The sequence below is a fragment of the Eubalaena glacialis genome, chromosome 4 (assembly GCF_028564815.1).
Source record: "Eubalaena glacialis isolate mEubGla1 chromosome 4, mEubGla1.1.hap2.+ XY, whole genome shotgun sequence".
NCBI lineage: Eukaryota > Metazoa > Chordata > Mammalia > Artiodactyla > Balaenidae > Eubalaena > Eubalaena glacialis.
This window is the reverse complement of record NC_083719.1, coordinates 128,837,451-128,944,148: the sequence shown is the minus strand read 5'-3', so window position 1 is coordinate 128,944,148 and position 106,698 is coordinate 128,837,451. Positions and strand designations below refer to the sequence as shown.

Below are 106,698 nucleotides of genomic sequence, written 5' to 3'. Positions count from 1 at the left end.
AGATAGATAGATAGATAGATAGATAGATAGATAGATGATAGATAGATAATAGATTGACAATATAAATTTGTATCAAACTCGTGTGAATATTCACCTTCAAAGCAAAATTTCCTTCTCAGTCACTACTCAGAATCTCATGGAAATTCTAAGCAACCTCTCACTGTTCTGGTGTGTGGGAGCCAACGAAAAAGGAAGTAATGTAGGGTGTGCTGTAACAGTGTAGTGGGTAGGGGGTGAATCTATGCTGGTAGGAGGCTAGTGAACAAAGATTTCCAGACTTCTTTCCTGGGAAGAAAGCCTGGGCTTGGAGAGAATTGAGCTGTGAAGAACTATTCTAGGGAGAACCAGACTCTAAAAACTCAAAAGAAGGAATTCGTAAATCTACTGGGTGAGAGGGACCCCACTGTCCCAGTCAGTTCAAATCAGCCAGAAAATCCTGCAGAGGCTATTAATCCACTAAAGTCCAGTAGCTTGGAGAAAATCTGATTAACTCCACCTCCCCAGCTGGGCTCTAGAGTGAAATGTATAGTTGTTTTCTGAGATTCAAATAAGCTGGGAAAACAGAGAAGCAGGAGGAAGAAAAAACAGAGGGGAGTTGGTAAGTACTGGATACCTGTATGTACAGGTTGGCACTACCATTATTTTGTAGCAAGCCACAGCTCTCTGAGGCTCTGTTTCCCAAACCTGTGAATGTAAATAAAACTGTCTCCTGTCCAGTTAAAAGAGGGCATATCTTCCTTATCTCCCCAAAGAGTGCCAACAGTCAGGCCAGGGATGCTCTCTCTTGACCCTGAAAACTGCTCAAGGAATTTCTCCTTTATTTTCCTGCCGCTGCGGCCCTGGGGAGGGAGAGGGGGGATCTTCCTTTACAGATCAGACTTCTTTTTGAAACCTCTCCGTTTTTTTTCTGGAGCCAAATATTACTACTTCAGAGCTTTAAAGAAACTCAGGCATCTGGTTCAATGCTTCCTTTTTAAGATGATACACTGAGCCAAAAAGCACGTCTGAACTGGGACCCGTGGTGTTTGTTTTACTCACATACAACTACATTCTTTAAAAATAAAGGCAATAATAGTTTGAGAGACCTCGGGAGATTAACTCCATAACCTCCTCCACTCCACCGCCAGCCTGCAGTGGAGAGGGGAGACACGGATCTCCTCCAGCGCTCTAAGCGTTAAACTCAACCCAGAGTCTAATACTCGATTGGCCGAACACCGGGAAAAGATCTGGTTTTCGCAGCCGCGGGCCAATGAACACCTCGAGTGGGAGGGTTTGAAGATACTAAGGAGTTTTTCCCCCCTTTTTTTCCTCTCCACCCCCTCCCGTCGGCCATCGCCCGCCCCCCCCAATCCCCCTTGCCACCAGTTTGTTAAATTAATGCAGTAAGAAAGTCTGAAGATCTAAGGGAGTCCTGGCCAAAGGAAAATGGGCGAGCTCAGAAAACCGAGATGCATCTGAAGCCTTGGGCTCCTGAGCCCCGTGGGGTTGCCATGGACCCCGGCAGCCCCTGAAACTTGCCCTGAGCTCTCTCACGCCTGCAGCCCCGAGCAATGGGACACCTTTCCTGCAGCGATCATAACTTATTCGGCGAGGACCAGAGAACAGGGATCGCAAGGCAACAGCAGACGGGTACGCAGGCAGGGGAATGTGATTCTGGGACTCTGTCGCGATGCGCCAGCCTGGCACATTCTCTGGGATTTAACTGAAGGCAGCACCATCCATCGCTTCCCCTCGCCCGTAAACCCCTCAGGCCAGCCCAGGGGCATAAAGCCCTGCTCTCCCTACCCAGGATGCTCGCCCAATCTAACGGTCCGAGGCCAGCGCTCTGATCTCCACAGATTTTTCTCTTTTTTTCCCTTCACGGGGCTGGCCGTTTAAACAGAAAAACAGGGGTAAAAAAGAAAATATACCCGCCCCCAGACGTGCCTCCCCAGCGCCGCAGGGAGTCAACAGACACGCTGGAGTTTCACAAACAGCAATACTCTTCGCGCTCCTGAAAAGCAGGGCTGGACTCTCTCCGTGGTGCTGAAACGCTTCGAGGCTGTCTCTGCCCGTGGTACCTAGAGCCCCCTCGCTCCAATTTCCCCTGGGGCTCTCCCTCCGCGCCCCTGTTCCCCACCTCCCCTTAGGATTTGGATTATTTTTTTCAACAGCGCTCACTGTTTTGTAAGTGCCAATTTAAAACATTTTTGCCCCCATAACTCGTGGACTACAAAGCACAAGGACCTGAAAAATGTACAGCTTCGATACTCTTCGCCTCTACCTTTGGGAGACCATTGTATTCTTCAGGTATGCAATTTTCTACTGACCACATCGCTCTGATGGAAATGGGGAAAAGGAGCACGGAGGCTGAATCTGTCTGTGGTCCCCTCTTTTCGGGGGAGGAGGGTGCTGTATACCGCTGCAATCGGGTCCTTCCATCCCCGTTCCCTCCCTCCCCCCTCCCCACCCCCCCCACCCCCCCACCCCCGCCCGCAGGGTGTCTGGCTTGTGCGTGGAGGTCTGAGACAGTCGCTACCCTGGCAGCTGTTTGCCTGTTTCTTGTGATTTGTTTGTCCTTCTGCCTGCTATACCCCCGCCCCATCACTGGCCCCCAACCCCCCTGCATATCGGCTCTCGCTCGGCTGAGGACTTTAAGGGGAAGCTTTAGGAGTTACTCAGTTTAATTAGGACTGCATTCTCTCTAACCGCAGTGCCGAAAACCTCAGCTCTCCCGTCTGGGAGCCAAGTGACAACTAGCGGTGACGGGGAAGGTTGCACTCGAACTCGCTGGACACAGAAAAATCATTTTCTCTCCTTTTTTGTTGTTTCCTTTCCCTGCGGGGTGGGGGTGGGAGTGTTGCTGAGGCTCAGTGCTTGGAAACAACAGCGTTATGACCTCAGGCTGGAAAGCCCGGAACTTGCGGGCAGAGTGGATCTACTCAGGAACAGATTCCGGGAAACATTTCTCTTTTGAAACTTTGACTCCCTCCTCTCCCCCATTCACCTTTCCAAACTCTACTTGCTAGCTGCAGATCCTGAACTGATGGACAAGTCTCGTTTGCTTTGTTTTTTTAATTTATGTCTATCTGCAACTCAGTAGCTGAGTTCCACCACCCATGGTCTCCCAGGTTAAAATTTTCTGCCTATAGGCTTAGCATTCTTATGACAGCACAAGTGAAAAATCACCTCTTCAGGAAGCATTGAAATATACAGTCTTTTTGTAAGTGGGTGAATCATGCCATCTTCAGAGATTGTTATGATAAATTCCATTTATATGAATTGAAAAAAATTAGTCTTCTTCTATGACCTGCAGGGATCATTAATCTTCTTCATTTTAGATGTCTGACTCTCATGTTTTACCATGGCATTGGATTAACAGTCATTTGAAAAACCCACTCTAGGTTGTTTTTAAAAATAAGTAACCAACAAATATTAGTCTCTCCCATCATAAACCAGCAAACAATTCTTGTTGTTGTTGTTGTTTTCTTTTTTACATTATAGAGAACTCTGCATATGAATTATTGGTTTGACTAATCCAGTGGTTGGTTTAATTAAATGAATGACAACTCTCTCCAGATCGTAAGGGTCTATATGTGAGCCTCTCTTCATGTCTTTCTCTTGAGATGAAGACAAGACCTCTCTCCTTCTCTGAGATACCCAATGCTAAAGCTTCTAATCTCCAGTTCAAATAATTCTTTGATAGGCCATAGTCCTGCCCACTACTCAGAATACAAATAGCCAAGGAGTCAGATAGAACAAAAAAGTGCAACAATCCAGGGCCTTGTGAAATATAGCTACTTTATTGGCAAGAGGGCAGGAAGTATCCTCTTAACAATATCAAATCATTTCTCCTCTACATACATAGTAGAACTGTAAAATGCTGTGGAGGTGGGATACTTAGTAACATTTGTATGCAAATTGACTCTCTGTTTGGCTTTGGCTTTCTGAGACAGAACTGAACCACAGAGATTAAAGAGCAAATTAATAGGACCAAGCACATCCTCCCCCCCAACTCCTTTTTTCATGATGAACAGTATGTAATGCTTGATTTTCTTCTCCCAGACATTGTCTTTCGCAATAGGGAGACAGTCTAAAAGGTTTGCATCGTAGTCATTTTGATAAGGTTATGAATCCACCGTGTTAATTCTTTAAGTTACTGGTGGTGGCCTATCAGGAAGCATCACTCCACATCTCCTTTCCCTACATACGTCAAGGCAGACATGAGCTACAATGGATATGGGATATAATGCCATGAGTTTATAAGAAGAGTCATGACTATGGAGACCTGGAAAGGGGATGGTACTGTTGCACTTTCAAAATATAGAAATGGCTACATCATTTGGGGAATAAATGTTGTTTTAGAACATGAAATATAAAATAATAAAAAGAATTGAACTAGGGAAATACCCTCAGCAATTTTTCAGAGAGACGAGAAAAAAAAGGTCACAAAGAGGGAAAGTATTGTCTTTGTCTAATTGGCATTTTCATTACTAACTCTCTCATTTTTTTAAGTTTAGGTGAAAATACAGAAGCATTAAAATCTGGGGGCTCAATAGAATGTATGTAGGGGTAAATGGAGACTAGCTCCCTAGCAGGTTCCATGTGAATAACCCTTTCTCCCCCAAGGGACAGGCACCGTGTTGGAATGAGCCAATCCAATCATCTCAGGCACCCAGGTACTCCTTAGATTAAATGATGTCAGCTGCTCACCTTGTTGGGGAAATCTGGGGGCTAGAAAGGGAAAGGCTCTCGATAACAGAAGTGCTGCTGCATCAGCACATAACCAGCAAAATGGCAATAATGACAGCAAAACAAACAAAACAACAATTGAAGTGAGTAAGGGAGAAATCTCATACAGTGCCAACAAAGAGAATGAATTGAGGCCTTAGGAAGCACTGAGGGGGAGAGAGAAAGAGGGTACTGGGGGACAAACAGCACCGCAGTGCTCACCAACTGTGTCCCCATAAGTAAAATGAGGTGATTTGGCTGAAGTTCTTGCTCTGATATTTTAAAAGCCTGTGGTTCTAAAATTCTATGAGTGATATTCAAGTATTCAATAAACTAAATTTTGTCTCTTTGTTTTCAATTGGGGATGGGGCTTTATATCCAGACCGGTTAAAAAATAATAGGCAAAGATATGGTTTTTTATGGAAGCATATTCCTTTCAAACCTCCTTTCAAGTCAAAGGGAACTTGATTTGATTCCCAGAGCCCTTACACTGGCTTATGGCTGGGAAGGGTTCAGGGTGACCCCCAAATTTTCTCACCTTCTGAGTAACTCAGATAGACCCATGGTATATAACCATGTTTCTCAATCTTGGCACTACTGACATTTTGAACATTTTGGAAAATTCTGTGTTATGAGGGCTGAACTGTGCATTATAAGATGTTTATCAGAATCCTTGGCACCAATAACCGCCCCCCTCAGTCATGACAGTCAAAAATGTCTCCAAACGCTGCCAGAAATCTGGGATGGGGTTGGTGGGGCACAAAATTGCCCACAGTTGGGAACCACTGGTATAGAATGACCAAATATTTAACCCGGGGCTCTGATGAACCAATTGTAATGAGGAGGAAAGTCTAGTTTCCTTGAGGAAATGCCCCCATGGAACACACAAAGCACCAGAGTGAAGCAAACAGAGACCTAGCTTGTGCTTGAGAAGGGAATAAAGGCAGAGGAGATAAACCAAGTCTAACCCACGGGTGGTTTTCCAAAAGATGATCTTTATGTGCTTTTCTTTATGTGTCATTTCCATCTGCCAACCCAGTAAATGTTTCCTTGAACAGGGTTTTGTACTGAATATGGTACTCACTTGTTAAGAAAGGTCATCAAAACCTTGAAGGAAAGATGTCTCTACCCACATTAGGGTCAAAAGGAGCATGGCAAGTAGATTGCTTCATATCTCAGTCCTGAAAAACCACCCAGCTGAAAGGTAAATGAGCTTTCTTCTGAGGTTGCCCTTCTGGCTTCCCATTCTCCAAGCTTGCCAAGAGGAGCAAATGACCGCCTGGATCTTTTCCTCCTGGTAGCATACCTGTATTCTTCCTCAAATCTTACCCGTTGCATTTTGGGCACTGCAGAAAGTGTCTAGGAGCTTCTGGAGTGGGCCAAGGACTTTTTCCTAAGGAAAGATGCCCCTTGGGCAAGTTCACATTAGGGCCAATCAAAATGTCAAGTCTACCCTCTTTGGGGGGCTTAGGAAACTTGAGACAGAGAAAAGAAAATGTCATGTTTTTGTTCCCGAGGGACATCTTGGACAAGAACCTTAGGCTGGTAAATGGAGTTATGAATCAGCACATAACTTCTGCATATTTGCAAAACTGGTAATGAACTATCAAGGGAAATGTAGGGAATTTATTTTTGAGACCACTTTATGAAAGAGGTTGCAACCAAGCAGTGCCGTGGAAAGAGCAGTTAGGCTATGACTTGAGAGCCTTCCTTGTAGAGTCAGCTCTGCTCTTACCCTGCAGCACAGCTTTGGCGAATCTCTTTCCTTCATGGGGACTCAGTTTTCTTTCCAATCAACTCAAATAACTGACTCCAACACCCCTAAGTTCCCCCCAGTCTCAGATAAGGTGTTCATGAAAGACAGAGGCCCATACCCATGAAGGCTCAGGCTGAATTTACATCAGTGCTGATACTGCCTTCATTTCTACACCACGCATTTATTTATCATGTGTTCATGTGTCCAGTCCAAAACTAGGCACTCTGCAGGGGAGACAGAGGTAACAGATGCCACAGTCCCTGTCTTTGCAGAAAGGGGAGACACTGCTCCCTTTAAAGCTACATTAAAAACCTTTTTCCTTCTTCAGAGGGCCCGCAGAGCTCCCCTCCAGACAGTGAGCACGGCCTGCGACAGCATCACATTTATGTGGGCGTCATTAACTTTATTTCCTTCATCAGCTGGCAGAAGCCAGAATGATTTTTAAGATGGATGGCACTGTCTCCTGCCTGGCCATCTTGACGCTATTCTGCAGGTTTTCTGCTGCTTTAGGCAAAGTGGCCTTGGCACCAAGGGCACAAGACCTAGGATCCAGAATTTAGCTAGTGGCATGCCCTTGAGAGGGTTTCATGACCTTTCTGGCCTCAGTTTCCTCAGCTATAACATAAAGAGAATTGACAAATCACTGTCCCTAAAATCATTTTTACCTCTGCCAGTCAAGGATTATTGCCTCCCAATCTCCTTCATGATAGAACAGTTTTGGTTACAGCTATTGCAGTATATTTCAATTATTACAAGAATTATATTCAGGCTCAAAGACCTAAAAGAACTGAGGGCCTCAATAAACAATTTCACTCCCTGGAGATTTATCCCAATCTGGACACAATTACTGACAGATTCCATAAATATGTCAGTTTCCCCAGGAAATGCTTTGTATGATGAGAAAACATGATGTCTGATCAATATCCTCATAGATCTGAAGAGGGGCCTGAGAAAAAGACCAAAGGTTTCTATACTTTTATCAGTGATTCTGTTTGGTTTTCTCCTCCCCTATAAGGCTATGTTTTTAAAATTTTGTTTACCAAACCCCATTCCCCATTAACTTGTTTTCCCCATCTTTATCAACCAAAGGCATACATAACTGCCAGAAATACTGAACATCATGGGATAAGCAATGTCACCACGCTGAGCTAACCCAAGAAAGAACAAAAGAAAAGGTGTAATGCTTTTTTGTTAGCCCATAGAGCCTTGTCACAAATAAACATGCAATTTGTTAGTCTCTGAAATGTTTAAAATGGATTCTGAGTCCTCACTACTATTTCATGAACTCCCTAGGTACCCAGGGACCCCATTTGGGAAACATTAGATTTGATTTATTCTATATGGCTCCAAGAGAAGAACGGCAGTAAATAGATAAATATATTTTTAATGTGCACACACAAATTCTGTTTTAATGTAATTCGGAACCTTCTGATAGATCTGTCAAATGTGCACCAGCTGCCTCAGTGGCAGTGAGGGTCCCTGTCAGTGGAGGTGTGCAAGCAGAGACTGGAAATTCACCTCCCAGGAGGGATGCAGAAGGAATTCAAGCTACTTTTGTGCATTGAGATTTGCAATTTGCAGCAGAAAAGTAAATGAAATGCAGGTCAGAGACAAATCTTCATGATACTTATGCTTCCCCCCTTTCCTGATCCCCAAATTACCCATCTGATCTTCGTAAGCTCTCTGAGTCATGCCATAAACACACACTCACTCACGCCTTTTCCTTCTCTAAAATGGATTGGATAATAAATAAATTGGGCAATGAACACGCACGCAAACACACAAACTCACGATGCGACAAAGGATTATTAAAAGGAAATCACCTTGGTGATGTAAGAATCTGGTCTTAAGAAATGAGAAGGACCTCAGAATAAGAAAACGTCAGAACCAGAAAGACCACCAGAAAATGCACTGGTCCACGGACAAGTCCTCAGGCACAGATGGTGTTCACAGGACTGATGGCCTGTATGGCTAAAGGCCTCTCAGCCCTGAACTCCAGCTGTCTCTCCTGAACAAACTCCCTGTTAAGCCTGACACACAACTGAAAACACCATCAGGCCAGCCAGGAAATTCATTCAGAAAGCACATTAGGAGGGACCAGTGCTCTGAGATGCTGAGGAGAGGGGCTTATGGGCACAGTGCCTACGCTTTGTAATGCAAGCCCTAATGAGGGGTGCTGAGGCCCCAATGCTTTTGAAACTCCTTATAAAGGATCCCTTTGTGGTTTTCTGAAGTTGATATTGTCCGAGTCTCCCAAGGCTAATTCAGTGCAATTAGATTACCACTCTCTGCCTTTGAATTCAGCTGTTTTTCAGTGTCCGTTGCTAAACGAGTTTACCGTCTCAAAAGGGAGCTGCTGACAGTCATTAATCCCAGCTGTGAAATGGGCAGCGTTCTCTCTTGCCTCATATACTGGGCAGCCCCAGGCACCTAGAGAACAAGTCTCCTTGCTCGCAAGGTCCTTTCTCCATCTCCCACGCATTCACCCACAGAGAATTGCACTTTCTTTCAGGGGGTCTTAAGTACCAACAGAATCATGGAGACTTAGGGCAGTTCTATAATTCAACAGCTCTCAAATCTAGCTGTGAGGGGCTTATCAAACGTACAGCTTTCCACCATCATACTAGACTACTGAAACAGAATCTTTCAGGATGGGGACCCAGAAACCTCTAAAGGTAACAAGAGTCTCTAAGTCAGTGCTTTTCAAACTTCAGTGTGTGTATGAATCACCTGAGGATCTCATTAAGATGCTAATTCAGACTCAGGAGGTCTGGGGTGGGGCCTGAAAGTCTGCATTTCTAGCAGCCGCCACGTGATGCTGATGCTTCTGTGGACCAAATGTTTGAGTACCAGGGTTCTGAATCATTCTGATTGGGGACCCCGGACATAGATCAACCCTTTTATTTTGCAGATCAGGAGAGGAGAAATGACTTCCTCAAGATTACAGAGTGAATGTCAGCGCTCCCAAAGCCCTACACAATTGTGCTCATCCCCCAGACTTATTCCCCTACAGCCCACGTGCCCTGAACTCTGCCACTGTGCTTTCCTTCCTTCAGCCCTTTCACACACTGTGCTCCCTCATAAACATAAACACGCACCTCAAGAAGGGTTCCTCAGGGAGCTATCCCCATCCCCACACTGAGGGGAGTCTTGGTGCACCAAAAAGTTCTCATTCACACAGCTGGAAACTACATTGTGTGACATCTGGATAAAGAGAAGGGGCAACTGAGGAACTGGCTTTGAATCCTGGCACCAAGGGGCCCTGGGACACAGCAGTGAGAGCCTATGGGGACTGATGGAAGAGGTAGAGCAAAGGGGATCAGAAGGAGGGAATCTGTGGTTTCTTTCTCCAAGGATGATCTCACTGACCAGTCTTCCTGTGCACATTGTACTATCAACTCTGCATAACTGGAGGCTTACTTAGGACTCTCATGTTCAGAGAATGCCGCCCCATTCTGCCATCTGTCTGACCTCAGAACCATGTCCTTCCTTCCTCTCTCCCCCTCTGACCTGTCATTCTTTCCAGAAAGCATATTAGTATCTTATACATCAAATAGAGTGACTGTCATGATCTTCAGCCTTTGAGAGCTCCGTGTTTATTGCTGTGCACTCAGTTCTACAACAGTCCCCAGCTCCAGAGGAATGCAGCAAGGTTGCTGCAACCCCAGTTGCCAGGCAGACTTGCAGAATTCTCTTACAAGAGCACTTTACAGTTTATAGAGTATTTCGCATCCGCAATCTCATATGAGCTTCCCAATCACCTTAAAAAATAGATACAAGGCAGTGGTTACTATCCCCATTTTAGAGTTGAGAAAACTGAGACTTGGAGAAGAAAAGTGACTTCCCTAAGACAATGCTGTTAATCTCAGGGTAAAGTCAAGATTCAAATACAAATCTCCTTCCTCCTAGCTCACCACACTGCCTCTTTCCTTTTAAAGCTGGCATATATCTATATTCCTAAGCTACAGCTGGAATATATACATCCCTAAATATATAGATGATTGATAGATTAGATAGATAGACAGATATAGACATAGATATAGATAGAAAGATATAGGTATTTCTCTTTTATATATTCTTCTCAAAGCTGCAACCACTGTGAGCTGATGTAGATATCCGGCTAATAGCCCTCACCCTCTACCAGTGGGCCACGGGGGTAGAAAAAAGCCTATGAGCTGGGAATTTCCCATCAGGGTTTTGGTTTGACAAAGTCATAGTCTTCCAATTCTTAGCCAGATAGGTATTTCCTTCTCTCGATCGCTTTTAATTGTACAATATATGCATACATTCTCTTTTTAAAAAACTCTGATACTAGACTTAAACCTAAAATCCCCTTTGATGATGATCTCCAGGTCCCTCCCAGCTTTTATTTCTTTAAGGGGTATCCTACTTGATCATTTTTATTGATATGTGTATATATATATATGCACATATCAAATGATAGTATGTATATTTCAATAGTTATACACACATATGTTGAAATAAATATTGAAATCTATTGAACTATATATACTATCTATTGAAATATATATATTATCATTTCATGGAATCAAATTGCCCATGTGATTCTGCAACTTATTCTGTTCGCATATCAACATGTCTTGGAAAACTTTATCTGTCGAGGCATACATCTCCACCTCATTCTTTTAACTACGGCAATACATTTTATGTTATGGATATCCCATTGTTTTCCAGCCATTCCTGTATTGATGGGCATTTCTACTTGTTTCTGATTTTTCCACTGAAATCAGTGCTGCAATAACCACAGTGTACCTACATCTTTGTGAACGAACACAAGACATTTTTCCAGGCAGATAACAGGAACAGAAATGGACTAGCTGGGTCACAGAGCACGTGCAGCTTCTATGTTAACAGACACTGCAGGCAGACATGCCTTTCTTCCTTCCCCTATGATTCTCCATCTCAGCCTTGACTGCAACAACTCAACAATAATCGTTACTATTTATTGAGTGTTTATTGAATGCTATGTACTGTGCTAACATCACATGCCTCATGTCATAAACCCTTAGACAAAAGTACTATTATAATTCCATTTTACAGGTGGCAAAACTGAGGCATAAATAGGTTATATAGTTTGCCCAAGGTAAGACAACTCATAAGAGGCAGAGCCATGATTCAAAAATAAGTCTGACTGCAGAAAACATTCTTTCAACCATTGTACTGCCACTATTACTCCAAGAATGAACCCAGGAGGAGGAGGAGGGAGGAGACTGAACTGGATGAGGAAGATGGAGGCAAAAAAGGGAGGAGTTTGCCTCTTCAAGAAACCAAGGACTCATCTCCTGCAGGTGGTTCTAGATAATAGTAAAGTTAACAGACATCCATAAATAGATGTGAGTTTTTAATCTCCATCCTTCACAGAGGAGGGAAATTGCACTACCTTCCACCCCTGGAAGAGAGTATGTGGTTAGAGCTCTGTCTCAGGGTAGAGACAGGTCCCTGCAGCACATCCTTTCTTCTTCATCCCCAAATCACTCCATCGAAAGAGCTATCGGGGATTATGGGAGAGAATGTCTGATTGAGTGGGGATGCAAGGAAGAAAGGCAGCATAATCTCTGGCCCGTTTTTAAATTGTTTTTCATTGCGGATCCCTAGTACTCAGACCAAAGACCTTCTCAAGCCTCACGCTCTAACCCCCAGACACACAGGACTGAGGGTACCCAGTTTCCCTTCATCTTCTGTATGGGAGATTGGAGAGGCAGCCCGATCTCCAGCGTCGGAGATCTCACCACAAGCTCTAGAATTGCTGCTCCCAAAGCAGACCTAAAGGACTTCTCAGAACATCTCTAGGCCAGGAAAACATACCCAGTCCATATGAGGGCAGGGGAGCAGCATGTGGAGAGGCAGCAAGGACTGGGCTAGTTCTCCTTTATAATCAGGAGCATCACTCCAGACAAGGCCTGTGGGAAACCTAAACAACACTGTCTCCGACACCTGTTTCCAATAGCTATCTGAGTGACACCAGAGACATTTCTGAATGTGTCGCTAGCAGGCCTGTTGCTAGTAGGAGAAAAGATACAATAGAAATAAAGTCTCCTAATGTCAACTTTTGAAATAAACTTGCTGGTTTGTTTGTTTTCATTATAAACATTATTCATTCACCATAAAATATTTAAACCACGTAGGGAGATATGTTTAAAACCAAAAGGCACAGAAATCCTATTCCCTAAGGGAAATCACTTAACAATTCAATATTCATCTTTCCAAATAATTTTAATAACATAATAATGGCAAGAATGCTTACTGTGTGCCTGACCCCTTTCTCAAAGTTGAATATGTATTAACCCATGTAATCTTCAGAACAATCCTGCAAGGATATACTATTATTCATCCCATTGTATAGATGAGGCTACAGATGAGGAAACAGAGAAGTTAAATAATTTTCCTAGGGTTGCCAGCTTGGAAATGGCAGTGCCAGATTGAAATCCAAGCAGTCCAGCTTCAGAGAGTCTTTAACTGCTGTGCTGCAGGCGTAAGCTGTTCCTATTTTACAAAAATGGGGTTATACTAAACACCAAGCTCTGTGATGTCCCTTTTTTCCCCTCAGCAATACTGTGTCAGTGCACATACAGATGGATCTCGTTCGTTTGTGCGTTTGTGCGGCCCTTCGCTGAGAACACGGGGCTTTAGTGGGCTCTCACTCTCAGCTTTGCCACAATGTAACCCCACCTCCACCTCCAGCTCCTTCCCTTCACACAAACCAAATTCCACCTCAGATGAATTTCTTATTGGTCTGCTACATGCCCACTGTGCTCAGCTCTGTACTTTTCTCACACTGGTCCCTCTCCCTCCACATATCTAGAAAAACCCCTCCCCTCATTTCTGCCCTGAAAGGCACACCCACCAACTCTGGATTCAAGCTCAGGTGATTTTTGAATCCTACCTCTGTCACTTCCTTGCTGTATTATCTTGACAGTTTGCTCAAACTTTCTGAGCCTCAAGTTCCTCATCTTAAAAAATGGAGATAACACCTTTACCGATAGATAAATGCAGTCACCTTTAAGCCCTTTTTCTGAGCAAAGCACAAGCCCTGAGTGAATTCCCTCTCCACTTCTCTGAGATCCCATCCATGCCTCAAGAGCCCCTGCTAGCAACACTTCCTCCACGAGGCAACCCCAGACTGCCACCATCACTACCCCCAACTGGGCATGGATTCGCCTTCCTAAACCCCCTGGGAAATGTAGGCATTAACCCTCAGCAGTCAGTTTGCTCAATGTGGCCTTACATACATTTGGGTGCCCTTCTAAACTTCTTGCTGGATTGTAAGCCCTTCAAAGGCTAGGAACTTAATGGATTTCTTGGTTCATGTGAAAGGCCAACACAAAGACAAGGGACACATCCCCTGGTGCATCCCAGAGTTTTCAACTTGCTCCATTTCCCCTCATAGATACTATCACCCCAGTGGTTCATGTACTGTATGTTAGATATTCAGTGCTTATTTAATTGAATTGTTTTGCCCCAATATGCCTGCTCCCATCCTTCTTTTATTGACTCTGCAGAGGCCCAGGACTGGAGGCTTCCAACCAGCCAACCCAAAGCACTGCTATGTCTCACCATGACCCCTTTTTGCTCCAAGAAATGAGTCACAGTGAGAGTGAGCTAGACATGCAGCTCAGCCCTGGCTCAGGAGCTGTTGCAGTGAGTTGTTCAGCCTTATCCTTGCTGTCTGGCCGAGCATGTCCAAACTCTGGGCCTCTCAAAACATCTAAGCCACTGCAGATAAGGCTGCTTCCCACTATGACCTGGGTCTGCAGAGAGGCCCCTTCCATAGGACAAGGCAAACTTTCTAACATGGTTTTCAATCATGCAGAAAACATGGACCTCTTTGGAGATAGTTTTCTTGATGTGACCTAAAACATCTAGTAGAAAAGAAAAACTCTTCACAGGAGCCAAGAAAAGACTGCATCATGCCCAGAGAGAAGGGGCTTGGAGGAATTCATTGAAAATGCCTTGAAATATGAAAAGCTACACTTCCTGACGAAGAAGGCAACAAGGTTTAGTAAAAGAGTCAATCCCCATTCTACCTCAAAATTGGACAGCCTAGAGATTAGAAAAGATCTTCCTCTCCCTGCAAGCGCTGCTCTGACTTTGTAACTGAGTCACAGTTTTTCCATCCCTAAAATAAGATTGGACTACATAAAGACTCCACGTCTTTCCAGCTGTCATTGCATAATTCTTAAATTAAGTTGGCTCATAGAAGACCCAGAAGTTAAAAACTCTGGCTTGGGAATCTGTCAAATATGTTCTGGAATCCTGGTAATACCACTTGCTATGGTATACTGCTCTATGCCTTGGAGCAAGATTGTTTTTAAGATTTCTAAGCCTCAATTTTCCTCATCTTTAAAATGGCAATAGGGACTTCCCTGGTGGTGCAGTGGTTAAGAATCCACCTGCCAATGCAGGGGACACGGGTTCGAGCCCTGGTCCAGGAAGATCCCACATGCCGCGGAGCAACTAAGCTCATGCGCCACAACTACTGAGCCCACGTGCCACAACTACTGAGCCCGCGAGCCACAACTTGCCACAACTACTGAAGCCCGTGCACCTAGAGCCCGTGCTCCGCAACAAAGAGGAGCCACCGCAATGAGAAGCCCACGCACCACAATGAAGAGTAGCCCCTGCTCACCGCAACTACAGAAAGCCCACACACAGCAACAAAGACCCAACACAGCCAAAAATAAATAAATAAATTTATTTAAACAAATAAAAATAAAAATAAATAAAATGGCAATAATAATTATCCTTCCCTGACAAATCACCCTTCCCTGACAAATCACCCTAAGAATTCAATATGAGAAGGCATGTAGAGTGTTAGCACTGCTTATGGCACATAGTAATTGTGCAAAGCGGGAAAACCATGATTACTATTATTAAAAAGGGATAGGTACAAAGTATTGTGGGAGCATAAAGAAGAGTCTGACTAACTCTGCCTGGAGGTGGGGGGACAGTACAAATTTGAAGACAATTTTAATAGGAGTCAGGACACTTAAACTGGGCCATAAAGAATGACTAATTCACCAGGTGGCAAAGAGTGCCAAGAGAGGATGATGCAGGCAAAGGAAAAGGGCTTACAGAACAGGCAAGCTGGATGATGTGGAGTTCATGGACACTGATGGGCCAGCTGTCCACCGTTATCTAGGCTCAGCCCAGTCCTGCTCAGCCTTGTTCTCTCCCAATGGGTCTTTTATCAACTGGAAGCCCGGCTAAGAGTGGATAATTTATTCACTATCCAAAAAATATTTATTGACTTCCTACTATAAGCCAGTAATCTTTCCACATTCTGGGGACAGATACAGCGACGAGCAGAAGAGATGCGGTCCTTGCTCTCACACAGCTTAACTTCTACAGGTGGGGACAAACAAAGAAACAACTTGGGAAACTACAGAATTTCAGGCCATGATCAGTGCTCCAAACCCAGCCAAACAGGAGTATGGGACAGAGAATGGTTCACTGGACTCCATCACAGGATGCCTACGCTTTCACACATGCCCACTATCTCCCTGAAAGCTTATATCACATGGAGGTGAGCAGGTGGGAAAGGACTGTTTCCTTTTACCGATGAGGAAACTGAAACTCTGAGAGGAGCAGTGATTCATCTAAAGTCTCACAGCCAGTAAGTGCCAAAGGCAGATGACCTCATTCCATGCAGAAAAGTCAAAAATACTGAGGATGAAAGATTAAATAGGGGAAAAAAGCAAGTAGCAAAATAGTATGTATAGTAGGATCCTGTTTTTATTTTTTTAATGTTTTATTGTTCTCATATGGGGAAAAAAGTCTAGAGAAATGGACCCAAAACTGTTTATAGTTGTTATTATCTCTTGAGAATGAGACTATGGGGGACTTTTATTTCCTACATTACATATTTTAGTAATGCTTGGATGTTTTACAACAATGTATATTACTTTTGAAAGCTGGAAAGTAGTTTTGGGTTTTTTTTCAAAAACAAAAAGAGGATATCAGAAAGCATGGGCACAAAATCAAACTTGGAGGCAGAGCACAGCAGGGACAAGGTCACCAACGAGTGTCTATTTAAGCTACATTCATAGTTTTCCATTCCCTTCTTTTTTTTTTTTTTTTTTTTTTGGCCACACCGCGTGGCATGCGGGATCTTCGTTCCCCCACCAGGGATCGAATCCGTGCCCCTTGCAGTGGGCTCAGAACACGGATTCCTAACCACTGGACTGCCAGAGAAGTCCCCTCCATTCCCTTTTCATGTGAGAATGACATCTGTGACTCCCAACCCTGTGCCTGACAGACAGGAATTCCTCTAAATAATAATATTTATAATTAACAATATTATACATAACATGTATTTAGAACCTACCAATAGGTTGCCAGGAACTTCTCCAAAAGCGCCATATGCATTAACTATTTAATCTTTATAGCAACGCTATGAAGTAGGCACTGTTATCATACCCCTTTTGTGGATGAGGAAACTGAGGTAGGGATCTTCCCAATCTGGGATGCCTGTAGGCCACCCTGCCAATCCAGCTCAAAGTCTTCATATGCAGAAAGACATTGTACAAACCTCTCCAAAGATGTGGTGGGGCAGGTAGAGGGAATAGAGTCTTTGAGGAAGAAAACTGAGAGGCTCACTCCAAACCACAGCCTTTCCCAGTGAGAGAGGTGAGGAGAACCTGCCGACACACTTCCCCTCAGTTCTGCTACCCAAGGTCCTGATTTCCTTTCCATCTATCACCATGGGGTTTATGAAGACACTAAAGAAAATAAGAAATAATACTGGGCAAGAAATAAAAGGGGGGAAAAGACAAGAAGGGGGAGAAAAGAGGGAGACATGCAGAATAATAAAGAGGAAAGACCACTCAACACAGGTCTACTCTGGGTTCAGCCAAGAACTCACTGTGGCAGTCTCTTTCCCTCCCTGGACCACAGTATTCTCATCTGTAAAATGGATGGGTAGACTGTACTAGATGACTTTTAAGATCTCTCTCAACTCCATCATTCTAGGATTCAGAAACAAATGAAGGGAAAGGAAGAAGGTAGAGGACCAGAAGGGGAGAAAAATGTTGGTGGGAAGAAGCAAATGTTAAGGAGGAATAATGAAAGGAGGAGGAAAAAGGAAGGCATCTCCCAAAGCAGGTGGAATCTGCTTATTTTGTTGAAAGAGGAGAAGGAAGGACTTTCACATCAAAAATTACAACAATAAAAGCTTTATTCTCAGGCAGCCAACTCCATGTCTCATCAGTGAGAGCCATGGCTGATTTTGGTGAGGGCCACGGCTGATGTTGGTGGGGGCCATGGCTGATATTGGTGAGGGCCATGGCTGATGTTGGTGGGGGCCATGGCCAATGCTGGTGGGGGCCATGGCTGATTTTGGTGAGGGCCATGGCCGATGTTTGTGGGGGCCATGGTTGATGTTGGTGAGGGCCATGGCTGATGTTGGTGAGGGCCATGGCTGATATTGGTGAGGGCCGTGGCCGATATTGGTGAGGGCCATGGCCGATATTGGTGAGGGCCGTGGCCGATATTGGTGAGGGCCATGGCCGATGTTGGTGGGGGCCATGGCCGATATTGGTGAGGGCCATGGCCGATATTGGTGAGGGCCATGGCTGATATTGGTGAGGGCCATGGCTGATGTTGGTAGGAGCCATGGCTGATGCTGGTGGGGGCCGTGGCTGATGCTGGTGGGGGGTCATGGTTGATGTTTGTGGGGGGCCATGGCTGATGCTGGTGGGGGGTCATGGGTGATGTTTGTGGGGGGCCATGGCTGATGCTGGTGAGGGCCATGGCTGATATTCATGGGGGCCATGGTTGATGTCGGTGAGAGGCATGGTTGATTTTGGCTGGGGGCATGGCTGATGTTGGTTGGGGGCATGGCTGATGTCTAAGGAACAGGGGCCTGAAGGGAACTGTGGAAGGAGGGAGGATGTTGCCTTGTTCTCTGGCCTGAGAAAGAAGACAGCCCCTTCCTGACAATGGGCAAAAATGATTAGCATATTCCCAGGTTCTGGGAGATGTCCTAGGGAAATGACTAGAAAATATGCCCAAGGGAGCTACAACCGCAACATTACCACACTGTGCCTGCGAGGATGCAATCCTGAGAACCATAAAACTGAGAAAATCCCCCAGGTCAGAAAGAAATCTTCCAAGGTCATTTCTTTCCAACCTCCTGCCTCTAAGCTGCCCTTCCCTAACTGCCCTGTGCCAAAGGACTTAGCACAGAATGACACTCAGTCCTATTCTCCAATCTTTTCATAGTTGTCTGAGGCATCCCAGGCATTGAGGCCCTTGAAGACAAAGAGAATGCTTCCAACTGATTGAATATACCCTTAATCCACGTGGCAGGTGCTGGGCACACAGTGGGCTTTCCACACCCATCTGATAATTGATAATAGAATAAAATGGTTCTAATTTCTCGTTCTCTCAATAATATCTATTCTGTTGCTTAACATTACAGTCCAAACATCTTTCCTTTTGCTTACTCCACTGCCCCTGTTCCAAAGTCCAACCTGTCATTTGCCTGAGGGGACAGAGCCTGGCAGATACCCGCCTCTGCAGAAGTGAGCTAGAATACCCACTCTGCAGGTGACATCTCCAAATCTGGAACTGACCTCAAGGAAGAAATAAATAGATAGGACCACCCTATAAAATGAGAAGCACAGGTACAAATAAATTAAAAAGACCATAGATAATTGTTCACTTAACATATAATGAGCAACTTCTGTATACCAGGTTCTTGGCTAAGCAATTTATCTGAATCTTTTACTCCTCCAACAGACCTAAAATTAGAATTAAGTATTCCTAGTTTACAGATGAAGAAACTGAGGCTCAGAGAGGTTAAGCAACTTTCAAGGTCATACAAGTAAGTAGCAAATTCATGATTCTAATCTACTCCTCAGGTGATTCGTCCTTACAATATGATACTAAGAGTTCAGCCTGTATGTGAACACTTCCAGAGACAAGAAACTCACCATCTCCTTAGGCAGCCTCTCCTATTACCGGGTAGCTCTAATGGGTAAAATATTCTTTCCTCACATGTATCAGGCAGCCACCTCCCTATATGAGAGGGAGGTGGCTGCCTGATACATGTGCCTTCCCTGGTCACTTGGAACAAGTGAATGGGCTATAGAAGGTACCTAAACTGTGGAATCAGAAAGATCTCATTCTATTCCTCCCCTACCACCTACTAGCCATGTAACTTCCACCATCTGTGCCTTGTTTGCTTCAGCTGGACAATAGTAACACAAATATGTACCTCGCATAGTCTTTTGGAGAAGAAGAAATAAATAGTATTTGCAAAGGGCTTAGTTCAGTGCCTGGCAAATAGTAAATATTCAAGAATATTATTTTACTAATTTGAGTCCCTCTTCCCATGATAGCCTACAGAGATGTGTTAAAAATGATCTGTCTATGTTTTCTCTGAGCCAAATTATTCCTTACAGGTCAATTTCAAGTTTGTTTACCAGCCTAGCTGTTCCTTTCTGGACCTGCTCCAACCTATTAATGTCCCTCTTAAGATGCAGAACCTATGATGGAAAGTAATAAATTAGCCAAGATTTGAAGTACAGCCCACATCCAGTATTTCCTGCCATACCTGCTTCTTTTAGTCTTCAGGTTTTTCTGAAGTTCTTCAGAATCATCAGGTATAACGTAGACTGGTATAAAATTTTAGTGAAGAATATTTGAATCTTATGAACAGAAATTTTTATTTTTATTTTTATTTGTAATAATGGCTAAGATACTAAGTGGTTTCTATCTATCACTGCATCAACACTTGATTTTCTCCTTTAACTCCAGCAATCCTAAGAGCACTATCATTACCCTTATTTTACTGATAAAAAATTAATAAAACAGATGTGAAAAGGTTAAGTGACTTGCCCAAGATCACACAGCTATGTGGCAGAATCAGATTTAAGTTCACCAAGCTATATTACCTCCCGTTCCAAGCGTTTATGGGATACTTACTATATACATGCACTTTCAGGGATGAAAAGAATATGACACAGGGAGAAGACATAGGCAGGGCAATTTAATAGAAAAGGAAATGTATGGCACCAAGCTACACTGGACTTCTGAACTACACTGTCACAAAGATCTCTCCTTCTCCCCTCCAGCACATTCCAGTGTCTATGGCTTCTTGGGCAATGTGAGTTAAAGGAGAAAAAAGAAAAAGAAGCGGTCATCTCTCTTCTTCAGCTTTCACTTACTCACCACTGCCTTCAGCCCTGGCCCCTAGCAGACTCTGCCTGGTGAAGAATTCATTTTCAAAAAGGAGCCAAGCTGCTGGTCCTGCGGTGGGGAGGGGCCCCTTTACACTGGTAGAGTCTTTCTGCCTTAGAAATATTCATACCCTTTGACTCAGCAATTTTGCTTCCAGGGCATGGACAGAGGTTTGTGACCAAGGGGGTTTTTCACAGCATAGATTATAATAGCTTAAAATTGGAAATAATATAAATGGCCGTCAAAGAGGGATGGCTAAATGAATGCTAATACAGCCACACACTGGCATATGCAGTCATTTAAAATTGTGTTTCTAAAGGTTTAATAACAAGAGAAAATAAAATTCTCCTTAGAATCTTCACTAAAAAACCAGGAAACAAAACTGATTATAATCTATAGAGAAAAAAAAAAAAAAAACCTAGAGGAAATTTACTAATATGTTAACAGTAGGTATCTAGATAATGGGATTTCCAGGTGGGTTTTATTTTTTTTCTTTGAACCGCATTGTATTTTTCCAATGTGTGTTCATTGCTTTTATCATCAGAGGAAAATGTTATTTTTTAAAGGATTGAAAGTATCTGGTCTGAGGGCTGCCAGCCAGCTTGTGAAGAACAGTTTTTGTCACTGGACAGTTTCCATCTGTGCAGCGGCAATTACTACTCCGTTATCATCAGATCATCTTAATCCTATTGATTGAAATGTCAAAGTAATTCTATTAATTTACTACTTAAGAGATAAATTACTAAGAACAGAGCAGGAGAATTACCAGAAAGTGCTGTGGTACTCCTCTAGGTGTGAGTGTGGGTGGTCCTTGTAGATTCAAGCATAAAATGCAAAGAAGCCTCTGGAAGTTCATATATTCATTCCCTGTCATAGAGCTTAGATCAACCAATGAAAATCTGAATCAATAAAAATTGTATTGAACATTTACAATGTTCCAGGCACCAAAGAAACACTGCAGAAGAATTATTTATTCTTCACCACAACCCTGTGAGCAGCAACAACTATTACCCATTTTACAGATGCAGAAACAAAGACGGACAGGATAAGTAACTTGTCCGAAGCCACACAGCTAGTAAACAGCAGAGCCTGGCAGAATTCGTGTGCTTAACCCTGGACCATGCTCCTGTTTCAATCCAGAAATGAGTTCTTATTTGTGTAGTATCTTATGCTCTCTTCAACATGATTTCTTTTTTTTTTTTCCCCCTTGGCCATACCGCACATCATGTGGGATCTTAGTTCCCCGACCAGGGATCGAACCCACACCCTCTGCAGTGCAAGTGTGGATTCTTAACCACTGGACCACCAGGGAAGTCCCACATGATTTCAAAGAGTGATTTATAAGTTAGGATAGGAGGGATCTACACTCTATGGATGAGGAAAGTGATGCTTCAATATACTAAAGGACATGCTCACAATCACAGAAGAAAGAATCGAAACAGGTAGTAGCCAAACCTAGGACTTCTGACTCTACAGCCACAGCTTGTCCCATTTGCCTCTGAGCCGTGCAACAAGAAACAGGGGGCAGTGGAATTTGGGCCCCCGGTTTTGTCCTCCTATGAGCTACAGGGAGGTGACCATGCTGGAGGATCCTGAAGGTACAGGGTAGAAAGGAAGGAAATCCCAGAAGGAAAAGAAGTCTCAGTAATGACCCTTGCCATCCTTTCACCATTAGCCCTCCTTCCTTCTAAAATCAAGAAGGGACCCTAGCCATGGCACCTTGTCCTTCCCTCATCGTCCACCTCCTTGCTTTCAGCTCATTGAGTCCCACCGGCTTCACTGACACGTCTTCTCCTCAACACTCCTCAGTAAATATTCCTTATAGAAGCTTATACTAAACCACAGAGGAGCGGGAACTTAAAACAATGTATATATTAAAGTTGAGTGAGCTGTATTAGCACATTTGAACAGCTGCTCCAAAACATATGGCAAAATTCCACCTCAATTAGATTCATATATCAACTCAGCCACCAAATTACCTTGATTATGTCATTTAAACTTTCCAAGCCTCAGTTTCCTCAAGTGAAAACTAGAGAAGAAAATGGTTTCCACCTCATAGAGTGGTTGGGTGGATTAGAAAGCATGTATGGGAAAGTTCTTAGCACTGTGCATGGCACCCAGAAAGCATTTGATCATTGGTAGCCATTGCTATCATTGTTAGTTAATCTCTGAGTCAATTTCCTCACCTATAAACGAAGATGATCATCCCTACTGACATTGCAGAGCCTTAATATACAGTCGTTAATTTATAGCAGGTGCTCAAAAAACATCTTTTCTTAATGCACAAGATGTCCCGGTCCCATAATTCTATGACTCTTCTTCCCACTTCTTCCCCAAGATGTTGCAACCTGCTGAGTGAGACAAAGAAGTTCCACCCCGCTGAGCATAGCTGCAGCTCTCTATCTTAGAGGATACAGGGGAATCAAGGAGGGCTATTTAGAGCGTTATTAGAGCCCGGGTGCTTCTGTAAAACTCTGTATTTACATACAAATACCCACTTCAACTAAATCCTCTCAACTCACAGTAAAGTATTCTCTTTCTGAAGACCAGTCACTCAGTTTATTAAAGGCAGATGCAGATTTTAATCCAAGTTGGTTTTTCTACAATATAAGGTCATTTCTTCCTCAGTGCCCAGTGAAGATTATTTACTATTTTCTCAACATCCTCCTTTGAATCACAGTCTCTTGGATGCTTGAAGACCACACACGTCCAAGCTTCACTCTTATGAAAACCTCTTTTTTCTCTGGGACAAACAGATCCCTTTTGCTGATGCATTTCCTATGGGTTCATTGCACCTTGGCTTATTTTCCGCTGTAAGTTTGAACTAGTATAGATCTCGGAGGGAGAAGTGATATATTTTTCTAATAGGCTCAGATATTCAAGTACTTATTTGTCTTCACACTCTCTCTATTAATTTGGGAGTTCTTGGAAAACAAGGGCTATGGCATATCTATTACTGAGATACTTTTAAGAGAAGACTCCAGGGTCAGGTGTATCTAGGTAAGTTATTTAACCTCTATGAACCTCAATTTCCTCATGAGTAAAATGGGGGTAATGATATCCAACCCAAAGGATTATATTCAGGATTAAATATTGCAGACAAAGCTCTTTGTGTAAGGCCTGGTACTTTATAACCACTCAATAAGGGCTGTTATATTTTTATTATTTATATTCTGCTCAGTCACCTAGCACAGTCTCTGACATACAGTAGGCACTTCCTAATTATTTTAGATAAATAAGTAAATAAGTGAAGTAATAAATTAATGCCATCTCAAACGAGATGATTATCTCAAAGTACCTAGTGAATGAAAAAAGTTCACTGACCTAAGAAGGGAAAGAGTTTATGCCCACAGCATCTTTAAGCACCATGGCTTTTTGCCATTCAAATGACACTTGCAGTTGATAAAGGCAGGTGGTATTTTAAAGATGGGTGAAACTGAGACAGAGAAAAATAAAATGAAAGACAAGTGGACTACAGAGAAATTCTGAGTGACAATTTAATAAATCGTCAAGAAGGGTTTATCCATCCCCTTCCCGTCTTTTGGGACTGGCCAAATAGTCAAGCAGAAGATGCCCCAGACCCTGGTCATGTTAGGTCTCTGCCATCTGAGACTCTGAGAAGGTCTCTTAACCTTTCGGTTGATCCTCAATGTCATCACCTGTACATGGAGATGCTGTCATGGGGGTGGCATCAAATGAATTGGAAGTGCCAAGTAAACCGAAAGTGTTATTTGTGTGAAAGTGATCACACTTTCACACAAATAACATATTCTTCTCAATCCATAATTTCCAATTCCCAGAGCTCCATGAATTCTCACTCATATTTCCAAAGAATCATACAAACATTTCTATTATAAACAAGAGCAGTTCCTCAGAGGGACTCTGCAAATCTCTATCATTTGGGAGAGTCAACAGAGTAGTGTGGGCTTTAGAGACCAGCAGACTGTTGGGCTCTGACACTTATAAGCTCTACAACCTCTGCTAAATTTCTGAAAATGCAAGCATCAGTTTCCCCATCCACAAAAAGGAGGTAATGCCGTCATCATCATAGGATTGTTGAGAAGATTAAATACGGTAACATATGTAAAGGACCCAGCACATAGTAAGTACTTAGTAAGTAGTAGCTATTACTATCATTAGCTAATATCACGTCTTTATCTGTTTTTATCATATTACTATTTCTCCTCAATATTTATACTCCTGGGTCTTTGCAACATCAAATGACCATTACCTGCTGATCAATGCAATCTTTTTTCCCAAAACTTTTTGTCTAGAATCCCTGAGCTCCATTCTCTGCAAAGACATACTTTTCCAGGGAGATTTATCTGATTAAAAAGAAAACTGCATTGAAGGTAATGAGAGCCATTTGCTCTCCTGTCCGATTTGTAGGATGCATGCTGATTACCCAAGGCCTGATAAGAGCTTAGACTCAGGCAGAGTAAGCCCCACAGGCCTGTTCTTCAGCACTCAAGCCTCTGAGGAATCCACCCCCCCAAGCCCCGAATTCCTCTCATTGTAACTCATCTGGGAGGCTACTTTATGCCCACAGCCCTAAGCCAAGAATTCTTTAACCATGGAACCAGATTGCAGAATGACACTGAAGGTCAGAGGCACAGGAAAACTTCCCTAAGTGAGATACACAGGGACAGTCAGGGCAAAGTGAGATGGTTGTTGTAGAATTATAATTAGTGACCTAAGGGAGGAGATATGCACAGACATAGGTTTGACCTTGGACACTGATCTGAGTCATTCTGTGGGAGGGCTGTAGATGCTCCTAAAAGAAAATGGGATGGCTTCTTCTATTTTCTTGCCTTGGATTTTCCCAGAGGACATCAGGGTTTTCCCCAGGGACTGATTAAAGATTTCAGGGCTTTTTGACTCCAGTCAAATCACATCATTGATCCCAAGTACCCGCACAGCTAAATTCCACTTCCTCTGAAGTGCCAGGTGTATAATCATCCATTTAACAAATATTTACTGAGCCCTGACCATGTGCCAGGCTCTGTACTTCATGAAAACCACACGGAAGAAGCTTGCCTAAGTCATGCCCTCGGGGTCTTGTCTACATAACACCTGATTGCCCCAATTTGGGGGAAAGGAAGGTTAGAGAGCTGAAGGTTGAGCTTGAACCAGAATACACCAAGGGCTGCCATGATTCCAGCCTTGAAACATGCACAGGGGTAAGAGGAAGGGAAGTGAGAAAAGAGAAAAGATCAACATAGTTTAAGCAAATGCAGTGCGGTACACCAGAGTTAGACAACCAAGCCACATGTTCCTTAAGCCTTAATCTTCTTATCTGTAAAATGGAGACAGACATCCCTACCTCTCAGGTTGTTGAAAGGATAAACTGTGATAAAATATGTAATGTTGTTTTTTGCCACTGGACAAGAAAAATTAAAACGAAGCTTTCTGAAAATAAAATGAGATGCTGTGAGCGGTAGACACTCCCTCTCCAGAACACACTTGATTATCTACAGGAAACTCTACCCTAGATAGACTGGGTTTAAGGAGCTATGATGCTCTAGGAGGACCAGGACTGGGGTGAAGCAAGTGAGTCACTCAGGGCACAAAGTTTAAGGAGGCGCTCACTCTCAGGTCTCCGCAAGTGCAGGGTTGGAACGTACACAACCCTGAGGGTGAGCGCCTCCTTAAATTTTGCCAGGAGCCTCATTTGTCTCACCCTGGTTCGTGGGGATACTTAAATAAAGCAGAAGAGTTTGTGGAGGGAAGGCTATGGAGAAGAACACACTGGAAACAATGATAAGGAATAAGAGACATCCCTAGAGAATCAGACTTCCCTAGGGGCAGGGGAAGAACCAGATGGAATCTCAAGGTTCCTTTCAGCTCCAAAGATCCAAGATTTTATCTTACTGCAGAGAGAATCATGTTCAAATACTTGTGCTTCTTACCCAGATAACGGTTCCTTAAAAGAGGCAGATAACAGCTGTAGGAGGTGGGACAGGAAGGGAGAAGGGTGTCTTGTTCCACAAGACCTTGGGGAGAAGTGGGCTCATGGCATGCCAACTGTGACATTCTGCTCCCAGGGGTGCTTAGCAGATCATGAAGTGAGACTAATAAAATGTCAAGCACTCCCGGGCCAGCCTAAGCCCCTTACTGCAATCAAATAAAATCAGAATTGCACAGCTGGCCAGGGGAAGCCAGCTGTTGACCTGAGGATGCAACCCAGGCAAAGCTGACGGTGACCAGCAAGGCCCAAGCTCCCGGTGTCAGAGCCACGGACAGGAAACTGGTTCAGCCCATAAGGCCAGAGAGCGCCAGCCTCACTCAGCCCCACTCCTTCCCAGGAGTCTAGGACACCCAGCCCTCCCACCATCTCTCCATTCCTTTCCAAGGACAGCCTACAGAGAGAAGAAAGCTTTCTCCCCCAAAATACACAATTTGGACATTGACAAATGTCAGGTCTTTCCAACAGTGCACAGAGGCAAAAATTCATAAAACTCAGAAAAATTCTGATTCCTGTCCCCACCTGCCCCCAAATACTGCCTTCCTCCTCTGAAGCACTATGGCACCCCAATTATGCCCCTAGGCTAGGTGGCAACCTCTTATGATTGTTTATACATACCTAGCCTAGTCTATCTGCTGAACTATAAACAATAAGAGGACAAAAGCTATTCATCAACAAATGATCATTGGGAATTCCCTGGCGGGCCAGTGGTTAGGACTCCGTGCTTTCACTGCTGAGGGCCTGGGTTCAGTCCCTGGTCGGGGAACTAAAATGCCACAAGCCTCACTGCACGGCCAAGAAAAAAAGAAGATACGATCATTGATTGCTACTACCTGCCAGGCACTGAATGAGACAGACACAAACCCGGTCCACATGGAGGGCCTTGTCTGTGGGCAGTGACATATTGATCTGCCTCTTCTCCACAGTGCCTTATTCAGACAGTGGGTGTGTAATAAATTAAAAGGATGAGAGGACTGTAGAGCAAGAGGACCCCTGGAAATCAGAGGAGCCCCCTACTCCACAATCTAGTCCCTTGAAAGAGACTGATAATCCATCCTGCTACCCTTCCCAGCTGGGTCAGGCCCCAGAAACCATCTTTGAGCAATCACTTAAAGTAAAACTGTTTACCATGCCTGATCTAATCCAAAACTTCCATTTCACAGATGAAGAAACTGGGAACCATCTAAGAAAAGAAAAAGAATTAGCCCATGACCAGAGAGAAAGTTAGATACAGAGCCGAGACTATGTCCCGGTTTCCCAGCCCAACTTTTATGTTTTTCCCTCTATTCCACAGTGACCTTTATAACTGTGTCTTAAGTAAATGCTCATGGAAGAAGAGACCTTCAAACAATATCCAACTAGTTGACTTGGTATAATACTTTCTGCACGGAATAAATACCAGCTCATTAGATTACCTCCCTGCCAAGGCAAAGGGGATGTTCTGGCCCAAGTCAGAGGACACACTGCCTGGAAACCAAGTTGGACACACACCATTTGGAGGTGTCTTTGGAGAGTGCATTTCCCAAGCTTGGCCAGGCCACCAGTCAATTTAACCAGAGAACAGCTGAGAAATCCAGATGGATTATTCTTCCTGTAAAGGCACTGAGGAGGGACGATCTTCATTAACTTTCAGATGCACCATATGGACATAGAACAGGGGGTCAAACCCTGGCTACTCCCAACCTTGCAGACTCAGTGTTCCATCCTCATCTCTCATCTTTGTCCTTTCTCTCTCTCTCCTTCTCTCCCTTTTTCTCTCTCTCCTTCACTCCCCCTTCACTTCCTCACACGCACACTAAACTCCTCTTAATTCTCCAAGTCCTCACTCACCTCTAGACTTTACACATGCTGTTCCTTCTACTCAAAACACTCTCCTTCCCTATTTCTTCCAGGCCAATTCCATACCCAACCTTCAAGTTTTACTGTAAAAGCCACTTTCTCCACAAAGCTTCTTGGAAACCACCCCACTCCCACCAAGCGCAGTTGGGTGCCGGTCCTCTGTGCTCACAGACTTCCTCGGTTATAGTACTGGCCACACCTCAGACACCTCCACTTGTCTCTTCCTCTCTCCTTCCCACCTCCCTTCTCTTCTCACTCTGCACCTCCGACTCCCTCCCCCAGCCCTATGCATCCCTCCCTTGGCTATCCTCAGCCTCGGAGTCCCTCTTCTGCCCCTCACCTCGTCCTTCCTCCCTTGTTGCCACCCCTGACCTCCTGACTTCTCTGCCCATGGTGAACTCGGGACATGGAGCCTGCTGGGGGGACCCCCACTGCTAACCCAGAGTGGTCCTCGGGTGCGTGGTGCCACGAAGGGTCTAACTGAAACTGTTTCTCCCCAGCCTCACTGCCAACCCCAGCTCATTTGAAATTCAGATTGACAGCTGCATATTGATTCCCTATTTCCAAACGATGCTGCAACTAGAGAATGAGAATCTGAGCATTGATCTGGCCGGTCTTCCAGCAAATCCCTGAGAAATGAGCAGTTCCACTGGAGAGAAATGTGGAGACTGCGTGGGGAGGAAGCAAGACATGAACACAATCATATTTCCCCAAAGGGGTCCAGACAAATTCAGGTCCCAAGACCAGATGCGTAAAGAAGAAAAAAAAAACAGGAGAGGGAATATTAACAGTTACTAGAATGATGGTGTAGAGCCAGAAGGACTCTTAGAGATTATTCTAATCCCTTCATTTCAGAGCTTGGGAAACTGAAAGCTGAAAAGGGAAGTGATTCACCGAAGGTCTCGAAGCTCCCACTGCACCCTGTCACCTTGCCACCAGTGCCACTGTGGAACCGGCCCCTGGACTTTTCCACAGTCTCTGTCATTAGGAGTGAAAGCTGATGGTCCTTTAAGTGCCAAAGTCTCCTAGTGTGACAAATGCCCCCACTTAAAGGCGACAGACAGTTCAAGGCTCTGTCCAGTCAGTGCAGCCATCGCCATAAGCCCTCTCAGCGAGGGACACAATGCTTGGTCCCGGGAGACCTTACGGTCCTTCTGAAAATGACTAGTAATCAAATCTGTCTAAATCAAGTCTGATTCACCACATTACATTTCAGTAATCCCTGAAACAATTTGCATCATTTCCAAATACTTTTATAGGGTCAGCAAATCCTAACAATCACGCGTTTCATTTCTCGGACTCATTCCCAGCTTCTGTGCCCAGTACCTTACTGTGTATAAGCAAAGTCTTCAGCTCACCAGAGGCAGTGGCTCCAAATGTGCATGAAGGGCCCCTGGATGCATATTTTCTCTGCACAAAGGTGCAAAGCACAGATTTACTTGAGAGGGCCCTAGAAATAATTCTGTGCAAAATGTGCTGTCTAAATATAGCCAGAAATGTACAATGATCATCAAGTAGAAAGGCATGGCTATTTTGACATTCAAATGGAGGATTTATCTGAAAAAGAATTAGAGAAATTTTGGACTAGGGCAGTAAGGGATGGGGGGATGATTTTAGGTCGTTCAACACATAATAACATAGAACGATTATTTCAGTCCTTCTCATTATCTCGGGAAGAAAAGTCTCAGTTAGGTGTTACTATGTCTCTAACACCTTTCCTACAGTAGCTGATCTTCCTTTGGAACTGAGGGGAGGCCTCAGGCTTGGGACTTCAGCCAGAAACAGTATATAACTAGGATTTTTAAACACTTCTCTTTCTGTTTGGTTTTCACTGTACTCACTGTTATGGCTGTCCTCTATTATGGCAAGTAATACTGGTTTTTCGTTTGTGAAGAGTGAAGTAAGTTTCTTTTTTTTAAAGAAGTGAGACAATTCAATGAAAACTTTTAAGTGACTAATAGTAGAAGTGGTACAAGAAACAGGGCGAAAATTGTGAACATGATATCCAAGAAACCACTGGTCCATGTTACGTGGGAGAGGCTAGACTAGAGAATCTCAAAATTTCCAAGAATTCTGCTGTGAATCACCTGACAAAACAGAGGACCATTCGACAAGTCACAACTACTTCTTCCCCATTTTTAAATGTGGTAAATTCAGAGTTGTGTATGTCGGGATTGCCGGCAGTCGGATACATGTTTTGATTTTCTTGGATAACAATAGAACGAGCTTCACAAACAAGTAGTAATAATAGCTACTATCATGACCTATACCCTTCACAAGTTATAAAAGTTTTTTCCTATACATTGTAGCATTTGGATGAGGCAGGACGTGAAAATTTGAGTTCTAATCCTTTCATTAAAGTGCTGTGTGATCTGAGGCCAGTTACTTAACCTCTCGGAGTCTCCATTCCCATCAATTCAGATCCCCATGCAAGGGTTGTTAGTGAGGCAATGGCCAGGTGATCAGACTGTAAACACCTTGCTGCAGATGTGTGAGCTAGAATAACCAGAGGACGCTTCAGCTTTGTGGAGTATTCAGATATTAAATGGCATATTTTGTTAATAGCAAAGGGCAGCAGATAATTTGGGGTGAATTCATTCTCTCACTGTACTGCCTAATGGGATTCAGGCTTATTAAAGAGGCCTAAGGGCCAGAGATGGCTGTGCTGTAGTAATTGCTGGGAGGGAGTACCACGTTCCCAAATCTTATTATCTGAGAGGAGGGGCTTAGAGAGAACAGGAGCTTATGAAAGCTTCATAACTGCCACTCCAGAGTGGTTTGAGATGTGAATCATAGCAGCAGCAAAGTCATAAATCACCAGTTGCGTGCCTGTGGTCCCCTTTGCCACACCAGAGCCACACAGCGGCCATGGGTGTGGTGCTGAATGGAGAAAAGGCTGGGACTGTGGTACCAACCGTGGGCCATGGAAGGCATCTGGCAGGACTTCCCCGTCATGTGGGGACTATGGTGCAGCTGAAAGCAGCAGTGAGACCAGAAGAACTTCCAGCCTGAATCTCAACTGCTACACACACACACACATGCACACACACACACACACACACACACACACGGCGAACCATCCTTGGCGTTTGTTACCTGTGCTATCTCAGTTACTACTTGTGCAAAACTTCTTTGACATATCAGGCAACTAAAGTTCAGAGAGGTTAGGTAATTTTCCCATGGTCACACAGCTAGTAAATGACTGAGACAGGATTGATTCCAAATCACCTGTTCTTTCCACTCTTTTTGAAGTATTCTCCATTACATGTGACAGTACGTTTCAGTAACACACACGTAATATACCCACCGCATACATACAGCCACGAAAGCATTTGACACTTTCACACTCTATACCCCATGTCCACATACATGCCACATGTACACACAAAAATGCCCACACTAAATACCACGCTTAACAACACATTTTGACAGGAACACAGATCTTCACATTTTTGCATATCCGAATCTCTGTAACACAATCCACTGTACATCCACAGATGCCCCCATGCATGCTCTAGTCCCCACACACATCCATACACATCCATCCATTTATTCACATAACATGCATACACATCACACCTAGAAACCTACCCACATCACACAAACTCACAAATATCCATATTCACACCTACAAAAACAGGATAATGCATTTGTCCCTCATTCTGTTCATCAAAACGAGCCCTTCAGGATGTAAATAAGGAATGTTCAGATTGCTAAGCATGAGTGTCTAAATCATCCTGGAATACCTCTGAACCTTCAAAGGAATAACAGATTATTTTCACTATTTTTCATTAGTGGGTATAATGGTCTAATTATTTTAAAATCGTTAGTCCATGCATGTATATTTATGAATACTTCTACTAACCAGGACATTTGATTAATTAAAGTAGCCTATTATTCATTCGTTCATTCACTGTGCAATTACTGAGCACATTATGTGGGAGACACACCGTGGTAGACACAGTAGGAGATTAAATAAACAAACAATAAATACAACCACCATGATTGCTGGTCTCGGAACACAAACACAAGTAACTACCTGACAAGGTAGCATGGCCATGACATGTGCAAGACAGGAAAGGCCCCCTTGAGTGAGGGGACGCGAGAGGAGAGGGGACACAGAGACTAGACGGCTCTGAAGCGTCTAGTCCTAGAGAAGGGGAAGACAACATCGGTGCCACCTGGGCATCTGTGGTCTGGAGAAACAAGTTTGGGAAGGAAGCTGCGGCATTTGGTTTGGAATGAACTTGAGGCCTGGCAGGACATCGAGACGGACACGCCCCCCCTCGGGCGTTTGCAAATGAAGAAAGGGGGCTTAAGGGAGAGGCCAGGGTGGAGAGATTTGAGAGCCACCTATTAGAGGGGATCACTTAAACAGTTACAACTCTGAGATCAGAAAAGGAACCGAGGCAAAGAACAAGAGAGGCAGTACAAACCCTTGGGGGACACGACGTCCTGCTTGGCTAGGTGACAGAAGCTCTCATTTTATGCGACACACACAGGCATCTCTATACATGCACTTCCTCCAACGTACCAGCCCTACAGCACGCACAGCGGGGCTGCACTAGCTTCCAGCTATCTCCTGGGTATAATTTCAGGACAGGGAAGCTCAGTTGCCCAAAGCAACAGAAATAATTGATCCTCAACCCTTAAGCTTCCAGTCTTGACGGTTCTAAGAATCTGCATGCCTCTGAGTGTGGCAGGGGAAGGGCCGCTGTTCTCAGACATCAGTACTTCTTACTGTGGCATGAATGAAGACCTAAAACTACTTTGTTGGGGGGAGTGGGGGGGGAGGGGTGACAGAAACAATGTGTAGCATCCCCAGCAGTCGGATTTCAAATCCCCCAACTCTGATACACTGAGGCAAGCTGCCACTGATTGACTCTGGGACCTATGTCAGTTCCCTCACTAGCTGTGTCTCAGTTTTCCCAACTGAGCATTTTTGAAAGTATATGAGATAGTCCCATAAGTACAGGATCTAGGCTTGTTGCAGGTTCTGAGAACACCCGAGGTAAAGACGCATGATTCAATTTGTGTTCCCAAATGCATTTGACTTTGGCATCTTTTTTTAGAAAATTAGTAACTGATTCTGAAGAGAAACTTTGGGGAAAGGCTGGACTATTTGATCTCTAACATTCTTTCTGGCTGCACTGTTCCACGGACCTATGAAAGTGCAGGCACCCAAAGCACAGGGCTGGGCCTAGTGGGAGGTTAACCCTTCAATCTCCTCTCCCAGGGAAACCAGCAGCCAAGTGTGACTGCCCTAAACCTTAGAGATGCAGCCTTAAAAGAGTCAGCAGCTTTTCAGCATCAGTCAGACACTCGGCTGCCTGCCAGGATCCCACGCTGGCTAATACTTAGGCTGGGTAAACAAGGTATCGAGGGCCTTACCTCTTTAAGGACTCCTATTACCTATTTCTCTAGCGGCTCTTATGGTTGGGTAAGCAACAGGGGCTGAGCAAGACTGGGATCTGATCACAGTGTGAGAAAGGGCCGTCATTAACCCTCTGCTTTCTCTCTCCTTTCTTAGCCTTGCTGCTTCTAAGGAGGCTGAAGCTGCCCGTTCTGCATCCAAGCCTATGTCACCCTCGGATTTCCTGGATAAGCTAATGGGGAGGACCTCTGGATACGATGCCAGGATCAGGCCCAATTTTAAAGGTAGATAAACTTGCCTTTCAGAGCCCCAGGGATCTGCTTTCCTAGATTGTGGCAGCGAGCTGCATGGAATTGTATGCAGATGGTATATACAGGGTATGAATTCCATGACTCTTTCCTCTACCCCAGGCAGATACTGTTAGTCAATTCACCGAGACCAAACAAAGGCTCGGAGAGCCCAACTCAACAGTATCTCTGGTTACCAGAGTCAGTACGTGAATTAAACTTACTTGCTTAGCGCCGGTATAATGGACAAAAGATTAATGTGGAATGTGGAAAAATGGGTTTAAGTTTTGCTTCAGGCACAAAATTACTCTCTGAGCTTAGATAAGCCTCTTGCTTTCACCGGGCCTCAGTCTCCTCTTCTCTGCAGGCACGGAGTTGGCTGATTCTGTGGTTTTTAAACTATGCTTCATGGAGTTCTGGGGCTTTTACCCTGTGTCCCAAAAGGGAGAAACAGAGGACGGGATGAGCAAGCCCACCCTTGCTTCTCCCCCAAGCAGCTGCACTTGTATTCGTCTTACATGAGAAGCTTCCAACTACCATTCATCCACTGAAAGCTTCCCCTGGATTAACAAATAATTTTGGAACTCTCTTGCCTAATCAGAGTCTCAATCTCAAATGCCTAATAAGGCGATAGGGAGAGACCATGGAGAAATAGAGGAGCAGTCCCCTCGAAAGTGGGCGGCCCCTCCTGAGCCCCAGCGCGTAGTTACCCTACAGGAATGTGGGTCCCGTGCTGCCAGACCATCCAAAAGTCCAAGGAGAGCCAGAAATCAAGATTTACGTGAAACTTCTTGAATCCTAAAACATGTAAATTCAAACAAAACACGTTTGGGAGCCAGATATGCCCTGTGGGTAGCCAGTTTACAAACCATAACTGAAGTGATTTGAGAAGTTTCTTTCAGCTCACAATCCTATGAGATCTTAATGTCTTACATCAAGAGTGGACCAGTTCCCTTTGTCCACTGATGCCTTAGGAGGCTCTAACCATCTCTAACTGCTGGCCAGGTTTTCTGCAGGCACAGTCTTAAGGACCTCCTTGGGAGTCTGTGACCCTGACCTTCCTCCCAGCACCCCTGCAAAAATCTTATTTCAAAGACCCACAGCCAACCTCCTAATCAATTCTTGATTCCAGATGCCCTTCCTCACTGTTCCTTTTGGCTCAAGTCCAAGATCAAACAAGGGATGCGACAGCTGGTAATGGCTTCCTAGTATCTGCTCACTCTGTCCCCCACCTTCTAAGTCCCCTTCTCAGAGCGCTCTGCAAACAGAAAACAGTCTGGGAAATGCACTGAGGTTTGTTTGGGGGCCCACCTCCCACCCCTGTTTACCTCAAGGTGCCTTGCTCCTGAGGCTGTTATCCTCCAGGATCATTAGCATAACCTTTCTTCCCTAAAGGACAGGTAAGTCGGCACCCAAGCCCTTCACCAGGGTCACAATCTCAAACACCCCAAACACCCAGAGGGGCCCGGCAGATATGGTACATGATTGAAGCGGGTTGGGGATAAGCAGAGAAAACCAGAAAGCACAGGCCCCTCTAAGGGCTGCCACTTCTCAGCTCCTGCCCAGAGCTGCCAGGTAGGAATGCAGGCCCTGGGCAGCGGACCTTCCAAGATAAGACTTAAGTCTGGGGATTTATGTGAAATCTTCCAAGTTCGCAGCTAAATCACACCTTTGAAACACCATTGGCCAAATCAAACACATCAGAGAACTGACCACCCGGTTGCATCCGCAGCAGTTTTCAGGAATTCCATCCCACTGCGCCCCCTGGTGGGATCGCTTGGAACTCCAGCCTGAGTAGAAGTGCCTTGGTCTTGCTGGTTTGCTGAACGTGGGTGCATCCAGGGTTCATGTGTTAGTTATCCTTTGTGCATACCACTGTGTTTGGCACAAAGAAGGCCCTCAATAAGCCTGTCATAAATCAATGAATGAACGAATGACCCCACAAATATGCTAAGTAGAGCTGTTAAGTGACTTTCCCAAGTCACACTGCCAAGACTGGGGACTTTAACCCAGCTAGCTGCTCTGACTCAATTCTCTGTCCAATGCTAGTGATTTATTTATTTGCTTATCTCCTGAGTCGTTTATTTATTTACTTACTTACTTAGCAGTGAACATGTTTAAGAAATAAAATTTCACCCAGACTATAAGACCGTTGAATCGGGGCCCTTCCCCTCCTCGCTTTGAAAACCTTATTCCAAGCACTTGGGCCCAAAATATACAGGACTAGATAATCTCTTAGGCCTCTCGCAACCCTGCGCTGTCTCTAACCCCTACAATCCCCTCGACGATGTGGGCTTTGAGCAACAAATGAAGCTTCTTGGAACCTCACCCCAGGAGACAGGGAGCAAGATTTCTCTACTCTCCCTGCGGTGAGGGCTGAAACATTGGTTGCAGGGGATCCACTGCCCCTGAGCCCCATGGCCTCTTTCACGCTTCCACCCAGGCACACGTGAGATTCCCAAAAGCCCCCCTGCAAACTACAGAGTTCCTGAAAAGGCCAGGCCAGGTAGGCCCCGTGACCCCACACAACAGGAAGAGGCCTGCCTGCTTTGAAAACTCCACAGAGTGATTAATCACACAGCAGGTTCCTTCAAGCACCGGAAATTGTGCCTGCTCCCGACTCTCTTGAAGATAGGGGTGCCGGGGAGAGCAGGCTCGGTCTGCAGAACATAGTGGCAATGCAACTTGTAATACTGAAGTAAAGAGCTCGAAAATTGGATTCTAACCCTCCCGCTACTTACCTGATATCTGTGACCCAGAGTAAATCACTTGACACATCTGGGCCTCTGTCTCTGCATCTGTACAATGGTCCAGGAGGACCAGGCCCTGTCAGCTTCGGTATTCTGTGTCTTCGCTAAGACTTTGCCTATCACAATGGCTCCCAGGATCAGGGGCACAGCCCAATGCAAACATATACACAAAAGCAAAATTAAACTTTAATATTTAATGAAATATATACATTATGCTGCTGCCAAAGGCAGCCAGACTGTAATTTTCTTGAGGATAATTTAATTTCAGATTTATTTCAATGAACCACACCTCCCCATGGGATCATTTTGGCTGGTGTCCTCTCGCACACGTAAATCAGGATCTAATTTATATGGGAGTCACAGCACCAGACACTTGCAGGGCCTGGGTGGGAACTCTGTGCACGTCATTTCAAGGCACAGGCAGTAACTCTTTGGGGCATCTTAATGGTATGAAGCTAAATGAAAAGAAAAACCTGGATCTGAGTCTAAATGAGGGGAAAAAAACCCTAGTGGGCCTTTGTTTGGGTGAAAGTGACCAAGGAGGCAGATTCCCGCTCAGCATAAGGACAAAGTTTTTAGCAAGCAGAGCCATCCAACTATGGAAAGGGCTGCTCGAGACGAAATGAGTTCCCCACTGCTGGAGGTGATCAAGCGCTAAGCCTTGAATGGGTAGCAGCAGTTCCTAAACCTGGCTCTGCATGAGGATCACCCAGGTCGCTCGTTAAACAATAAACTCTGGGCTAATCCTCACAGGTTTGGGTTCACTGGGTCTGGGTCTGGGCCGAAGAATCTGTAGTTTAACAAGTTTCCCAGATGATGCTACAGCAGACAATCCCGTCTGCACCTCAGTTTGGAAAGCAATAGATTAGGTGACTTTTAAGAGACCTTCCAAAGCACCAAGTGACCACCTAGAGGGGTGAGATAGGGAGGGTGGGAGGGAGGGTGACGCAAGAGGGAAGAGATATGTGGATATATGTATAGGTATAGCTGATTCACTTTGTTATAAAGCAGAAACTAACACACCATTGTAACGCAATTATACTCTAATAAAGATGTTAAAAAAAAAAAAAAGGAAAAAGAGAGAGACCTTCCAGCCCTGAAATTCTATACAGTAACATCATAATTCAAATGGGTAGCTTCCATAAGGGAATTCCAACCCCATGGAGCTGAAAATGACTGCCCAGATCAAGATCTACTCTACCAAATTGTTGGGGAAATTGCAACCCAGAAAAGGGAAGGGGCGTGTCTCAGGGCAAACAGCCAGGGAGACCTTGGGGCTATGTCTAAAACCCAGGAATCCTGGCAATCCCTTGGAAGGAAAACCTGGATTCTCACAGCAGGATTGAGTCCCTTTCTATACACCAGGATTTCTGAAAAGAAGGAAGTCTTGGCTGAGTTTGGGTGAAATGCTTGCGCTACTTTTTCAAGAGGGACAGAGAGGAGTGGGTATCAGAAAACTTGGGTTTGAGTCCTGGCTCCACCCCTTGCTGGGTAAATAAGCCCAGGTGAGTTACTAAAACTCTCTGTGCTCCACTTACGAAGCTGGGGCAGTAACTTTGCCCTGCCAACCTCAGGACCTCATGCGGATCAACAAGAAAGTGGACCTGAAAAAATTCACAAATGGCATGTCACAATCTTCAAGTGAAGGATTATGACCTATTATCCAAGTCCTACCCACCTTCAAGGTCAGCTCAAGGTCATCACCTTCATGACGTCTTCCCTAATGCCTCACTCTTCAGAACCTCTCTCACATCTGGACTCCTACTGCTTCTATGACCCTTACCCACGGTCTCACATTCCTCCCTGGTTATTTTATGCCAGCCCTCTTATCTGCACATGTGGAAGCCCAGTGCTTAAAATCCTGGATTCTGCCACTCTGTGACCTTGAGCATAACCCCTTCCTTTCTCTGAACCTCTTTCAAAAAGTATAGCCATCAAGACCACTAGCTTTGGAATTAGATCAATCTGAGCTCAAGCTTGACCATTTACTAGCTGTGTAGCCGTGCACAAATAACCTCTCTGAGCCTCTGTTTCCTCATCTGTAAAATGGAGGGAATAACCATGTCTTCTCATGGAGTTGTTGAGAGGATAGAATGAGATAATGTTAGTAATACTCTCAGCACAACAGCAAAACTTGCTCAGTAAATGGTAGCTGCTGTAATTAATAGTATAAAATGAAGAGACTGGGCTTCAATTGGACAGAGGTCCCTCTAGCAATGAGATTCCGAAGAGCAAATATTCCTCCACTTCCTTCCTGTCCTTGCAGTAGTATTCAAAAAGATTGCCTGGAAAGTGTTTAACAAAGACTTATGGACTTCCTTTGAGGTTCCCTCTGGATGCCTCAGCTGGTAATTCCCATCAATGCCCTTTCAGACAATCATTCTTGGTTCATAAGTTCAAGGCAAGGAACTTGCTGTTCCTTGCGATTCCCAAGATGGCCTCCAAATGTTGTAGCTGTAACCTTTCGGCCACAAATTAGAAGGCAGCCGATGGGGTTTGGGGAAGGGATTTCAACCATATGGCAGGATGATGAATTATCCTGTTAATGAAAGTACATCCTGGCTCAGCCTCTGGTGTTCTATAACTGGTGCTCACTCGGGGACCAGGGAATCTGGCACAGCAATGTGGCTGGGAGTCCCTGCTGCTCGGGGGTGGGGTGCAGGGCAAGCAAGGGTCTCCTCCACCAAGGGGGATGCATCCCTGAAGTCAAAATCCCACAAACTGGTCCTATCCTGGGGATTTCTCTGTGGCCTTGGAACTAAGCAGGAATCTCTCTTGATTGGCAGGTCCCCCGGTGAACGTGAGCTGCAACATTTTCATCAACAGCTTCGGTTCCATTGCTGAGACAACTATGGTGAGTGAGTGAAAACACAAGCTGCTATTTCCTGCTCGGGATATCTCTCTCCCTAAAATATCTACCCTCTGCGTTGGTCTTCCCCAGGGAAGTGGAAAATCTGGTGTTTTTTCAGCTCTTCAGTGGTATACTATGGGATTTGGACATTTTTACTGTCCTAGTCAATGTTTTGGGTGAAGACATACATCTGAAAATGGCCAAAGAGCTAGCAGGGCTAGCACATGCTCAACACTCAGGATTACAAAAGCAAAATTCTATCAACAGGTGAAAGTTTTAGATTAAAGCAAATGTAAAGACCTGCTTTTAAGTTTAAAATTCAACTGTGGAATAGCAGAAGACTGGTTACGGAAGCTGAAATGGGTATATTGATTCTTCTCTCTACTTTTGTATGTATTTTAAAATTCCCATAGTAAAAAGTTTAAAGTAAATCAGTTACTCTAGAAAAAAAGACTAGAAGGAAAAATACCAAAATGTTAACAGCAATTATCCCTGGATCGTAGACCTATGCATGATTTCATATCCTTCAGTATTTCTATGTTTTTCTAATCTCTACAAAGAGTAAATCTTACATTAGTAATTATAAATAAATGTAATGCTACTTTCAATTTTTTTTTCTCAATCCTTGAAAACAAAAAATCAATTATACTTGTTTTGAAGGGAGCAATTTAGCTTGTGAGAAAATAATTAAGGCAGTTTCAATCATCTCTTTATAAGCAGAGGCAGAAGCAGCCAGTCAATCACCAAGCCCTGTAGATGTTACTGCCTTGAAATCCTCTAAACCACCCATCCCCAAATGTCCACCTGACCCTGGTCCATCTCAGGCTTCCATGGTGCCTGGCCCACATTACTGCAAAGCGTCCCAAGACTTGCATCTTGCCCGCCTCCAATCCATTCTTCCTCACACCGTGGTCTTTCTAAGATACAAATCTAACTATGCCAGTCCCCTGCATTAACGCCTCCCTGTGGACCCCCATCCCCTTCAGCATTAAGCTTGGAAGGCCCCTCTGATTCTGCTCGGCTGCATCTCTTCCCTCTCGCTTCCCATTCTGGATAAATGGAATTGTCCGGCGTTCTCCACACGGGCTGTGCTCGCCCTCTGGTTTTCAGCCTTCTCTTGATGCTGCTGAGGCCTCTGCCCAGAGCACCCACTCCAGCCTCCTTTCCATTGCCAACCTCCAGGCTCCCTTAACTCTCTGCTTAGAATGACCTCCACAGGGGGACATCTAGTTTTCAAGGGCAGGAGCCCTCTGTGTCCCCCTTTGCCTGGCAAAGCAATAAAGCTACCCTTTAAAAAAAAAAAAAAAGAATGAACTCCACAGGAAGCCTTCACACTCTAACACGTGTGTACACGTGTGTGAGTTCATGTGTGTGCTTGACCTAAGCCTGCGATGGGTCCCTTCTACCCATTCTCGTGACACGTGCTACAATTCCCATAACAGCACTGACCACCTGCACTTACACTCTCACAGTCTGCTCATGTGTCCCTCCTCTCACTATAATGTCAGTTCTCTGGGGGCCAGAATCTTGTCTCATTTCCTGTGGTAACCTCGGCAGCTGGCACAGTGATCTAATAACAGGTCTCAGTCATTTTCTAAAATAAATAAGCCAAATCAGATATATTGTCTGTTGATTCAAACCATTATTTGGTCCTAAACATTTATGGAGATTAGATCTAACCTTCTAGTCCCAGACTGGCAAAAATCACTGAGCTCCATTATGTCATGGGGCAAATGGTCCAAAATCTATGCTCCTGCAAAGAGGTCTGTCTTAATATGGTCAAGAGACCCTGCCCACATCCAAAGGAAAAGCGATCAATTCCCTAAAACTCATAGGCCTTTTATCTCCATATGGAGATGGTCCCACCTGTCGACTAGGAACCAGCATGGCTGCTTTTCACTGGGCCTCCAGGTTCGAAAGCCAAGTCTTTCCACTCTGTGAATGAATATCTTATTAGAGCTTCTAATGAACTTCTCTGCTTTTCTTCTTCTCCCTCCCAAATCAGAAGTGCATTGACATCTGCATTATTCATAGTCTCTGTGCGGTGGGTGTTGACACTTCCTCTCTTCTTCTGAAATGGTAAAGAGTTATCACACCAAGTCAGGGGCCACCCAGTTATGTTAAGAACTTGGTTATCTGAGGACAGGTGTACATATCTGCACTCCAACACCACCCCCAACTCTTTCCCTGTAATGGTCACACAGAGATCTATTTCCTTGTTACAGATTACTAAAGGCGTAGTGGTTTGCCCTTATTTTGTGTGGTGGTTAAAAGCCGAGACTCTGAAGTGACGTAGACCTGGGTTCACTCACTATATGTAAGAAGCTGATTTGGTTCGTATCTTTAAGCCTCAGCTTCGTTGTATGTAAAATCCCAGGGGTGATTAACATCATACTACTTCACCAAGTTTTTTTTTTTTACCACCTCAAGTTATTATGGATGGAAATTATGTGCAGGGAAGTGTTTATCACAGTAAATTCTTCGTTAAGTGCTCTTAATGTTTTCGATGATGGTGATGATCGTGGTGATGATGGTGGTGATGATGGTGGCAATGATGGAGGCTCTGAGCACTGAAGCCCCAAAGCCACCACTGATTAGCTGTGTGATCCTGAGCAATTTCTAGACTTCTCTGAGCCTTACCCTTCTCTGGTATCTCTTGTCTACCTTTCCAGACTTCATTCCTGCTGCATACTGCTTTCTACAGAGACAGTATAGCAATTAGGACACAGTCTTCCATGCCCAGACAAAATCTGAGGCTCAGCTCTGTGGCTTTGGACAAGGTAGCCTAAGTTAGCCTCCTCATCTGCAGAAGCAGGGGACCAACAGCATCCACCTTGTGACCTGTTGTGAGGATTAGGAGATAAGGCACAGAAGTGCTAAGTGCAGGGTCTGACACATAGTACACACACAATGAATGTCAGTTATTATTATTAAATGCCACTCGTAATTTTCAACACATTTTCACACTCATTCTCTCACTTGATTCCTTCACCAAATACTTACTGTAACGACCACTCTACAAAGTAGACATGGCAGACACAATGTTCCCCAATTTACAGCTGAGGAAACCGAGATTTGGTGACATCACATCCCAGAACTAGTTATTGACCGAGCAGGGATTAAGATCCAATCCTTGCAACTGCCAGAACATTGAAGAGCACAGACAGGGGAAATTGAGGGACCCCAGGCCCACAAAGCACACTTAAGCAACAACCTAAGCGTTATCAAAAGTGGAAATCCAACCTCAAATCATGCTAGGCTCAGCATGCCTCAGGAGAAAATAGTAAGTAATGAAAATAGAGATAACCAACAAGGGGAGCACAGAGAGATGGCCCCCTGGAGTGGAGATCAATAATGTTTAGACAGAACATGAAGGATTGGCGATGAGGTGCTTCTTTGGGAATGGTCCACAGCTAACACAGTTTTGTCCTTATTAACTAAAGTTAATCAAAAGTAGGAGTTGTCATTTTCCTGCTTCCATATTCCATAATATGTGATTTTTTTCTACTGGGTTCTTAATTATCTATATGTGTTTAATTTACATTGCAGATGATTTAGGGGAAAAAACTAAAATCTCAGAGCTAGAAAAAACCTTAAGAAACTATCTAAGTCAGCCTTTACCTTACTAAGAGGGAATCTGGTGGCTAGAGAGGTGACGTCGCCTGAGCAAGGTCACACAGCATGGAACAGGTGTGACAGAAACCCAGGTCCAGTGCTCTTTGCAGTGGCCAAAGTTCCCCTTCCCCTCAGCTTCTTTCTCCCCTAAATCCCACCAACCAAACCCTCTGGACCACTTTCCCATTCAAGCCTGTTTCCTTGTCACTCAGAATACGCTTAGAGAGCAAGAGTGGACTCGTATTAATGTAGTAACAAGGGCAACGACCACACATTAAATGCTACTGTGTGCCAGGCAGTATGCAGAGCACTTCCACGTGTTTCATCTCATTTAGACCTCACAACAACCCCCATGAGCCAGGACATGTTATCCCCATTTCACAGATAAGTAAACTGAGGCTCAGAAAGGTTAGGTCACTTGCATAAGGACATGCGGCTAATCGGTAGCAGAAGTGGGAATTGAATTCAGATCTATACCACCCCAAACCCCACGTTCTCCTGAGCCAAATATAAACATTTAACTTCCGGATGTTTGGGATTACCCAGCCCTTGCTTGTTTCTTTTCATCATAAAGAAGTTAGAGCTAAAGGGGAACTTCATTGAACAGACATGCTCAGGCCCCCAGACTTTCATCCCAGGGCTCTGCCTCACCAGCCATGCAAAGAGCTGGTCGTGCACCCTGGGTCCACGGTAATATGGACATAGTCCCAATGTCAGAAACTTTCCAGGCTGTGTCTGTTCTCTAAGAGCAACAGGAGTGCAGAGCCACTCTGTAAACAGCTGGAGTCCCCAGGCCTGACTGTCTGCCTCCCAGAGCCTGGCTTTATTCACCAGAGCTGAGAGCAGAGAAGGCAGCCAGCAAAGCAGCAGGGGTCTCTATCCGTTCCTGACGAGAGGAGGGCTGAGGCTGGCTGGCCTTCATCTGACCTTTCCAGCGACTCTCTTTGAGTCTATGCAGTGAGACGAAGGTAGAAGCAGGGACAGGAATGGACGAGGGAGAAGAGGGAAGGGAGTCCTGGCCTAGAGCAGCACCTTCGGCACTCTACAAGAGAAAGATCTGGAGCTAGGACCTAGAGGGAACCATCCAGCTTGTCTGGACACGTGTGCTTACGAGTGCGCCTAAGTGTGTGCTCTGCAGCATCTATACATCATGGAGCATGTGTGTGCATGTGTATATTGTGGGACCATGTGTTTGTGCAAATGTACACATTGGCCTGTGTATATGTGTACGCTAGTTTGAACAGATTTAGACAGGTAACCTCAGAGAGAGATGTATCTGACCATGTACAGGTATGAACATAAGTATGTGTACTTCTGTGGTTATAAATGCACATGTGAATACGTGTAGTGAGGATGTGCGTGTATCTGCGTACATATGTAAGAATACGTGAAAGTGCTTAAGAGTGAGAACACATGAAGGGTATTATTTTCACATAGGTAATTGTGTGTGGATATTTGTGAAGCACATATTTAAGTATGTAGCAGCATTTGAGCCAGCAATATGTCTGTATGCATGTGCATGTGAATGTGCGTAAATACAAAAACACGTGAATAAGTGAAAGAATATTTAATGTGTAACAGTATGTGTGTACGAGTATGTCGATACATGTGTGCAGGTGTACATGTGAGTGTGCACACATGGGGACATGCACACAGCTGGAATTCATGTGGAACTAAATGTCAACAGATGTGAGAGAGAGACAGAGTGTGTGCATGTGTGTGTGAGTGTCTGTGTGTGTGGGTCCTGACATCCTTTGGGCATGAATCTCAGCATTTCCATTATGAGGACATGTGCTCCAGCCTCTCTTGCCAAGGGCTGGGCTAGCCTGGCACAGAGACAGGCACACTGTGGCCAGGACCCCTGGCGATTGGCAATGGCCTATGCAACTACCGTCCACACATTTGGCCTTATTTGTCGATATTAGGGGGGCAATGGACAGAGCCCTGAACCAGGAGACAAGAGACCAAGGTTTGAACTCTAGCTCTGCCACAGTTTAATACCACTGAGACTCAGTTCCCCCTTGGCACCTGGCTCTAAGAATGGTGTGTAGGAATACACAAGAAGTGGGTATGAGAGCTCTTTATGAATGCTACAGAAATGTAAAGGATTATTAACTATTGAACTAATCAGCCAAGGACTCCAACACATAAGCCTAAGGAAATGTCTTTCTAGTTTTTTTTTTCCTCCTGTTCCCTATTTATTCATTTATTGTTTCCACCTCCGTTTTTAAGGTCCTATACTGTATGTGCTGAATAGGCTGTAAGGATATAGATCAGTTTTACTCACATTAGGCTAGGCTTTCCTGCAGCAACAAACAACCCCTGAAATCCCAGGGTCTTAGAACAGCAAAGACTGATGTATCACTCACCTAAAGTCTGCTACAGATCTGGGGGACTCTCCAGGACTACTGTCCTCCACATCGTGGCTGAGCCTTGCATTTCCACATCAACATACGATTTCACATTTGCCATGAGAGGAAGAAGGCACTAAAGGGGGGCACACTGGCAAGTAAGTGCTTTCCACCCAGAAGTGACATATACCACTTCTGCTCACATTTCACTATCCAAAGGAAGCCACATGGCCCTACCTGAAGAAAAGTAAAATCCTCCCATGTCCCCAGAAGTAAACAGGAGCCAGGTAGGTCTCTGCTTTCAAGGAGTCTATTGGAGAAGGTGGACAAGGAAACCAAAGAGAATACCACAATATGATGAGTGAGATTACAGAGGTATGCACAGGATGCCATGGAACACAGAGAATAACAGCGACCAACAGCAATATTAGGCAACACTCACTGAACATGTATTATGTGCCAGGTGCTGTGAAAATGCTGTTGTGTGGTTTTGAGTAATTTTTCTGAAGTAGAAATCTGATCATGGTTCTCTGCATGTTAAAACCTTCCAGGAGTCTGTCATACAGAGTAAAGTAAGTCAGAAAGAGAAAAACAAATACCATATGCTAACACATATATATGGAATCTAAAAAAAAAAAAAAAAATGGTTCTGAAGAACCTAGGAGCAGGACAGGAATAAAGACGCAGACGTAGAGAATGGACTTGAGGACATGGGGAGGGGGAAGGGTAAGCTGGGATGAAGTGAGAGAGTGGCATGGACATATATACACTACCAAATGTAAAACAGTTAGCTAGTGGGAAGTAGCCGCATAGCACAGGGAGATCAGCTCGGTGCTTTGTGACAACCTAGAGAGGTGGGATAGGGAGGGTGGGAGGGAGACGCAAGAGGGAAGAGATATGGGGATATATGTATATGTATAGCTGATTCACTTTGTTATACAGCAGAGACTAACACACCATTGTAAAGCAATTATACTCCAATAAAGATGTTAAAAATAAATAAATAAAATAAAACCTTCCAGGAGAGAATGCCGTTGTAGAATGACCCAGAGAAGAGAGGGGTTTTAAAAGCTGGTGTGTGTTCAACAGCAGTAAAAGAGGAGACAAGTCAAGTAAGAAAAGAGAATCGCATCCAATGGGTTTGGCAATGGAGGATGGGGGAGGGGAGCGTGTATGAAATTAGGGAATGCGATTCAGGGGCACGACGAAAGCACAAGACAAAAGGAAGTGAAGACAGTGGGAAGATAATTCTTTCAAAAAGCTCTGCTATAAAGAGAAGGTGAGGTGGTGGTGGCGTCATTTGTCATTTATTGAGCACTGTTCTAAACACCAGGCATCCGTGGTTAGCAAAGTAAGGGGATCATTTCATATAACACAACAATCCCATTTTATAGATGAGGAAACTGAAGCTCAGAGAGGCTTAATTCACCCAAGCTTTTCCAGCCAATAAACACCATCACCAGTTATTACCCCCAGGCTGCCTGAATCCTGGTGCCCTGCTCTTGGCCTAGGCCACCTGCTGAGTGTGGGGCAAGAGGAGAGGCTGCAGAGCCAAGGGGATGTCAGGGTCATGGGAGGACAGGACTTCATCCTGGTCTCCTGAACTCTGGTTTGGCTAACAAGTAGGATCTGTGCAATTCTATCAGAACTGGTATTGAGAGTAGCCGTTGGCTATCCATCCCTGTGGATATTTGCAAATGAGACCTCAAGACCTATGAAAACAGCTACCGTGCGAGGAGGTTAAATGCCCCTTATGTCCAACCATAAAGGTTAACACATTGTTTAGGAAGCAGTCACTTCTGAAGGCCAGCCTACTTCTGGGATCAATTGACTAAATCGAATCAACTGATTGAATGAATTGGGATCAGTTGACTAAATGAATTGATTTTGAATCATAGAAGATAAAACTTAAATCCATCTACTTCTTTCCAACTCTGCTGCTGTCAACTCTAGTTCAACTTGGCACCATCTCTATCCTGCTTGACTGAAACAGCCTCCTAACTGGCCTCCCCGCCTCCCTTCCTCCCCTTCTCTACCACTTCCCATAGTGCCTTTTAAACCCTAAATCACATCACAGCATTCCCCTGCTTCAAATCCTGCAACAGCTGCTTAATCCTTTTACTACGCTCAGCTCCTCCTGCCCAGAAAAATCTTTGCATGAATGGCTCCTTCTCATCCTTCAGGTCTCAGCTCAGATATTTCTTCAGAAGGTCCTTCCCCGACTCCCTATCTAAAAATGTCCCCCCTTCCAGTCACTGTCGCATCATGTTCTATTATCTTCGGAGTAATACCTAAAAAGTAAAAGTTTGCTTGTTAGTTTGTTGTTTTGTTTGCTTTTTTATTGAGAGTGGGGACCCTGCTTCTCTCAATCATCCCTATATTTCCAGTGCCCAGTACTTTGCCTGGACCATAGGAGCTCAATCAATATTTGTAGAGAGAATTAACATTGGAGGTTCTCCAGTTTGAACCCCCATCTGTTGTCAGAACCTCTGCCACAAATGTTGTAGTTTCTGCTTGCACACCTCCAGTGATGGGAACCCCTGCACCTCCCCAGGCAGCCCACTTCATCTTGGGACACCTCTGACATCTCCATTTGCTGATGGATTTCATTCTGATCCTGGTGCCACAGAGAACCAATCTCTGCATCTGACAGCCCTTCCAATAACTGAGGTCAGTCCTCTCGCTCCCTGGCCATGCCTGGCTCCCTTGGCCGTTCTCCCCGGTTCTCAGTCCCTTTCCCATCCGGGGTGCTCTCCGAGTAAAGCCAGCATGTCAATTTCTACCTTGAGTTGAAAGGCCAAGCAATGAACCCAGACCCTCAGGAGTGCTTAGAGCGGAGCACACCAGGGCCATGCTTATCCTTACTCTGGGTTAGTGGGCTTCAAAGCATTGTTTTTAACAGCAGCCCACCACCACAGTCCATTTTTAAGGTGAATCTTATGCAGCACTTTAAACACACTGATTTTTGAAAATGGGCTGTTCTGGAGGAAGTGGAACAGAAGCCAGGAATCTCAATGCCTTGGTCTTTTCCTCAATCGGCCTCCCCAAGGTAGCTCTGGGGACCTCGTGAGAACCCTAAAATCATTTCTACACACACCACCTCAAAGACATTTCAGTTTAGGGACTTCCCTGGCGATCCAGTGGTTAAGAATCTGAGCTTCCACTGCCGAGGGCATGGGTTCGATCCCTGGTCAGGGAACTAGGTGCAGCCAAAAAAAAAAAAAAAAAGACAGTTTAGGTAACAAGTCACAATGTTGACTGACACTATGCTCATGGACAGCAAAACTCTGGAACTTTTTTTAAAGTATATGAGCAACAGATGAAAACAAGTTTTGTAGTAAGTCCAGTAAAAAAGAGAAGAGAGAGAGAAACAGGAATGCCCCTGCTTCGCCCTCTCCCCCTGTCCCATCTGAGTTAACCACTGCAGAAAACACTTTAGTGTATGTCTTACTGGTCTTCTTTCCTTGAATGTAGCGATACATCCCTTCGTTATTACACATCTTTGTCTAAATAGGATTGTGCAATACAATTTGCTTTTTTCACTTCACCATGTCTTGGAATCTTTCCACATCACTACATACAGGTCTACCTCATTCTTAACGTTCTACACACCCTCAAATTTGGAAACATAACAATGGTTTATTATTATTACATTCAGTATGTGACAAAATGATTTTAATCAGTATTTCCAGATTTACGGCCTGCCTGTAAAATTCCACACTCTGGACATAACATCACTTCATGGTATTTAACCACTTGTCTCCTGATGGGCCTGTAGGTTTATGCAGCTTTCACTATTACAAACAAGTGCCACAATGAATAGTCTTGGACATGACTCTTTGCGTGCTTCCTTAGGATATATTACAGAAGTGGAATTACTTTATCAAAGGACCTGCACTATTTTGACAAATATTATTGCCCAACTTGCTCCCAAAGAAGCTTCAATAATTGTTCCCACAACAGCGTTTTTATCCTTGCCAACTCAAGATATTATCAACCTTTTTAATTTTACCAAATGGGATTTTTTAAATGGTACTTCATTGTCATTTTTAATTTTCACTCCAGATTCCTAGTGAATTTGAGTATCTTTGCTTTTTTTCTTTCTTTTTTGGCATAATGGGCATTTTGAATAATATTATAAGTTTCTTCTTTTACATATACGTCCATAATCCATTTGGAGTTTAGTTTGCTGTAAAGTATTTGGTGATGGTTTAACTCTATTTTTCTCTGATTAGATAGTAATTTTCCACCATTATTCTTAAGTAGCCATTATTTCTCCACTGATTAGAAATGCTACCTTTCTCATAAACTAAATCTATATATACATATACATATATATATATTATACACACACATATATACATATATCTTTTTCTAGTCTCAGTTTATTGTCCCATTGCTCTATTATCTGTTTCCACTCTATTTTAATTACTATGGCTTAACACTGTATTTCTATATCTGGTAGAGAAAGTCCCCTGTTGTTCTTCTTTAATAAGGTTTTCTTGTCATTTCCAGTCCATTTTCTCTCCCATACGAACTGTAGAATCAGCTTGTTGACGCCTATAAAAATTGCCTCAGATTTTGATTGAGGTTGCATTGAATTTATAGATTCACTTGTAGAGAATTGACATCTTAACAATATTATATAAATGTTGTATGTCTCTCCATTTATATAGATATTCCTTTATGCCTTTCAGTGAAGCTTTAGAATCATTTTGTTGTGTGTGTATGTGTGTGTATACATATATATATACAAGTCACACATTTCTCATTAGGTTTATTACTGAATATTGTGTGAGGTTGGTTAGTATTGTGGATGAGATCCTTGTTTGTTGTTGCTTTTTCCATTACACGTTCAGTCTGTCTACACAGCTAATGCTAGGCCATTTACACTCTGGGATTTGGGAAGTCCAAGAAAAAGTCTATTAAGTGCCATTCAGTTAGACATATCTCGACACTCCACAAAGCCTTGGTAAACTGAAGACCGAGAGGAAGCCAAGGAGCGAGCCCTCACACATGCTATAGAGTCTGTTAACAGGCAGAAAATGGGGTTATAGGCAGTCTTGGTATCATCTGCTGGATAACTCTCTCCAATACACCACCATGGGAAGCATCACAGTCGTGAATTTATGGCATCCCAGGGTTGGCTCTCCCTCAGATCAGATTCAGGAAGGCTGACTAATGACAATCAAAGCCCCAAAAGACTGAAGTGGGTAAATAAGACCGTCAAGTTATTTTAATTTATGATGGGGCTTTCCATTCCAATAAAGTGGGTAAATAAGACCGTCAAGTTATTTTAATTTATGATGGGGCTTTCCATTCCAATAACAGCATGCTTGTGTCCTCCATGAAAACACTCCCTTGCCATTCGCCGAATACCAGGGAAGCAAATCAAAAGTTGCTTTTGACATACCAAATTGGAGGAAAAGGAGGTAGACAGTCTTGAGGAAAATCTCATCCAGGCCGGAGAGAGGTCTAAGAAACCATCCCTGCCTCACCACACAGAAACCCTCTTTTCAGACACAAAAAAAGTTGGTGTTCCCCCAAGCAGTGTGACCCTATCCTTCAGATGATGCTAGACTACCAATTGCCAAATTCCTGCTCATCAAACTGCCCTTTCTTATACTACCAAATGAATGTCTCCAATATGTTTATAAAATAGTTCTCTAAACAAGACACAATAGGGACTTCCCTGGTGGCGCAGTGGCTAAGACTCCATGCTCCCAATGCAGGGGACCCGGGTTCGATCCCTAGTCAGGGAACTAGATCCCACATGCATGCCACAACTAAGAGTTCACATGCCACAACTAAGGAGCCTGCATGCTACAACTAAGGAGCCGGCCACCCACAACAAAGAAACCCACGAGCCACAACTAAGGAGCCCTCAAGTCGCAACTAAGGAGCCTGCCTGCCGCAACTAAGACCCAGGGCAACCAAAATAAATAAATAAATAATTTTTTTAAAAAAAACAAAGCTCCAAAGTTGCAAAAATCCTTAAAAAAAAAAAAGACATAATACAATAAATTAGGGTTCCACTTAATAAATTACAAGCACAGGCCTGTTCTAAATCATTGAGATTACACATGGGTCATTGTGATTGATGCTGAGCCTTGCCAAATTTCTCTGCTGCATGTTCATCTGTTAGTTTAACTCGCAGAGATCAAACTTATTTTCCATATTTCCAAGTTCGCTAGTGGCATGTCTCACTTTTATGCCCTGTACTGCCAATACTGTCCTCTTTCCTCTTTTCAGGTTAATATCCACGCTTCAATTTGCATCCTTTGGCAACCAGTTACAAATCCACCTCAGTTTAGCATCACAATACAAAGTTCTCCATCTGATACTGACTGTGAGGATATGTATGAGCCAACCTGTCACACGGGCTCAGTGAGATCCCAGTATACTACATCTACTATGTTTCTTTCACCTACCCATCTAGGAACTTGGTTTTCAAAAAAAGGAAACAGAGGGAATTCCCTGGTGGTCCAGTGGTTAGGACTCCGCACTTCCACTGCAGGGGACAGGGTTCAATTCCCAGTTGGGGAACTAAGATCCCGCATGCCTCACAGCGTGGCCAAAAAAAAAAAAAAAAAAAAGGAAATAGGCAGCATGTAATTGTCAAAAGAATGTGAAATTGGGAGCCAGACAGTCGTGGATTCATATTCCTGCTCTAGCACCTACTAGCTATGGGACTCTGGGCAAGACACTTAACCTCTGCTTAACCTCTCTGAATTTCAGTTTCCTCCCCTGTAAAATGAGTATAATAATATTCAGTGTGCTAGGTTGATGAAAAGTTTAGAGATACAATGCATATAAAATTCTAGCAAATGTTAGACATCGAATAAAAGTGGCTGCAATTAGCATTTTTATGTAATTATTAAACTCACGCTGGGCTTTAGTGATCCCCTGAAGATAAACAAAGAGGCTCCGCTCCACTGGTCCAAACCATCAGCAGCTCTTCACAACAAATGTAGCCCTGATTATGTGCGATCCAAATGAGAATGCAACAGGCAGGGTGGCGACTTAGGAGAGGTTGAAGGCATGGAGCAGGCAACTGGAGCCAAGGAGGCAATGGTCAGGATCCGGGGAGTCTGCCAGCTCTGTACTTGAGTGTAGAGCAGACAATGGGTCAAATCCGAGGGGCAGGGACTTCCCTGGTGGTCCAGTGGTTAAGACTCTGTGCTTCCAATGCAAGGGGTGCAGGTTCAATCCCTGGTCAGGGAACTAAGATCTCACATGCTGTGCGACGTGACCAAAAAAAAAAAAAAATTCAAGGGGCAAATCAGGAACGATGTAGGAGCACTAGTAGACTGCTGGACCTGGGGCAGAAGCCTTTTGTCCTTTGCTCGTTTTTATTTTTTATTTTTTTTAAAATTTTTATTGGAGTATAGTTGCTTTACAATGTTGTATTAGTCTCCACTGTACAGCAAAGTGAATCAGCTATACGTATACATATATCCCCTCTTTTTTGGATTTCCTTCCCATTTAGGTCACCACAGAGCATTGAGTAGAGTTTCCTGTGCTATATAGTAGGTTCTCATTAGTTATCTATTTTATACATAGTATCAATAGTGTATATATGTCCAGCCCAGTCTCCCAATTCATCCCACCCCCCTCCTTTGCCCTTTTTTAATACTTCCTGCTAATTGTGGGTATCTACAAACCCACAGGATCATAACAGCAGCCAGAGGCAGTAGCTGATGGCATTGAGGTATCACAAAACTGTCACTCAGTACAAATCTGGGAGATTCTGGATGGTGTAGTCTAGCAGCTAAATGCTTGGGCTCTGGCATTAACATCTTGGGTTCAAATCCCAGCTTTGCCACTTACTAGCTGTGTGCCGTCAGGAACAGTACTCTAACTTCTGCATGCCTTAATTTGCCTAACTGTAAAATGAGAACAATAGAATCTACATCACAGGATTATTGTGAATATAAAATAACACACATAAAGAACTTAGCATCATCCCCTGCATGTGGTAACATCTCAATGTATTATGTGCTTTGTTATTATCAATTCTGCGTCTGCCAGTAACTAGTGCTGGGAACTTGAGCTTTTAGGGCTTTAGTGTCTGCGTCTATCCAACGGAGATAAGAATCTGCCTTTTCATGCCAAACTTCATAGAACAAAACTAATGTGAGGGTGCTTTGTAAAGTAAAAAGCAGTTAATAAGTATGAGACGTTATTAATAAAAGAAACTGACACAAAAGAGAAAAAAAAAAAGAAAGAAAGAAAGGAAGGAAGAAGCGAACGCAGTGTACTACTTAAAGGCACAGGACTTTGGAGTCAGCCAGTCATGGATTCGAGCCTCAGCCCTGTCACTAACTTTAGAAAAAGCATTAAGTATCCCCAGGCTCAGTTGATCCATAAAATGGTATCCCTGTGAGAATCTGGGGAGAGGGATCATTAAAGCACTTAGCACTGCATCTGGCACTCAGTCAAGATTCAGTAAACTCTCCATGTGCCGGTGAGCCAGGTCCATACTCTCGCAGGACAGTGAGGAGACTGGGGCTGACTCTTCTCACATTTGAAGGCAACATCTTTGACTCTGATTCCACAGTGCTTCTCAGAGGTCTGGGAAAGTGCTTGAGAAGCAACAGCAGCTCATAAACCAAGCCTGGGACCCTCCACTCTGAATGCCCCCTGGTCCCTGGCTCTCAGCAGACTGCTCCAGCTCTCACACATCTTAATCCCAAATCCTGTCAGAGCTAAGTTAGAGTTTCTCCAAGGAGAGCAGAGCCTGCCTGATGGCAGAGTCAGCTAGGTTCTCCTCCTCCTGCCCTTAAAGGTGTACAAGTGATTAGGAAAAGTAGTGGGAAAGGGGTCAAGATTTCTGTATGCAAGTCCCACCTTAGTCACTGAATTGCTGTGTGGCCTGAGAAAAGTCTCTTTCCCTCTCTGGGCTGTGTGTAAAAGGAAGGAGTTGAGACAGACATCTACCTGTAATATTGGTGATGAAAATGATGAAGAATAAGATGATGATGACAAAGAACAATGATTCTCTCCTCTGCCCCACTCTCCATCCCTACTTAGTTTAGCTCCTCCTTATCTTTCATTGAACTGTCACAGTGGCCTCAAAATAAGTCTCCCTGGTCCCGTTTTCTCTCACTTCAGCATTTCATGGTCACGCCTCCCATGCTGATCTTCCTGAAGTCAAACTGGGATATTGCTCCACTGCTTAAGACTTCAGTGGTGCCCAACTGGCTACAGAATAAGATCCAAACACCTTGCTTTGGCAGTTGAGGATACCCCCAGTTTCAAATCCATCCATTCTACAGCCTCATCCCAGCAGAGTGGTTAAGAGCATGCGCTTTATATAATTAGACAAACCAGATTTGAATTCCAAGCCCATTATTCACTGTGTGAATTTGGACTAATTACTTAATCTCCCTGAGCCTTCTTCATCTATAAAATTAAGGCGAAACCACCTATAATCATAGGATTGTTTTAAACATAAAATGAGCGGAAGTTTGTGGCATGCTTAGCACAATGCCTGGTACTTAGTAGGTCCTCAATAAGAGGGACTTTTATTACTTATGCAGCTGATGGTTGAGCTAAACTGAACCGTTTGAATGCCCCTGCCTATACACCTTTGCTTGTGCTATTCCTTCTACAAGAAATTCCTTTGACAACCTGCCCCCCGCCCCTCGCCAACTCTACAAATCCTAATCCTAAATACACCAAGGCCGAAGCCCTGGTCCTCATGTCCTGTCCTGCTCCACACCTGTATTCCTCACCTCTGTCCTTCCTCCTCGCACATCACTGCCTCCTTTCCAGCTAAAATCAGATATTATTCATATCTCAGAACAACACCAGATCTAGAGATGCTAACTTCAGGAGGATGAAACAACCTGATAGGGGCCATTTCAAATGCCACCTTCTCCCCAAAATCACTTCCAGATTCATCCAACCTGCCTGGAAGGAATCTCAACGACTTGAAAGCAATATCTAATAGCAGCTTGTTAGAACCCCTTCTGACCCTTATCACTTTCAGTTTTGTATGTTAGATTTGTGTCCATACCTTGCCTTGCTTGCTAGATAACCTGAGCTCTGTGAGGGTAGAAGCCAAGACCTGAGCCTCTGCTCTCACCGTTCTCCCACTGGGCCTCATAAGTGTTTATAGAGTTGAATCAAGTTTAGAGAAGAAACATCCCTTTAACGGCTGGAAGGCTGAGACTTAGGAAGGTATAAGAATCTGATTCTTCATCCTCCTCTTGGGTGATGGCTCTTGGTTCTGACTGCTGTGGGCACACATCTTGCCCTCCACGTCCTCTTCCCACCAACACACCCACCAGGCTCTTAGCTCTTTCCTACTAAAGCACTTCATGCTTCCTATTTCACCACAATACTCAGTTTAGAGGAGTTTGCTGGGAGAGGTTAGAGTCTGAAATTAGACATAACGGGGGCGGGGACAGGGGGGGCGGTGCACACAGGAAGCCTTCCATACACGTTTGTTGAATGATAGAACAAACGAATGAATGAGTTAATACTCTACCTTGGTCTCGCAAGCAGGGAAGCTGCCCAGTTTCCAGAAATCAAGCCATCAGGGAATCTCAGAGGCAAGAGTAGAGAGTGGGTGCTAGAGCCTGCTGAGCCAGAGCTCTGCCAGTCCCGCCCCCTCGGACTTAGAAGATGGGCCACCTTGAGGGTCAAGGCCTGGAAGCCAACTACCAGAGGTGGGACCTGAGGTTCTCAGCTGGAGAACTCCAGGGCTGCTCTTCCAGCCTTTGAACCTGAACGTGGACCCCCAGCAGGTCGAACACTGACCAGAGTGACTGTAGAGCCAAGTAAGCAAAATGGCATTTAGCTTTCAGCCTGTTACAACAGTTACATTGGTCCCTTCCAAACGGCATTTCCCGCTGCTGTTTACCAACCGGGGAGGAGAAAATCGATGCAGCAGGTCGTCTGGGGAGCGGGTGCTGAGGGGAGAAGAGGGCACTGGGAGAAGGGGACAAGTTGCCTGAGGACACCAGACACAGTCTCCACAGCTCTTACCCTCACTTCTCATGAATCGCTTCAAAGCGAGACCCTATGGTTTTCATTTTGTTTTTCTCCTTTTAGGTGACGTATGTTTCTATTTTTTCATAATCAACATGCATTACTTCTGTGATAAGAAAAATAAAGTATTTTTAAATTTCAGTAGTAAAATGCAACTGTAACAATGTCCTTCCCTACTTAAAATTCTTCGAAGACTCCACATTTGTCCCAGGATGGAGTCCGCGTTCCCCAGGACAGCTTGCTCGGCACTGCATGCTTCCTCCCCCTCCTGCCCTCACTCATCTACTTGCTGTTCTGTCCAAAGCACCGTGCTCTTGCTTTGTCTCTAGGCCTTCACAGGTGCAGTTCCAACTGCCCAAAATGCTTTTCCTTTTTGGCTCTGCCATATTTGGTATCACCTTAAATATCACATCTTCCTGGCACCTTCCCTGACCGCCACCTCCAAGTCTAGACGGGGAGCCTGACTTCTGTATCTCCCTAGTGCCCTGTACCTAATCCCCAGCAGAGCCCAATCTCTGTGTGGTGTAAGCGCTACACCACTGTAGGCTCTGTGACAGCATAAACATGTCTTTCTTGTTCTCAGCGTGTTCTCCAGTGCCGAGAACAGTGCCTGGCACTTAGATGCTCCATTAAATGTCGCTGGAAAACATAAAACTAATAACGATCACCTATTAGATTTGGAAGGGTTCTTAGAGCCCATCTAGCCTAACTCCTCCTTCTAACAGTGGGGCCCAGAGAAGTAAATCCAGATTTTAATCCTAGGTCTTTTCTGAATTGCTATGTGACCTTGGACAATGCCTCCTCTCTCTGATCCTCAGTCTCTCCAGCTATAAAATGGGGCAAGCTCTTCCTACTCCAACTTTTTCTGGCTCTGCCTCCCCCTGCTCCTCCTCCTCCTCCTCCTGGGTGTTGGGTAGCTCCAGGTACGTGGACTGGGTGAGTAGGTAGGATGGTGCAAGAGAAATATAAGGTCAGGTTTATCCTCTCAAATTGTTGCCCATCAAGTTGAGGAGGTAAGACACACACAGGGAGGTAGTGTTAAATTAAACGTTTCTGGCGATTCCGTTTTGCTAGGAGATCAGAAAAGGAAGAAATCAGGGAAGCCTGGGGGCATCAAGCCTCCTGCAGGAGATTAAGCTTAAACCGAGCAGGCAGTGGGGGTGAGAGAAGAGGCTCCCCAGCACGGAACCGGCCATCCACAGCCAGGGGACGTAATCAACAAGTGCTCACTAGAAGGTTGGGCTGATGTGGATTCAGATTCCAGCTCTGCTGCTTACTAGCTCAACCTTTCCAAACCTCAGTTTCCTTAACCTCACTATGAGAATCTGAATGTCTAGCTTGCAGGTGTTTTGTAAGGATTAAATGTATGTGACAGTATCTAAAACAGTGCCTGGTGCCTAACAGGCCATTTTAAGAAATGCCACTTTCTTTTCTTCCTTCCAGCCACATAAACTGGCTTGACATGTTGCTGGCAAGAACATCAGAAGTGCAGCTGGGGTTTGGGGACTGAAGGCTTTTTCTGTCCAACCATTCATAGTCTGTTTACTCTGACATGACTCCCAGTGCCTCATCTCTCCCTCCCTCCCTCCCTCCCTCTCTCTCTCTCTCTCTCACACACACACACACACACACACACAAACACACGCACTTCATGTAAAATCCACAGAACAAACAGAGGCTGTTTCTAATCCCTGATGAGATGGGGCCAGGTTAGGAGCTATTACAATCAACAGGAAAAACAAAGTATCAACCTCCAGTCTGGCCTGAAGTTTTCCCTCCACCGTGGGACTTATAAGATAGTAAATTTTTTTTTTAACATCTCTATTGGAGCATAACTGCTTTACAATGTTGTCTTAGTTTCTGTTGTATAACAAAGTGAATCAGCTATACATATACATATATCCCCATATATCCTCCATCTTGCGTCTCCCTCCCTCCCTCCCTGTCCCACCCCTCTAGGTGGTCACAAAGCACCGAGTTGATCTCCCTGTGCTATGCGGCTGCTTCCCACTAGCTATCTATTTTACATTTGGTAGTGTATATATGTCCATGCCACTCTCTCACTTCGTCCCAGCTTACCCTTCCCCCTCCCCGTGTCCTCAAGTCCATTCTCTACGTCTGCGTCTTTATTCCTGATTATGAGACCAAATGTCATTTTCTATGGGGCTGGAGGGAGAGGCTTCAACTAAGTTATAGAACAGTCCCATAAGACGTCTTGGAACATTTCAGGAAGCTACTGATATTCCTGTAGGCAAACAGAATGTGGGAGGAAGTGGCAGGCGGGGAGCGTAGGGGGCAGAAGGGCTGTTTGCTTCAGTCCATTCCTGCTGATGACAGATCGAGGGTAATCAGGATTTAGGGGCAGCTCCCCAAAAGAAAATATAACATAACCTCCTTTATCCTGCACCTTCAGAGAAAAAGCAGCAGCAGGTGCTTCCGAGCAGAGATTATTCCCTGAAGGAGAACATTTAAAGTTGGACTTCAACTGAGGTTATTTATCTTCTAGGGAACTATAAACCCTCTTGGGAATCTAACAGGGAGAGTTATACCCTTCTTCATAGGAAAACACAAATACACCCCAAATTCTGCTTGCAATGGAATATTCACGGGCCCCAAGTTTACAATGTCTCTCTAACAAAATTTAAAACTTTTCTTAATGGAAATATTTCTTAACTTCATTACCCAGTTTCCCACCGTGGAGACCTACCACAAATTGCATCTCAGGTTGTGAATGGGAACTAAATGGATTCTTTAAGTCCCTCTAAGACCCAATGAACAAATCCTCAGCTAAGAGTCAAGGCACCTGGGCTTCAAAATCAACTCTGCTCTGCCTTTTCAGAGAGACACGGCCAGTCTCAACTCTCTCTAGATTTCAGTTTCCTCATCTGGAAAAAAAAAAAGGTGGGGAAGGGGGTAGTTTTGACTAAGACAGCAATTTCTAACCCACATTCTGTAGAAGATGAGCCTCATGCACAAAATAAAAGAGTTCTATGGCCAAAATAAATCAAGGAAATGTTGCATAGTCTATTCCCCTTTTGGAGATGCACACAACTCCTTAGCATATTAAGGTCTCTGAGAAGTTCTGCCATAAAGAAATCTGATACATTTGGTTTAATCAAACATTTCCCTACTTGGTTTGATCGTGACTTTTTTTGTCCCATCAGAGAGCATTTAACTTAGCGCTGGGTTCCAGTAAGATGTGGCAACTATTAGTCCTCCCCAAACAAACAAATCAATACATTATAGAAGGTAACAGAAGGCCAGTATTAAAACAGAGTGGTGTGAACCCTAAGACCAGCAGAACACTATAAAATCCTTCCACCCAACTTTCCTTCACTGCTTGGGAATTGGGCAAAATAGTGTGAATGCTCAGGCATCAGCTTTTAGTCTTTTCTTTTGTTCCTTCGATCTGTCTAGAATAGTGACTCTCAAACCTTAGTGGGCATAAGAATTACTGCACTGATGGGGTTGATAATAAAAGGGGGACTTCAGCTTTATCTGTGATGTATTATTTCTCTTATCTAATAAAAACTGAAGCAAACACAACAAAATGTTAACAGGATGATAAACAGGTGTTTATTACATCAGTATGAACTTCATATTTTAAATTTTTCAGAAGAAAGAATAACATTTAAATAATCTCAGTTCAAAGTTGAATATACTTAATAGGGCATCTAGAGAATTTTCAGGGATAATTATGACTGCCCTGATTTTTGCCTGATGCACAGACTTTACGTCTCATCCCCATGTAAGATGCAACCACACTCTGATAGCATCCCCCAGAAGGGGCTTTGGGAAGCGCTGACCGAAAGCACCTGGGCCCTCCAAGATGTGACATCCCAGGGCCTAACTCTGAGTCCACCTCCTTATCTCCTGGCTGTAGGACTATAGGGTCAACATCTTCCTACGGCAGCAGTGGAACGACCCCCGGCTGGCCTACAACGAATACCCGGATGACTCTCTGGACCTGGACCCATCCATGTTGGACTCCATCTGGAAACCTGACCTGTTCTTTGCCAATGAGAAGGGGGCCCACTTCCATGAGATCACCACGGACAACAAACTGCTGAGGATCTCCCGGAATGGGAATGTCCTCTACAGCATCAGGTGAGTTCTGTACAGGCTCGTCCCCTCCATCCTCAGGATACACCTTGTGGGAGCAGACACTCAGAGGAGGGCCAAACAGAGGTGAACAGGCCCTGGCAACTGAGCACCTTTACAGAATAGGCAGAGCCAGCTCTGCAGCTTACACTCAGCAAGTAAGAATAAAATACCACGGGAACTCCTAGAAGCGAGTAGTTCATTATAACCAGGGGGACCAAGGAAGCATCCTAGAGAGGGAAGGTTAAAGTTAGGCCCCCAAGCTTGCCCAGAATTTCAATAAAACAAGATGGGAAAAGAATATTCAAAGACAATGCTGACCCCAGGAACGTTCGGTTATTCAAGATGAATAAATTCCAGAGAGCTGCTGTACAACAATACTCTACAGTTAACAGTACTCTACTGTACATTTAAACACTTATTAAGAGGGTGGATCTCATGTTAAACGTTTTTATCATAATTTTTAAAAATAGCCGAGCAAAGGCGCAAAGTCTGAAAAATCACAGCAACTTCAACATAAGTGGCCTGCCAGGTGGACGGTGCTGCTCACAGGTATAAGCCAGGGCTGCTCCTTCCCTTCTATAAAGGCTTTCTATCTTCCTCTACTCCTTGCACTGAGTCTGCTGGGACTCCCTTCCCTAGTTGGGGGATATCCTGCATACACTGGTTATGGGCAAACTTTCAGAGCTTCCTGCCACACTCTGCGCCCCTCCCAACCCACCTAATTCTCAGTCTCCACCCCCAAGGCATGGAGAGAAGAACCAATGTCCATGTTATATCCTTACTATGTACCATTCACTGGGAATTTACCTACTAGGCTCAGACTTTATATGTATTATTTATACTCCTCCTATCAACCCTATGAAGTAGGCTTTATTATGCCCACTTTGCAGATTAGACAAGTGAGGATCTGAAAGTTTAAGCAACTTGCCAGAGTTCCCACAGCTACATAGTAGCAGAACCTAGATTCTAATCTGTTAGTGTGCACCTAATGCCCACTCAGAGCCTAGAAGAACAGTGCAGAGCATTCAATAGGCACTCAAATATTTGATGAATGAATGAATATGTTTTTATTTCAAAGAGCTTAAAGGGACACTGGTCCTACTACTACTGTGTAGCACAGGGAACTCAGCTCAATGTTATGTGGCAGCCTGGATGGAAGGGGAGTTTGGGGGAGAATGGATACGTGTATATGTATGGCTGAGTCGCTTTGCTGTGCACCTGAAACTATCACAACATTGTTCATCAGCTATACGCCAATATAAAATAAAAAGTTAAAAAAAAAAGGGGGGGGGGACACTGGTCCTAAATGACTCTCCTGCCCCTCCAGTCCCTCAGGGGAATATATCTTTTTATTTCCATTAGGAGATGAGCTTTAAGTGTCCAAGCCCATTGGAGAGGCCGCACAGATCCTAATCCCCAAATGTGACTGGATTCAGAGTCTCCCGAGAGCAGGCTGGGTGGGAGAGGGGACTCAGGGACCTCAGCAGGTAAAGGAGGCACCATGGAAGGGCAGACTGGGAGGAATCCGAGGCCAACATGGCCTTGCTCACCCATTGCCTGCCGCACCCAGTGCACATCCAGACTGGAAGGGTGACGGGCTCAGGATGGCCACCGAGGCCCTGGCTGGCTTGGATTCTGCTGCAGCCAGGCTCAGTTTCATATCTCTAGGAAGCTAAGCCCCAGTGCAGCATGACAGAAGGACAAATCAGCAGAAAGTGATGTTCCAAGGTCATTCAACTTCAGGAAATTCACCCAGTGTGTCGGCTGCCCCACTTTGGAGCTCTTATCTCCAGAAATTCAACTGCGTGCACTTTCCCTTCCCTTCCCCCTCCTTCTCCCGCTCCCTCTTTCCCCTCTTCTTCCCCTTCCTCTCCCGCCCTTTCCCTCCCTGCTTCTGCCTTGTGCTTAAAGGGCCCGCATCCACAGCCATGGGTGAGAGCTGGAGGGGGAAGCTCGCGCCAGGCCGTGGGCCTCACCACGTGGGGCCGAGGTGCCAGCAGCTAAGCCCCATAAGACCACCAGTTAGGGGTCTTCGGGTATTGAGGTTGGCTTTTCAGGATAGCAGGGCTAGAAAGCCCGCCAGCAAACACACGAGCTCAAAATCCAAAGGCCAGGAGACGTGGTTTTGAACCCTGGCTGAGCCATCAGCTGGCTGTGTGACCTGACATGCCTCCCCACCTAGCCTTCTCTGCCTCCCAGTTTTCTCACCTGTCCAGTGCAGGAGTTGGCCTGATGATCTAAGTCTCTTTGGCCTCCACGAGCCTTTCTTCTCTGTTCCCTGCAGCAGGGGCTCAGATGCTGGCAAAGCCTTTCAAGCTGAAGCCTTGCATCGCAGCTGAGCTGCAGACCTTGGATTCTGTTCAGGGGACTCCCTCTGGTTCTGAGGCTGCAGTCTCGGCCAGGGCTGAACAACCCAAAATAAACAGCTAGCCCAGACGCCTGGAGCAACCACCACTCCCCAACTGACCCCAGCAGGAGCCCGCAGACGCGAGTCAGCTGTGTTGGACACCCAGCATGCAGGGAGCCTCTTGGAAATCACTTTTGATGAGTCCAGTGTGTGAAGGGAGAAGCCAAGAACCACCTGCGCACCTGCTACATACAGGTGCACCTGGGGATACCTGAGGCCTGGTGGTGCTCAATTTAAAATTCAGGCTCTGCCTTACCTGAGGGCTCTACAGAAGAGAAGGGATGGAGGTAGCCCATGGCCTACAGGCCTTCAGGCAACTTGCTAAAGGCAAGTTTCTAGAAGCCAGACAGACGCCAAAGAAGCCCAGAAGTTCCACTGACTCTGTGTGACTTTAGGCAACCTACTTTATCTCTCTGATGTGGAAATATACATATATTATTTCAATAAACACTGGTTCCCTAGCCTCCTTGGCCTTTCCTAGATAACTGATTTTCCAGTAGTAACTGGAACGGAGGCACAGCTTCTCTGGTTTGTGGATCCAGCATCATACGACTCCTTTCTCTTCCCAGAATCACCCTGACACTGGCCTGCCCCATGGACTTGAAGAATTTCCCCATGGACGTCCAGACGTGCATTATGCAACTGGAAAGCTGTGAGTCCCTTGCATGAGGCCTCTAAAAGAACCAGACTCTCCTATCCCCATGGGACCAGCAGAAATTCCCACACAGCTGCTCCTAACCACTGAACCCCAGGAGATTACTGTAATAGCCCAAAATACCAGATGAGGAGCTTTGCTCTTAGAAAACACATTAGAAATATAACGTCCCTAACATTGTCTGACTGAAGTTCAGCTCTGGAGCCAGCAGCATTCTCCAAAGAGGCACTGTTCCATGTCCCCCAGGAACATGCTCGCCAGGAATGGAGGAGCAATAGCTTGAATAAGTCATGGTCCTTGAACTCACAGGGATGCTCACTCCAGCAGGGGAGAGAGACGTCTTCCACACAGATAACTCTAAGGCAGGCAGCAAGTGGTACGTGTGTGGTTAGACGTACAAAATGCTGTGGCCTCAAGGCAGAAAGTGCACTTCCTTCTGACTGGGAAGGAGACAGGGTATGGGGAAGGTTTTATGGAGGAGATCACAGGTGAACCAAGATTTTAACAGATGGAGTAGCTCACTTCTTTGATTGCAACACAGAAACCAATCTGACTCATGTAAAGAATGGAATTAAGTGGAAGGACATAGGGGTTCCACATGGACTTGAAAGAAAAGCTAAAGTACAAGAACCAGGCCAGAGCATTTAGGCAACAGGAACTAACAGACCATCCCCTTGGAGCACCACCTCTGAGGAGAGTCTGCACCAGCCAACTCTGAACCTTTGTCACTTTACTCAACAGTCAAAGTCCTGGGGCAGAGAGTCTGATTGGCCTAGTTGAGTCACCATCTCATACCTTGGCCCCCAACTGATAGCCCCACCAGGACAGCATACCATACAGTCATTCCCCAGAGGGAAATCTGCTGGGGGCACAAGAGGGGGCTTGCAAGGATGGTGCACAGGCAAAAATAGTGGAGGACAGCTGAATCTGACCATGGGACTGAGGGGTGAGGGCAAGAGGACAAGCTAAGGTGGGAGGCTGGGGGGGGTGGATAAGAGAGGTGGAAGGGCTGTGGGGTAGATGTCAACAGCAAAACCAGCTTTAACCTCTCGTGTGGGGAGAAAAAAACAGCAGCAGCAACATAGTCTCATGAGTTCCACTGAGTGTCTGATGCCTCTCTGCTTCTAACGTGCTTCATGTTAGACGCCCTTCCTGAAGCACCCCTGACATGCTTCAGATAAGACCTTCTGGGTGGTGACTGCTCCTTCTTCTGATCCCATCCCAGTTGGATACACCATGAATGACCTCATCTTTGAGTGGCAGGAGCAGGGGGCTGTGCAGGTGGCAGATGGACTGACTCTGCCCCAGTTTATCCTGAAGGAGGAGAAGGACTTGAGATACTGCACCAAGCATTACAACACAGGTACGTGCGAGGGCCCACCTCAACCCAGCCAGGGCCAGAGGTCATTGCAAATATTCATTCAGTCACTGATCCAATGGATCTTCCGAGGTACCCGTGGTGGATCTATCTCCGTATTTATTACCTACCTAGTGGTTAAGAGAATGTCCCTTGAAACCAAACAGTGGCTCCCATGCTTTCTTCCTGTGAGTCCTGGGACAAGTAACTTGAGCTTGGGCCACATCTCATTACAAGGGGAGCTGAGAGATACAGTCTCTTTTCCAGGTAGCAGTATGTCCAGCTCAGGACGGACCCTGTTCCTAAGGCAGAAGGGAGAGCTGACAGTGGGAGGACATCTAGCAGTGTCTATCACAGAGGGACTGGCATTTCTATTTTTTTTTTAAAGATCTTTTTTTTTTCTTGATGTGGACCATTTTAAAGTCTTTACTGAATTTTTTACAATATTGCTTCTGTTTTATGCTCTGGTTTTGGTTTTTTTTGGCCGCGAGGCATGTGGGATTTTAGCTCCCCGAGCAGGGATCGAACCTGTACTCCCTGCATTGGAAGGTGAAGTCTTAACCACTGGACCGCTGGGGAAGTCCCGGGACTGGCATTTCTGAGAGGGCAAAAGCACAGAGAATGTTCACATTAGACCTCAGTGGGGAGCTGGGAGCTGGCACTAAGGATTATTAAACAGTGAAGTTGGAAAGGGTCCCCTGGACTGAGCTACGAGGAGGGAACCCCACTTTTTAGCTCAGCTCTCTATCTCCCATGCCTAGCCCGGCATTTGTTGGAAGGTTGAACACAGGGATGAAGTGGGGCCGGATCAAGACTGGCTTTGCCTGCCCTGTTTCAGGCTGGGAAGGAGCTCGTGGAACATTGTGGACAAAAGGCAGTCAGTTAGTATGCCATGCTGGGGAGCTGGGCCGGGGGCTGCTGTCTGAACACAGCCGAGTGGAGTGGAGGCACATGACAGGCTGGGACAGGGGCCCAGGAGAAGAGGAGGTGAAGGCGAGGGGTTCAGAGAAACCACTGTGGGTTCTGATGCAAGTAGAAGGCCCAGAAAAAAAAGCAGGCAGCCTGGGCGCTGGTCTGTTTAGGACAGCTGTCTCTTTCCAGTGACCTCGGAGATATCTTAGAACCTTCAAAAATACTCTCTTCATCCCTGGGCAAGCTGAGACTCAGAGACAGTATCCAAGGGGAACTGGTTCCAGGACCCACCAAATTACCAAAATCCAGGGATGCTCAAGACCATAGTTGGCCCTCCTCACTGAAGGATGCAGGGCCCACAGATACAGAGGGCCAACTGTACTCTCATTAGCAGGGAGTCCCCATGAATCAAATAATCGCAACAGACTCTCACATACCACGGCCCTTTACTGTTTACACAGCGTTTTCTCATTCGTCATCTCAGTTGCCCTTCACTATTCACATTTGAGTGAGAGCTGAGTTCCGGGCTAGCTCTGTGGATTCAAGGAGAGAAGACTGGCAAGGCCCTGTCCACATGGAAGGTGCTGTCCAGGGAGCTGTAGAAAATCCCCTGGTAACTGTGCGTCAGTGGACTGGAGCTAAGACGCCACCATGGGATGGCCCAGCCCAGGTCCAGGGATTCACAGATTGGGAGGAGACGAGCTGTCCGCAGTCTGGTGCAGAGGACAGAGAGAGAGTGAGATCAACTTGCCTACTGAGGGAGGGGCAAGATGGCGGAAGAGTAAGACGCGGAGATCACCTTCCTCCCCACAGATACATGAGAAATACATCTACACGTGGAACTGCTCCTACAGAACACCCACTGAACGCTGGCAGAAGACGTCAGACCTCCCAAAAGGCAAGAAAATCCCCACGTACTTGGGTAGGGCAAAAGAAAAAAGAAATAACAGAGACAAAAGAATAGGGACGGGACCTGCACCAGTGGGAGGGAGCTGTGAAGGAGGAAAGGTTTCCACACACTAGGAAGCCCCTTCGTGGGCAGAGACTGCGGGTAGCAGAGGGGGGAAGCTTCGGAGCCACGGAGGAGAGCGCAGCCACAGTGGTGCGGAGGGCAAAGCGGAGATTCCCGCACAGAGGAGCGGTGCCGACCAGCACTCACCAGCCCGAGAGGCTTGTCTGCTCAGCCGCCGGGGCGGGCGGGGCCTGGGAGCTGGGGCTCGGGCTTCGGTGCTAGCCGGGAGGGAGTCCGGGAAAAAGACTGCAGCTGCCAAAGAGGCAAGAGAATTTTTCTTGCCTCTTTGTTTCGCGGCGCGCAAGGAGAGGGGATTCAGAGCGCCGCCTAAACGAGCTCCAGAGACGGGCGCGAGCCGCGGCTATCAGCGCGGATCCCACAGCAACAGGGACGCAGAGGGAAAAACGGAGAGATTCCCACACAGAGGCTCGGCGCCGAGCAGCACTCACCAGCCCGAGAGGCTTGTCTGCTCACCCGCCGGGGCGGGCGGGGGCTGGGAGCTGAGGCGCGGGCTTCGGTCAGATCCCAGGGAGAGGACTGGGGTTGGCTGCGTGAACACAGCCTGAAGGGTCTAGCGCACCACAGCTAGCCGGGAGGGTGCACGAGAAAAAGTCTGCAGCTGCCGAAGAGGCAGGAGACTTTTTCTTGCCTCTTTGTTTCGCGGCGCGCAAGGAGAGGGGATTCAGAGCGCCACTTAAACGAACTCCAGAGACGGGCGCGAGCCGCGGCTATCAGCGCGGACCCCAGAGACGGGCATGAGACGCTAAGGCTGCTGCTGCCGCCACCAAAAAGCCTGTGGGCGAGCACAGGTCACTCTCCACACCGCCCCTCCCGGGAGCCTCTGCAGCCCGCCACGGCCAGGCTCCCGTAATCCGGGGACAACTTCCCCGGGAGAGCGCACGGCGCGCCTCAGGCTGCTGCAACGTCACGCCGGCTTCTGCCGCCGCAGGCTCGCCCCGCCTCCTCCGTACCGCTCCCTCCCCCCGGCCTGACTGAGCCAGAGCCCCCGAATCAGCTGCTCCTTTAACCCCATTCTGTCTGGGCGGGGAACAGACGCCCTCAGGGGACCTACATGCAGAGGCGGGTCCAAATCCAAAGCTGAACCCCGGGAGCTGTACGAACAAAGAAGAGAAAGGGAAATCTCTCCCAGCAGCCTCAGAAGCAGCGGATTAAAGCTCCACAAACAACTTGATGTGCCTGCATCTGTTGAATACCTGAATAGACAACGAATCATCCCAAATTTAGGAGATGGACTTTGGGAGCAGGATATATTAACTTTTCCCCTTTTCCTTTTTTTTGTGAGTGTAGATGTGTATGCTTCTGGGAGAGATTTTGTCTGTATAGCTTTGCTCTCACCCTTAGTCCTAGGGTTAGGTCCGTCCGTTTTTTTTTTTTTTTTTTTTTTTTTTGGCTTAAAAATTTTTTTTCCCCTAATAAATGTTTTCTTAATAATTTTTTCCTTATTTTCTATTTTTAAAAAAATTTTTAATAAGTTTTTTCATATTTTTTATTTTAAAAAATTAAAAAATTTTTTTTCTTAATAAATTTTTTCTAAATAATTTTTTTCTTATTTTTAGTATAAAAAATTAATAAATCTATTTTTAAAAATTAAAAAAAAATTTTTTTTCTTAATAAATTTACTCTTAATAATTTTTTTTCTTATTTTTTATTATAATTGCTTTATTTTATTTTATTTTATCCTCTTTTTTTCTTTCTTTCCATTTTTTTTCCCTTTTATTCTGAGCCGTGTGGATGAAAAGCTCTTGGTGCTCCAGCCAGGCATCAGGGCTGTGCCTCTGAGGTGGGAGAGCCAACTTCAGGACACTGGTCCACAAGAGACCTCCCAGCTCCACGTAATACCAAACGGCGAAAATCTCTCACAGATCTCCATCTCAACATCAAGACCCAGCTTCACTCAACGACCAGCAAGCTACAGTGCTGGACACCCTATGCCAAACAACTAGCAAGAGAGGAACACAGCCCCATCCATTAACAGAGAGGCTGCCTAAAATCAAAATAAGGCCACAGACACCCCAAAACACACCACCAGACGTGGACGAACCCACCAGAAAGACAACATCCAGCCTCATCCACCAGAACACAGGCACTAGTTCCCTCCACCAGGAAACCTACACAACCCACTGAACCAACCTTAGCCACTGGGGACAGATACCAAAAACAACGGGAACTAAGAACCTGCAGCCTGTGAAAAGGAGACCCCAAACACAGTAAGATAAGCAAAATGAGAAGACAGAAAAACACACAGCAGATGAAGGAGCAGGGTCAAAACCCACCAGACCTAACAAATGAAGAGGAAATAGGTAGTCTACCTGAAAAAGAATTCAGAATAATGATAGTAAGGATGATCCAAAGTCTTGGAAATAGAATAGACAAAATGCAAGAAACATTTAACAAGGACGTAGAAGAACTAAAGAGGAACCAAGAAACGATGACAAGCACAATAAATGAAATTAAAAATACTCTAGATGGGATCAATAGCAGAATAACTGAGGCAGAAGAACGGATAAGTGACCTGGAAGATAAAATGGTGGAAATAACTACTGCAGACCAGAATAAAGAAAAAAGAATGAAAAGAACTGAGGACAGTCTCAGAGACCTCTGGGACAACATTAAACGCACCAACATTCGAATTATAGGGGTCCCAGAAGAAGAAGAGAAAAAGAAAGGGACTGAGAAAATATTTGAAGAGATTATAGTTGAAAACTTCCCTAATATGGGAAAGGAAATAGTTAATCAAGTCCTGGAAGCACAGAGAGTCCCATACAGGATAAATCCAAGGAGAAACACACCAAGACACATATTAATCAAACTATCAAAAATTAAATATAAAGAAAACATATTAAAAGCAGCAAGGGAAAAACAACAGATAACACACAAGGGCATCCCCATAAGGTTAACAGCTGATCTTTCAGCAGAAACGCTGCAAGCCAGAAGGGAGTGGCAGGATATACTTAAAGTGATGAAGGAGAAAAACCTACAACCAAGATTACTCTACCCAGCAAGGATCTCATTCAGATTTGATGGAGAAATTAAAACCTTTACAGACAAGCAAAAGCTGAGAGAGTTCAGCACCACCAAACCAGCTTTACAACAAATGCTAAAGGAACTTCTCTAGGCAAGAAACACAAGAGAAGGAAAACACCTACAATAACAAACCCAAAACATTTAAGAAAATGGGAATAGGAACATACATATCGATAATTACCTTAAATGTAAATGGATTAAATGCTCCCACCAAAAGACACAGACTGGCTGAATGGATACAAAAACAAGACCCATATATATGCTGTCTACAAGAGACCCACTTCAGACCTAGAGACACATACAGACTGAAAGTGAGGGGATGGAAAAAGATATTCCATGCAAATGGAAATCAAAAGAAAGCTGGAGTAGCAATTCTCATATCAGACAAAATAGACTTTAAAATAAAGACAATTACAAGAGACAAAGACGGACACTATATAATGATCAAGGGATCGATCCAAGAGGAAGGTATAACAATTGTAAATATTTATGCACCCAACATAGGAGCACCTCAATACATAAGGCAAATACTAACAGCCATAAAAGGGGAAATCGACGGTAACACAATCATAGTAGGGGACTTTAACACCCCACTTTCACCAATGGACAGATCATCCAAAATGAAAATAAATAAGGAAACACAAGCTTTAAATGATACATTAAACAAGATGGACTTAATTGATATTTATAGGACATTCCACCCAAAAACAACAGAATACACATTTTTCTCAAGTGCTCATGGAACATTCTCCAGGATAGATCATATCTTGGGTCACAAATCAAGCCTTGGTAAATTTAAAAAAATTGAAATCGTATCAAGTATCTTTTCCGACCACAACGCTATGAGACTAGATATCAATTACAGGAAAAGATCTGTAAAAAATACAAACACATGGAGGCTACACAATACACTACTTAATAACGAAGTGATCACTGAAGAAATCAAAGGGGAAATCAAAAAATACCTAGAAACAAATGACAATGGAGACACGACGATCCAAAACCTATGGGATGCAGCAAAAGCAGTTCTAAGAGGGAAGTTTATAGCAATACAAGCCTACATCAAGAAACAGGAAACATCTCGAATAAACAACCTAACCTTGCACCTAAAGCAATTAGAGAAAGAAGAACAAGAAAACCCCAAAGCTAGCAGAAGGAAAGAAATCATAAAGATCAGATCAGAAATAAATGAAAAAGAAATGAAGGAAACAATAGCAAAAATCAATGAAACTAAAAGCTGGTTCTTTGAGAAGATAAACAAAATTGATAAACCATTAGCCAGACTCATCAAGAGAAAAAAGGAGAAGACTCAAATCAATAGAGTTAGAAATGAAAAAGGAGAAGTAACCACTGACACTGCAGAAATACAAACGATCATAAGAGATTACTACAAGCAACTCTATGCTAATAAAATGGACAACCTGGAAGAAATGGACAGATTCTTAGAAATGCACAACCTGCCGAGACTGAACCAGGAAGAAATAGAAAATATGAACAGACCAATCACAAGCACTGAAATTGAAACTGTGATTAAAAATCTTCCAACACACAAAAGCCCAGGACCAGATGGCTTCACAGGCGAATTCTATCAAACATTTAGAGAAGAGCTAACACCTATCCTTCTCAAACTCTTCCAAAATATTGCAGAGGGAGGAACACTCCCCAACTCATTCTACGAGGCCACCATCACCCTGATACCAAAACCAGGCAAAGATGTCACAAAGAAAGAAAACTACAGGCCAATATCACTGATGAACATAGATGCAAAAATCCTCAACAAAATACTAGCAAACAGAATCCAACAGCACATTAAAAGGATCATACACCATGATCAAGTGGGGTTTATTCCAGGAATGCAAGGATTCTTCAATATACGCAAATCAATCAACGTGATACATCATATTAACAAATTGAAGGAGAAAAACCATATGATCATCTCAATAGATGCAGAGAAAGCTTTCGACAAAATTCAACACCCATTTATGATAAAAGTCCTGCAGAAAGTAGGCATAGAGGGAACTTTCCTCAACATAATAAAGGCCGTATATGACAAACCCACAGCCAACATTGTCCTCAATGGTGAAACACTGAAACCATTTCCACTAAGATCAGGAACAAGACAAGGTTGCCCACTCTCACCACTATTATTCAACATAGTTTTGGAAGTGTTAGCCACAGCAATCAGAGACGAAAAAGAAATAAAAGGAATCCAAATCGGAAAAGAAGAAGTAAAGCTGTCACTGTTTGCAGATGACATGATACTATACATAGAGAATCCAAAAGATGCTACCAGAAAACTACTAGAGCTAATCAATGAATTTGGTAAAGTAGCAGGATACAAAATTAATGCACAGAAATCTCTTGCATTCCTGTATACTAATGATGAAAAATCTGAAAGTGAAATTAAGAAAACACTCCCGTTTACCATTGCAACAAAAAGAATAAAATACCTAGGAATAAACCTACCTAAGGAGACAAAAGACCTGTATGCAGAAAATTATAGGACACTGATGAAAGAAATTAAAGATGATACAAATAGATGGAGAGATATACCATGTTCTTGGATTGGAAGAATCAACATTGTGAAAATGACTCTGCTACCCAAAGCAATCTACAGATTCAATGCAATCCCTATCAAACTACCACTGGCATTTTTCACAGAACTAGAACAAAAAATTTCACAATTTGTATGGAAACACAAAAGACCCCGAATAGCCAAAGCAATCTTGAGAACGAAAAATGGAGCTGGAGGAATCAGGCTCCCTGACTTCAGACTATAGTACAAAGCTACAGTAATCAAGACAGTTTGGTACTGGCACAAAAACAGAAATATAGATCAATGGAACAGGATAGAAAGCCCAGAGATAAGCCCACGCACATATGGTCACCTTATCTTTGATAAAGGAGGCAAGCATATACAGTGGAGAAAAGACAGCCTCTTCAATAAGTGGTGCTGGGAAAATTGGACAGGTACATGTAAAAGTATGAAATTAGAACACTCCCTGACACCATACACAAAAATAAACTCAAAATGGATTAAAGACCTAAGTGTAAGGCCAGACACTATCAAACTCTTAGAGGAAAACATAGGCAGAACACTGTATGACATAAGTCACAGCAAGATCCTTTTTGACCCAGGTCCTAGAGAAATGGAAATAAAAACACAAATAAACAAATGGGACCTAATGAAACTTAAAAGCTTTTGCACAGCAAAGGAAACCATAAACAAGACCAAAAGACAACCCTCAGAATGGGAGAAAATATTTGCAAATGAAGCAACGGACAAAGGATTAATCTCCAAGATTTACAAGCAGCTCATGCAGCTCAATAACAAAAAAACAAACAACCCAATCCAAAAATGGGCAGAAGACCTAAATAGACATTTCTCCAAAGAAGAGATACAGATTGCCAACAGACACATGAAAGAATGCTCAACATCATTAATCATTAGAGAAATGCAAATCAAAACTACAATGAGGTATCATCTCACACCGGTCAGAATGGCCATCATCAAAAAATCTAGAAACAATAAATGCTGGAGAGGGTGTGGAGAAAAGGGAACACTCTTGCACTGTTGGTGGGAATGTAAATTGATACAGCCACTATGGAGAACAGTATGGAGGTTCCTTAAAAAACTAAAAATAGAACTACCATATGACCCAGCAATGCCACTACTGGGCATATACCCTGAGAAAACCATAATTCAGAAAGAGTCATGTACCAAAATATTCATTGCAGCTCTGTTTACAATAGCCAGGACATGGAAGCAACCTAGGTGTCCATCATCGGATGAATGGATAAAGAAGATGTGGCACATATATACAATGGAATATTACTCAGCCATAAAAAGAAATGAAATGGAGGTGTTTGTAATGAGGTGGATGGAGTTAGAGTCTGTCATACAGAGTGAAGTAAGTCAGAAAGAGAAAAACAAATACAGTATGCTAACACATATATATGGAATCTAAGGGAAAAAAAAAAAAAAAAAAAAAGAGGTCATGAAGAACCTAGTGGCAAGATGGGAATAAAGACACAGACCTACTAGAGAATGGACTTGAGGATATGGGGAGGGGGAGGGGTGAGATGTGACAGGGTGAGAGAGTGTCATGGACATATATACACTACCAAATGTAAAATAGATAACTAGTGGGAAGCAGCCGCATAGCACAGGGAGATCAGCTCGGTGCTTTGTGACCACCTAGAGGGGTGGGATAGGGAGGGTGGGAGGGAGGGAGATGCAAGAGGGAAGAGATATGGCAACATATGTATATGTGTAACTGATTCACTTTGTTGTAAAGCAGAAGCTAGCACACCATTGTAAAGCAATTATACTTCAATAAAGATGTTTAAAAAAAAAAAAAAAAAAACTTGCCTACTAACTCAGTGTACTATGCCTTAAAGGCTCTGATGATCATGTGAAGAGAGCTGAAGGGACACAGGAAAAAAACAGCACTCCGCCTAGGGGAGACTTCACAGTTAAACTGCCATAAAGGAGAGGGAGGATTTCTTTGGCTGGTTGTGGGGCGGAAGAAGGGCATTCCAGGCAGAGGGATTATCAGGCTCAAAAACACGTAGGTATGAAAATACAGAGGATGCTCAAGGCAAGGGATGGAGTGTAGGGGGTCATGAGTAAAGAAACAAGGGAAATGGGGTGGAAACAGGCTAGAGCTCGACCGTGAAGGGCAGACTGAAGAGTTTGAACTTTTCCCTGTAGGTAGTGGGGACTTTCTTGTATGGGGAGAGATTGAAGGAGAGAAAGGTTCTACAAGAGGAAGTAACAGAAATGAGTCACTTCTGGGGAACATAACTGGCAGAAGGATAGAGAATGATCCACTTGGGCCCACTCTTAGCAACAAAATAGTGTTGACGGGGATGACGGCAAATGACATTCTGAGCATTAACGGTTTGTGAGGACTGTGCTAAGTTCTTTATAGGCATCATCTCATTTTACCATCACAGTAACCATGAGTGACCATATGAGGTTGGTATTATTATTATCATTACTATTATCATCATTATCATTATCCACAATTTACCAAAGATGAGGAAACTGAGACACAGAAAGATTCAAACACTCACCTAAGGACACAGCTAGTGTGAGGCTGAAACAGGACTCCAGTCGAGGTTGCTCTGACCTCAAAGCCTTGTTCCTATCCAAGGCTACCTGGCCTTCCCACTATAATTTCTTGCAGGCAAATTCACCTGCATCGAGGCCCGGTTCCACCTGGAGCGACAGATGGGCTACTACCTGATCCAGATGTACATTCCCAGCCTGCTCATTGTCATCCTCTCGTGGATTTCCTTCTGGATCAACATGGATGCTGCCCCAGCCCGTGTGGGCCTGGGCATCACCACCGTGCTCACCATGACCACCCAGAGCTCAGGCTCCCGAGCATCGCTGCCCAAGGTAAGTCCTACTGCCCAAGAGCACAGAACACCAGGACAGATAAGGAGGACACACATCTCCCTTCCCTGCCTGAGATAAGGCGAGCACAAGGAATTAGTCACTATTTCTTTTTTTTTTAACATCTTTATTGGAGTATAATTGCTTTACAATGGTGTGTCAGTTTCTGCTTTATAACAAAGTGAATCAGCTACACATATACATACATCCCCATATCTCCTTTTTTTTTAATTTTTAAAATATCTTTATTGGACTATAATTGCTTTACAATGTTGTGCTAGTTTCTGCTGTACAACAAAGTGAATCAGCTATATGTATACAGATATCCCCATATCTCCTCCCTCTTGAGCCTCCATCCCACCCTCCCTATCCCACCCCTCTAGGTGGACACAAAGCACCGAGCTGATCTCCCTGTGCTATGCAGCTGTTTCCCACTAGCTATCTATTTTACATTTGGTAGTGTATATATGTCCATGCCACTCTCTCACTTCGTCCCAGCTTACCCTTCCCCCTCCCCGTGTCCTCAAGTCCATTCTCTATGTCTGTGTCTTTATTCCTGTCCTGCCCCTAGGTTCTTCAGAACCTTTTTTTTTTTTTTAGATTCCATATATATGTGTTAGCATATGGTATTTGTTTTTCTCTTCCTGACTTACTTCACTCTGTATGACAGTCTCTAGGTCCATCCACCTGACTACAAATAACTCAATTTCATTTCTTTTTATAGCTGAGTAATATTCCATTGTATATATGTGCCATGTCTTCTTTATCCATTCATCTGTCGATGGACACTTAGGTTGTGTCCATATCCTGGCTATTGTAAATAGAGCTGCAATGAACATTGTGGTACATGACTCTTTGAATTATGGTTTTCTACGGGTATATGTCCAGAGGTGGGATTGCTGGATCGTATGGTAGTTCTATTTTTAGTTTTTTGAGGAACCTCCATACTGTTCTCCATAGTGGCTGTATCAATTTACACTCCCACCAACAGTGCAAGAGGGTTCCCTTTTCTCCACACCCTCTCCAGCGTTTATTGTTTGTAGATTTTTTGATGATGGCCATTCTGACTGGTGTGAGGTGATACCTCATTGTAGTTTTGACTTGCATTTCTCTAATGATTAGTGATGTTGAGCATCCTTTCATGTGTTTGTTGGCAATCTGTATATCTTCTTTGGAGAAATGTCTACTTAGGTCTTCTGCCCATTTTTGGATTGGGTTGTTTGCTTTTTGATATTGAGCTACATGAGCTGCTTGTATATTTTGGAGATTAATCCTTTGTCAGTTGCTTCGTTTGTAAATATCTTCTCCCATTCTGAGCGTCGTCTTTTCCTCTTTTTATAGTTTCCTTTGCTGTGCAAAAGCTTTTAAGTTTCATTAGGTCCCATTTGTTTATTTTTGTTTTTATTTCCATTTCTCTAGAAGGTGGGTCAAAAAGGGTCTTGCTTGTGATTTATGTCATGGAGTGTTCTACATATGTTTTCCTCTAAGAGTTTTATAATGTCTGGCCTTACATTTAGGTCTTTAATCCATTTTGAATTTATTTTTGTGTATGATGTTAGGGAGTGTTCTAATTTCATTCTTTTACATGTAGCTGGTCCAGTTTTCCCAGCACCACTTATTGAAGAGGCTGTCTTTTCTCCACTGTATATTCTTGCCTCCTTTATCAAAGATAAGGTGACCATATGTGCGTGGATTTATCTCTGGGCTTTCTACTCTGTTCCACTGATCTATATTTCTGTTTTTGTGCCAGTACCATACTGTCTTGATTACTGTAGTTTTGTAGTGTAGTCTGAAGTCCGGGAGCCTGATTCCTCCAGCTCCGTTTTTCTTTCTCAAAATTGCTTTGGCTGTTCGGGGTCTTTTGTGTTTCCATACAAATTGTGAAATTTTTTGTTCTAGTTCTGTGAAAAATGCCATTGGTAGTTTGATAGGGATTGCATTGAATCTGTAGATTGCTTTGGGTAGTATAGTCTTTTTCACAATGTTGATTCTTCCAATCCAAGAACATGGTACATCTCTCCATTTGTTTGTATCATCTTTAATTTCTTTGATCAGTGTCTTATAGTTTTTTGCATATAGGTCTTTTGTCTCCTTAGGTAGGTTCATTCCTAGGTATTTTATTCTTTTTGTTGCAATGGGAAATGGGAGTGTTTCCTTAATTTTTCTTTCAGATTTTTCATCATTAGTGTATAGGAATTCAATTCAAGAGATTTCTGTCATATGAACGCTTGATGCCTCATTCTGCTTTACTCTCCTTTAATGCTAGGTGCTGTGTTCCACTACATTCACTATAGTTGCTGGAGCCATATTCCCCATTACTCACTCATCACCAGACACAACATTCTGCTCTACTGTTAATACCAGATGCCATACTCTGCTCCCTTCAGCCTCATGTTAAGTGCAACATTCTGCACCATTCCCAATGCAGTACTGCACTTAACATTGTTTTGATACAGAAAAAGTTGAAAGAATATACAACGAACACCCTAAAAGCCTTCACCTCGATGCCAATTGTTATCATTTTGCCACATTTACTTTATCTCTATTTATAGGTAGGTAGGTAGGTAAGTAGATAGATAGATGCAACTTTTGCTGCATCATTTGAAGGTTACAGACATGACAATTCACCTCTGAATAAGGAATAAGGATCACAATGATATTATCACATCTAAAAAATTAACATTAATTGAATAAGTATTAATGAATTAGAAATAATTCCATAATTTCATCTAATATAGAACCTTTAAATTTTCCCAATTGTCCAAGAACTGTCATCAATGGACATGGATCCAATAAACATTCATACTGCATACAGTTGCTCTTTTAATCTAGAACAGTCTCCCCACTGTTTTTTGTTTTTCATGACGTGACTCTTCCATTAACTTTTTTTTTTTGGCTGCATTGGGTCTTTGTTGCTGTGCATGGGCTTTCTCTAGTTGCGGTGAGCGGGGTCTACTCTTCCTTGCAGTGCACCGGCTTCTCATTGCGGTGGCTTCTCTTTGTTGCGGAGCATGGGCTCTAGGCGTGTGGGCTTCAGTAGTTGTGGCACACAGGCTCAGTACTTGTGGCTTGTGGGCTGTAGAGCGCAGGCTCAGTAGTTGTGGTGCACAGGTTTAGTTGCCCCACGGCATGTGGGATCTTCCCGGACCAGGGCTCGAGCCTGTGTCCCCTGCATTGGCAGGCGGATTCTTAACCACTGCACCACCAGGAAAGTCCCTCTACCATTAACTTTTAATGTGAGACATGGCATTCTACTCCACTTGCCATCTACACTAGACACCACTCTCTCCTCTATTCATCCTCACAAGAAAACTCAACAATCTGCCCTTTGCACTATTAACGCTAGACTTTGCATTCTGCTACATTTACTGTAAAAGCTTGAAACCAAATTCTGTTTACTGTTACCAACTGACAACACTTTCTGCTCTGTTCATTTGCAACAACAGGAGTAATATTCTGCTTCCTGTTCCTTATGTTAGGCTCAACATGCTGCTCCACTCTCTATTAATAGTTGACGCCACGTTCCCCCTCACTAGACTCAACATTCTACTCCACTCATTGTTAACACTAGACTTGATACTGGGCTTCGTTTGCTATTACACTCAACATGACATTCTTTCCCCTTCGCTTTTTTTAAAGCACAAAATTCAGTGGCATTTAATATATTCACAAAGTTGTACACCCTCAGTGCTAATTCCAGAACATTTTCATCACCCCACAAAGTAACCCCCATATTCATCAACAGTCACTCCTTGTTCCCCGCTCCCACCAGCCCCTGGCAACCACTAATCCACTTTCTACCTCTATGAATTTGCCTGTCCTAGACATTTCAGCTAAGGGGAATCGCACAATATGTGCACTTTTATGACTGGCTTCTTTCATTTAGCATAATATTTTCAAGGTTCATTTATGTTGTAGAATGTATCACTACTTCATTTCTTTTTATGGCTGAATAATATTCTATTGTATGGCTATTTCACATTTTGTTTATCTATTCATCAGTTGATGGACATTTGGGTTGTGCCACTTTTTGCCTATTTTAAATAATGCTGCTATGAACATCTGTGTACAAGTCTTTGTGTGGACATATATTTTCAACCCTTATAAGTATATACCTAAGAGTGGAATTGTTCGGTCATATGTAATTATATGCTAAAGTTTTTGAGGAGCTGCCAAACTATTTTCCAGAGTGGCTACACCATTTTATAATCCTGCCAATCCTGCCAAAGTTCCAATTTCTCCACATTCTTGTTAACGCTTATTATTCTATCTCTTTGATTATAAGTATCTTAATAGAAGTGGTATCTCACCGTAGTTTTGATTTGCATTTTCTGAATAACTAATAATGTTGAGCATCTTTTCATGTGCTTATTGACCATTTCTGTATCTTCTTTGGAGAATCTATTCAAATCTCTTGCCCCACTTTTTAATTGGGGTATTTCCCTTTTTATTGTTGTGTTGTAATAGCTCTTTGTGTATTGTGGATTTAAAACCCTTATGAGATATGTGATTTGCATATATTTTCTCCCATTCTATGGGTTGTCTTTTAATTAATTGATAATGTTCTTTATGCACAAAAGTTTATAATTTTGATGAAGTCTAATTTATATTTTCTGTTGTTGCTTGTGCTTTTGGCATCGTACTTAAGAAACTAATACCTAATCCAAAATCATGAAGATTTACACATACATTTTTTTCTAAGAGTTTTATAGTTTAGCTCTAAATATAGGGTTTCGATCCATTTTTGTTTATTTTTGTATATGGTATATGGAGGGATATCATTCTTTTGCATGTGGATATCCAGTTATCCCAGCACCATTTGTTGAAAAGACTATTCTTTCCCTCCACTGAATTTATATTCTTCTCAAAAATCAATTGGCCATAGATGTATGGATTTATTTCCGGACTCTCAATTCTATTCCATTGATAAGTATATTTATCTTTATGTCAGTATCACTCTCTTGATTACCATAGCTTTATAGTGAGTTTTGAAGTTGGGGAGTGTGAGTCCTCCAACTTTGCTCTTTTTAAAGATTGTTTTGGCTATTCTGGGTCACTTCCATTTCCATATGAACATGAATATAAATTTTAAGATCAGCTTGTCAATTTCTGCAACAACAGTAAAAAGGAATTTTAGTTAAAAATGCATTGAGTCTATATAGGAATTTGGGGAGTATTGCCATCTTAATAATATTAAGTCTTTCAACCCATGAACACAGGATGTCTTCCCATTTATTTAGGTCATCTTTAATTTCATCCCACTGCTTTCTAGACCCCATGGTTTCTAAAGAGAAATCAGCTGTTAATCTTATTGAGGATATCTTGTACATGATGAGTTGCTTCTCTCTTTCTGCTTTCAAGATTCTTTTTCTTTGGCTTCTGACAGTTTGATTATGGTATGTCTAGGTGTGGATCTCTTTGAGTTTATCTTGCTTGGAGTATACTGTGTTTCTTAGATGTGTACATTAGTGTTTTTCATCAAATTTGGTGAAATATTTGCCATTATTTCTTCAAATATTCTGCCTCTTTCTCTCTCCTCTTCTTCAGAAATACCCATCAAACATACATTAGTGCACTTGATGGTTCCCCGCATGTCTCTGAGGCTCTGTTCATTTTTCTTCATTCTGTTCCTCAAACAGGATAACCTCAAGTTCATTGATTCTTCTTCCGATTCATTAATTCTTTCTTCTGTCTACTCAGATATGCTGTTATCCTCTCTAGTAAAATTTTCAGTTCAGTTATTTTACTTTTTAACTCCAGAATTTCTATTTGGTTCTTTTTTGTAACTTCTATTTCATGCTCTACTTGGTGAGACTTTGTTGTCACACTTTGTTTTTTTTTTTTTTTTTTGGCCAGGCTGCCCAGCTTGTGGGATCTTAGTTACTTGACCAGGGATTGAACCCGTGGCCCCTGCAATGGAAACGCAGAGTCCTAACCACTGGACGGCCAGGGAATTCCCTCTCATACTTTAGTTGTGTAGACAAGGTTTCTTTCAGTTGTTTGAACATATTAAAAAGGTAACTGATTTAAAGTCTTTGTCTGTTAAGTCCAACATCTGGGTTTCCTCAGGCACAGCTTCTTTTTTTTTTTTTTTTTTAATTTATTTTTGGCTGTGTTGGGTCTCGTTTCTGTGCGAGGGCTTTCTCTAGTTGCGGCAAGCGGGGGCCACTCTTCATCGCGGTGCGCAGGCCTCTCACTATCGCGGCCTCTCTTGTTGCGGAGCACAGGCTCAGTAGTTGTGGCTCACGGGCCTAGCTGCTCTGCGGCATGTGGGATCCTCCCAGACCAGGGCTCGAACCCATGTCCCCTACATTGGCAGGCAGATTCTCAACCACTGCGCCACCAGGGAAGCCCAGGCACAGCTTCTTTTGACTGCTTTTTTTCCTATGTACGGGCCTGATTTAGTCAGTCCAGGCTTCTATAACAAAGTACCATAGACTGGGTGGCTCATAAATGACATAAATTTATTTCTCACAGTTCTGGAGGCTTGAAGTCTGAGATCAGAGTGTCAGCATAGTCTGGTTCTGGTGAGGATCCTCTTCCAGTTGCAAACTGCTGACTTATTGTTGTATCCTCACATGGCAGAGAGTATGCTAGCTCTCTGGACTCTTTTTATAAAGGCACTAATCCCATTCATGAGGGCTCCACTCTCATGACCTAATTAATTCCCAATGGCTTCATCGTCAAAGTCCATCGCATTGGGATTAGGATTTCAACATATGAATTTTGGGAGGACACAAACGTTCAGTCCATTGCATTCGCTGTATTTTCTTGTTTCTTTGTATGTCTTAGATTTGTTGTTGAAAATTACACATTTTACATTATACAATGTGGCATCTCTGGAAATCAGATTCTCCTCCCTCCTCAGGATTTGTTGTTGTTTGTTTGTTTAATAACTTTACAGAACTAATTCTGTAATGTCTGTATTCTTTGCTGTGTGGGGCCACTGAAGTCTCTACAGTTAGCTTAGTGGTTAGCTAAGAATTTAAGAGATTTCCTTAAATGCCTGAACCCAATAAATCTCCCAGCCTTTGCCTAGGGGCTCTGTGTGTGTTAGGATATACTTTCAACACTCAGCCAAGCAGTTTACAACTTTGCCTTAGCCTTTACTTCCTGTTTATTCAGAGTTGAGTGCTAAGAGCCTTCTCGGGTCTTCCCTGAGCATACACACAGGCCTAAGAATGTGCATAGATTCCCAGGAATATATCATAGCTTCCTAAAGCCCTCTATGGACAGCTCATTCCCCAGATTTTCCTTTTATACTTTTTGATCAACCTATTGTTTGCCTCAACTGTTACCAACTGCCTGGGGCTGATGTAATGTTCAACACTTGCCAATGATTGTTTTCAACAAATGCCCTCAAGGAAAAAGCTGTTCACACTGGACCAGCTCCAAGTCAGGTCAAATAAAAACAGCCTTGTGAGTGGGATCTCTCAGAGAACCACAAAACTGGTCAAATAACAATTCCCTGAGAATGCAGCTTTAAAGAAGCTCCTACTCTGTTCTGCCCCATGCAGTGGCTGTCAGGATACTCGTGTTCACCATGCTTGCAGCCTGTTGGATTTCAAAGCTAGCACAGAGCTGGGGATGAGAGGATGGGAATAGGGCAACTTAAAACACCACAAAGCCCCAAGGGAAATAAAAACATACATCCGCACAAAAGCTTACACACTGATGTTCACAGCAGCTTTACTCATAATAACCAAAAGGTAGAAACAGCCCAAACTGTCCATCAACTGATAAATGGATCAACAATATGTGTTATATCCATACAATGGAATATTATTTGGCCATAAAAAAGAATAAAATACTGACACATGCTACCAGATGGATGAATCTTGAAAACATTATGCTAAGTGAAAGAACCCAGTCATAAAAGGCCACAAATTGTATGATTCCATTCATATGAAATGTCCAGGACTGGAGGAAGACAACTGGGGGAATAAGGAAATGATAGCTAAAAGATAGCAGGTTTCTTTTTGAGGTGATGAAGACGTTCTAAAATTGACTGTGATGATGATTGCACACATCTGTGAATGTATAAAACTGTTGAATTGTACACTTTAAATGTGTATGATATGTGAATTATATCTCAATAAAGCTGGGGGTTTTTTAATGCCATGAAGCTTGATGTTCTTACTGAGATCCAGCTGATTTTCTTAAATAAATGCTTACAGGAGTGCTGTTAGACTTTGATTACTTAACCGAGTTCTGAAAAAAAGTTGGTTCTGACCGTTTTTGATAGTTGCTTTTATGGGGAGAGAGAGTTTTTGAAGATCTTACTCTGCCATTCGCACTGACATCCTCCACTTACTTTTAACCCTAGGTACAAATTCTGTTCCTATTTAGAGCTTTAGTCTAAATACCACATTCCGTTCCACCAAACAATAATGCTAGACACACCGTCCCCCTCTCTTTAGTGCTCTTCTAGGCACCATGTTCTTTTTCTTCCCCAATATTCTGTCCTGTCTTCTTGATGCATTTCTCTTCTGTTTCCCTCTGCACCCTCCACCCTAAAATCCCAGCTGAGAGGGGACAGCAGTGAGTGAGTGATGGGGGAGGGGGTCCTAACGAGCAGAAAACATTCCTCGGTACTCAAGACTTCCCTCTGCTCTCTCCTCACTTCCCTGTGCTCTTCCCCCACCTCCGCCCCAGGTGTCCTATGTGAAAGCCATTGACATTTGGATGGCCGTGTGCCTGCTCTTCGTGTTCTCAGCCCTGCTTGAGTACGCCGCTGTCAACTTTGTGTCTCGGCAGCACAAAGAGCTGCTCCGATTCAGGAGGAAGCGAAGACATCACAAGGTAGGCCTTTGGCTCGCTGCTGGCGGCAAACGGAAGAGTGCCAGGCAGCCCTGTCTTGTGATACTTGTTTCACTGGACCATCCTTCTCAGTGGGTAAAGCAGGCACAAAATAGGGGTCAAAGTTCTGGAAGTCCTAGCTTCCCCTCCCATAAACAATGCCCTGATTGGGTCTATAGGCAGATAGTAACACTAACTATCAGGTTACACCTGAAGACAGAACTGATGGAGCAAACACTGACCGTGTCAAGATAGAAACTAGCTGTAAACCCAAAGCATGGCAGGCAGAGGGGGTGTCTGTTGGTGTTTCCTACAGGGTGGAAAACATTTCAATTATTTCAATGGGCCTGATTCCAGAAGGGATTTGCACCACAAAAGGTGAGATCTTAGAGTAGAATGTCCAGTTTCCAGGCCTTTGTTTCCTACTTCCAAGAAAAGGGCATCCAGCAAGATTCTCCCCCAGAGTGGATCCTCTCACCTTATGAGGAATTGAATAAAGAAATACTTGGCACACCACCTCTGAGAAGTCACCAACCTCTGTTAACTCAGAGGTTGTGTGTGTCCCAACCGACAAGCGCCACTGGGGAGCATGCAGCCTGGGGGAGAAAACTGGCTCCACATCCTGGTCCATAACTACTTCCCCAGGAGACCTTTCTCCTGTGGATCAGAGAAGCTGCTTTTCTCTCCAACCCCATCTTCACATCACTTCCTCCTTTGCTCTCTGAGCACCATCTACACTGGCTTTTTTCATAGTTCCTCAAGCACACGCACAGGACGTTAGGCGTCTGGTTCTCTCCTCCTGGGTTGCTCTTCCGGTGCACTTTGCCTGCTATGAACCCACTCATTTTCCAGTTCTCGGCTGAGGCATCTTTCCTTGATATCCTAGTCAAGGTTAGGTCCTGTACTGAGGTGCGTATGCCAGGCTGTTAAGTATGGTCGTGCAGGTTGTATCCTACAAGGGCCCCCAGCCAAGGAGGTGCTCTTCTCTAAATCCTGCCCCGGCGTGGACTCTATCAGCCAGAGGAAGGGATCTCAATTCATACACCCCAAGAAGCGGATGCCTTTCTTCTAATTTGCACAAAGACACTGTTTATGCCAGCGAAGACCATACTCTAGTTGAACTCGGTTTCTTTCCTTCTGAACATTTATCTTGGGTTATAATTATGCATTCAATCATGTGATTGTTTACTGCGCATCGTCCACTGAATGATAAGCTCCCTCAGGGTAGAGACCCTGTCTCCTCTTGCTCAGTGCTACATCCCTGGTGCTTAACACAAGGCCTGATAGACAGTGAACATGCAATAGGCATTTGTTGAACAAATGGACAAAGGGATAAAAAACCTAATGAAAAAAGAGGAGACCTGCCAGTCAGAGAGGTAACCTGGAAGTGTTTCCAGCAATGGTTAAGGACAACCAGGGGCTCATACACTCTGACCTGTCAGGCCACACCACATACCTGCCACACACCAAGGCCCTAGCTGCTTTAGGTTGACCTACTGAAAACAGCTGTCTACCAAGTTACAAGGTGCTGTGACAAAGGACTCTGCCTCTTTGGTATGTGATTTTCAGCTAGCCTCTTTTGGGGCCCAGCTTCTCCATCTGTAAAATGGACTAAGTGGGTATAATGGGGGACTGTGGTGAAGATGAAATCAGATGCCAAAGTAGCTTTAAGTTTTGTTCCTGCCACACAAGTGCCAGGGATTAATATGATTCCATAGGCACAGATTTCCCTCAGTATGTTTCTTAAACACCAGCAATCTGATTCAATTAACTTCTAGCAGTTAACCGCAGGTGGCAGGCAGACGTTCCGAGACAGAAGATGCCCATGGGAGTTAGGATATAACCTGCGCTGGAAGAGGAAACCATCTTGGGTGCAGCGAGCCAGACAGGACTTTTTGAAAGACCCTAGTTTTAGTCCTTCCATTACTGTCCACCAGATACCTAGCCTCTGTCTCTTAACATAGTCTAAACAAGGAACTGACCAAACACAACTATCTCTGGGATTTACTTTTTATTTTCCCTTTCTCCCCCATAGGCTAGCGTTTTCTGCATTTCCCTCTGCTAAAAGAAGTTCAAAAATTTGTTGCAGAGACAGTTATTTGGGAAGACTACGTCCAAAATATTTGACTGGCACCAGCCCACTAGACTGTGCCCTGCACAACTCCAGGGGGCAGCATTTACAGAGATGAAAATGTGAATGAAGCTCCTTGCAGATATGTAATATGCAGGGCCTACAGTACTTCCAAAGGCTGCCTTCACCCTTGCCAAATGCCTACCAGTTTTATACACTAGAGGAAAACAAAAGCTTTGTTTTACCTCTAGCCAGGTAAAGTGTGCCTAAGGCCACTATGCAGATTTGATCAGATTCCTCTGCTCGGTTCCTTCCTCATTCTCTCACAGCACGTTGGTGCTGGAAGAGCTCTCAGAGAGCATCCCGTCCACTCCTCCTGTGAGGTGACAACAAAGAGGAGGGGCAAGTTACCAGGATGCTGGAGACACTGATGGCAAAGGCAAGGCGGCCTTCCAAGACCCATGGCTATTCTCAAAACACTGACCATATACCACCAGCTGCTGCTTCTCTGTTCATCAATGTTTCCATCCTGAAGCAGATAAAAATAGTCCTGCATTTATTAGATCTTAAATAGGAACTAAGATTTATCTCAAGGCGGAGGTCAAAAACTAGTAGCTAGAAGGTCAAATTTGCCACGCAAATATCTTTAAGTTTTTAAGCAGTGTCTTAAAAATCTGGAAGGAAGTGCCAGCATTCAAAAGTCACACTTCTAGTTTCACTCAAAACATGGCAGCCTCTGGTCCCGCTGGATTCACAATCCCACGTGGTACAAGCGCACTGCAAATGCCTTTAGGTAGGGAATGCATTCCACAGCCCCAGGCTCACTTCATCACTCATTTCTCCTGCCTGGCCCCTGGTGTGCATCTGAATTAGCGTGACCTTCCTTGTGCCCATGGGCTCTGAATTTGGCACCAATGTCAGAAACTACAAGGACGCAGAATCGGGCTCACCATAAAGAGGTTCCTTGGAGTAAGGCCCTCTGGATGCGGCTTGTACACTGGCAGTGTACAAGCTAGGACCGCAGGGCCCTAGGGGGTTTTAAGCCCCAGATGGTGAGTGAAGAGGAACTAGCTATATGCCCGAGTTTCTCGGAGCCTGTGCTCTTGGCCAGGCTCCTCAACTCCCACCATCCTCCCATGTTACCTCATTTGCTGGGCAGAAAGCATCTGGTCCTCGAATTTCCTGGCCAGCCTCATTAGTCAGATTATTAGGAAACCTCTGTGAGCCTCACTGGGCAGGCACACTACCAACCTCCCTGGGCTCTAGAGTAACTATCAGATTTCCCCTGCTCCAGCCCCACGCAGCTCCAGGTGCAGTTGGGCATTCATTTCCTGCCATCTGCTGGCTCAAATAGGAATAGCAAGCTTTTGTCCAGTCATTTCTAGGGAATTTCCTTTCTCCTGGATACAATGTGAAATTGATCATCTTCTCACCAGATGAGGCCTCCACACCTCCATCCCATCCCCTCTCATGCTTAATAGATGAAGAAGGCAGACAATAATTTCCCAAAGCTATACAGAGAGTTAACTTGGGCCTCCCCCTGCATAACTGGAGCCCTTCGAGAAAACATTTTCAAGCACCCACTCCCACCCACCCCACCACAGCGGGGGGGCCGATTTATACTGATAAGCAACAGAGTCGGAGCCAGCCCACTTCCAGGCACAGGGTCCAGTGACTTGGCCAGCCTCCCCCAGCTCCTCTCCTCGGCTCTGGCACAAACCCTCTAGTTGTCCTGCCCATAGACAAATATTTGTTGAGCACCGATCTGCCAGGCACTGGAGCCCATCTTCTTTCCCTCACTTCTGCAACATGGGTGTTGGACCAGATTCAGTCATTTGCAAAAGATTTCTTGAGCATTCATCATATGTGTCAAATCCTCCTGGTGCTAGCAAACGTATGGATACCAAGGGGGGAAGGTTGGGAGTGGGATGAATTGGGAGACTGGGATTGACATACACACACTACTATGTATAAAATAGATAGCTAATGAGAACCTACTGTACAGTACAGGGAACTCTACTCTATGCTCTGTGGTGACCTGAATGGGAAGGAAATCCAAAAAAGAGGGGATATATGTATTTGTATAGCTGATTCACTTTGCTGTACAGCAGAAACTAACACAACACTGTAAAGCAACTATACTCCAATTAAAAAAAAACATCCTCCTGGTGCTAGGAATACAACCGCATTTAAATTTTAAAAAAAGGTTAGGGGGTGGGGAAGCTGGGATTGGAGAGGATATACAAGTAAACATTTAGTCAACAAACATTTGCAGAGTTTTGAACTTCTGCCCAGGAAATATATTCATGACAGACTTTGCCTCTGACTTCATGGAGTTTACAGTCTAGTGGAAGAGACAGACATTAATCAAGGAAAACAATGGGATAAGGGCTTTAAAATACGAAAAAGGAAAAAGAGGGAGGGATGTAGAGGGAGCTTATGGAGCACACAGCAGGGACACCTAGCCTATCCTCGGGCTCAGGGAAGGCCTCTGAGTAGGAATTAGTTCAGGGAAAGAGGAGATGGAAGCAGGGGTGGGGCCGGGAGAGTGTTCCAGCAGAGAGACCCACCTTCCCAGAGGCCAGAGTGAAAGAGGAGTGCAGCACTTTCCAATAGATGGAAATATCACAGGGTGGCTGGATCACAGAATGCCAGACGGAGATACGCAGAAAGGACTGCCCAAATCGTCTAAGGCCTTATCACCATGTAAAAGTTTTAATTATCCTCAAGTCAGTGGCAGCCTATTAAAAAGTTCTAAGAAAAAGATGACCAATAAGATTTATGTTGTAACAACCCAGATGGGTTGGAGGGGGTTCGGGGGGAGATGAGAGGCAGGAGGGAAACTAGGCTAGACGTCATCACAACAAGCCCAGATGGGGAGCCAGGATGGAGTGGCAAGAGCAGAGCTGGACAGGCACTGGGGCCCCTGGACTCCGCCTCCTGTTCTCTGCTGGCCCTGCCCCTCACAGGAACAAGCAGGAGACAGGGAGGCTACCCGAAGAGCTCTCGCTCTCTAGGATGGCAGAGTGAGCCGATAAAAGCCCCCAGAGCCACACACTGAACCAGCAGCCCAGCTGAGACTCTCAGCGTGCCTCAGAGCTCACAAGGAAGGACCACAAAGCCGGACATGATGAGAGCAGACAAGAGTGTCTCCACGATCCAGATGAGGAAAAGAAAAAGCAAGGAGGGTCAGGGGAGCAGACATTTGGGTAGTGAGCATGAGGCAGGGAGGCGGGAACATGCAACACAACAGGCAGGGGTGCAGAGCATAGGGTGGGGGAGAGGGGCATATCTGCAAAGGTAAGTCGGAGCCAAATGATGAAGGGCTTGAATGATAACTTGATAAAAATCCAGAGGTATGTCTGAGGTCACACCTGCCAGGGATACAGGAACATGGAGGTAAGAAGCAGCTGTGGTGCCCTGGCTTGTGAGTGGAGGTGAGGCCCACAGCCCTTGCTCTCTCCTGGGCCGTTCACTCCCTCCCCCAACCTACGCACAGAAGACATTAACTGGGGAATGGGGTGGGGGGAAGAGGGCAAGGAGGCAACAGAGGCAAAGCAGGGGATCCCTCCAAACTGTCCCCTGGATTTCTAACAAAACAGCGTTCAGAGTATCCACTCATCTATAACCTCTGATGGTCGAAAAACACCTTGAAATAGTGGAGTGAATCTTATCCCCACTTAAAGGAAAAAATGAAATTAAAAAACTCTTTGAGAGTCACAGAAGGAAGTCTTCCAAGGAAGTGACTTGCGTAAGGTCACACAGCCAGCAAGTGATGGAGCAGAGACCTGAACACAGGTCTCCAGACTCCACGCCGCACTCCTATCCCCTGGTTTGCATCTGTTTCGGCACGTAAGTGGCGCCCCTCTATAAGGCATAACTCCCCAGCCAGCCAAAGAGCCTTCAAGAGCCTGGAATGGTGCCGTCCGGGAGGCAGGGAGAGCCAGATGGGCATGGCCTGGCCCCCCAGGGGAGTGCCTTGCAGGGAGGGTGCCCAGCCCCTGTCTTATTTTAAGTAGAGCCCCATGTTGAATCTGTTTCAGGAGGATGAGGCCGGAGAGGGCCGCTTCAACTTCTCTGCCTATGGGATGGGCCCGGCCTGCCTTCAGGCCAAGGATGGCATCTCGGTCAAGGGTGCCAGCAACACCACCACCACCAACCCACCTCCTGCGCCATCTAAGTCCCCGGAGGAGATGCGAAAACTCTTCATCCAGAGGGCCAAGAAGATTGACAAAATCTCCCGCATCGGCTTCCCCATGGCCTTCCTCATCTTCAACATGTTCTACTGGATCATCTACAAGATCGTCCGCAGGGAGGATGTCCACAACCAGTGACGGGTCTGGGATGGGGGGAGGCTGGGAGAGGGCAGAGTGGGAAGAGCACAGGAATCTGAGGGCCGAAGAGGAGGGGACGAGAGGGAGGGGGCGCACACACAACCGTCTCCTTCTCTGCAATGTGTGCAACCCCAAATGTGGCGATGCATGACTCTTAGAATGTGGCACTATCTATTTAACCTCGGGTGGCTGGTGGGAGCGGGGAGGGAGGGGCTTTTCTAATACAGGAACTGAGGGGCCAGGGAGGAAGGGGAGGGTTCGGAGTGGGTGGGGGGGAGTGGGAGAAAACAGCTTTCAAAACTTTGAGTCCGTGGGCTGTGCAGTTCTCCTGTTTGGAAGGAGCGTGCAGTCTGCCCCAGAGCAGAAGGGAAGCAATATAATATAGGATATATATTCATGCTTAATATTAATCCAAAACCACAAGAACAAAAGATTTCTTTCTTAACCTATCAGCCTAGTAACTGCTTAAATTTTTAAAGTCACAGAAGTGATGGACAATTTTTCCCAGAGTGTAAACAGTCACAAATAAGCTTGCTCTGGTGTGTGTCCCACATCACACCCCTCCAAACACCATGCCTATCTTCAAACTGGCCCAGGCGGACTCATGCCAAAAAGCCATTCTGCCTCTGCTTCAAGAGGGTCGTGTGGCCCAGGCATGGGTAGTGGAAATGGGGAAAAGTGGAGAGAAGAGAAGGGAGTGACTAAAGAGATGGGACATTTCCGAGGCCCGAAGAATGAGAATCCATCCTCACGTCTCCAGGCTGAGGACCTCTCTTTGAGCTGCCCCTCTCTGAGCCCTCACGCTTCTGTGCTTCACCACCCACCCCACTTACCCTCCACCACCACCCAGAAATGGCCGCCGTGGTTTTTCTCATCATATTGCCAATATGCAATCTTTTTTATGGTTAAAAAAAAAAGGTAATAATCTCAAGAAATAATATGCAGATAGACCGAGTATAAACAGATGCACTTTTTTCAGATGTCTATTTTTGGGAAGAGTCTCTGGAATTGCAAGTGGGTGTATGTTTGGGAAGGTGGGGTCCATAGGATGAAACAGATGCATTATATCGTGGTTATACAGAGTGAAGTTTTGCGAGGTGAAAGGGTAGCAGTGAGGCTGCTGCCACTTAGACGTGTGTATACGGGTGGAAAGAGTAATGTTTATAAAGTCTGTTCATTATATTCTGACATTTCATATACCACAAAGAATGTGGGAAGCTTGGCGGGGAAGACCCCATTATATTTTTATAAGTCTTTTTTTTTGTTTTCCTTTTTGGTGCTTTGTTTGGCTTTAACATTTAAGAAAGTTAGACAAACATTTCTCTCTCCTTCTAACTCTGAAGTGCCAGAACTATCCAAGATAGCTAGGGATATCTTGGGATAGTTCTGCAGAAAAAGGAGAGAGCCTGCGAAGTGAACTGCGGGGAGTGGGGGAGCCTGCTCAAGGACACAGATGTTCACAGATGGGAGGTCTTCAAGGTGGGCCGCAGAATTAGAGGGCAGCTCTGTCCAGCAGCCTCTGGCCCACCCTCTGTCAACACCACTGCACCTGAAACGACTGTACTGTGGCTTGTGGCATCCTCCCTGCTATGGCCCGTGACCAGAATACTGGGGTTACATTTCTTTCTTTGCACTTTAGTGGATCAAAGTGGTAGGTAGCTGGTGAGACACAGCTCACAGTCAGTTGTACTGAGGCTTGGGGTTCACTTGTGCCCTTAGAATATCCCCAACTTAGGGCAGGACAGAGATGAGACACTGGGAACCTACCTCCTCCCTAAAGCACCTTTCCCAGGGGAAATTTCTCCCATTCCCTATGCCCATAACTAATGCCCATAGAAGCCCAAAGAAGCAGGTTAAGACAAGATCCAGAAGTGATTTAGGTAAAGAAAATGCACTATGCAGCCAAAAAAGGATTTGGCTTTGTGGCTTTAATGAAAAAGCTGTTTACATCCAAGCTCCAAGATTAATCAATCATTGCCTTCCCTTCTCTTGGCCTGTGTAGACCAGAAAACTAAACTGTATCCTAGCCTTGGAGGATGTGGGATGGAACCCGGAATCCTTTTTTCTAAGAAGCATTGAGGGATGGGAGCCAAGTGAGTAGGAGTCTCTCATGTAAGACCATCCTTTTCCCCACCACTAACATGTGTCTGAAGGAGGAAAAGTTAAATAGAGGGACTTGAACAAATACCAGTTCAAGACTAGAATATCAGCCTTTGAACTGCTATTAGCACCTTTCATGAGCACTATATTCACTTTATTTAAGGGAGAGGGGAAAAAACCCTCAATTCTCAAGTGGTGCATGGGTCTCTGGAAAGGCTATCATCCCCTTTCACTAGCATTTATTCAATTTAGGGGGCAAATCATTTTTTAATGAAAAAAAATTAAAGAACCCTTTCTCTCTACTTTACTCATTATTAGATCAAATTCAGAATGTCTGAAGTCTAGGTGAATCAGGCAACAAATGCGCTAGGCCACTATCAGGAACTAAAGACAGTACCAATTGTTCTAAGACATTTTTCCTCCACTCAAACTGCAAAATCACACTGTACTCCTTGTATGAGTTGTCTGGAATCGCCTCGAGACAGAGAAATCACTGGGCCATTTGCCCAACCTCTGCTGGATCCCTGAACTTCTGCCACAATAGTCAACCTCTGTGCCCACTGGGTGCTGCCAGGTCTGGTTGGTAGTATCCAACAGACAACAGAATCATCTCTCTGAGACACAGAGGGGATGAAATCTTCTCTCAGACTATTCCAAACACAGCATCTCTCATAGAAAGTAAATGTGAGCGGATGCATGATAGCAGTGAAAAGAAGAATGTGAATTTTAGTCCTGCCACTAATATGCTGGGTGACCTTGGGTAAACCACTAAGCTCTGGTTTCTCTAAATACATAATGGGGAGAGTGGTACAGGTGATTTCCACCTCCCTCCTGGCACTGACTGCTCTATGTGCTTGAACTGGTCTATAGGAAGTTCACACAACAGAAAGTTTAATGTCACTTTGATTTCTGAACTCTCCGGGTGGCTATGAATATACATATGCACACGTATATGGACACACACAATTCTTGTTGCCTTTCTTTGGACAATTTGCAGATTTGTTTTTCCTTTCACTCCACTTTATCAAAGGTGAACAATGGTGGGGAAAGAACATCAATCATTATAATGTCAAAAATCCCATCATGAATGAGGAATGGAGCATGCTCAAGGAGAACACATTATCATTAATGTATAATGTAGTAAGGATTTAGCAACTAGTTACATGGATTTCATCATTACAGGAAATCAAACTAGGTAATTTAAGCCAAATATTTTTTTAGTTCGCTTTAACAAAAAGGGCAATACTTCCTTAATTTCCTCTTCAGTTTGTACACAGAGGACATCATGCCTTGGGACTATAGATGCCAAGTGCTACGGTACAGAGAAAACTGATTTAGGTATAATGAGTGGTTTACTGGTTTTCAAACCCTTTACGTGTATAGACCAGTATTTCAGCATGAAGGAAGAACTGGATACTGGCATAGACGAATGGGTGATTTCACCCACCTCCCAAACTGCAGCTATTCCTAGGAGCCAAATTTAGGAGAAAGCGATTAAGCAGATAATAATACCAATAACTTCTTATCGATTAGCTTACAACATGTCTCATTTTTCAAGACCAGCCAAAATAAATGGCTCTGCTCTGCCATCCTCTGGTCCTTTCAAATATTCAAGAGTCCATTCTTGACTAACGCTACAGGGAGTGACCAAGGACAGGCATGAATAGAACAAAAAATGTGTGTGTGTATATGTGAGAGAGACACCTTGAACTTAACTCTATTTTTAGTTTGTCTACAAAGACAAAAGGTCATTTGATCCAAATTATTTCTTCTTCTAAGCTGTCAATAAATAAGAAATGTATCCCTCTAAGAAGTTCACCAATATTTTTCATAGGCTACTTTTTTCATACTGGGGAGAAAATATATATGACGGGAGATGGTTCCTTTCTTTGAAAGTATGCGCTTTTATGAACGTCATTAAAAAGAGATGAGATGGTGTTTTGTGAGGCTCGATATTAGATTGCAGAGTAGATTGGTGCCCCAGCTAAGCTGGTACCATCGCTGATAACAGTCTTGTGAAAATTAGATTCCTTAGTTAATTGCAACATACCAAAATTGAAGGGAGTTATCATGTCTGCAGTAAGTGCCTCCTTAGGAGAAGAAGCTGGCAAGCAGCGGGTACAATCTGCATCAGCTTTAGGACTGGGGTGGAGATCTGAGATGTGCAGATATTCCCTAGTCTGGCTGGAAGCCCAGCCCAGGGGACGATGAATACCACTCTGGAAGCTATCAGATTTATTCAACGAGCTCCTTCTGCACATTCAGAAGGCTGCCCTCTACCCTAACTCTGAAGAGGCAGGCAAGATCAGGTTTCCTCTGTGAGCTATGGTTCTCAGGTTGACCGAAAGATTTGCACTCTGAGGGGCTGGTAAGGTCTGCTGAGAAAGAGAGATTGGATCTCTATGCCCTGATATAAAGTATCTTTAATGAACCAACCAGACCAAAAATTCTCTAAGCAGGGAACAGACCAAAAATTCTCTAGCAGGGAAAAGCTAAAATATAATTTAGCTTTTTTTTCTTCCACTAAGTCCCTTCTCTCAGAAACCAACTCCTGAAATTTAAATGAAGAACCCTCCTATTTTCCTGCAGCTCTAGGAAGCCAGAAACAGGAGCTTATCCTGACCAAGGAAGGAGTAAAAGACATACGCTTTGTTTTGATTGAGCTGGGCTGCTCTTAACTACTTGTAGCACTGGGAGGCAAAGCATAGGTTGCAAAGGCTTTGGTCTCAGAGTATCCTGAAATCCCAATGGACGGGAAGAACCTCCGTGGATAGGTTGAAATCCCTGTCGTAATGAGGAACTTTAAAAAAAATCCCGGAACACTGCCCTCCCTACCCCAGCCCAATGGTTAAGAGAATGAAAGCAATGACTTCTTTCTGGCTGTCCCAGTTAAAGATCTCAGAATGTCAAGGAGAACAAGGGCAACGTGCCAGCACCTCTCCCAGGCCTGAGTAACCTAGAATCTTGAGGGCCCAGACTAGATGATGCCTCTACCAAGTTATTACCCTGTTGCTCCCTTAAGGATTTCTCAGGCTGTAAACAGCAATGGCAGTAGATAAGTTTGCTCATACGTGGGTGCTATTTCATGCTGTTTTGATGGAGCTGTGTGGTTATTTAAAGCAATAATTAAGGTGCTTTATCATTCTTTGGAACAGCAAAGTGAGTTCCAAGGTAGCAATTATTGCCCAATAATTTTTAGGATCATTAAGGCTTCTTCAGCTAGCGTCCAGACCACTCCTTCCGCCTCTTCGCTCTCCACCCCACCTCTGCCTCCTCTCACTGCCTCCATCAGCATCCCTCTTTCATCAAGCTGTGCGTCTTGTTTTGTGAAACCCAGCTCTGCCAGGTATGCTGATGTATTTCTGAGGGGGTGGAGAACGGGATGCTGGGATGGGGACTAGAATGCACTAGTAGCTCCTGTCTCATTTGTTTTAAGGCTGTGATTTCTATTCTTCCTCTTGCTCTAGCATTTTGAAATTTCAATGCTCTGGAAAATTTCCACTGGAACATTGGGTCGAAAAGTCAGACTACAGAGAATGGCAAGCCAAAAATATACCCTTCAGAGAGCCCAGTGATGAAAATTATATTCTATGTAAGGCCATTAACCAGCTGTAGACCAATACCAGCTAATTAACCAGCTAACTAATAATGGGGATGAAAGACATTCGTTGGCGACATACAGATTCCAAGCAAGATTGGGTCTCCCAGTCCCACAATTGCCCTGCTTCCCAATTCCCCGCATTGCCTTGTTTTAGGCCTGCCTTTCTTCAGATTCAACTGTTTTCTTATGCAACTTCAGAAACCCAGTGTTCTATTTAAACACACCTGCCTCCTGAAGTAGACAGAGGTCAATGGGAAGTGGGTCCTCATTCTGGCGCTACCTCAGGCTCACCATGGAAACATGGGTAAGCTACTCCACCTTCCTTGGCCCAATCACCCCCCTGTAAAAAGAGGGAGTTGAAGGAGATTTATCACAGCCAAATTCTGGATACTTTGATGGGTTGAAGAAAAGAGCATACTGTGTGTTGTAGAAGGTTTCACTGTTTCCACATTGCAGTGTCAGGCTTGGAACCCCATCCCAGGCCTGCCCAGAAGGCAGGTAGGGAGAAATTAAGAAAGATGAGGGTCTTGGTCCTCAAGAAGATTACAATCTTAATTTTCTGGCAGTGAAAGTCTAGGTATTTCACAGTACTGATAAACTAGCTTCTCACCTGAGAATCCCATCCAACATCAGGACAACATTCCACTCTGTATTTTAGCATATATGTCCTGTGAAGGCTGTACCCCATTTCCTATGGCAGTTGTTTGAATTCTCTCTGCCAGAGACTCTGGAAGGATCAAAGAGAAACGCATCAGAGCAGAACTTATGAAATATCCCTGGGGAAATAACTGCAGTGACTCCACGTCCCCTCCCAGCCTGTCCCCCACACACCGTTTAATCATAACAAGAAAATTCCAGCAAGACTTAGGAATATTTTCCTCTGTCTCTGTTACTCTAGCTGCAGTTAAAGGCAGAAAAAAAATGGGACTGCTCCAGACCATTGGGGAGGTTCATCGAAATTCGTACCACTAACTAGGTTATAGTAAGAAAGAGAAAAAATATTATAGCAAGAATGGCTGGAGTTGAGCCAGCTCTCTCCAATCGCCCCCCACCCCCAAACAAACCTCACCCTCGCAACGATGTTCCTGAAATTGCTTCCACATGCCTGTAGCTCCAACAAACACTCCTTATAATCAGAAAACACTGCTCCTGTCTTTCCCAACAGGGATGTGTTTATGGTTTATAGCAATAGAATCTCTTCAAAATATTTATAGGGTGACATTATGACAAATGATCTTCACTCTCCCTTCATCTGGCCCTGAAATTAATGAGAATATTGCAGATTGAACTTTTTTCTGGTTCCAAAGTTAAAAATAAATTAATAGATTTCGCATAATAAAATAGAAACCATAATGTTTCCATTAGGAAACCAACCGTTTCCTACCCCTGCTCCCCATCACCATATAGCCACTTCCTTCTTTGCCCCTGAAAGATTAAACCCAGGGATATTGAAAAAGACCTCTAGAATGGATAGATGTGTGATAAAACAAATACAGTGAAATGGTAGTTGTATAGTCTAGGTAGTTAATATAGAGAGTCACTATAAAATTCTTTCCTATTTTCCCCTCAGTTTTCCTATCTGTAAAACAGAAGTACTGAATTAGTTGAGCCTGACGAGTTTTCCCAGCTGTAAAGTTTTTGTTGTTTTTTTAAAGGCCACTTCTCCAGTTGCCTTTTAGTTGCAGAAAAAACATAAAGACTTCCCCAGACTCTAAGGCGATCTCACTCTCCCTTTTCTCCTCTCAGCTTTCCTCTCTAAACCCACTTGTGATTCTCCTAGTGCAGTGGAAAAGCCACGAGCTTCAAGTTAGAAAGCTGAGACGCAAGTAGGCAAGTGATCTTGAGCAAGACCATCACCTCTCCAACCCTCAGTTTCTTTATGTATTTGGGGATAATGTTCACATCACAGACCCACTGTCTCGATAAAAATGACATAATGAATGCTAACTCCACCCCCTTGATGTAAACCGTAGAGCATTTTCATTATCTCAATCTCTCTGAAGCTCCTTATCACTTCTTCCTGTTTGCCAGAAGAGGTCACCAGAAATCTTTCTTTCAGAATTGAGGCTGGCTCCCAAAGGGCTAAATCCACCCACCCTGCAGAGCAGCTGATTCAGTGACATTGCATGACTAGCCCCAAGGATTCTCACTGGCGAATTACACCACACTTGCCTCAGAGCCTGTACACACACTGAGAGATCTAAATTCTAGAACCGATTCCACTTACCAAGCACCTGCCTCCCTTTTTCCCACGGATACCACGAGTACCAGCTAAATAGAAGCACCATATTAAGCTCTGTGAATAGTGGTCACTCACACGTAGACCATTAAGAGATTATGAACAAACCTTGAATATCGCAATAATATTGTTGAGCATCTACTGTATGTCAGTCTCTTTAAATTATATAACTTATAAATTATATAATTCTCACAATGGCCCTAATCCTACTTCTCCTTTTATAGATCAGGAAACTGCGGCTCAGAAAGCTTATGTTACTAGCCCAAGTCACAGCCTTGCGGAAGTTTTATATCATTATAGAGATGATGGGAAGCCAAGTTTTGGAACAGGCATGACATGTTGACCTCTTCCACTCACCTGTTTTTGACTTCAACAAATTATTTCACTCTCTGTGACCTTAGTCACCTGCCTGTAAAAAGCTATTATCTTCCCAAATTGTTGAGTATAAAATAATTGATGTGGTAGTTTACTTTACATTAAAATAATTTAGTTTAGTTTACATTAAAAAGCAGTATATTGAAGAGACATTTATTAGTTTAACTCAAATGTATCTTCTAACTGATAAAACACATGGTTCCTTTTGCCTAGGTACATTCCAATACACATAAATTTAACCTCCTGTAATCTGTTATGTGCCAAGGCATACTATCTTGTACTAGACTGGAAATCAAACATCTTTTAGATCAAGAACCAACCAAGACAATCCTTGGCCTTCCTCTTCTCAGAACTTGGTAATGAACAATGAATATAAATCAGCCCACCTTAAAAGGCTGAGAGCCTACTAATCCAGTTTTTGGTACATGAAGGATTTGGAATTGATATGGGGCCATTTTCTGGCTAAAGGAATTGTGGAAGAGAGCAAAATGAGTAAACAACAGGGCAGAATGGGAATAAATGGCATTTGGAGGACCACGAGAACACCTTGTCTGTAGTCCTGCATGAGAGGTCACTGTGTCCTGGAATGGCTTGGATTTGGCTGGACTCATGGGTAAGGACTAGAACTTTTCTGGAAGTCTTTCCTAAGTCTAGAATCCCTCTAAAACATTCACTCAACTAAGAACATACTACGAACAATACAAGGCATAGGAACCAAAGATAAGCACCATCCCTAACTACAGAACTTATATTTAGTGAAGTGAGATGTGATATGGATATGAATAACTAATTCAAGAGAAGATCTGATAACAGATGAGGCAGAAAAAGAATTCAGGAGAGGTCTCTTGGAGGATGGGACATCTGAGCTCAGACTCTAAACAAAAAACTATTTTCCACAGCAGTTTACTTTTTAGATTTATGTAACTGTAGTCTCACCCACCTTTCAAAGTGTTAAACACAAGGTAACTACTTCCCCCAAGCAGCTGCGGAGGTAAAGAGGGAGCAGCTGTTTATATGAGGTACCACTGAAACAAGAGTATTACAAGGGGCAGCCTGACCAATGTTCCAGTAAAGGAGGGCCTTCTAACAGCTCTTGACTCCTATCCAGGCTGTGGAAATTAAGTGGGAAAATAAAATCATAGGGAAATATGTGGACATAACCCTGCCCCACACACTCAAAAAATATATATTAATAAGCTACTGCTTGTCTCCAAGTCCTTTTGTTCCTGACTTAACAATCGCCTAGGTAACTTGATGTGTATAATCTAGCCAGACCAGTTCATGGGGGTAGGCTTCTTCTTACTACATTGCCGAAGTCCCTTTTGGCCTCATCCATGACTCTTCAGCTGCATCAAGTTTGGCGTCTGGCCTAACAGAACCATCAGCTACCAGCAGTGACACCAGAAAGGTCTTGACGACCGCTCTGAGGACCAGGGCCGCTCCTTCTGCGCAGCTCTGGATACTGGTGAGCAAAGTGGTGCTCTGAATGGACCCTGTTTAGTGACCACAAGTCAGGTTCAGCAGGTCTCCTGGCAACTGTTAAGTACTTGCCTTTGGATGATTTTTCAAAATGTCTCAGCCTAGAGAAAGCAGCTTAGCCCTTCAAGGTTTGAGCTGGAAGCTCAAGGAGGAGTTTTCAAAAGAAAGTGTCGTAGCCAGGGCTAGAATGTACATATTCTGTGCAGCTTATCAGCTTTGTTTTTAACCTCCCTACACCTGCCTGTCTCCACCTACCTGCTCTTTATTAAATCTACTGTGGCAAGACAGTGTACCATGAAAGCAGGGCTTCAGAATAAAGCAGAGCTTCTTTTCCTACATCACAGGAGGGGCTAACAGAAGTACCAAAATACTTGGTACTTACTAATAAGTAAGCAGCTTGGTACTTACTAAGAAGTACCAAAATACTTGGTACTTACTAATAAGTAAGCAGCTTGGTACTTACTAAGAAGTACCAAAATACTTGGTACTTACCAATACTTGGTAATACTTACTAATGTGGAATGCAGGAAATATGTGACAGACAAAGGAGGGTACCATGGACCATGCAGAAAATGAAACATGATATGTTTCATGGCTTAAGAGCCATTTGAGCAGTAGCAAGCTTGAAAAACATGTGAGATTTTGACGGATAGTAAGAGTATTCCAGCAGAAGGAACATAAGTAAAAAATATGGAGGTAAATAACAAGAGGCACAATATAAGGCATAGTGATTATCCATTTGGCTGAAGTCTAATGAATGGTAGGCATGTTTGGAAAGACAGACTTGGAATCCATCAGGACAACCTTAAATGTAGAATAAAGGGTCAGGACTCTATTAATAGAGTAAGGCAGTTCTCAAAGACAGACCAATAGGGTATTCCCTCGTGGTTTACAAAGCAGTTCATTCAATCCCCTCTCTCCATTAACTGATACTTCCAGCCTAATTCAAATTTACCTGTACTTTGTTGCAGGGAACTTGCCTTTCCCTTCATCTCAGCAGCAGATATAGTTAATACCCACTAGAAATTCACATCTTCTAGGACATCAATTCAAGCCAAGTATTAAGCATTTAGTTTGTGGTAGGTAGGCACTAGAAAGGGGACAATAAAGGTACAGTAGAGTCATGGTTCTACATTCAGCTCACTATTCTACAGTGATTCTGAAAAAAGTTACTTCTAGAGTTTCTTCTTTTGTCAAATCTCAAGCCAAGGCAATTCTTAGTACAATGTAGCTATTTGTAAAGAAGAGATTGTGATCCTAGTACTATTACATTTTGTTGATCTGAAATATTAAACAGAGATGACCTAGAAGAAAAGAATAATCTAGCATGTCCTTTTTATTTTCAGCTGTAACTAAAATGATTCTCCCAACCCAAAGAGCATCTATTCAAAGCACGAAATCATGACTATAAAGTAAAAAGGGTATGGAGCGCAAAAAAGTCAAATATGAATAGAAAAAAAAAAAAAACAGACAAAATGTAACTGGTTTTTAATAAGTCACTGCTTGTGGAAGTATGTAAAAAGAATAATTTCTTTCAGAATGATTTGCCTTTCTTTAGAAAGAATATTTTTGGGAAAGAGAAGGTTAGTATTACCTATCCTAGTAATAGATGAAAGATTGCCCCACATCTTTTTTAGAAGTGGTGTTTACATATCAAATAATCAATTTGCCAACCTCAGTTTTTTCCACATTAGATATATATTTCTACCACATTTAAAGCTGTACCATGCTCAACATGCCATTTAGCCAGAATAGTATGCAAGAGACAAAAAAATTGGACATTCCCACAATGCATTTCAGAGCATGTAAAATTCAGACTATTTCACATTTTAATGGTTCAACCTTCCAATATGTGATCCATTATAATATTTTTAGCATAAACAACAGTTAAAATGAGATGAGTGAATTAAATCCCAAAGGGGTGCGTCTTGCTACTTAGTATACTGGACACAGATTAAATACCTACCCAATGTGATTCTTGCACATATTAAACAAAAGTACAACTTTCTCAAAAAAAATTTTTTTTAAAGCAAGTTAAATAGCCAAGTTCTACTTTCAAGACAAACATACCAAGGACCTCAGCAGCCTCCAAATAAGCTTGAAAAACAACACAATCACATCTTCCCTGCTGTAATTAGACTTGATGTGTACAACATGAACTACGAAGTGTCCAAGACAAAACTCTTAATGCTTTTAAGCCTCTCAGCAAGGTTGCCAAAGGGGATCCACATGTCTCATTGTCTGGATCAGTCCAAAAGTGCTGTATCTAGAACTGATGCAAATTACTGCAATGTAAATAACTAGTGTCATTTTGGGTGAAACGCAGTTGGAAAGGATAGTGACTGCTCACTTTCTAAGTGTTCAAACATACTAAAGTGCTCCCAAATCACACATTATTTGGTCCTCTCCCAGAACAAGCCATTTCCAGAGACCTCATTCTCAAACTTGACTGACCCAGGGAACCCACGGGAGGAGATGAATTACCCTGCAGCCACAGTTGTTGTGAATACCCTGGGCCCTACTTGGAAACTGGCCCATAAAGAATTGGGGACGAACATGACTACTTGATATCCAATTCACAGCTAAGACAACATTAATGAAAAAGCAGTGTTAGACTGATCTAAAACACTCCAAAATGAGTGGTAACATCATCAAATAAAGGCTCAAAGTCAGTCACTGTATTTTATTTTCATAATTTATCTTAGATTTAGTTAATTTTTTTTTGTTTTTGGACAATTCATCCACTAAAATGGGCCAATCTCAAGAGTCGCCCCCCAACCTTGCCAAAGCAAATGACTTCTGCATAACTGGAAGTCATCTCCAAAGGACTTGCCCGTGTTTTCCCCATTTCACTCATTTGATATTTGCACAAAAAATCTGCCCTTTGTCTTAAAAGTTGCCTGACTTGATATTTAGGCAGAAGAGCAAATCCCATGTTACGATATTTCTGCAAGTGATTTTACATTTCCTTTTTTCCAAAAAGGTAGCTGCCAACTTAAATGTGTGACACTGTGGGGATAAAAGTTGATTATTAATTGTCAACAACTCCAGGGGTTGTTACCTGAAACCTCACACTTTGGTTCATTACACTTTAACTATTCAAAAAGTTACTTTAACCCCAAAGAACAGAAAGGCACTGTTTAGTTCTTCAGGTCACAATGCCATCATTGGCTACACAGTCTGTTACAGCTAAGACAAATGCAAATTACAATACTTTTGGGAGATGTAAAAACTATGCTGGGCTGGGCAGTGTTAGTTAAGCTACAAAGTGCTTGATCACCCATGATGGAAGAGGTTCAAGATGATTCATACTTCCCTGTAAGAGACTACGAAAAGTCACAAGCCCACATAGCAGTAACTGACAGCTAGCCAAAGCAGAAGACATTTCTAAGTAACCTGGGGACATCTTAATTAATTGGCCTGGAAAATTGGGTCAGGATTAGTCACAAAGCTCCTCATCCTTTCCTGGAAGAAAATGTGACAGTATGCCTTTTATATGGAAATTTCTTTGTATATATGTATAAACTTGGTATGGCCTTAATGCTGCAGTTAAGGATTTGTTTGGCTACCACCTTAAGCAGCATGTAAGCAATCGTTTCCTATTGTACATTTCTACTTCTCACTGGACTCTTAACCTTGAACAACCAATTAATTCCCCTTTGTCCCTTATTCTTCCCCATTTTTTGCATGAAGTCATAAATGTTATGGCAGTTATTTTTTGGCTTGTAAAAAAATCTATTTCTGCAGTTTGAAGATGGAATGTAAAATTTCTGTGATACATGTATATAAAAACATATTTATTGAACCATCCATATACACATATCCATGTTGATTCCAATGGAAAAAAAATTAAAGTTTTCTGAAATTTTCCCTGTGGTTAACTCATAGTTGTTACTAGTTAACCGACTGTATATTAGGAGAACTTTTGAAATCTCCCCATTACCCGAGAGAAACCTACATATCATCTGGAAAACATCATTTCACTTAAGACAAGGCTTTATGCTGTTCATTCAAGATATATTTATTGATAGGTGCTATGGGAGATACAAAGATGACTCAGACACAGATCCTGCCCATAAGGAGCTTACAGTCTAGTAGGGAGGATAGAACACATACATGGGATACATGGTCAGAGCTAGGTTTCAGTAAGATGTATCTAATATCGTGTAGAAAGTAGGCTGGGAATAAGAAGAGGTCAAGGAAGCTGAGAGGTCACTGAAATTATCTAAGTGAGGAGGAAGATGTGAAAGACTGCTGAGGTAGAACTGACAGGACTTAGCTAGACACTGGATTTGAGGAGTAAAGAAACAAGAAGCAGATGACTGAGTCTAAGATGACTAAGACGTAAGTCTAAGGTGACTTAGACTTATGGCATGGGTGATGACAAACTGAGAACAGAGTAGGTTTGGGAATTGAAACTTGGCGCACACAATTCTTGTGCATAAGCACAAAGTGCCCAGGATATACTGGGCACAATCAGAAAGAAATAGCTAATTGCCCAGACCAGGGATGGAAGTACTTCAAAATGACCGGTGACTTCCTCCCTCCTCTACCCATCCCTCAAAATTTCCCAACAATCCCCTCCACTAGGAAACGCATAGTGCCTATAATTTACTGAATTAAGTCTGATCTCTAGGCATGCCTCCCTTGTGAGAAAGAAAACAGAAATACACTGATTTATTAATTGAGTGAATCATCATTTACGGATGCTTTCATGTACCTCCAGGAGGAAGGAGGAATACAGAGATTAATCCTCAAGTCCTTGTCCTCCAGGAGATTATGGTCTCATAAGGTAGGTCTGTTCTAATTCTAGGTTGAAGGGGTAAGTTATTAGCTAAGAGAAAGGGATAAAGTATTCTAGGAACACATTTTAAAATGAAGGTTGGGACAGAATTTCAAACAGGAGGGACAATGTGTAAGGAAAGTAGATGAGAATAAATTTGTTCCTCACTTCAAATTCTGCACAAATCAACCCCTAAAGGGGGGCTACCCTCTCGTAAGACATCTTTTCTCTTAGGGGAGAAAAAAAAAAAAAGCTCGAACTAGGCCTTGAAAAAAATGGCTTTGATGGTAAGAGATTTGGGGGAGATGGGGGTGGCGAGGAGAATGCAGATGCAAGTCTATCTTCAGGGAAGTGAAGGCACTTGAAGCCACGGAATCAGCCATACCTGGCTTGTTAGAGGAACCGTAAGTAGTTCAGCATGGCTGGAGCATCCTTTCATGAAGAACAGGGAAAATCATTGGAAAGGAAGATTAGGACCCTGATTCAAACATGGTGCTGCCAGGCACTGAACAGGGTACATGCCTAAGACCAAATTGCTGCCCCTTAGGAGCTTACAGTTATAACAATACAAGGTGGAAAAAGCACCACAATGTACAGAATGCAAAATGCTGAAGGATTTAGGAGAAAATTACAGCTGAGTTTCAGCTATTAACACATTAGGATACCCAATAGCTTTCTGACAGCTAGTAGTAAACCCATCCCTGAGGGGAACACAAGTTAATGTCCTTATTGACAACAGGCCCTGGTAGAATTGGGCATTAAAACAGTTCTAAGAAAACAGAAAACTTGGGTATGAAAATTGAGCTAATGAAGCAACGGGGTAAGCATATAAAATGTGGCTCCTTCCCTTTTCTCCCCACGTCCTACCCTTTAATAGCTCTGGCTTACTAGAGCGAACATAGGGCAGGATTGGCAATTCCCGAATGTGCTTTAAACTGACTTGAAACTCTGTACTAGTAATCTGGGCCATCTATCTTTTGAAAACTGAAGGGGTTATTATACAAATCACCTTAGTCCTTTCCAGCACTAATATTCTAAGAATTCCAGGGGTCTCCTGTTTCTTGTGGTAACCATCAGTATGGGAAGAAAAACTTTATGGAACTATTCTGATGTTTCTCACTTAAAATTATGATTTTTTTCTTTTATATAAACCATAAATGATTCCTATCCCATCAGCTAAGTTCCACGCCCACCCCACTCTTCTTCAAAACCAACATCTACCTATACAAATTTATTTTTAACATCATGTGTTCTGCATAATCTTTTTAAAGTGTACACTGAATCTTTAAAGAAAGGAAGTCCCTTCTTCTTTCCTACTTCCTT

The 106,698-nt window shown here is 43.9% G+C and overlaps 1 protein-coding gene across 1 annotated transcript; it reads left to right on the top strand.

Moving 5' to 3' along the window:
* The first annotated feature begins 18,255 nt into the window (after positions 1 to 18,255).
* GLRA1 (glycine receptor alpha 1) lies at positions 18,256 to 90,798 on the top strand. The gene is made up of 10 exons (XM_061188987.1): positions 18,256 to 18,268; positions 33,897 to 33,912; positions 34,003 to 34,130; positions 39,670 to 39,737; positions 60,582 to 60,805; positions 63,779 to 63,861; positions 65,090 to 65,227; positions 75,383 to 75,597; positions 84,250 to 84,396; positions 90,508 to 90,798. The coding sequence occupies exons 1-10, from the start codon at positions 18,256 to 18,258 to the stop codon at positions 90,796 to 90,798; spliced, it is 1,323 nt and encodes a 440-aa protein (XP_061044970.1).
* The last annotated feature ends 15,900 nt before the right edge of the window (positions 90,799 to 106,698 follow it).

Coding starts and splice junctions, on each gene's coding strand:
- GLRA1 (XM_061188987.1), top strand. Junction 60,806..63,778: donor AATGTCCTCTACAGCATCAG/GTGAGTTCTGTA, acceptor TTCTCTTCCCAG/AATCACCCTGACACTGGCCT. Junction 84,397..90,507: donor GGAAGCGAAGACATCACAAG/GTAGGCCTTTGG, acceptor AATCTGTTTCAG/GAGGATGAGGCCGGAGAGGG.